Source organism: Nerophis ophidion, linkage group LG08, assembly GCF_033978795.1.
Source record: "Nerophis ophidion isolate RoL-2023_Sa linkage group LG08, RoL_Noph_v1.0, whole genome shotgun sequence".
Classification (NCBI taxonomy): domain Eukaryota; kingdom Metazoa; phylum Chordata; class Actinopteri; order Syngnathiformes; family Syngnathidae; genus Nerophis; species Nerophis ophidion.
In genome coordinates, this window is record NC_084618.1 from 26,980,311 (window position 1) to 27,105,823 (window position 125,513).

The 125,513-nt window shown below is 38.9% G+C and overlaps 7 protein-coding genes across 13 annotated transcripts in view; 1 reads left to right on the forward strand and 6 right to left on the reverse strand.

Annotated features, from left to right (window-relative positions):
* hoxb1b (homeobox B1b) overlaps positions 1-649 on the reverse strand; it is a 3,389-nt gene extending 2,740 nt beyond the window's left edge. Inside the window, exon 1 of one of the 2 annotated variants that reach the window (XM_061908123.1) lies at positions 1-649. This exon is cut by the window's left edge and continues 2,095 nt beyond it. The gene's annotated coding sequence lies outside the window, so the exon portion shown is untranslated. The other variant, XM_061908122.1, reaches the window with a different exon arrangement.
* Positions 650-7,867: 7,218 nt separating this feature from the next.
* LOC133557577 (homeobox protein Hox-D3-like) lies at positions 7,868-14,893 on the reverse strand. Its single transcript, XM_061908135.1, has 2 exons — positions 14,666-14,893; positions 7,868-9,407 (listed from the first exon to the last, which is right to left on the reverse strand). The coding sequence occupies exons 1-2, from the start codon at positions 14,871-14,873 to the stop codon at positions 8,875-8,877; spliced, it is 741 nt and encodes a 246-aa protein (XP_061764119.1). The 5' UTR covers positions 14,874-14,893; the 3' UTR covers positions 7,868-8,874.
* Positions 14,894-41,394: 26,501 nt separating this feature from the next.
* LOC133557579 (homeobox protein Hox-B5b-like) lies at positions 41,395-42,786 on the reverse strand. The gene is made up of 2 exons (XM_061908140.1): positions 42,083-42,786; positions 41,395-42,013 (listed from the first exon to the last, which is right to left on the reverse strand). The coding sequence occupies exons 1-2, from the start codon at positions 42,624-42,626 to the stop codon at positions 41,766-41,768; spliced, it is 792 nt and encodes a 263-aa protein (XP_061764124.1). The 5' UTR covers positions 42,627-42,786; the 3' UTR covers positions 41,395-41,765.
* A 1,650-nt stretch (positions 42,787-44,436) lies between these two features.
* On the reverse strand, positions 44,437-45,666 carry hoxb6b (homeobox B6b). The gene is made up of 2 exons (XM_061908141.1): positions 45,164-45,666; positions 44,437-44,889 (listed from the first exon to the last, which is right to left on the reverse strand). Exons 1-2 carry the CDS (start codon positions 45,624-45,626, stop codon positions 44,633-44,635), a joined length of 720 nt encoding a protein of 239 aa, XP_061764125.1. The 5' UTR covers positions 45,627-45,666; the 3' UTR covers positions 44,437-44,632.
* Positions 45,667-48,669: 3,003 nt separating this feature from the next.
* Positions 48,670-83,966, reverse strand: ttll6 (tubulin tyrosine ligase-like family, member 6). 4 transcript variants are annotated; one of them, XM_061908142.1, is made up of 16 exons: positions 83,825-83,966; positions 78,752-78,924; positions 78,492-78,642; positions 78,360-78,397; positions 73,182-73,300; positions 69,829-69,959; positions 69,602-69,758; positions 63,932-64,075; positions 63,784-63,869; positions 63,485-63,710; positions 57,819-57,997; positions 56,514-56,708; positions 53,445-53,571; positions 53,070-53,267; positions 52,928-52,984; positions 48,670-49,197 (listed from the first exon to the last, which is right to left on the reverse strand). In XM_061908142.1, the coding sequence occupies exons 3-16, from the start codon at positions 78,626-78,628 to the stop codon at positions 48,748-48,750; spliced, it is 2,244 nt and encodes a 747-aa protein (XP_061764126.1). In that variant the 5' UTR covers positions 78,629-78,642; positions 78,752-78,924; positions 83,825-83,966; the 3' UTR covers positions 48,670-48,747. The 4 variants fall into 4 exon arrangements, with proteins under 4 accessions (XP_061764126.1, XP_061764127.1, XP_061764129.1 ...); XM_061908143.1 differs by lacking the exon at positions 83,825-83,966 and adding an exon at positions 82,636-82,773; XM_061908145.1 differs by lacking the exons at positions 78,360-78,397; positions 78,492-78,642; positions 78,752-78,924; positions 83,825-83,966 and adding exons at positions 73,781-73,847; positions 76,195-76,315.
* On the forward strand, positions 83,389-112,108 carry calcoco2 (calcium binding and coiled-coil domain 2). 3 transcript variants are annotated; one of them, XM_061908146.1, is made up of 11 exons: positions 83,389-83,548; positions 83,853-83,997; positions 88,352-88,445; positions 88,526-88,686; positions 96,042-96,167; positions 96,235-96,360; positions 96,439-96,564; positions 96,648-96,764; positions 106,873-107,038; positions 107,111-107,142; positions 111,782-112,108. In XM_061908146.1, the coding sequence occupies exons 1-11, from the start codon at positions 83,511-83,513 to the stop codon at positions 111,944-111,946; spliced, it is 1,296 nt and encodes a 431-aa protein (XP_061764130.1). In that variant the 5' UTR covers positions 83,389-83,510; the 3' UTR covers positions 111,947-112,108. The 3 variants fall into 3 exon arrangements, with proteins under 3 accessions (XP_061764130.1, XP_061764131.1, XP_061764132.1); XM_061908147.1 differs by having other exon boundaries at positions 96,442-96,564; XM_061908148.1 differs by having other exon boundaries at positions 83,853-83,982.
* On the reverse strand, positions 111,974-121,461 carry snf8 (SNF8 subunit of ESCRT-II). Its single transcript, XM_061908149.1, has 8 exons — positions 121,098-121,461; positions 120,980-121,030; positions 117,856-117,994; positions 115,443-115,547; positions 115,304-115,376; positions 115,093-115,234; positions 114,957-115,031; positions 111,974-112,284 (listed from the first exon to the last, which is right to left on the reverse strand). Exons 1-8 carry the CDS (start codon positions 121,149-121,151, stop codon positions 112,147-112,149), a joined length of 777 nt encoding a protein of 258 aa, XP_061764133.1. The 5' UTR covers positions 121,152-121,461; the 3' UTR covers positions 111,974-112,146.
* Positions 121,462-125,513: the final 4,052 nt, after the last annotated feature.

The following is a 125,513-nucleotide window of genomic DNA, read 5'->3' on the forward strand; positions in this document are numbered from 1 at the left end:
TGTGGTAAAAATAACGTTAAAAATATAAAAATGCTCGTGCATTTGAATCCGTCCATCCTTTTTTTTACCGCACTTGTTCAAGAAGTTGCCATAAGGGTAAGAAATAATTGATCTATTATTGGTTAGTGTAGGGCTAGCGCTATGGGGGTTATTCAGACCACCAAGCACCGACATGAAAGCCTGTTTCAGGGTTACAATATTGTTTTATTTTTCAATAAGTCTCTCAGTTGCTTTCCAGCAATTGTCTTTTTCTCTTTCGTTCTCGCTCGCACTCTGGCTCCAGCCCCAACCCCGTCTCTCCTCCTAGCTGCTGCTTATAAACAGAGCGACAGGTGATTAGATAACAAGGCTCAGGTGGGCCATTTATGCACCTCTTGCTGATTTCGAGGCCAGCCCTGGCAACACCCCGCTTCGCTGCAGACCCGCAGGCCACGCCCCCTCCTAAATTAGCTCCAGAATAACAACGTTATTCCAAAGAATAAGAGACCTATTATACTCTAAAAATGTTGGTCTTACGTAAAAATGCACACTTTTAGTTGTGTTCAGTGTTAAGAATATATAATATGGCTCTTACGTAAATACATTTTAAAATATTTGGCTTCTTGGCTCTCTCAGCCAAAAAGGTTCCCGACCCCTGGATTAGATAGTACTTTATTTACTTAGGGGCGGCATGGAGTAGTGGGTAGAGCGGCCGTGCCAAAAACCTGAGGGTTGCAGGTTCGCTTCCCACCTATTGACATCTAAATCGCTGCCGTTGTGTCCTTGGGTAGGACACTTCACCCTTGCCCCCGGTGCCGCTCACACTGGTGAATGAATGATAAATGAATGATAGGTGGTGGTCGGAGGGGCCGTAGGCGCAAACTGGCAGCCACAGCTTCCGTCAGTCTACCCCAGGGCAGTTGTGGCTACTGATGTAGCTTACCACCACCAAGTGTGAATGAATGATGGGTTCCCACTTCTCTGTGAGCGCTTTGAGTATCTAGTAATAGGAAAGCGCGATATAAATCTAATCCATTATTATTATTATTATTATTCCGTCAGGAGAGTTCCTTCAGGAAAATTAAATTAAATTTAATTTTAAAAATTAATTTAATTAAAAATTAAATTTTTAATTTTGTTACAGGTAGTAGCTGTAACAAAATTAAAAATGTTGTTACAGCTACTACCTGTCGTGCTACGTTTTGTCCTGGTCGTCGTAGTGGTAAGCTGTTTCTGTTAGCATTAGTTATTTCTGTTTGCTATCCACTAGCTTCCATGCTAAAGTTCCCTTTTTGTTTTCTAGCTTCCAGCGCTAGCTCCCTTAGTTGGTTTTTCCGCCCACATGCGTGCTTTTTGTTTGTTCTTGTTTAGTTTTAATTAAATCATGTTTTCATCATCTATGCCGGCCTCCGTCCCTGCATCTCGGGGTTCAACACCAAATTCATCTGACAATAGCAGGTCCATTCTATGTGTCATACTTGATCATTTCGCGATATTGCCATATTTTTGCTGAAAGGATTTAGTAGATAACATCCACGATAAAGTTTGCAACTTTCGGTGCTAAGAGAAAAGCCCTGCCTCTACCGGAAGTCGCAGACGATGGCGTCACATGTTTGATGGCTCCTCACATATTCACATTGTTTTTAATGGGAGCCTCAAACAAAAAGTGCTATTCGGGCCTAGAAAACAACAATTTCCCCATTAATTTGAGCGAGGATGAAAGAGTCATGTTTGAGGATATTGATAGCGACGCACTAGAAAAAAAAGTTTTAAAAAAGTAAAAAAAATTTTTTTAAAAACACGATTGCATTGGGACGGATCCCGATGTTTTTAGACACATTTACTAGTATAATTCTGGAAAATCCCTTATCTTTCTATTGTGTTGCTAGTGTTTTAGTAAGTTAAATAGTACCTGATAGTCGGAGGGGTGTGTTGACGCGCAGTGTCTCAGGGGAGTCGACGGCAGCTATGGACGGCACAAACTCAGCTTTTCTCCAGTAAGATCTGACTTTTTAACCACAATTCTCTCACCGAAACCTGCTGGTTGACATTCCGTCGTGTTTCATTTTCGCTCTGATAACAATAATAATAATAATGGATTAGATTTATATTGCGCTTTTCTATTGTTAGATACTCAAAGCGCTCACATTGAAGTGGGAACCCATCATTCATTCACACCTGGTGGTGGTAAGCTACATCTGTAGCCACAGCTGCCCTGGGGTAGACTGACGGAATCATTCATTCATCATTCATTCACCAGTGTGAGCGACACCGGGGGCAAAGGGTGAAGTGTCCTGCCCAAGGACACAACGGCAGCGCTTTTTTGGATGTCAATAGGTGGGAAGCCAACCTGCAACCCTCAGGTTTCTGTCACGGCCGCTCTACCCACTACGCCACGCCGCCCCGCCCATAGTGAAGTTTCACCTCCAGGAATTTTAAACAAGGAATCACCGTGTGTTTGTGTGGCTAAAGGCTAAAGCTTCCCAACTCCATCTTTCTTCTGTGACTTCTCCAATATTAATTGAACAAATTGCAAAAGATTCAGCAACACAGATCACCAAAATACTGTGTAATTATGCCGTTAAAGCAGACGACTTTTAGCTGTGTGTGTGTGCAGCGCTCATACTTCCTAAAAACCCGTTACGTCTTGCGTACACGTCATTATTACACAACGTTTCGAAGACGAAACTCCCGGGAAATTTAAAATTGTAATTTAGTAAACTAAAAAGGCCGTATTGGCATGTGTTGCAATGTTAATATTTCATCATTGATATATAAACTATCAGACTGCGTAGGTGGGTAGTAGTGGGTTTCAGTAGCCCTTTAAAGTGTGCCCAAGTCCGAAAATCGCGACGTTTTAGAGGCCATTTGTTGATTTCCACTGCCATGAAAATATGCGCGCATTGAGTAAAGAACTAATTGTTGCGGACTGTTTGGACTCGGTGATCCATCAGTGCGCGGAGAAAACAGGAAGACAACTCCTGTTCTGTGAAAAGAACAATGACTTTCTTCTCAGGGCAGACCTTTTTTTTTTTGCGTCCATTCCAACACATTTGTGTTTGGAGAACTGCACTTTTTTGGTTTTGTCCCCATGACAAGAAAATATATATTTTTCCCTTTTTTTTTTAAAGGCATTCTAAATCGTAAAATATGGCAAGTACAAGGTGGCTAACAATGCAGATAAAGGGAGTAAACTATTGTGCCCGTAAAGCCCTTTAAAAATATAAAAAAACACAGACATCACTCCATTTGCATGTCGTCACCTGAATATTAAAAGCCTACTGAAACCCACTACTACCCACCACGCAGTCTGATAGTTTATATATCAATGATGAAGTATTAACATTGCAACACATGCCAATACGGCCTTTTTAGTTTACTAAATTACAATTTTGAATTTCCCGGGAGTTTCGTCTTCGAAACGTCGTGTAATGATGACATGTACGCAAGACGTCACGGGTTTTTAGGAAGTATGAGCGCTGCACACACACACAGCTAAAAGTCATCTGCTTTAACGGCACAATTATACAGTTTTTTGGACATCTGTGTTGCTGAATCTTTCGCAATTTGTTCAATTAATATTGCAGAAGTCACAGTAGAAAGATGGAGTTGGGAAGCTTTAGCCTTTAGCCACACAAACACATGGTGATTCCTTGTTTAAAATTCCTGGAGGTGAAACTTTCCTATGTATCAAGAGAACATGGATCAGGACCACATGTCAACCAGCAGGTTTCAGTGAGAAAAGTGTGGTTAAAAAGTCAGTTCTTACCAGTGAAAAGCTGAGCTTGTGCCGTCCATAAAGCTGCCGTCGACTCCCCTGAGACACTGCGCGTCAAGACACCCATGGAGACACCCTTCCGACTATCAGGTACTATTAAACTCATTAAAACACTAGCAACACAATAGAAAGATAAGGGATTTCCCAGAATTAACCTAGTAAATGTGTCTAAAAACATCGGAATCCGTCCCAATGCAATCGCGTTTTTTTTTTTTACTTTTTTTTTTTTTAACTTTTTTTGTTTTTTTTTTCCAGTTCGTCGCTATCAATATCCTCAAACACGAATCTTTCATCCTCGCTCAAATTAATGGGGAAATTCTCGTTTTCTCGGTCCGAAAAACATGGATCCCGACCACATGTCAACCAGCGGGTTTCGGTGAGAAATTTGTGGTTAAAAATTCAGTTCTTACCGGAGAAAAGCTGAGCTTGTGCCGTCAATAGCTGCCGTCGACTCTGCGCGTCAAGACACCCGTGGAGACACCCTTCCGACTATCAGGTACTGTTAAACTCACAAAAACACTAGCAACACAATAGAAAGATAAGGGATTTCCCAGAATTATACTAGTAAATGTGTCGAAAAACATCGGAATCTGTCCCAACGCAATCGCGTTTTTTCTTTTTTTTCTTTTTTTTCCCTAGTCCGTCGCTATCAATATCCTTAAACACAAATCTTTCATCCTCGCTCAAATTAATGGGGAAATTGTCGTTTTCTTGGTACGAATAGCCCTTTTTGTTGGAGGCTCCCATTAAAAACAATGTGAATATATGAGGAGCCATCAAACATGTGACGTCATCGTCTGCGACTTCCGGTAGAGGCAGGGCTTTTCTCTTAGCACCGAAAGTTGCAAACTTTATCGTGGATGTTTTCTACTAAATCCTTTCAGCAAAAATATGGCAATATCGCGAAATGATCAAGTATGACACATAGAATGGACCTGCTATCCCCGTTTAAATTAGAACATCTCATTTCAGTAGGCCTTTAAAGTGTGCCCGAGTCCTAAAATGGCGACTTTTTAGAGGCCATTTGTTGATTTCCACTGCCATGAAAATATGCGCACATTGAGTAAAGAACAAATCGTTGCGGACTGTTTGGACTCGGTGATCCATCAGGGCGCGGAGAAAAAAGGAAGACAGCTCCTGTTCTGTGAAAAGAACAATGACTTTCTTCTCAGGGCAGACTTCTTTTTTTTTTGCGTCCATTCCAACACATTTGTGTTTGGAGAACTGCACTTTTTTGGTTTTGTCCCCATGACAAGAAAACATATGTTTTTCCCTTTTTTTAAGGCATTCTAAATCGTAAAATATGGCTAGTACGAGGTGGCTAACAATGCAGATAAAGGGAGTAGACTCTTGTGCCCGTAAAGCCCTTTAAAAATATCCAAAAACCACCAACACTCCATTTACATGTCCTGACCTGAATGTTAAAGTTAAATCACCACTGGTAGTCACACACACACACACACACTAGGTGTGATGAAATGACTCTCTGCGTTTGACTCATCCCCTTGTTCCACCCTCTGGGAGGTGAGGGGAGCAGTGAGCAGCAGCGGTGGTTACGCTCGGGATTCATTTTTGGTGATCCATCCATCCATTTCCTACCGCTTATTCCCTTTGGGGTTGCGGGGGGCCGCTGGTGCCTATCTCAGCTACAATAGGGCGGAAGGCGGGGTACACCCTGGACAAGTCGCCACCTCATCACAGACAACATTCACACTCACATTTACACACTAGGGCCAATTTAGTGTTGCCAATCAACCTATCCCCAGGTGCATGTCTTTGGAAGTGGGAGGAAGCCGGAGTACCCGGAGGGAACCCACGCATTCACGGGGAGGACATACAAACTCCACACAGGAAGATCCCGAGCCCGGAATTGAACCCTGACTACTCAGGACCTTCGTATTGTGAGGCAGACGCACTAACCCCTCTGCCACCATGAAGCCCTCATTTTTGTGATTTAACCCCCAATACCAATCCTCGATGCTAAGTGGGAGGTAATGGGTCCAATTTTTATAGTCTTTGGTATGACTCGGCCGGGGTTTGAACTCACGACCTACCGATCTCAGGGCCACTGAGCAGGGCTTAACAAGTATTAGCGATATTTTTATTATAAGCGCTAACGCAAAGGAACTACTTTTAGAGGCGCCGTGATCACAGAGAGCTAACTACGAGCTCATGTTGCTATATTGACATGTTGAACTGCTGCATTGCCTCTGAGTTGGTGAAAGTTAATTCTGAATGATAAGTCATGCCTCTCACGGGGATAGTATGTGGACATAAACCCACAAGTTGGTCAACTCTGACATCCAACTTAGACCCGGAGGTGGCGCGAAAGACATGAAAAGACGCTTGTTTGCGGCACTATTTTTTAACCTTTTGTGAGTATTATGATGAATTTTTCAAGTAAAGGGGAAGATACAAACATCCCATCAGTCTTTATCCCAGTGAGCGCAGACCTTGTACAGTAAGTGATTGTTGAATTATGTTTGCATATCTTGCTTAGCACTAAGCAACACTGCTACATGATGCTTAGTGTTTCACTGAAGCTGCATCTGTTTAGCACACAGCTTCCAAAACTTGTAGGTCATCCTCTTTATGTTCAGGCTCAAAAAATATATGTTTATGTATCATCATTTGTCCCAAACTACTCTTTATTATCTCTCATCAAGTCTGCCATTATTTTTAGGGTTGTTGTTGTTGAAGGGAAAAGTGAACGTTGTGATGTGCCGTCGTATGCTTAAAATGATCAAAATTTGTAAATATTACATGTTATTATGAATGTTATTACAGTACATGTATATGTACAGTGTGTACATAAAAGCTGGATTTGAGCGCTTTATGGGCGTAATAGAGTACTCCCATTCTCTCCATTGTTAGCTGACTTTTGCTAATGTTTATTTAGGATTTAGAATGCATTTAAAAACTGTGTTCTTGTCTCTCATTAGCATTGTGAATGATAGGATAAATTACAAAAAAGTTCACCTTTAAAGGGAACCTATTACAATCTTGCCTAATTCCTAAGTCCCCAAAATGGTCTGTTTGGAATTTGCACATCCATATCTGGTATCAATTTACCCAGTCCGAAGCTGTAAATTCATTTTTTTTAATCCTCTTGTTGTGGGGCAGACTGGCTCATACATGCACATGCATTTTGCGCAGTTGCCATTTCTAATATAAAGCAGTAGTTTGAATTCATATCTGTTAGTAGACTCGCTATGGAACCCTTCAAAATCACAACATGACTGACGGGGAGAAGACGCTGTCGAAGTGGAGGCACGTAATAAAGAGCGGCTTGAAGATGTAAAACATAATCGATGCAAGATTTTGACCAAATAACTAGCATTAAATGTTATGTAGACCAAAAGGAAGTATTTTACATGTAGACAAAACTCATATTATGACCTCTTTACTGCAGAGCATTTCTGGTGGCTAATTTGAAATATTTTACTACAATTTTAATTCTCTGCATTTACAGGTCGGATTGATTGATTTAAACTTTTACTAGTAGATTGTACAGTACAGTACATATTTTGGACAGTTGACCACTAAATGGTAACACCCAAAAAAGTTTTTCAACTTGTTTAAGTAGGGGTCCACGTAAATCAATTCACGGGGTGTCCAAATTGCAGCCTGCAGCAAGTTTTTTAATTGGCCTTGTAAGTAAATTTATCATTGATTAGAGTATATAACAGAGGTGTCCAAAAGTATGGCCCGGGGCCATCTTTTAACATTCTAAAAACTGTTGACTCTATTAACACAAAGCTGCCATGCAGGCTGTTTTGTTTTTTCTTCAAAGCTGCCATTGCTCAAAAAATAATAATGAGTCAAAATCAGTGTTATAAATAATTGACCTATTCAAAGCTCAAATTATTTCACACCAAATATTCTACTTTGAAATATTGTAGGGAAAATACTGCATGTGTTTGCCGTGTAAAATAGTTTTCTATGACAAAATTGGCACAAAAAAAACCCAACAAAAAAATAAACAAATTATAAAAACTTGTAATCGACATATAGATCTGAAGTTGATTTAAGCGTTGAAAGTTTAAAAAAAAAAAAAAAAAAGACTTTTTTTCAACACTTTTGAGTTTCCAAGAATTTCAGTGGGATTTATTTAACTGTCCTTGCTCGAAAAATAATAATGAATCAAAGTAAATGTGGTGATTATTTATCGATTCATTTAAAGCTTCAATTACGTTACACCAAATATTCAGCTTTGAAAACATTTTGGGGGGGGGGGTGAAATATTGCATATTTTGTGTTTTTGCCATTAAAAACAAGGTTTTGTAAAAAAAAATAAAAAATAAACTGCATAAAACATAAAGATAAAAAAAACTTAAATTACCTGAAAATTATCTAAAGATTTAAGCATTGATTGAAAACAAATTACTTATTTTTTACATTTAATGACTGAGACCCTTCCAGGATCACACTGGAAGGGAGCCTTAAAGGTAAAGAAAAGAAAATGGAGTTATTGTATTGGTTCTAAAAAAGAAAATTATTAAAATGGCATTCAGTGGAAATGGTTTGGACAACCCTGGTATATAAGATATAACAACTATTTGCTTTGTCGCCTATACGTTTCACAAAAGCTAAAATAATGATATTTTTATTTATGTTTGCATCTTTAATGTGCAATCATCCCTAATTTAAATCGTGTGGACACACCGGTTGTGACTTATTATCGCAAAATAAATGTTAAAAATGCAAGAAAACTACCAATTACTTTTTTAATTCGTATTCCTGGCTTTTTCCTGCTCCATCACTGAAAATAGTATAATTGCATATTTCCCCAATAGTTCGTCTGGTAAACATCCTGGCCGAAGGCGGACGAGGGAGGTTGCAAATAGTTATTTTATTTGTAGTAGAAATGTTATTTTGCGGTAAAACTTTTTTTTAGTACAAAAATGTGGCAAAGTAATTTTTTTTAAGTTTGATTTAAAAAGTATAAACATCGTTTCACATAAATGAAAAGGTGTGAAAAACTGTCGTTGTTTTTTAAAGCAGGAGGGGGGGCATTGGGTGGTCCCAAATTCAATTCTGCTTTGGGCCCTAAATTACCCTGCAAAAATGCATGCTTCTAGAATGATGGATGCGTGAAAAAAAAAATCGTTGGTGTTCTACAAATGTGTCAGTTTTGGTGCTCGCGTGATTCTGTCCTGAGGGGTTTGGGAGAAAAAAGCAAGGAAATCCTCGCCCGCGTCCTGCGCCTGCGCGGTGTGGTAGTGCGCGTCAAACCGCGGCTCGGGCACGGAGCTACCGGTGCGATACTCGGGGCATTCGGGCCGGTAGATCCGCGGGGCATGCTGGTAGTCCCGCCCGCCGACGTGCACATAACCCAGGCTGGACAGAGTGGGGCTGCCCGGGGCGGAGGGGGGCGAGGGCGGGGAGGCCTGCTGCTGCTGCTGCTGCTGCGCATGCGCCCTCTCGTCCTTCTTCTGCTTCATCCTGCGGTTCTGGAACCAGATCTTGATCTGCCGCTCGTGCAGGTGGAGCAGGCCGGCCATCTCCACCCTCCTGGGCCTGCACAGGTAGCGGCTGAAGTGGAACTCCTTCTCCAGCTCCACCAGCTGCGCGCTGGTGTACGCCGTGCGCGTGCGCTTGCAGGCCGTGGGGGTGGAGCCGAGTCCCTCGGTACCGACCGTGGGCCTGTCTGCAGGGAAACACGACCATTCCTCGTTTGCATGAGACCCTGAGCCTTTTTTTTTTTATTGTGCATTAAAGGCCTACTGAAACCCACTACTACCCACCACGCAGTCTGATAGTTTATATATCAATGATGAAATATTAACATTGCAACACATGCTAATACGGCCTTTTTAGTTTACTAAAATGCCATTTTAAATTTCACGGGAGTTTCGTCTTGGTGTAATGATGACGTGTACGCAAGGCGTCACTGGTTTTTAGGAAGTGTGAGCGCTGCTCGCACACACAGCTAAAAGTCGTCTGCTTTAACGGCATAATTACACAGTATTTTGGACATCTGTGTTGCTGAATCTTTCGCAATTTGTTCAATTAATATTGGAGAAGTCACAGTAGAAAGATGGAGTTGGGAAGCTTTAGCCTTTAGCCACACAAACACACGGTGATTCCTTGTTTAAAATTCCTGGAGGTGAAACTTTACTATGGATCAGAGCGCGATCAAGCGAGCATGAATCAAGACGGAATGTCAACCAGCAGGTTTCGGTGAGAACATTGTGGTTAAAAAGTCAGTTCTTACCGGAGAAAAGCTGAGCTTCCGTCGTCCATAGCTGCCGTCGACTCCCCTGAAACACCCGTGGACACAAACCTTCCCACTATCAGGTAATATTAAACTCACTAAAACACTAGCATCACAATAGAAAGATAAGGGATTTCCCAGAATTATACTAGTAAATGTGTCTAAAAACATCGGAATCCGTCCCAATCCCGGTTTTTTTTAAAACTTTTTTTTACTTTTTTTTTTTTCTAGTCCGTCGCTATCAATATCCTCAAACACAAATCTTTCATCCTCGCTCAAATTAATGGGGAAATTGTCGTTTTTTCGGTCCGAATAGCACTTTTTGTTGGAGGCTCCCATTAAAAACAATGTGAATATGTGAGGAGCCATCAAACGTGTGACGTCATCGTCTGCGACTTCCGGTAGAGACAGGGCTTTTCTCTTAGCACCGAAAGTTGCACCGTGGATGTTCTCTACTAAATCCTTTCAGCAAAAATATGTCAATATCGCGAAATGATCAAGTATGACACATAGAATGGACCTGCTATCCCCGTTTGAATAAGAAAATCTCATTTCAGTAGGCCTTTAAACAACAATTCTTATTCCCATGTGGAACTCAGACCGGGTGTTCAAAGTGCGGCCCCGGGGCCGTTTGCGGTCTGCAGCAAAAAAATTTAAACGCTCCGCGTCACATTTGAAAAATATATAGAAGTGGAATAAAAGAGTAAAAACGTGCGAAATATACGGGGGAAAAAGTTGCAATGTTGACTCTAGTAAAAACACCAAGCTATTCAGATTGTTTTTAGCAGTCGTTACTCAAAAATAATTATGACTCAAAATCAGTGTTGGAATTATTGACCTATTAATGGCTCCAATTATTCATATGAAGTGTTTTACTCTGCAATTTTTTTTTAAGGAAAAATAATGCATATTCTTTGTGTTTGCTTTATGACAAAAACAAAGTTTTCCATGACAAAAAGTGCATAAAACAAACAAAAACCATGAAGACTTATTGATGCATCAATCTGAAGTTGATCTATAAAAAGTTATGTTTTAAAGCAAAACAAATAAAAAATAAAAAATAAATTAATAGTAACACCTTTGTGAGTGGGGCCCTTAAAAGTATGGACACCCATGTTTTAAACTTACTTTTTTCTATAGTAGTAATTATTAAAAAATTAATAATCACTCAAAATCAATGTTATGAATTATTGACATATTCATGGCTCCAATTGTTCATATGAATTGTTTCATTTTGATACATTTTTTGAGGAAAATATTGCATATTCTTTGAGTTTGCTTTATAAAAAAATAAAAAATAAGACAAAATGTGCATAAAACAAACAAAAACATGAAAAAAAAAAAACAATAAAAACTTATTGATGCAATAATCTGAAATTGATCAAAAGAAATTTATGTTTTAAAGCAAAATAAAAAATAAAAAAAACCTAATAGTAACACTTTTATGAGTGGGACCCATAAAAGTATGAACACCCATGTTTTAAACTTATTTTTTCTGTAGTAGTCATTACTTAAAAAAATAATAATCGCTCAAAATCAATGTTATGAATTATTGACATATTCAGGGCTCCAATTGTTTATATATAGTGTTTCATTTTGATACAATTTTTGAGGAAAGTATTGCATATTCTTTGAGTTTGCTTGATAAAAAAAACAAAGTTTTCTTTGACAAAAAGTGCATAAAACAAACAAAAACATGAAAAAAACAAAACAATAACAACTTATTGATGCATGAATCTGAATTTGATCTATAGGAAGTTATGTTTTAAAGCAAAATAAAAAATAAATTAAAAACAAATTAATAACAACACTTTTATGAGTGGGGCCCTTAAAAGTATGAACACCCATGTTTTAAACATATTTTTTCTATATTAGTCATTACTTAAAACATAATAATCACTCAAAATCAATGTTATGAATTATTGACCTATTAATGGCTCCAATTAATTAATATCCAGTGTTTTACTTTGAATATTTTTTTGAGGAAAACATTGCATATTTTTTATGTTTGCTGTACAAATAAAATAAGTTGTCTTTGACAAAAAGTGGATAAAACAGTTAAAAACATGAAAAATAAAAACGTATTGATGTAAGGACCTGAAGTTGATCTATATAAACCTATGTTTGTAAAGTAAAATTTAAAAAATGTACGACTTAATAGTAACACATTTATGAGTGGGGCCCTTAGAAGTATGGACACCCATGAATTAAACTTTTTTTTTTTAATTTAGTAGTCATTACTCCAAAAAATAACAATTACTCAAAATCAATCTTATGAATTATTGACCTATTCATGGCTCCAATTAATTCATATGAAGTGTTTTACTTTGAAATGCTGTTTGAGGAAAATATTGCATATTCTTTGTGTTTGCTTTATAAAAAAAATAGTTTTTTCTTTGACAATAAGTGCATAAAACCAAAAAAAAAAAAAACATGAAAAAACAACAAAAACTTATTGATGTATGGTCTGAAGTTGATCTATAGAAACTAATGTTTTTAAAGTAAAATACTTAATAGTAACACTTTTATGAGTGGGGCCTTAAAGGTATGGACACCCATGATTTAAACTTTATTTTTTTTTCATAGTAGTCATTACTCAAAAAACAAATAATGAATCAAAATCAATGTTGTGAATTATTGACCTACTCTTGGCTCAATGCAAATAATTAATATCAAGTAATTGAAATATATTAAATATTGCAAATTTTGGGGAGGTTGCCATAAAAAATAAAAAAAACAGTTTTCTTTAAACAAAAAGTGCATAAACCAACAAAAACATGAAAAAACATAACACAAATGTATTATTGACAGATGTGGTATGAATTTAATCTCGAAACTTGTGTTTTTAAAGGAGGAAAAAAAATGTATGACTTATTTTTTAACAATGTTGGAAGTGGGGCCCTTCTGGATTTTCGGTGTGCGGCTTTTAGTAGAAGAAAGTTTGTACACTCATGATCTAAACTTTCTTCAGTAAGTTTAGAAAATGTTTACAATACAAGCAAAAGTCAGAGTTATTTTATATTCGCGATGATAATAACATCACTCAGATGTTGTGACTGTAATGTTGATATAATGTACTATAATATTGATATAATGTACTGTATTATTGATATAAAGTGATGTCATATTATTATAATATACTGTATTGTTGTTATAATGTACTGTATTATTAGAATGTATCGTAATATTAATATAATGTACTGTATTATTGATATCCATCCATCCATTTTCTGTAATGTACTGTATTAATATAATGTACTGTATTATAATGTACTGTATTATAATGTACTGTAATATTAATATAATGTACTGTATTATTAGTATAATGTACTGTATTATAATGTACTGTAATATTAATATAATGTACGGTATTGTTAATAAAATGTACTGTATTAATCATATAATGCATTGTATTATTAATATAATGTCCTGTAACAATAATATATTGTACTTTATTATTATTATTATTATTATTATTATTTATTATGTACTTAATTATTATAATATTTTACAGTAATAATAATATAATGTGCTGTATTATTGATATATTGTACTGTAATATTATTATAATTTTCTGTATTATTAATATCATGTACTCTATTACTAATTAAATGAATTGTATTATTAATATAATGTACTGTACCATTGATATTATGTACACTATACATCCATCCATTTTTCCACCGCTTGTCCCTTTCAGGGTCGTGGGGGGTGCTGGAGCCTATCTCAGCTGCATTCGGGCGGAAGGCATTGTACACCCTGGACAAGTCGATAATGTACTCTAGTATTATTATAATGTACTGTAATAATGTAATATACTGTTATATTAGTATAATGTACTCTATTATTAGAATAACGTACCGTAATATTAAGATAATGTGCCGTAATTACAATATAATGTACTGTATTATTGATATAATGTATTGTATTATTATAATGTACTATAATAATAAAATATACTGTAATATCTATGTAATGTACTGTATTATTATTATTCTAATGTATTGTATCATTCATATAATGTACTGTTATATTGATATATTGTACTGTATTATCAATGTAACATACTGTATTATCAACATAATGTATTGTAATATTTATTCAAAATATTGTAAAATTAGTATAATTTACTTTATTATTAATATAATGTATTGCATTATAAATATAATGTCTTGGGGTTTTGATTTTTAGTTCCATAAGGTCTTAAAATGTAAAAAGAAACTAAAAAGTGCTTTTTTTGTGTGAATTGTTGCAATATCTCGTGTGAAACATGTGGATGATTGTGAATAAATGTTTTGTCTTGCGAAAGTGAAAGTAAAACGTTATTTGTGAATTTTTTGCAATCATTTGTTTGAAACATGTGGATGATTACGAATAATTGTTTTGTCCTCTGAAAGTGCAAGTCAAAAGTTTTTATTTGTGAATTGTTGCAATATCTCGTATGAAACAAGTGGATGGTTGTGAGTAAATGTTTTGTCTTGTGAAAGTGAAAGTAAAAAGTGTTTAATTTGTGAATTTTTTGCAATAATTTGTTTGAAACATGTGGATGATTATGAATAAATGTTTTGTCCTGTGAAAGTGCAAGTAAAAAGTTTTTATTTGTGAGTTGTTGCAATATCTCGTGTGAAACATGTGGATGGTTGTGAATAAATGTTTTGTCTTGTAAAAGTGAAAGTAAAAAGTTTGCCAACCTGCGAGCGTGCTGTGGACTTTCTGCTCCTCACGTCTGCACTCTTGCATCCACGGGAAAATGCGTCTGCGCTTCTGCTCCTGCTTGGCGTCCGACAAGAAGCCCCTCCCGTTCCCCGCCGTCGCCATCGCCAACACAGCGGTGCCCTTTGGCCCCCGTGACGCGGCCCCGGTGTCACATGACCACTCTGCGGAGAAGACAGCCTGCATGGGAGGAAGCAGGAGGACAATCATGGAGGAAAGAGAGACCGCCATCCATCTTGTGTGCTCAATAGTCAGCTGACACCTTCAGACAGCAGCCAGCCAACACACACCTCTCTGTCGCACAACACTGCACAACCACAGCAAAAAGGGTTTTAAGTCAAGACTTAAAAAAAGGTTTTAGTCAACACTTAAAGAAGTCATAATTTCAAAGAGAACTTTAAAGTCACAACTTAGATAAGTCATAACTTCAATGAAGACTTTAAGTCACTACTTAAATAAGGACTTTAAGTCATAACTTAAATAAGGACTTTAAGTCAACACTTAAAGAAGTCATAACTTCAATCAGGACTTTAAATCATTACTTAGCTAAGGGGTTTAAGTCACAACTTAAATAAGGACTTTAAGTCATAACTTAAACAAGTCATAACTTCAATCAGGACTTTAAGTCACTACTTAGCTAAGGGGTTTAAGTCACGACTTAAATAAGGACTTTAAGTCATAACTTAAATAAGGCCTTTAAGTCATAACTTAAATAGGGACTCTAAGTCATAACTGCAATGAGGATTTTAGGTCACAACTTAAAATGGACTTCAAGTCAACACTAAAAGCCATAACTTTAATGAGGTCTTTAAGTCACTACTTAACTAAGGGGTTTAAGTCACAACTTAAAATGGACTTCAAGTCAACACTAAAACCCATAGCTTTAATGAGGTCTTTAAGTCACTACTTAACTAAGGGGTTTAAGTCACGACTTAAATAAGGACTTTAAGTCATAACTTCAATCAGGACTTTAAATCATAACTTAAATAGGGACTCTAAGTCATAACTTCAATGAGGATTTTAAGTCACAACTTAAAATGGACTTCAAGTCAACACTAAACGCCATAACTTTAATGAAGTCTTTAAGTCACAACTTAACTAAGGGGTTTAGGTCACGACTTAAATGAGGACTTTAAGTCATACCTTAAATAAGGCCTTTAAGTCATAACTCAAATAGGGACTCTAAGTCATAACTTCAATGAGGATTTTAGGTCACAACTTAAAATAGACTTCAAGTCAACACTAAAAGCCATAACTTTAATGAGGTCTTTAAGTCCTTACTTAACTAAGGGGTTTAAGTCATAACTTAAATGAGGCCTTTAAATCATAACTTAAATAAGGCCTTTAAGTCATAACTTAAATAAGGCCTTTAAGTCATAACTTAAATAGGGACTCTAAGTCATAACTTCAATGAGGATTTTAAGTCACAACTTAAAATGGACTTAAAGTCAACACTAAAAGCCATAACTTTAATGAGGTCTTTAAGTCATTACTTAACTAAGGGGTTTAAGTCACGACTTAAATTAGGACTCTAAGTCAAGAGTTCAATCAGGACTTTAAGTCCCTACTTAGCTAAGGGGTTTAAGTTAAAATTTACATAAGGACTTTAAGTCATAACTTAATTAAAGATGTTAAGTCAACCTAAATAAAGACTTTAAGTCATATTTCAAATAAGGTCTTTAATTCGACTTGTCCAGGGTGTAAAAGCCTTCCGCCCGATTGTAGCTGAGATAGGCACCGCGACCACAAAGGGAATAAAGGGTAAAAAAAATGGATGGATGGATGGTCTTTAAGTCATAACTTAAATAGGGACACTAAGTCAACACTTAAAGAAGTCATAACTTCAAACAGGACTTTAAGTCACTACTTAGCTAAGGGGTTTAAGCCACAAATTAAATAATGACTTGAAGTCATAACTTAAAGAAGTCATAACTTCAATCAGGACTTTAAGTCACTACTTAGCTAAGGGGTTTAAGTCACGACTCAAATAAGGACTTTAAGTCATAACTTAAAGAGGTCATAACTTCAATCAGGACTTTAAGTCACTACTTAGCTAAGGGGTTTAAGTCACGACTTAAATAAGGACTTTAAGTCATAACTTAAATAAGGCCTTTAAGTCATAACGTAAATAAGGCCTTTAAGTCATAACTTAAATAGGGACTCTAAGTCATAACTTCAATGAGGATTTTAAGTCACAACTTAAAATGGACTTTAAGTCAACAATAAAAGCTATAACTTTAATGAGGTCTTTAAGTCACTACTTAACTAAGGGGTTTAAGTCACGACCGACTTAAATTAGGACTTTGTGTCATAACTTCAATCAGGACTTTAAGTCCCTACTTAACTAAGGGGTTTAAATCACAATTTAAATAAGGACTTTAAGTCATAACTTAATTACGGATGTTAAGTCAACCTAAATAAAGACTTTAAGTCATATTTCAAATAAGGTCTTTAAGTCGACTTGTCCAGAGTGTACGCACCTTCCGCCCGATTGTAGCTGTGATAGGCACCGCAACCCCAAAGGGAATAAAGGGTAAAAAAATGGATGGAGGGATGGTCTTTAAGTCATAACTTAAATAGGGACTCTAAGTCATAACTTCAATGAAGATTTTAAGTTACGACTTTAAATAGGGACTTTTAGTCAACACTTACATTCATAACTTTAATGAGGCATTTAAGTCACTATTTAACTAAGGGGTTTGAGTCATAACTTATATAAGGACTTTAAGTCATAACTTAAATAAGGACTTTAAGTCAACACTTACAGGAGTCATAACTTCAATCAGGACTTTAAGTCACTACTTAGCTAAGGGGTTTAAGTGACAACTTAAATTAGGACTTGAAGTCACAACTTCGATAAAGACTTTAAGTCATAACTTAATTAAGGATGTTAAGTCAACTTAAATAAAGACTTTAAGTTATAACTTAAATAAGGCCTTCAAGTCATAACTTAAATAAGGACTCTAAGTCATAACTTGAATAAGGACTCTAAGTCATAACTTAAATATGGACTCTAAGTCATAACTTTAATAAGGATTTTAAGTCACAACTTAAATAAGGACTTTTAGTCAACACCTAAAGTTATAACTTTAATGAGGCCATTGAGCCACAACTAAACTAAGGGGTTTAAGTCATAACTTAAATAAGAACTTTAAGTAAACACTTAAAGAAGTCATAACTTCAATCAGGACTTTAAGTCACTATTTAGCTAAGAGGTTTAAGTCACAACTGAGTCACAAGATTTTAAGTCATAACTTAATTAAATATGTTAAGTCAACTTAAATAAGGACTTTAAGTCATAATTTAATTAAGGCATTTAAGTCAACTTAAATAGGGACTCTAAGTCATAACTTCAATGACGATTTTAAGTCAAAATTTAAATAAAGACTTTTAGTCAGCACTTAAAGTCATAATTTTAATGAGGCCTTTAAGTCACTACTTAACTAAGGGGTTTAAGTCACAACTTAAATTAGGATTTTAAGTCATAACTTAAATATGGACTTTAAGTCAACACTTAAAGAAGTCATAACTTCAATCAGGACTTTAAGTCCCTACTTTAAGTTCACTTGTGCAAAGTTAACATCTAAAAGTCCTCCAATAACTGCGCAATTTCTTCTGTTTTATTAAAGTCATTTACAAAAGGTAAACATGCTAGGCTAGCAGCTAGAGCAAGCAGTTACTCAACAGCTAAGCCAACAATAGCACACAAGCTAGACATAGGTAATAACCATTGAACAATAACAACGTCACAATTGTTTAGTTGCATATTAATCACACATATACAAAGTCGCCAAGTGTATTACAAAGTATCCAGTAACAAACGTGTCCGCGTCATTCAACTTACCGCACTCATGAATTGTTGTGGCCATGAGGTGGCAGCTAAAAAACAAGACAATTACCACGCCACTTGGGTTTAAAGACAGCATTGGTCCATTCAGACGGTTACTAATTAATAGGTTAATGCTTTATGATTGTTTTCTGATTTATTTCATTCGATCAAACCCTTTTCTAACATTCCACGTAATAAAATGATTGGTGTTGATATCGTATCAGTATTGGCCACTGTATTCAAGGTTCCAATACCTGTATCGTATTGAAATTGAAAAGTTGCATTGGGAATCCCGCAGCTATACTGTCAAAGAAAAAACACATTTGTGCTAATAAAGTTGTATTATTATTATGTGCGGATTGTACTGAAATAGTAATACCACTAGAGGTGCTCAAAAAATCCATTCACATCCAAATTGCGATTTTTATTTATTAACAAAATTGCTTTATAATTTATGAAAATCCGTTTTATTTTATTTGCATTTTATTTTCAAGAATCAATTAAGTAAACAATTACAATATATACGGTTGCTTTTAAACCTTCTTGGCCTACTTGTTTTAAGTATACATTTAAAATATTGCAACTAGGTTCTATCAATAGTTTTTGTACATATATAGCTTAAATATTATGAAAGTGGGAGTTGTCTTTTCTTTTATTGGATCAACAATCTGTGACTTTTTTTTTTATATATATATACGTATATATATACCTTTTTTAACATTAAAAATTAATGTTTTTAGGCCAATATTAGGCGTTTAAAAAGGAAGTCCGCAGCCTGTTTTCAAAAGTGTTTTTATAATTAGTATATATATAGGGACAAACCGCTTGTCCCTTTTTAAACGCTTAACATTGGCCCAAAAAACATTTTTAAATGTGTATATCTATCTATATATATATATATATATAGATAGATATATATATATATAAAACTTTTAAAAAGGATTAGGGTTGGGGTTTCAACCTCTGACTCCACGTTTATTGAAATGAGCTCTATCACATTTTTATTTTATTTTTAAAAAGGCTTTTGACCTCTGACCCCACGTTTATTGAAATGAGAGCTCTATAACATTTTTTTTTTTTTTTTTTTAAAGGCGGAGAAATAACAAAAATATTTAATTGGCACAAATCATGGAGCTGAAAAGTCCAATGATGCCATGTTGGTATTATTTTTATATGTATACATATACATATTCATATACATACACACATACATAGATACATATATATATATATATATACATATATATATATATATATATATATATATATATATATATATATATATATATATATATATATATCTATATGAACATTTAAAAATATTTTTTAGGCCAATATTAGGCGTTTAAAAAGGGACAAGCGGTAGTAAATGGATGGATGGAAGTCCGCAGCCTGTTTTTAAAAGTGTTTTTATAATTAGTACATATATCCATCCATCCATTTCTACCGTTTGTCCCTATATATAGATATAGATATATACATCTATATCTATATCTATATCTATATATATATATATATATATATATATATATATATATATATATATAATGAGAATCGTGTTGAATCAAGAATCGATTCTGAATCAAATCGTGAGGTGCCTAAACGTTCCCACCTCTAAACATCTCAGGTTTTGTTTTTTGACAGTACTGCAGTTTTTAGTACAAGTCGCAAATACAAAATGTAAAAAAATATATTTCATAAGGACTTAAAACCGTTAACAGCACAAATAATGTGTTGCATTTTAATACATCAATAACAAAGGAAGGCGTCTGTTGTTGGTTTTTTTTACATTAAAAAAAAAAAGTAAATTGTTTTTGTTTGCCGAACTCATTCAAAACAGAGTCATTCCGTTTTGGTCCTTTAATCGTGCGTCGTGTTGACCAAAAGGTCGGCGGCCGCGCTAAAACAATCGCTCCTTATTAAAAAAAAAAAAAAAAAACTCTTTTTGGCCGCCATCTTGGCGAGATAGCGGCTGAGACGCGCGGAGGCGTGCGGCTTTCTGAACTCTGCGTGAACCCAGCGGGCCGAAGTCGGCCTCGTAAATCATAAAGACGCATCACCGGTCTGCGGGGCTGCCTTCCCTCCCCAGCCTCCATTCATCCCGCGCACGAGCGCGCGCACACAAAGAAAGGCGCCTCTCACCTTTTTTTTTTTTTTTTTTTCCTTTCTTCGCCTTCTTCAAACCCGGCAGGAAAAAATACCAACAACAACAACAACAAAAAAGGGAGAATATTTCCTTTCCGTGCAGGCAGCTTTGGATGTGTTTGCAGGACGCAGGGCAGGCAGGACAATGTTTGTGCGCGGCGCCCGCCCTGCCTGTGCGCGTGCGCGTGAAGGGGGGGGGGGGGGGGGGGGGGGGGGTTGCTCACGCATGCAAACATTTCTGACTTTTACCGCAAGGATCCTCTTTGATCGCTGAGGTGATTCTTGACGAATTGACCTGTGACCCCACGTTTATTGAAATGAGCTCTATTAAAGGCCTACTGAAATGAGATTTTCTTATTTAAACGGGGATAGCAGGTCCATTCTATGTGTCATACTTGATCATTTCGCGATATTGCCATATTTTTGCTGAAAGGATTTAGTAGAGAACATCCACGATAAAGTTGGCAACTTTTGGTGCTGATAAAAAAGCCTTGCCTTTACCGGAAGTCGCAGACGATGACGTCATATGTTTGACGGCTCCTCACATATTCACATTGTTTTTAATGGGAGCCTCCAACAAAAAGTGCTATTAGGGCAGAGAAAACGACAATTTCCCCATTAATTTGAGCGAGGATGAAAGATTCGTGTTTGAGGATATTGATAGCGACGGACTAGAAAAAAAAAAAAAAGTTTAAAAAAAAACTGCGATTGCATTGGGACGGATTCCGATGTTTTTAGACACATTTAGTAGGATAATTCTGGGAAATATCTGCTCTTTCTATTGTGTTGCTAGTGTTTTAGTGAGTTTAACAGTACCTGATAGTCGGAGGTGTACGTCCACGGCCGGGTGTCGTCATTTTTCTACCAGTAGACAACATTTAAAATCTGAGTGTTTCACTGCTAAATAAATACATTTATATTGGATATGTATTTTAAATATGTATATAAAATAAGTGGTTAATTGGTATTGTATGTATTTGCATACTGGGTTTTCTGCTGCATTTATTTATTGTGTTTTTGGGGTTAAATGTATTTTATATGTATCTTGGTGCATTTATGTTGAGGCAATTTATTTAAAATCTGTTTTAACTTAAAGGGAAAATATTACTAAATTTTCTTGCACGTGAATAATGGTTAAGAGTTTGATAGCCTAATTCTAATTGTAAATAATGGGATTAGAATTGATTAATTTTGTACAGCATGTTAGTCTTGTGGTGTTTTGTCCTTTATAGGTTTTTCACCTAAAAGCTGAAAGCTGAAAGCTAAAAGCTAAAAGCTAAAAGCTAGAAGCTAGAAGCTAAAAGCTAAAAGCTAAAAGCTAAAAGCTAGAAGCTAGAAGGTAGAAGCTAGAAGCTGAAAGCTGAAAGCTGAAAGCTAAAAGCTAAAAGCTAAAAGCTAGAAGCTAGAAGCTAGAAGCTAGAAGCTAAAAGCTAAAAGCTAAAAACTAAGACTGCCCAAAGCTCCTAAAAACTGCAAAGACTCCAATTTCATTGGTTGAAGAAATTGTTGGAAACTAAATGAAAATAAAAGGAAAAAAAACAATGACGGTGTGGTCTTTTGAGTGAAATCCAGAATCTATATTCAGCATTGGTACATCCTTTCAAGTGTGGGATAAGCACAGCTAAAAAACCAAAACACTTGACATTACCTGATAGTCGGAGGGGTGTCTCCACGGGTGTGTTGACGCTCAGTGTCTCAGGGGAGTCGACGGCAGCTTTATGGACGGAACAAGCTCAGCTTTTCTCCGGTAAGAACTGACTTTTTAACCACAATTTTCTCACCGAAACCTGCTGGTTGACATGTGGTCGGGATCCATGTTCTCTTGACCGCGCTCAGATCCATAGGAAAGATTCAGCTCCAGGAATTTTAAACAAGGAATCACCGTGTGTTTGTGTGGCTAAAGGCTAAAGCTTCCCAACTCCATCTTCCTACTGTGAATTCTCCAATATTAATTGAACAAATTGCAAAAGATTCAGCAACACAGATGTCCAAAATACTGTGTGTAGCTGTGTGTGTGCGTGCAGCGCTCATACTTCCTAAAAACCCGTGACGTCTTGTGTACATGTCATCATTACACGATGTTTCAAAGACCAAACGCCCGGGAAATTTAAAATTGTAATTTAGTAAACTAAAAAGGCCGTATTGGCATGTGTTGCAATGTTAATATTTCATCATTGATATATAAACTATCAGACTGCGTGGTCAGTAGTAGTGGGTTTCAGTAGGCCTTTAAAATGTTTTTTTTTAAAAAAGGCTGTTCTCCTTGGCGGAGAAATAACAAAAAAAAATTAAAGGCCTACTGAAATGAGATTTTCTTATTCAAACGGGGATAGCAGGTCCATTCTATGTGTCATACTTCATCATTTCGCGATATTGCCATATTTTTGCTGAAAGGATTTAGTAGAGAACATCCACGATAAAGTACGCAAATTCTGGTCGCTAATAAAAAAGCCTTGCCTGTACCAGAAGTAGCAGACGATGTGCGCGTGACGTCACGGGTTGTGGAGCTCCTCACATCCTCACATCCTCACATTGTTTACAATCATGGCCACCAGCAGCGAGAGCGATTCGGACCGAGAAAGCAACGATTTCCCCATTTATTTTAGCGAGGATGAAAGGTTTGTGGATGAGGAAAGTGAGAGTGAAGGACAAGCCATCCATCCATTTCCTACCGCTTATTCCCTTTGGGGCTCGCGGGGGGCGTTGGCGCCTATCTCAGCTACAATCGGGCGGAAGGCGGTGTACACCCTGGACAAGTCGCCACCTCATCACAGGGCCAACACAGATAGACAGACGACATTCACACTCACATTCACATACTAGGGCCAATTTAGTGTTGCCAATCAACCTATCCCCAGGTGCATGTCTGTGGAAGTGGGAAGAAGCCGGAGTACCCGGAGGGAACCCACGCATTCACGGGGAGAACATGCAAACTCCACACAGAAAGATCCCGAGCCTGGGATTGAACCCAGGACTGCAGGGCCTTTGTATTGTGAGGCAGACGCATTAACCCCTCTTCTACCGTGAAGCCCGAGTGAAGGACTAGAAAAAAAAAAAAAGTTAGACAAATTATTAGACAAATTTACTCGGAAAATTCTGGAAAATCCCTTATCTGCTTATTGTGTTACTAGTGTTTTAGTGAGATCATAGTCGTACCTGTACAACCTGAAGGTCGGAGGGGTGTGGCCACGGGTGTGGTGACCGCCAGTGTCTCCGAGGGAAGCCACGTTTCTCGACGAGGCGAAGGCAGCCGATGCTTCCTCCACATTGGAAGCATCCGATGGTCGGGGGCGGCCGGTAGGAGGAGGCAAGAGAGTGCGTAGCTGCCTCTTTGACAGGTGCAGGTGGAAACTCTCCCCTCAGGTCTACGGTAAGAGCTGACTTATTACCACCATTTTCTCACCGAAAATTGCCGGTTGACATGTGGTAGGGAACCATGTTCGCTTGACCGCTCTGTTCCATAGTAAAGCTTCACCATCATCTTTCGGGAATGTAAACAAGGAATCAAGGAAACACCGGCTGTTTTTGTGTTGCTAAAGGTGGCCGCAATACACCGCTTCCCACCTACATCTTTCTTCTTTGACGTCTCCATTATTAATTGAACAAATTGCAAAAGATTCAGCAACACAGATGTCCTGAATACTGTGGAATTATGGAATGAAAAGAGACAACTTATAGCTGTGAACGGTACTGGACCAAAATGTCCTCTACAATGCGTGACGTCACGCGCACGCGTCATCATACTGCGACGTTTTAGCATGGTACTTCCGCGCAAAATTTTAAATTGCAATTTAGTTAACTAAATCGGCCGTATTAGCATGTGTTGCAATGTTAATATTTCATCATTGATATATAAACTATCAGACTGTGTGGTGGGTAGTAGTGGGTTTCAGTAGGTCTTTAACTGTCACAAATCATTGAGCTGAAAAGTCCAATCATGCCATATTGGTATTTTATTTTGTAAAAAGGACATTTACTATTAGAGTCATTTGTGTGGTAGGTGACGACGCCTACTCTTACTGCCACTTTGTCACATCTTCTCATTAAATTATGTCTTTTTTTTCCCTTTCTGTGCAGTTTTAAGGTTAATTTGATGCTGCGGGCCACAAATGGGGACCCAAGCCACACTTTGGCTACCCTGCTCTCAACAAACGGAAATATGATAGACTAGATTAGTTTTTTTATCATGATTCTACATGCCTAATATTGAGTATTTTATTATTAATATTATTAATGTCCCATTGTTTTGTTTCAGAGCTTTTTGAATATAAATTTCAGTTCAGAGTGCAACAATAACAACTGCTGTTTTCAATTCAAATGATCAAAAAAACGTGATTATTAGCCGCACCAACGCTAGCTCTATATAGCAAGCTTAAATGCCAACTTGAAAACAAGAGACATTACCATACTTCCACATGAAAAAACGGCAATCTAAATGTGTACACACATGTGCAACTAAGATATTTACCTGTGTACCTTATATTACTCACACACACACACATACATATATACAAACCCTGTTTCCATATGAGTTGGGAAATTGTGTTCGATGTAAATATAAACGGAATACAATGATTTACAATCCTTTTTAACCCATATTCAATTGAACGCACTACAAAGACAAGATATTTGATGTTCAAACAAATAAACTTTTTTTTTTTTTTTTGCAAATAATAATTAGTTTAGAAGTAATGGCTGCAACACGTGCCAAAGTAGTTGGGAAAGGGCATGTTCACCATTGTGTTACATCACCTTTTCTTTTAACAACACTCAATAAACGTTTGGGAACTGAGGAAACTAATTGTTGAAGCTTTGAAAGTGGAATTCTTTCCAAAAACTACTTGAAATGCGGACTCGTCAGACCACAGAACACTTATCCACTTTGCATCAGTCCATCTTAGATGATTTCGGGCCCAGAGAAGCCGGCGACGTTTCTGGATGTTGTTGATAAATGGCTTTCGCTTTGCATAGTAGAGCTTTAACTTGCACTTACAGATGTAGCGACAAACTGTATTTAGTGACTGTGGTTTTTTGAAGTGTTTTTGAGGCCATGTGGTGATATCCTTTAGAGATTAATGTCAGTTTTTGATACAGTGCCGTCTAAGGGATCGAAGGTCACGGTCATTCAATGTTGGTTTCCTGCCATGCCGCTTACGTGGAGTGATTTCTCCAGATTCTCTATACCTTTTGATAATATTATGTTGAAATCCCTAAATTTTTTGCAATTGCACTTTGACAAACGTTGTTCTTAAACTGTTTGACTATTTGTTCACGCAGTTGTGGACAAAGGGGTGTACCTCGCCCCATCCTTCCCTGTGAAAGACTGAGCATTTTTTGGGAAGCTGTTTTTATCATGGCACCCACCTGTTCTCAATTAGCCTGCACACCTGTGGGATGTTCCAAATAAGTGTTTGAAAAGCATTCCTCAACTTTATCAGTATTTATTGCCACCTTTCCCAATTTCTTTGTCACGTGTTGCTGGCATCAAATTCTAAAGTTAATGATTATTTGCAACAACAACAAAATGTTTATCAGTTTGAACATCAAATATGTTGTCTTTGTAGCATATTCAACAGAGCATGGGTTGAAAATGATTTGCAAATCATTGTATTCCGTTTATATTTACATCGAATCCAATTTCCCAACTCATATGGAAACGGGGTTTGTGTGTGTGTGTGTGTGTGTATATATATATATATATATATATATATATATATATATATATATATATATATATATATATATATATATATATATAAATGGGTTGTACTTGTATAGCGCTTTTCTACCTTCAAGGTACTCAAAGCGCTTTGACACTACTTCCACATTCACACACTGATGGAGGGAGCTGCCATGCAAGGCGCCAACCAGCACCCATCAGGAACAAGGGTGAAGTGTCTTGCTCAGGACACAACGGACGTGACGAGGTTGGTACCAGGTGGGATTTGAACCAGGGACCCTCGGGTTGCGCACGGCCACTCTCCCACTGCGCCACGCCGTCCCTATATGTATATATATATATATATATATATATATATATATATATATATATATATATATATATATATATATATATATATATATATATATATATATATATATATATATATATATATATATTAGGGCTGGGCAACGATTAAAAATTTTAATCAAAGTTAATCGCACTTTTTCTCTGATTAATCACGATTAACTCCATTGTATACGCAAAGCCCAATAATGAATTCAAAAGTAGTGTGTAGTGCACCTTTATTGGAATATTCTCCCACATGAACAAAAGCGCCAAAACATTTGTTGTGCAAACACAATTCAAATCAGTACTTGTTAAACAGTAGCAGTTAAAAAGCATATTTTATGAAAATCAACTCAAAAAATGTAAATACAAACATTTAAGCTTATTTCCACTGCCAGGGTATTAAAGTTATCCTGTTTGTTATGGAAAATAAATATAATCTACATACAAATCTCTGAGCCACAATCATAACATCTGAACAGGCAATTTCTGAGGTAACAGCAGGAACATTTTTTTTATCAGGGATCTTATGTTTAAAAAACCTGTATTATAGGTAGTGGGCTGTTTTAGGGAATTTTTGATCAAATTATCCGTAGTAGCAATATTAATAATGTTGTGTTTATTATGCGTAGTGCACTTAAAATAATTATGACCATATTTAGGAATTGATATGATGGGAATTTTCCGATTGTTTGCTTGGTGCTTTGATAAACTGAACGCATCATATACATGGTACTATATTGTGATGTTATGAGCCAGGGAAAAAAAGAACTACCCTACCCAGCATGCAACAGGAGTGACGAGCATGCGGTTGTGTCGCCATGACGGCATCTTGTATTTTGTGATATGCACGCTCTGAAAGCAAACGTTAAGAACTCAGCCAACACTCCTCGTCTGCATTATTGATAAATAGACAGACAACACATATACTCCGCTGCTTCACAGGCCGCTGGATGTAGCCGGCAAAGTATTCCCATGCTAGCTAGCAGGTCTAGCAAGCACGCGTCATTCAGTCCATAACGGCCCGATCTATCCACAACCAGAATTGTCTGGCGGTCGTAAGTGATCCCGGAGTGACCACGCTGTAAGCCAGCCATGAAATTTGCAGAATTGTCCGGTATTTTTGCCAAATGTTCCATCTTTACCAAGAGCCCCTCGACGCCGAAGTACATCCGGGAGATGCCATCTTGTTAAGAAAAGGTGTTAACAAAATTAAAGCATGTAAACAACATACGCAAATGTGCGATAAAATAATTGTCGGCGTTAATAGATTGATGAGTTAACTCGTAATTAACGCATTAATTTGCCCACCCCTAATGTATATATATATATATATATATATATATATATATATATATATATATATATATATATATATATATATATATATATATATATATATATATATATATATATATAAATACATACATGTATATATACTGTATATTAATGTCCTTTTGTTTTGTTTTACGAATTTAAAATGCCAATTTGAAGACAAGTGACATTAACATACGTCCACATTAAGAAACGTCATACACATCTGCAACTAAGACATTTAACTGTGTACCTTATATTAAACGTATACATATATACATATTTATATTGTTGGCCTATTGTTTTGTTTTAGAGCTTGTCGTATATGAGTTTCCGTTCAGAATGTAACAATAATAACTGCCGTTTTCAATTCAAATGATCGAAAAACTATGATTATTAGCCGCACTAACGGTAGTTCGCTATAGCAATTTTAAATCCCAACTTTAAAACAAGAGACAATAACCTACTTCCACATTAAGAAACGTCATACACATGTGCAACAAAGGTATTAAATTGTGTACCTTATAATACTATAAAAAGTGTAAACAAAAGGCGCGCACAAGGCGGAGACACAAACTTAGCGTATGGAAACAAAAACTAATTGTTAGACAGACTATGGACATGAAACCAAAAAAAACACGTACTGTGACGTGAAACGAGCAGCATGAACTATGAGGTGACTGGCAAAGACAATCTTAAATACTGCCTCTGATTAGTGCTCAGGAAGCAGGTGAGCGGCGAGCACTAATCAGAGACAGGTGAAGACAATAAGTAGCCATGGCGACAAAACAAGAGAGGGAAAAAACAGGAAGCAATGGAGTCTTAAACAAAACAGAACATAGCTAAACAAAACAAGACCACAAGACATGACACATATATTTATACATATATACATAACAATATTATTAATGTCCTATTTTTTTGTTTTAGAGCTTGTCCATTACAAATTTCGGTTCAAAATGTAACAATAATAACAGCCGTTTTCAATTCAAATGATCGAAAAAACGTGATTTCTAGCTGCACTAACGCTAGCTCGCCATAGCAATTTTAAATGCCCACTTGAAAACAAGAGACATTAACATACTTCCACAATAAGAAACGTCAAACAAATGTGCAACTAAGATATTTAATTGTGTGCATTATATTACTCGTATACATATATACATACATATTAATATTATTAATGTCCTATTTGTTGGTTTCAGAGCTTTTCCATTACGAATTTCACTTCAGAAAGTAACAATAATAGCTGCCATTTTCAATTCAAATGATCGAAAAACCGCGATTATTAGGCGCACTAAACGTAGCTTGCTATAGCAAGCTTAAATGGCAATTTGAAAACAAGAGACATTAACATACTTCCACATTAGGAAATGTCATACACATGTGCAACTAAGATATTTAATTGTGTACCTTAAATTACACATATACATGTATACATACTGTACATACATACATACATTACAATAATATTAATGTCCTATTGTTTTGTTTTAGAACTTGTCGAATATGAATTTCCGTTCAGAATGTAACAATAATAACTGCCATTTTCAATTCAAATGATTGAAAAAACGTTATTATTAGCCCCACTAACGCTAGTTCACTATAGCAAGCTTAAATACCAACTTGAAAACAAGAATCATTAACATACTTCCACATTAAAAAAACACATACACCAATCTAAATGTATATAAACACATCTGCAACTAAGATATTTACCTGTGTACCTTGTATTACATGTATACATATATACATACATATTAATATTATTGATGTCCGATTGTTTTGTTTTAGCAATTTTAAATGCCAACTTGAAAACAGGAGACATTAACATACTTCCACATTAAGAAATGTCATACACATGTGCAACTAAGATATTTAACTGTGTACCATATATTACACGTATACATATATACATATTAATATTATTAATGTCCTATTGTTTTGTTTTAGAGTTTGTCCAATATGAGTTTCAGTTAAGAATGTAACTGCCGCTTTCAATTCAAATTATCGAAAAAACGTTATTATTAGCCGCACTAACGCTATAGCAAGCTTAAATGCCAACTTGAAAACAAGAGACATTAACATACTTCCACATGAAGAAACGTCATACCGCAGTCTGAACGTAAATAAACACATGTGCAACTAGGATATTTAATTGTACACATTATATCACATTCATACACATATGCGTATTAATATTATTAATGTACTATTGTTATAGCAAGCTTAAACGCCAACTTGAAAGCACGAGACATTAACATACTTCCACATTAAGACACGTCATACACCAATCTAAACATATATAAACACATGTGCAACTAAGATATTTAATTGTGTACGTTATATTAGATGTTTACATATATACATATAAATATTATTAATGTCCTATTGTTTTGTTTTAGTAATTTTAAATGCCAACTTGAAAACAGGAGACATTAACATACGTCCACATTAAGAAAGGTCATACACATGCGCAACTAAGATATTTAACTGTGTACCATATATTACACGTATACATATATACATATTAATAATATTAATGTCCTATTGTTTTGTTTTAGAGTTTGTCCAATATGAGTTTCAGTTCAGAAAGTAACTGCCGTTTTCAATTAAAATTATTGAAAAAACGTTATTATTAGCCGCACTAACGCTATAGCAAGCTTAAATGCCAACTTGAAAACAAAAGACATTAACATACTTCCACATGAAGAAACGTCATACCGCAGTCTGAACGTAAATAAACAAATGTGCAACTAGGATATTTAATTGTACACATTATATTACACGTATACACATATGCATATTAATATTATTAATGTACTATTGTTATAGCAAGCTTAAACGCCAACTTGAAAGCAAGAGACATTAACATACTTCCACATTAAGACACGTCATACACCAATCTAAACATATGTAAACACATGTGCAACTAAGATATTTAATTGTGTACGTTATATTACACGTATACATATATACATATATATATTATTAATGTCCTATTGTTTTGTTTTAGTAATTTTAAATGCCAACTTGAAAACAGGAGACATTAACACACGTCCACATTAAGAAAGGTCATACACATGTGCAACTAAGATATTTAACCGTGTACCATATATTACACGTATACATATATACATACATACATACATATATACATATTAATAATATTAATGTCCTATTGTTTTGTTTTAGAGTTTGTCCAATATGAGTTTCAGTTCAGAAAGTAACTGCCGTTTTCAATTAAAATTATTGAAAAAACGTTATTATTAGCCGCACTAACGCTAGTTCACTATAGCAAGCTTAAATGCCAACTTGAAAACAAAAGACATTAACATACTTCCACATGAAGAAACGTCATACCCCAGTCTGAACGTAAATAAACACATGTGTAACTAGGGATTTTTAATTGTACACATTATATTACACGTATACATATATGCATATTAATATTATTAATGTACTATTGTTATAGCAAGCTTAAGCGCCACTTTGAAAGCAAGAGACATTAACATACTTCCACATTAAGACACGTCATACACCAATCTAAACATATATAAACACATGTGCAACTAAGATATTTAATTGTGTATGTTATATTACATGTATACATATATACATACATATATATACATATATATGACACAGAGGCGTTTGTTTACCACTTCAGCACATTATAAAACTATTACAAATAAAAACGGAAAAATATACACATTTTAAACACAAACGTGTATATTGTGTGTTCATATGTTATATTTATTATTTTCGAACTAGAACTTGGTTTAAAAGATTTAACTTTATGAGAATATTCAACAATAACCGTGATAGGGAATCGTCATATATGAAACAGATCAATCAACTCACAAGATTGTGACATGACGTCACTGAATGAGCGCGCACACACACACTTCTCCACCCCGCCCCCCGGGAGTCACGTGATCAGACGTATTGCTCCTTTCGAGGCCACTACACACACACACGCACGCACACGCGCGCACACACACACGCACGCACGCACGCACACGCACAAAGTAAAAATATCAAAGATGTGACGTGCGAAAATAAAACAACAACTATAAATACTCCTCTTTCCCGCCCAAACAGTCACGATGACGTGTGTGAAGAAGGACGACATGTAATAATAATAATAATAATGACTCCTGCCGGACACCTGCGATGAAGTATAAGGGGAACAAAGATGGCAGATGATGTGTTTGACCGTCATGCCGTCAGTGCCTGGCAGCCATCATCTCTCGCTGTCAATCAACACGCAAGTGGGTCAGCGTGGACACTTTTTGCACGTGCTTGTCCTTCCACGCACGCGCGTCTGCGCACAGTGCAAGCGGTGCGTGCGGCGTGCACGTGAATGCAGGAAGTGACAAACGAGGTGGAGAACAATGACGCCATTCATGGCCCTCCTTGCTGCCACTTTCACACTCTTCTTCTTCTTCTCATCCTCTTCCTTCTCCTCCTCCTCCTCCTCCTCCTCCTCATTCTTCTTCTCCTCCTCCTCCTCCTTCTTCATCTTCTTCTTCTTCTTCTTCTCCTCCTCCTCCTCCTACTTCTTCTTCTTCTTCTTCTCCTCCTCCTCCTCCCCCTCCTTCTTCCCATTCTTCTTCTTCTTGATCTTCTTCTTAATTTTATCCTCATTATTATTATTCTCCTTCTCCTTATTCTTCTCCTTCTTCTTCATCTTTTTCTTCCTCAGCACTGTTCTTCTCCTCCTTCTCCTTTTCCTCCTTCTCCTTCTTCTTTTTATTCTTCTACTTCTCCTCTTCCTCCTCCTTCTTTTTCTTCTTCATCATCTTCTTCTTTATCATCTACTTATTGTACTTCTTATTCTCCTCCTTCTCCTTTTTGTTCTACTTCTTTATCTTCTTCTTCTTCTTCTCATCTTCCTCCTCCTCCTCCTTCTTCTTATTGTTCTTCTTCTCCTTCTTCTTCCTCTTTTTCTTCCTCAGCACCATTCGACTCCTCCTCCTCTTCCTCCTCCTCCTCCTTATTTTTCTTCTTCCACATCTCCTCTTCCTCCTCCTTCTTTTTCTTCTTCATCATCTACTTATTCTACTTCTTATTCTCCTCCTCCTCCTTTTCCTTCTACTTCTTTATCTTTATCTTCTTTTTCTTCTTTTTCTTCTTTTTCTTCTTTTTATTCTTCTTCTTCTTCTGCTCCTCTCCCTCCTTCTTCTTCTTCTTCTTCTTCTTTTCTTTCTTATTCTTTTTGTTCTTCATCTTTTTCTTCTTAATTTTTTTCTTCTTACTATTATTTTTGTACTTCTCCTTCTTGTTTCCTTCTTCTTCTTCTTCTTCTTCTTTTTCTTCTTCTTTTTCTTCTTCTACTTCTTCTTCTTCCTCTTCTTTTTCTTCTTCTTCATCTATTCCTTCTTCTTATTTTTTATTCTTCTCAATATTATTATTCTACTTCTCCTTCTTCTTCTCCTTCTTTCTCAGCACCTTTTTCCTTCTTCTTCTGCTGCGCCTTCTTCTTCTTCTTCTTCTTCCTCTTCTACTTCTTCTTCTTCCTCTTCTTCTTCTTCTTTTTCTTCTTCTTCTTCTTCTTCTTCTCCTCCTCCTTCTCTTTTTTCCTTCTTTTTCTTCTCCTACTCCTCCTTCTTCATCTCCTCCCTCTTCTTCTTTGTCTTCTTCTTCATCTTCTTCTTCTTCTTCTCCTTCTCCTTCTTCTTCTTCTTCTTCTCCTCCTTTTCTTTTTTCCTTCTTTTTCTTCTTCTACTCCTTCTTCTTTTTGTCCTCCCTCTTTTTCTTCATCTTCTTCTTCTTCATCTTCTTTTTCTCCTTATCCTTCTGCTTCTTGTTTTTATTTATTGAGAATTTAGAACATTCCAAACAAATTATGAATGTATTTTCCGTCACGGCGCCCCGAGGAAGAAGAAAACATTTTGTCCCCCCACTCTCTGCCACTACTATAACACTTCAACACTTAAGGAATACTTGAGAGAAATACTTCAATACTTGAGTGTACTTCAACACTTAAGGAATACTTGAGAAGACTAATTCAATTCTTGAGAGGAAAACTTCAATACTTGACTGTACTTCAACACTTAAGTAATACTTGAGATGAATACTTCAATACTTGAGAGGAATACTTCACTACTTGAGTGTACTTCAACCCTTAAGGAATACTTGAGAGGAATACTTCAATACATGAGAGGAGTTTTTCATCCCTTAAGGAATACTTGAGAGGAATACTTCAATACTTGAGAGGAATACTTAAATATTTGAGTGTACTTTAACACTTAAAGAATATTTGAGAGGAATACGTCAATACTTGAGAGAAGTACTTCAACACTTAAGGAATACTTGAGATGAATACTTCAATACTTGAGAGGAATACTTCACTACTTGAGTGTACTTCAACACTTAAGGAATACTTGAGAGAAATACTCCAATACTTGAGAGGAATACTTCACTACTTGAGTGTACTTCAACACTTAAGGAATACTTGAGAGAAATACTCCAATACTTGAGAGGAGTTTTTCAACACTTAAGGAATACTTAAGAAGAGTACTTGAATACTTGAGAGGAGTTTTTCAACACTTGAGTGTACTTCAACACTTAAGGAATACTTGAGATGAATACTTCAATACTTTAGACGGATACTTAAATACTTGAGTGTGCTTTAACACTTAAAGAATACTAGAGAGGAATACTTCAATACTTGAGAGAAGTACTTCAACACTTAAAGAATACTTGCAAGGAGTACTTGAATACTAGAGAGGAATACTTCAATAATTGAGTGTACTTCAACACTTAAGGAATACTTGAGATGAATAATTAAATACTTAAGAAAAGCACTTGAATACTTGAGAGGAATATTTCAATACCTGAGTGTACTTCAACACTTAAGGAATACTTGAGATGAATACTTCAATACTTGAGAGGAATACTTAAATACTTCAGTGTACTCTAACACTTAAAGAATACTTGAGAGGAAAACTTCAATTCTTGAGAGAAGTACTTCAACACGTAAGGAATACTTGCAAGGAGTACTTGAATACTTGAGAGGAATACATCAATACTTGAGTGTACTTCAACACTTAAGGAATACTTAAGATGAATAATTCAATACTTAAGAAGAGTACTTGAATACTTGTGAGGAATATTTCAATACCTGAGTGTACTTCAACACTTAAGGAATACTTGAGATGAATACTTCAATACTTGAGAGGAATACTTCACTACTTGAGTGTACTTCAACACTTAAGGAATACTTAAGAGGAGTTCTTGAATACTTGAGAGGAATACTTGAAGTGATCATTAAGTCTTTCACCTCCAAACAATTAAGTGTTTGGGATTAAAGTCTTTCTCCTTCTTTTTCTTTTTTTTTTTTTTTCGCAACCAACCAATAAAAAGGATGAGCTTCCCTAAATACTTCTCCTTCCTCCTCCCAAGTGTGTGTGTGTGTGTGTGCGTGTGTGTGTGTGTGCGTGTGTGTGTGCGTGTGTGTGCGTGTGTGTGTGTGTGTGTGTGTGTGTGTGTGCGTGTGCGTACGTGCGTTAAAGAACATCCATCATCCTCCAGGCAGGTCTGAGGCGCCCTCTGCTGGCAACCAGATGTCATTACAGCCCTCAGCCTCTCTCATGAGAACCTTTTTATTATCTTTTTTACTTTACACTTTTGTCCTTTTTTCATTCATTCTAAAATATAAACCAAAATAACTATTATCTCTTGAGCTTCACGATCAATTGTATTAATCAAGTTATTCTTTCATTTAAGTCAGTGGAATTTGATATTGTTGCTCGGTAAGTGAAATGTGGTGGACATCAGGTTTTTTATTGTTGTTATTTTTTTTTAGACTTTTATGCTTTGGATACTTTTTAGGAATCATATATTTATTAAACTTTTTAATGAAAAAAAACAACAACACAATTCTAGATGTTTAATTTGTCCTATAAACGAATTACACGCCTGTGTTACTGTGTGAGTGTGTATGCAGTGATCAAATGTAACCTGCCATGCATTAAGTTTTAAACCATGACATGATTATGTGTACAATTAAACAATATTTGTACAATTAAACAATATGTGTACAATTAAACATGCAGCCTACACACTGTGTGTGCAATTTTACCTTTAGGTGAATTATGTGGTCATTTAAACACGGGTGAATGCATTATTTTTACCTAGACGTACATTATGTGCACAATTAAACTTATACATGATCATGTGTACCACTAAACATGTGTACGCATTATTTCTACATTTAAACATGTACTAATGCATTATTTCTTCATTCAAATAAGTAGCCTATACACACACACAATCAGTACATTCTTACCTATACATGAATTATAGGTACATTCAAACGTATATTTAAGCATTATTTCTACATTTAACATGTGTTAATGCATTAGTTCAACATTTAAACATGTATTAATGCATTATTTCTACATTTAAGCATGTATTAATGCATTATTTGTACATTTAAACATGTATTAATGCATTATGTTTACATTTAAGCATGTATTAATGCATTATTTGTACATTTAAACATGTATTAATGCATTATTTGTACATTTAACCATTTATTAATGCATTATTTCTACATTTAAGCATGTATTAATGCATTATTTGTACATTTAAACATGTATTAATTAATTATTTCTACATTTAACCATGTAGTAATGCATTATTTCTACATTTAAACATGTATTAATGCATTATTTCCACATTTAAATAGGTAGCCTATACACAATGTGTACAATTTTACCTGCATGAATTATTTCCACATTTAAACATGTATTAATGCATTATTTTTACATTTAAACATGTATTAATGCATTATTTCTACATTTAAACATGTATTAAAGCATTGTTTGTACATTTAAACATGTATTAATGCATTTTTTCCACATTTAACCATGTATTAATGCATTATTTCTACATTTAAACATGTATTAATGCATTATTTCCACATTTAAATAAGTAGCCTATACACACACAATGTGTACAATTTCACTTGCATGAATTATTTCCACATTTAAATATGTATTAATGCATTATTTCTACATTTTGAACATGTATTAATGCATTATTTCCACATTTAAACATGTATTAATGCATTATTTCTACATTTAAACATGTATTAAAGCATCGTTTCTACATTTAAACATGTATTAATGCATTATTTCTACATTTAAACATGTATTAAAGCATCGTTTCTACATTTAAACATGTATTAATGCATTATTTCTACATTTAAATAAGTAGTCTATACACACACAATGTGTACAATTTTACCTACATGAATTATAGGTACATTTAAACATATATTAAAGCATTATTTCCACATTTAAACATGTATTAATGCAATTTTTCAACATTTAAATAAGTAGCCTATACACACAATGTGTACGATATGAATTACGGGTACATTTAAAAATGTTAATTCGACATGTATATATGTGTTCATACATTATTTCTACATTTAAACAAGTATTAATGCATTATTTGTACATATAAATAAGTAGCCTATACACACAATGTGTACAATTTCACCTATACATGAATTATGGGTACATTTAAACATGTGTTAATGCAATATTTCTACATTTAAACACATATTAATGGATTATTTATATGTTTAAACATATGTTAATGCAATATTTCTACATTTAAACATGTATTAATGCATTATTTCTACATTTAAATAAGTAGCCTATACACACACAATGTGTACAATTTGACCTACATGAATTACGGGTACATTTAAACATATATTAATGCGTTATTTCTACATGTATATATGTGTTCATACATTATTTCTACATTTAAACAAGTATTAATGCATTATTTGTACATATAAATAAGTAGCCTATACACACAATGTGTACAATTTCACCTGTACATGAATTATGGGTACATTTAAACATGTGTTAATGGAATATTTCTACATTTAAACATATTAATGCATTTTTTTATACGTTTAAACATGTGATAATGCATTATTTCTACATTTAAACATGTATTAATGCATCATTTCTACATATAAATATGTAGCCTATACACACAATGTGTACAATTTCACCTATACATGAATTATGGGTACATTTAAACATGTGTTAAAGCAATATTTCTATATTTAAACACATATTGATACATTATTTATACGTTTAAACATGTGTTAATGCATTATTTCTACATTTAAACATATAGCCTATCACATTGTATACATTTGAACCCATATTATATATATATGTATATATATATATATATATATATATATATATATATATATATATATATATATATATGTATATATATATATATATATATATATATATATATGTATATATATATATGCATGTGTAATAGTAATGTAATAATATAATATATCACATTGTGTGTACAACTAAACATGTGTATTTTTTTTCTTTTTAAAACATGCCAGAGTGAACAATTTCACTGCCCATGAAAATTGACAAAAAAAAGTCCAAAACTAATAAAGACACAAGGACACCGTAGAAGAACCCACATGACCCAATCAATGGTTCACGGCACAGACACACACACACACACACATATGCATGCATCATGTGCGCGCAAATGTGCATTATGTACAAATACAATTGTACGTGCATTATGTGGTCACATACGCACTACGTGTACAAATATGCATTAAGTGTACAAATACATGCATTATGTGTACAAATATGCATTATGTGTACACATACAGGCATTACGTGTACAAATATGCGTGACGTGTACAAATATTATGTGCACAAATATGCATTATGTGTACAAATAAACTTGTACATAAATGATCTGTACAAATGCATGCATTAGGTGTACAAATATGCATTATGTACAAATAAACGTGCATGCGTTATGTGTACAAATATGCAATATGTGTACACATACATGCATTAGGTGTACAAATATGCATTATGTGTACAAATATTATGTGAACAAATACACGTTGTGTACAAATAAACTTGTACATAAGTGATGTGTACAAACGCATGCATTAGATGTACACATATGCATTATGTACACACATAAATTATGTGTACACATTCATGCATTGTGTGTACACATGCATTATGTGTACAACTATGCATTATGTTTACACATATCCATTATGTGTACAAATATGGACTATGCAGTATGTCGATCACCGCACAACTCCCCACATTATGTGTACAAATATGTATTATGGATTGTGTGTACAAATATGAATTATGTGTACAAATACATGCATTATGTGTACAACATACATGCATTATATGTATAAATACATGCATTATGTGTACAAGTACATGCATTATATGTACAAATATTCTTTATGTGTACAAATACACGCATTACGTGTACGAATTTCCATTATGTGTACAAATGTACATAATGCAGTATGTGTGCAAATATGCATTATATGTACAAATACATGCGTTATGTGTACAAAATACATGCATTATGTGTACAAATATTCATTAAGTGTACAACATACATGGATTGTGTGTACAAATGCATGCATTAATGTGTACAAATATTCTTTATGTGTACAAATACACGCATTACGTGTACGAATTTCCATTATGTGTACAAATGTACATCATGCAATATGTGTACAAATATGCATTATATGTACAAATACATGCATTATGTGTACAAATACATGCATTATGCGTACAATAAACATGCTTTACGTGTACAAATACATGCATTGCGTGTACAAATTTCCATTATGTGTACAAATGTACATCATGCAATATGTGTACAAATATGCATTATATGTACAAATACATGCATTATGTGTACAAATACATGCAGTATGCGTACAACATACATGCTTTATGTGTACAAATACATGCAGTATGCGTACAACATTCATGCTTTATGTGTACAAATACATGCATTGCGTGTACAAATTTCCATTGTGTACAAATACATGCATTATGTGTACAAAATAAATGCATTATGTGTACAAATATGCATTATATGGACAACATACATGCATTATATGTACAAATACATGCATTACGTGTACAAATTTCCATTGTGTACTAATACATGCATTATGTGTACAAAATAAATGCATTATGTGTACAAATATGCATTATGTGGACAACATACATGCATTATATGTACAAATACATGCATTACGTGTACGTGTATGATTATGTGTACAAATATGCATTATATGTACAAATATATGCATTATGTGCACAAACAAATGCATTATGTATACAACATACATGCATTACATGTACAAATACATGTAAGTGTACAAATACATGCATTACATGTACACATAATCATACACGTGTACGTGTATGATTATGTGTACAAATATGCATTATATGTACAAATATATGCATTATGTGCACAAATAAATGCATCATATGTACAACATACATGCATTATATGTACAAATACATGCATTGCGTGTACAAATAGCAAATATATGCTTTATATGTACAAGAAAATGCATTATGTGTACAAATAAATGCATAATGTGTACAAAATACATGCATTATGTGTACAATTATAAAAAATTATGTGTACAAATCACCCTGCGCGTGCAGGAGAGGGTGCAAAGTGCAAAGTGCAAAGCGTGACCGAGTCGGAGTGACGGCTCCTCGCCCCGTGACCCGCCGGTGATCCCCGCATGCGTCACGCGTGAGACCCTGCTCCACATTATATATAATTATGCAGTAATCATTACGGCCAAATATTTAACAAACGCTATGTGAAACATCTCGACTCTTTGCACGTTTGCACCTGAAATCGAAGCCGCTGCATGGGGGTGGATGCGCGTGGGTCTACGAGGACCCTCCGGCCGCCCCCCATGCAGCGACTCCCCAAAACGGGCATCGATCACCGCACAACTCCCCACATGCAAAAACATTTTTTTTTTAAATTCCTCTAAATTAGAACAATTGAGATTATGAAATTCCAAAAGAATCGCAGGTTGCCAGACGCCATGAATTGGACTGAGAAGCGGCGTTCTTGTGATCTTTTTGACGCGCCGCCGCCGTTAAAGCGTCAGCCGCCTTCACGCCGGTGAATGATCTCGAACATTGTCTACTCCCCAAAACCATAAAAGCAACTTTATGGACGTCACGTGACTTTTGTCTAAGTCATATAGAGCTTTACAATCTTTGCTACTTGTAACTTGGGCTTAAAACACCTCTCTCTCTCCCCCTCTCTCTCTCTCCCACTCAGTGTCTCTGGTTCTCTATTTCCACGCTTTTTTTGGACTTTATACACCCTGACGTCATTTCGCATCTCAGGTAAGTTGCCTTTTTTGGTGTTACGTTTTTGTTTTTTGTTTTTTTTAAATTCGGGTTTAAAAAAAAGGCGGGCGCAGGGATAAAGTAGAGACACTTTTTTTATTTTTTTTATTTCCACGAAGCGCTAAGAGTTGGACGACACGTCTACAAAAAGCCCATCCAAAGTTGACATCACCGCCTAAAAACATCCACACGCCCCGGGGGGGTCGTCCTCGAATCACGTGACAGCATGAAAACAACCGGAACAGACGCACTCCAAAAAAAAAAAAAAAAAAAAAAAAAAAAAAAAAGTCCTTATGAGCTGACGCACGCATCTCACTTTTATATTCCATTTTTTCCTTTTTTTTTTTTTTTTTCACCTCCACGAGAAAAAAGAGCTGAAGTTGCCAGGGAAGAATATTTACACGACACTTAAAAGAGCACAGAGACACAAGAACATGCTGCAAAGGTGCTAGAGCCATTATTATTATTATTATAATTATTATCATTATCATTATTATTATTATTATCCATACTGTAATTACCGGGGCTCAGTTGTGGAAGGCGCTGGCCCCGCTCACCAGGCTCATGCTCTTCAGCTTATTGTCCTTCTTCCACTTCATCCGACGGTTCTGGAACCAGATCTTGATCTGTCTCTCGGAAAGACACAGGGCGTGCGCGATCTCTATCCGCCGCCGGCGCGTCAGGTAGCGGTTGAAGTGGAACTCCTTCTCCAGCTCCAGGGTCTGGTAGCGGGTGTAGGCGGTCCGGGCGCGCTTGCCGTCCGGGCCGGTCATGTCTGGAGGAGGATGGGGAGGATGATGAGGGTTAGTGGAAGTGGTTGGAGGTGGGGTGAGAGTGTGCGTACCGTGGCTGATGTGCAGCTTCCTCATCCAGGGGAAGATCTGCGGCGTGTGGCAGTCCGTGGCCGCGGAGGAAGTGGCGAGGCCGGGTTCCTGGCGCGCCGCGTCCGCCGCGTCCGGAGCGACGGACGCGGCTGCGGCGGCGGCGGCGGCGACGGCGTCGTCGATCTCCGTGAATCCGCCGCTTTTGTCGGAGGTGGCGCTCCGCTCGCATGGCGGCGACGCGCTCTTCACGTCCAGCGGCTCGTCCGTGCACCCGGGCGTCTGGCGGTAGCGCGCCGGGTCCTGGCCGAACCCGCGCGCGTCCTCCCGGACTGCCGCGAAATGTCCGTTTCCTCCGCCACCGCCTCCTCCGCCTCCCGCGCTTCCGCCGCCGCGGTTGACGGTCAGGTCCATGCCATTGTAGTTGTAGCCGAACGCCCCGGAGTGCATGGTGCCAGGGTCTCTGAAGGAGCCGCTCACCGCGCCGTTAGTCCCATAATTCAGCAGCTGATAGTCGGAGCCATTCGGGTAGCGCCCCGAGAAGGAGTTTACAAAGTAAGAGCTCATTTGCGCAGGATTTTTAAAGCCTCGATTTGTAGATCTTTGTCGCTATAATCCTGCGTGCGCGATTTATGGACGCAATCATGAATTATACGCAATGAAGCCGCCCTTACTGTACTTCGCCAGGTGTGCCGCCAAATATGGGCGCGCGCCGGAGGATCACGTGCCTTTGTTGACCAGTCGTAAATCCTCTCTGATGACTCGGAGAGGTAATTCATGCTCGGCGCGTACAAATGATGACGAAATAATGGCCGTTAGGCTGCGCTCGGCGGCGCCTCCCCCTCTCGGCGCGCGGGCGGACGGCGCCATCGTGCGGCCGCAGGTGGGAAGTGCCGCCGGCTTGGGCGGCGCGCCTGTCAGACCTCCTTTACGCCGCCATTTGTCATATACGGGGGATTCTAGGGCCCCATGATGGAGGGGGGGGGGGGGGGGGGGAACCAGAGAGGCCCCTAATGATGATGAAATTATAATACAGAAAAAAATAATGACACTAAGTTATTAACTAACGTTTTCCATCCATCCATTTCCTACCGCTTATTCCCTTTTGGGGTCGCGGGGGGCGCTGGCGCCTATCTCAGCTACAATCGGGCGGAAGGCGGTGTACACCCTGGACAAGTCGCCACCTCATCGCAGGGCCAACACAGACAGACAGACAACATTCACACTCACATTCACACACCAGGGCCAATTTAGTGTTGCCAATCAACCTATCCCCAGGTGCATGTTTTTGGAAGTGGGAGGAAGCCGGAGGGAACCCACGCAGTCACGGGGAGAACATGCAAACTCCACATAGAAAGATCCCGAGCCCGGGATTGAACCCAAGACTGCAGGACCTTCGTATTGTGAGGCAAACGCACTAACCCCTCTGCCACCGTGAAGCCCACACATGTTTTATTTTCCAAAATAAAACATGTGTGATTAGTCAAAAATACCATTGAAATGCATAATTGTATGTAAAATAGCATCAAAAAATGTTGCCTTGTGTTGGGGCCCTGTAAGATTCTTTTCATGGGGCCCAAAATCCCTAGCGGCGCCCCTGCAGTGGTCCCCAACCTTTTTGTAACTGCGGACCGGTCAACGCTTAATAATTTGGGGGGGATTTTTTATTTTTTATTTTTTTACTTTTTTTTTTTTTTTTTTATGAAAAAGGGAGTTTTTTTGGGGGGTTGGTGCACTAATTTTAATTGTATTTTGTGTTTTTATGTTGATTTAATATTAAAAAAATATATATTATTTTTTCATTTTATTTTATTTTTTTAAATTTTGTTAAGAAAAAGGGAGTTTTTTTGGGTTGGTGCACTAATTGTAATTGTATTTTGTGTTTTTATGTTGATTTAATATAAAAAAATGTTTAATTTTTTTACATTTATTTTTTTATTTTTTATTTTGCCATGTAATAGGGAGTTTTTTTGGGGTTGGTGCACTAATTGTAATTGTATTTTGTGTTTTTATGTTGATGTAAAATCTAAAAAAAAAATTTTTAATTTTTTTTAATTTTGGTATGAAAAAGGGAGGTTTTTTTTGGGTTGGTGCACTAATTATAATTGTATTTTGTGTTTTTATGTTGATTTAATATAAAAAATATATTTTTTTTAAATGAATAAAAAAAAATTCTGCGGCCCGGTACCAATGGTTGGGGACCATTGATTTACGTGACGCACAGCTTTATTTTAACCCCCTTGCGTGGGGTTCCCATTGAATATATTATAAATAATAATAATAATAATAATAATAATAAAAGGTCAGTCAGAGTGTGTACATCCAAAAAAAAGCCTTTATTTTTATGTACAATTGCGTCCAACACGTTACAGCAATAAATAATAATTATGTACAGTTACACAGGGGATACAGGACGTGCACGTAGAGACGGAACACCGGACGAGACAAGGAACAAGTTCTGTACATGTTTGCATAGTCCCTAAAAACCCAACATAAAAGGCTCTAAAGCGCGCACCGGAAGCAGCTCTAACCACATTTTTTTTTTTTTTTTTTTTTTTTTGGAGCGCCCAATTTTAACTCTTCTTCTCCGCCTCCTCCTCTTCCTCGGGCGTCTTGGGCGGATTGAGCAGCTTGTTCTCCTTCTTCCACTTCATCCGGCGGTTCTGGAACCAGATCTTGATCTGTCTCTCCGTCAGGCACAGGGCGTGCGAGATCTCTATCCGGCGCCGGCGGGTCAGGTAGCGGTTGAAGTGGAACTCCTTCTCCAGCTCCAGGGTCTGGTAGCGGGTGTAGGTCTGGCGGCCCCGGCGGCCGCCGCTGCCGAACGGGCCTGCGCGGAACACAACAACAACATCGCAGGGATGCGCACAGTGAAAATCACATCCGTCTCAAAATAGGACTTTGTTCTATTTTCATAAACTTTTGCATGCATTTAAAAAAACATTTTTACAACTCTTTTTTTTTTTTTTTTTAAATTTTGAAACCTGAGGTCGGCTCATGCGGGCCGGGTGTGCGTGCGCGCGTTCGGGTGTCATGATGCTGAGGCGCGCGTCGATGCGTGCAGGAGTGTGTGCGTGCGTGCGTGCGTGTGTGCGCGCTCTCACCGGCCGAGCAGGCGTTCATCCTCTGCATCCAAGGGTAGATGAGCGCCGACTTGTCCTCCAGGCTCATGTCCGCGCTTGGGTCCGCGCACTCTGCTTTGCGCTGCAGCGCGTGATCCTGCGCGCCAAAGAGAGGCGGCGGCGGCGGCGGCGGCGGCGGATCGTCGCGTCCGGAGAAGGCGCACGATCCCTCCGCGTCTTTGTAGAAGCTCCCGGCTGCGGCGGCGTAGTCTCCGCACGGCGCCGCTCCTCCGCCCGCCCGGCCGTAGATGGCCGTCTGCTGGTAGTAGGAGGCCGGGTAGACCTTGTCCTGCACGGCGGCGGCGCCTCCATAGGCGGCGGCGCCGGAGTAGTGCCTCAACGGGTCGCTGTACCCGGACGCGTACAGGGGGATCTGGCCCAGGAGAGAGTCCTGTCCTCCCGGTAGCGACACGGGGAAAGTTGAGTTGACAAAATAGGAACTCATCGGGTGGACAACGGGGCGCACTCCGGAGGAAAATGATTTGTTGTCTTTTATAGTCCAAGTGCTTTTGCCATTACTTTATCGGAGATTTGGTTTTAGCTGAGAGGGGGGGCTGCGAGGTGCCACTGACTTGACGGGGGGAAGTGTACCACCTGATCACCTCTGGCCAATCGCCGCGGCGCCCGTGGGGGGGTCTCTCGTGGCGCACACAAGCGGGTTCCCGGGTGTCTCCGGATGGAGGCTGTCTTTACGCGCGCACGCCGCGACGAGCGCACACGCGCCCTCATTCAAACCATTTAACCTCCCCCGACAACCAAACACTCGTGGCAATCCTCCCGTGATCATTTTTTTTAAGAACGCGCGTCCATCGTCTCGTTTTGATCAGTGACGCCATTAATGACATAATTGTTCTTTTTAATTGCCTTTTTTTTTGGCGTCTCCCACACTTTAATCTTTTAAACATCAATAATAAATAAAAACGTGACCAACAACAACATCCATCCATTTTCCTACCGCTTGTCATGAAAATAGCTGTGTAAAATATTTCCTATTCATTTGGTTTAATGTCGCATTGTATTTATTCAACACTATTAATAAATAGTTTCTGCACATAAAAAAAACTATTAAATTAAAAAGCATTAATCATAACAATATATTACTTGTTTTTATTGATCAATTGCATAACTTATTAATGTATTCATTACAAAACGAGTACTAACACGCGTTAGATCTGCTTCTTCCTACTCCTGTAATCGGGCGCAGAAAAAAATAATACAATAAATAAATGCAAAATAAAAAACATTTTTTTTTAAATCCATTCAATTACACATCCATCCATCCATCCATCCATTTTCTTCCCTTTGGGGTCGCGGGGGACGCTAGCGCCTATCCAGGCTACAATAGGGCAGAAGGCGGGGTACACCCTGGACAAGTCGCCACCTCATCGCATCACATAGTAATTGATTAACAATAATAATGATTATGATGATAATGAAATAAAAAAGAATAATAATACAAAAATTAAATGAATTTTAAAAGATCCATTAAATTACATAATAATTTATTAATAATGATGATGGTGATGATGATAATAATAATAAAATAAAAAATTATCATAATAAAAAAAAAAATAAAGCCATTAAACAGACACCAAATATATTTGACAAACCAATTCCACTTTTTTAAAATCCAAATTCCACTCAACAAAACAATGTTATGTGCAGGCCGCGCGCGGCCAAGATGGCGACCGTGGCTGCAAAAAAAAAAAAAAACACAATCGTTTCAATGTCACGCCACTTTTTCTTGCTGCGTGGATTACACGCATTTCCCATACAAGTGATTGCATTATATAAACCTTTGAAAAAATGATCACGCAGAAGAATGTCCCCACGCATATCTCACCTGCAGGCCTCTCGTGCAGCCAACCCACGCAAAACAATTTGACATGCACGTGCACGGCCTTACCTGCGTGGATCGTCACGTGTGGCATCTCCTGCGTGTCCCCCTCGGAGGAAAAAGGATCCAGTGGAGGTAAATATCCCATCTCGCCATTAGAGCTCCGTCTTTGCGCGCGCAAAAGGCCCTCCATCTTTCCCGTGGGTGCGAAATGTGCGCGTTTTTTCCCCCTCCCCTTCGCACGTTATTTTTGTTGGGGGGTCACGATGGTGCCGAGAAAAGGCTGGCCCCGGCGTGCATGTCCACGGCCACGCAGCAGCTGCGGTGCGAGCTGCTGGGGGACAAGAAGTTGTTGCGCGGCCACATGATCCCGGCGACCAATCCCCGCGCCGCCTGAGTCGTAAAGTTGCACAGCAAAGTTGTAAATTTTCATAAAGTGCACCTTTCGCCTTTTTTCTGCGGCTCAGACGCTGCTGCTCGACGCCATTCTTTTCCCTCCCTGGTCGAGCTTCTGAAATGTGGATTTGGACGCATAAAGCCGCAGAAATCTGGCATTTCTTCCAGAAGATCTGCAGCGAAACGTAAGGCCAAGAATCTTGCATTTCTTGTTTCTATTTACTTCGTCAACGTTGCCGTCTTTAAAATATAATAAAATGTGAAAATATATTGCATTGCTTCTTAATAATAATGTCTTAATTGCTGCTTATAAATATAATTTTCTCATCCGCTGCTGTGCATAAAAAAAATCACATCAAATCGACTCAATAATTCCTCGTAATTTATTTCGTTATTTTTTTTTTTGTTTACTTTGGTTTGGAAGCAAATGTGTTTGGCAGTCGTGTCCTTGCTTGAAAGAGGATTTCCGGAATTTACAGACGCAATAAAACCATAAATAAAAGGAGACAGGCAACACATTCCAATTTGTGGGCCTTTTATTTTGCTCCTGACGAAAAAACAAAAAAAAAAAACACTCAGAAAATGCCTGAAAAAATAATAATGGAACATGTCTATTGGATAAAATCCATAATAATAGTTTTCATGCTATTTTGATGTAATTTAGTAAAATAATATTTTCAGTTTTTCTAGAAAATCTATTTTCCTGTTGTTTTTTTAAATTGCTTTGTTCGTTAAAGTTGAATCAAAACACAAAAGCGCAGGGAAAATGCTTTGTTGAAACATATTTCGTTTCAAAGTAATTAATATTTTAATTAGCGGTGATTTCGTTTCATCATCCAATTCAACTCTTCTTTATTTTACAGTACAGCCAATTTGTTAGCCCCTAAAATGCAACCTGTAATGGTGTTTTTTTTCTTGTTTTTTTTTTTTAGGACAATTTGGCTTCTTTTGGTGTTGAGAGGCAAAGCAGCTGACAAACGTTGTAAAGTTTTATGGCGTCTGCGGCACAAAGAGAAAATGCTTCCAACATTTTCGTTTTGTTAAAAAAACAAAAACAAAAAAAAAGTAATTGTTTCCAATATAAAGTCATGTTTTTGAACGAAAAAACAAATCTAATGAATCTGTAACATTTCTTAGATGGAAAATGTTTTCATCATTTTGTGGGATTCCATCAAGAACTTAATTTTGTTAAATGGACATGCGGTGGGAAATGGATGGATGCATAAATAACAGTTGTAAAAAAACAAACAAAAGATATGCAATTGGAATTTATTTTATAGGCCTGTTTGTGTTCATGTTGGCACATTTGAGAGCAAAACAAAGCAGGAGGTGACTAAAGCGAAGTTAAATCTTTGACTGTTTCATGCCGGACATCCTGCAGTGTTGCAGGATCTGCTTTGTGGTCCCGGCGTCTTTCGCCGTGCGGGACAGGCCCGGGCCTTCTGAGCACAGGGAGGGGGCGAGTGGCGGTGACCGAGAGGCCGTACAGGTCTGAGGGGCAGTGATGGGTGTCTCGCCGTCCTCTGGGGACCACATCGCGGGGGCGTCTGTAGGAGCCCCAAGCGGCCTCGCGGCGAGGCGCCGAGGGGACGCCTCGGACCAAAACAAGATCAGACTCTGCTTCGACGTGACCCGGGTCACAAACGGCGACGTCCTTCAAGTGCGCTGAAAGGCGGGACTTCTCACCTCGTCTGAGGACCTTCCGAACACTGAAGCGCCGCCTTTTGTCTCTTGGCCTGTGGCGGCTTTCTGCCTCGAGCGTGTTTACGTTCTTGAGCGAGCTCTGCAGAGAAAGAAACCTTTGTCAGTCCCTCCAGGATGTCGCTCGGGCCTTTTGGGCCATCTTTGGCCTAAAACGGCCGACTTGGCGGCAGCTTTTTTGGAAAACTGTGGAAAAAGTTGCAATGTTGTGAGGTGTTTTTGTTTAATTTTTTTTAACATTGAGTCAATTAGTGATTTCATGAGTTTGTTATCAATGATTTAAGTGGAAACTTCACCTCAAAAACAAATACTGTATTGATGTTTTTACTCCTTTTCTAGCACACAGACTTCATGCATTCATTATCACTAATAACTATAATTACTTTTAATTATTAAAAAAAACAAAACACAGCAGAGTTGCCAACATTCTCCGTGTATTTTTTACTCTTGAAAAGTCTTAAAATCTCATTTAAGTTCCCTCGCCTGAAGAACATGTGTGAACTGTTGAGAGTGATCAATGGCGCTCGTTTTTTGTTTGATAAAGGAGAGATTATCATGTTGTTACATGTTGTTGATAAATGATTACATGTTGATATATTGTTGCATGTTGATATATTGTTACATGTTGTTGATAAATGGTTACATGTTGATATATTGTTACATGTTGATATATTCTAACATGTTGATATATTCTAACATGCTGATATATTGTTACATGTTATTCATATATCATTACATGTTGATTTATTGTTACATTTTGATTTTGTTTCATTTGATTTATTGTTACATGTTGTTGATAAATTGTTACATGATATATTGTTACATGTTGTTGATATATTGTTACATGTTGATATATTGTTACATGTTGATAAATTGTTACATGTTGATATATTGTTACATGTCGTTGATAAATGGTTACATGTTGATATATTGTTACATGTTGATATATTCTAACATGTTGATATATTGTTACATGTTATTGATATATCATTACATGTTGATTTATTGTTACATTTTGATTTTGTTTCATTTGATTTATTGTTACATGTTGTTGATAAATTGTTACATGATATATTGTTACATGTTGATATATTGTTACATGTTGATAAATTGTTACATGTTGATATATTGTTACATGTTGTTGATATATCATTACATGTTGATTTATTGTTACATTTTGATTTATTGTTACATTTTGATTTATTGTAACATGTCGTTGATAAATTGTTACATGATATATTGTTACATGTTGATATATTGTTACATGTTGTTGATAAATTGTTACATGATATATTGTTACATGTCATTGATAAATTGTTATATGTTGTTGATAAATTGTTACATGTTGATATATTGTTACATGTTGATATAGTTACATGTTATTGATAAATTGTTACATTGTTACATGTTGATATATTGTTACATGTTGTTGACAAATTGTTACATGCTGTTGATCAATTGTTAAATGTTGATATATTGAGACATGTTGATAAATTGTTACATGTTGCTATATTGTGACATGTTGTTGATAAATTGTTACATGTTGATATATTGTTACATGTTATATTTTTACATGTTGATAAATTCTGACATGTTGATTTATTGTTACACGTTGATTTATTGTTACACGTTGATATAGTGTTACATGTTGATAAATTGTTACATGTTGTTGATAAATTGTTACATGTTGTTGATAAATTGTTACATACTGTTGATATATTGTTACCTGTTGATATATTGTTACATGTTGATATATTGTCTAATGTTATTGATACATTGTTACATGTAGATATGTTACATGTTGTTGAGAAATTGTTACATGCTGTTGATCAATTGTTAAATGTTGATATATTGTGACGTGTTGACAAATTGCTACATGTTGATATATTGTTACATGTTGTCGATAAATTGATACATGATGATATATTGTTACATGTTGTTGATATATTGTTACATGTTGATATATTGTTGCATGTAGTTGATATATTGTTGCATGTAGTTGATATATTGTTACATGCTAATATATAGTAAAATGTAGTTGATATATTGTATGTAGTTGATATATAAGTAGTTGATATTGTTCGTGTTTTTTAGGTCATGTAGTTGATATATTTTTACATGATATATTGTTACCTGTTGTTAATATATTGCTACATGTTGACATATTGTTACATGTAGTTGATATATTGTATGTAGTTGAAATGTACGTAGTTGATATTGTTCGTGTTTTTTAGGTCATGTAGTTGGTATATTTTTACATGTTGATATATTGTTACATGTTGTTAATATATTGCTACATGTTGATATATTGTTACATGTAGTTGATATATTGTATGCAGTTGAAATGTACGTAGTTGATATTGTTCGTGTTTTTTAGGTCATGTAGTTGATATATTGTTACATGATGATATGTTGTTACATGTTAGTATCTTTACATGTAGTTGATATATTGTTACATTTAATTGATTTATTGTTACATGTTGCTGACATTTTGTTATGTGTAGTTGATATATTGTTACATGTTAATATATTTTTTACATGTAGTTGATATATTACATTTAATTGATATATCGTTACATGTTGAAGAAATTTTGTTATGTGTAGTTGATATAGTTACATGTTAATATATTGTTACACGTAGTTGATATATTTTAACATTTAATTGATATATAATTACATGTTGATACATTGTTACATTTAATTGATATATTGTTACATGTAGTTGATATATTGTTACATTTAATTGATTTATTGTTACATGATATATTGTTGCGTGTGGTTGATATATTGTTACATGTTGATAATTGTTGCGTGTGGTTGATATATTGTTGCAGTTAATTGATATGGTACATGTTGATGATATATTGTTGCATGTGGATGATATATTGTTGCATGTAGTTGATATAATGTTACATGTTGATATATTGTTACATGTTGATGATATATTGTTGCATGTGGTTGATACATCATGTACATATTGTTGATACATTGTTACATGTTGTTGACACAAATCCATCTAACCAAAACAAGTTTTTTTTAACCTTTACTCTGTTTTGAAAACGTTTTTTTGTAATTATTAGGAGTGTCAAAAAACAGGTTTTCAGATTAATCGCAATTCTTTTTTGTAACAATTATTATTGATTAAAAAAATTAATCAAATCGATTTTTCACTTTAATTTAATTTTTTTCCAATCTGTCCTGTACAGCCATTTAGGAAAATCCTATTGTTGATCACAAAATCATAGTATTGATGATCATATCTGCTGTATTGATTGACTTTAAAAAAGAGAAGTGTTGGATACTTCTCTTGTTGGCTTATTTGTATTTGACTTTATTAAATATTTGGCTAGAATTTCATTCAACAAAACCAGTTTTCATTCTTTATTAAATATTTGGCTAGAATTTCATTCTACAAAACCAGTTTTCATTTAAGTAATATATAAATGAATCAGAGCTGTTTATGTATTTTATGGAACTGGCAGCCAATGTTATTAAAAAAGTATTGACCCCGAAAGGGAATAAGCGGTAGAAAATGGATGGATGGATGGATGATTTTGAATCGAGAATTGTTTTGAATCAAATCGTTTCGAATCAAATAATTTCAAATCAAATCGAATTGAATCGAATCGAATCATGTGGCGCCAAAAGATTCTCAGCCCTAGTAATTATTAAACCAATTAACACATTGTGAGAATCGGTTTAAATGGACGGTCGATTCTGAATCAAATATTCACCCTGTAATCGGAAGGGGATGGAAATTCTTGGTGCCCTATAGTACGAGGATGAAAGTGAAGTTTATGGTGGTCACGTACCTTCTTTGAGGTGAAAGTGCAGGACGTGTTTTGAGCATAGGGCGTCAAAAAGTCCAACTGCAAGGAGTACAAAGTTCCTGTTTGTCTTTTGTCCAAAAGAACACGTGCCCGCCACGGTGTGTGAGTTGACGGGCAGGCTCACCTTCAAAAGTTGCCTCGGCCGCTGCTTGTGAGGGACGGCTTCCTGCAAGACCCCCCCGGCCTGGTTACGGCCCTGCAACAGCTGGCGGATCTGCCGGACCACCCCCAAGCCCAGCATCAGCTTCTTCCTCTGGAGCAGCACCTCCACCCGCTCTACCTCCTCCTCGTCCTCCTTCTTCAGCGGGACCGGAGCAGCAGGCTGAGGAGCAGCGGCGAGGAAACGTGATTAGTTTTCGTTGCATGCTTAAGTAGCGGGCCTCATCTGGCTCGTTTGAATACCGCCAGTGGGTCAAAGGGGAGGAGGACAATTCATCCTGGCACAAAGGGCTCCAGGGCGCCCTCTTGTGGCGGGCCCAGCTGCAGCCTGAGGCCTCACCGGCTGCGGGTCCGCCTCCGGGCGGCCTGTGCGCGGTCTGCGTCGTGTGGGCCCTGGTCTGGGCCGCTCCCCCGCCGTCTCCCCCAGACAGTCCCGCTCCTTGTCCCGCTGCTGCTGCACTTGCTGCCTGCAAAGTCAGAGGGCTGATTGTCACGCTCGTCGCACTTCTCGCCACCAGAGGGCACTGGTGGCGAGAAAATCCAACAAAATAAGAGAATTGTTCTTGTCTTTTAGGTCACATTGCGTCCCCTGAAAAGGGGCAAGCGGTAGGAAAATGGATGGATGGAAATATTGATCTCTTAAGGAATTATCGCTCACGCAATAAAATTATTAAAAGTGCAAAGGGAAAGCTTTGTTTTCCGAGCTAGTCGCTAATGACCTCTGACCTTCTTTTTAATGCCCGAGCCCAGGAGTACACACACAAGTACAGTAAATACAGTAATTCAATACTTATTGGCGTGCAGAACATGGGAAAATGGACATGTTAAGAATTATGATAAGAATTAGGTTTAGGGAGTGTAAAATACTATATTTATATCATTTACATTATTATTGTTATTAAAATGGAAAGTGAAACAGCAGGGCCGATCAGAAGGCTTCAGTGTATGTGTGTGTGTGTGTAAACTCCATCCATCCATCCATTTGCTTTAACCTGTTCGGGGTCGCGGGGGGTGCTGGAGCCTCTCTCAGCTGCACTCGGGCAGTAGGCGGCGTACACCCTAAACAAGTCGCCACCTCATCACAGGCCCTATTATTATTATTTTTATTATTACACATGCACGCACAGACACACACATACATATATATATGTATGTATATATACATATATATACACATATATATATATATATATACATATATATATACACACATATATATATATATATGTATATATATTATATATATACATATATTATATATATACACACACATATATATGTACATACATACATATATACGTTATATACACACACACACATTATATATATATACATATATACACATACATACCCATGTATATATTTCCATATATTTATATACATAAATACATACATATATATGTATATACACGTGAGTGTTGGGTATACATGGTTTTACAAACGAATGAAAAGGGGGGCAAATAATACATTTATGTGTGTACATTCATATACATGATAAATGTAAAATACTTTAATTTATTTTATATTATTTACATTATTAATATCAGAAATGGAATGTAACACTCAGTGTGTGTGGGTGTGTGTGTGAGCTCCTTTTCATTAATATTATTTTAATTGTATTTTTTTCTTGATTTAATCAGTTTTATTTTTATTTTTCATGTATTGTTTTAGTTGCCCTCTATATATATATATATATATATATATATATTTATATATATATATATATATATACATACACACATATACATAGGTACGGCGTGGCGCAGTGGGAGAGTGGCCGTGCGCAGCCCGAGGGTCACTGGTTCAAATCCCACCTAGAACCAACCTCGTCACGTCCGTTGTGTCCTGAGCAAGACACTTCACCCTTGCTCCTGATGGGTGCTGGTTGGCGCCTTGCATGGCAGCTCCCTCCATCAGTGTGTGAATGTGTGTGTGAATGGGTAAATGTGGAAGTAGTATCAAAGCGCTTTGAGTACCTTGAAGGTAGAAAAGCGCTATACAAGTACAACCCATTTATCATTTATTTATATATATATATATATATATATATATATATATATATATATATATATAATGAAATAAGGTATATTGATATATATATATATATTAATGTGTGTGTGTATATTTATATATATATATATATATATATATATATATATATATATATATATATATATATATAATGAAATAAGGTATATTGATATATATATATATATTAATGTGTGTGTGTGTGTGTGTGCATATATATATATATATATATATATATATATATAAATATATATATATATATATATAAATATATATATATATAAATATATATATATATATATATATATATATATATATATATATATTTATATATATATATATATATGGCTTCACGGTGGAAGAGGGGTTAGTGCGTCTGCCTCACAATACGAAGTTCCTGCAGTCCTGGGTTCAAATCCAGGCTCGGGATCTTTCTGTGTGGAGTTTGCATGTTCTCCCCGTGAATGCGTGGGTTCCCTCCGGGTACTCCGGCTTCCTCCCACTTCCAAAGACATGCACCTGGGGATAGGTTGATTGGCAACACTAAATTGGCCCTGGTGTGTGAATGTTGTCTGTCTATCTGTGTTGGCCCTGCGATGAGGTGGCGACTTGTCCAGGGTGTACCCTGCCTTCCGCCCGATTGTAGCTGAGATAGGCGCCAGCGCCCCCCGCGACCCCGAAAGGGAATAAGCGGTAGAAAATGGATGGATGGATGGATATATATATATAATGTAATTTCCTTGTGTGCTTAGTTTTACAGGACCTTCATTATGGAGACTATCATTAAACAACTTCAAGTTGGAGTCGTTCCAGTTTTTCTTTTTTTAAGGATTGTTTACTGATCTGCCAAACTAACGGAAACAACAGAAGAATATAACAAACAATATAATGTAAATAGAAAAAGATATGTCGATACTAATAACGAATAACACATAGGGGTGTGAATCTTTGGAAGCTTAACAATTCGATCCGATTACGATTCCTGGGGTGACGATTCAATTTACAGTTCAAAACCGATTCTTGCAATGTGATATTTGGTATAATAATTATCATGAAACTTTTTCAAAAGACAGGTTACAGGTTAAAAAAGCTCCTTCTGGTTGCACTAAGTCGCCCTAAAAGACCTTTTTAAAAATGTTTTACTACAAAAATGTATAAAATAATTTTTATTGTTTTTTCCAAACAATTTAGAAAATTATGAATCAATTTAGGGTTAGGATGTACCTATACTTATAACATGAGTATAATTCATAGGGGATGAACTTGTTTTTACTTCCTTTGGCTTTGCAGCATTTGAATGAGACGCCAACCTCTACCTGGAAGTAGTTCTGCCTAGCAACAGCCCAGCATGGTTACCGTATGGCTACATCTCCAAACGCACCTGGCACGCTCCTGACGGGCTCTGGAAACTTCCGTGGTCTGGACCAGCGCGTTGCTTTGGTCGAAGAATTTGTTGTACTTGTCTCCCCCGCCCGCCTCCCGGGGAAAGATCCTCCTGAAGCCGCCTAGGTGCTTGCTCTCGTACGTTGCTGTCTGCCGGGCGCAGGCCGCCTGGCACCGCCGCAGATCCTCGGACCTCAAAAGGTCAAAGACAAGGAAGTTGAGATCGACTGATATGTTGTTTTTTTTCAGGGCCAATACCGATTGTTAGTAGTCGAAGATGCCGATAAGTGATATTTGGAGTTATATAAGTTATTTAAACATTAATATTATATGTAAGTAAACATCTGGACAAGGCTTTAAGTTGTTTTTTTGAACATAATTTTTTAGAAGAGATTGACATGTTTGATGTTGTGTATAATTTAGCAGCAAAAAACATCAAACACCTTTAGTATGTGTTTCTAAGAGGAGCATCAACATTTTATTTCAAAATAATTAAAATCCCCTGGAAAAATTGGTCACTATATGACATTTCTCTAAATCACAATAACTTAACTACTCCATTTTATAACATTTTATGACACTTTATGGATTTAATACATTGTAAGGTTTCTGAAATATTAAATACTTATATAATCATCTCATATTTGTCAAAATATTTACACAAAGTTTGCATTTTTGTCATAAATATATTTTCTGTCGTCTTCATGTCCGTCCATCTCAGTGACGTTATTTGATTGATCATGAAACTCGTGGCGCTCAGAGTGTTGCAAACGGCGGCTTGTCGTGCCACTCCATCGCGGCAGTCGCCAAAACAAACAAAACGGGACCGGGTATATGCCAGAAAAGAAGGACAAAAGCTGGATTTCCTGGCAAAATTAAACGTTTTGACAGGTAAGCAGAGTACTGTGGGCGAGCAGCACTGCAGAAGGGAGAGAAAGGGGGCGTGGCCTGGAGAATAATTCAAATAAATGCCCTGTTAGATATCGAAACATATTTGGGGAGAATTTTTGACAATGAAAGTAATATTTGTTCTTACATTAATTTAAAAAAAAAAAAAGGTTCCAGCAAAAAAGGAACTTTTCTCATGCAATATAAAAGGCTGGTAATTGAGCAGTACTTTTTATTTATCTACTTGACTAATAATCATTGTTTAAACACTAGATAACGGTATCATAAGTGTAGTTCATTTGTAAAAAAACAAAACAAAAAGAAGTCTGATAACGAAATATGTCATATAATATGGGTGTGTTTTTAGAAGGAAGGACACCTGTTGTGGGTGGGGAGAACACCTGAGAGTTCCTACCTGGCACGTCTGGATGGGTTATCCTGCAAACGCTCTTTGGCCCGCCTGCGCTCCTCCTTGGAGATTCTGCTTCTGTTGCAGGCGTCCAAGTTGATGATGAGAAGCGTGTCGTAAAGCAGCGCGTCTTTCACCTCGCAGTCCAGCGGCGAGTCGGTGGTGAAACTCGGGGAGTGGTTGACCTGCGGGCACAAATTAGCTGACTGTTGAAAAGTCACCTTGGTATTTCTCATTTTGTATTAAAAAAACTCAGATATGCTAAGAAGTTATAAACAAAAAAACATCCAGAGAGTAAAGCGCCCAAGACCAAAAACATTTGATATACAAAGTATGAATCTTTGTGTTATTAGCATGAACATTCCAACTTTTGCTACGCCGTAAAAAAATTTAGATTTTACAGGAGACAACACAGTCATCAACACTCTACTGTAAAAATACAAACCCCGTTTCCATATGAGTTGGGAAATTGTGTTAGATGTAAATATAAACGGAATACAATGATTTGCAAATCCTTTCCAACCCATATTCAATTGAATGCACTACAAAAGACAAGATATTTGATGTTCAAACTCATGAACGTTATATTTTTTTGCAAATAATAATTAACTTAGAATTTCATGGCTACCAACACGTGCCAAAGTAGTTGGGAAAGGGCATGTTCACCACTGTGTTACATCACCTTTACTTTTAACAACATTCAATAAACGTTTGGGAACTGAGGAAACTAATTGTTGAAGCTTTGAAAGTGGAATACTTTACAAATCTTGTTTTATGTAGCGCTTCAGTCGTTCAACAGTCCGGGGTCTGCGCTGTCGTATTTTACGCTTCATCATGCGCCACACATTTTCGATGGGAGACAGGTCTGGACTGCAGGCGGTCCTGGAAAGTACCTGCACTCATTTTTTACGAAGCCACGCTGTTGTAACACGTGGTGAATGTGGCTTGGCATTGTCTTGCTGAAATAAGCAGGGGCGTCCATGAAAAAGATGGCGCTAAGATGGCAGCATACTTTATGTTGTTCCAAAACCTGTATGTACCTTTCAGCATTAATGGTGCCTTCACAGATGTGTAAGTTACCCATGCCTTGGGCACTAATGCAGTGGTTCTCAAATGGGGGTACACGTACCCCTGGGGGTACTTGAAGGTATGCCAAGGGGTACGTGAGATTTTTTTTAAATATTATAAAAATAGCAACAATTTAAAAATCCTTTATAAATAAATATATTGAATAATACTTCAACAAAATATGAATGTAAGTTCATAAACTGTGAAAAGAAATGCAACAACGGCGTGGCGCGGTGGGAGAGTGGCCGTGCGCAACCCGAGGGTCACTGGTTCAAATCCCACCTAGAACCAACCTCGTCACGTCCGTTGTGTCCTGAGCAAGACACTTCACCCTTGCTCCTGATGGGTGCTGGTTGGCGCCTTGCATGGCAGCTCCCTCCATCAGTGTATGAATGTGTGTGTGAATGGGTAAATGTGGAAGTAGTGTCAAAGCGCTTTGAGTACCTTGAAGGTAGAAAAGCGCTATACAAGTACAACCCATTTATCATTTATTTATTTAACAATGCAAAATTCATTTTTGTGGACATGTTCCATAAATATTGATGTTAAAGATTTCTTTTTTTGTGAAGAAATGTTTAGAATGAAGTTCATGAATCCTAATGGATCTCTATTACAATCCCCAAAGAGGGCACTTTAAGTTGATGATTACTTCTGTGTAAAAATCTTTATAGTTGAATCACTTGTTTATTTTTCAACAACTTTTTAGTTATTTTTATATATTTTTTTCCCAAATAGTTCAAGAAAGACCACTACAAATGAGCAATATTTTTGCACTGTTATACAATTTAATAAATCAGAAACTGATGACATAGTGCTGTATTTTACTTCTTTATATCTTTTTTTCAACCAAAAATGCTTTGCTCTGATTAGGGGGTACTTGAATCAAAAAACTGTTCACAGGGGGTACATAACTGAAAAAAGGTTGAGAACCACTGCACTAATGCACCCCCATACCATCACAGATGCTGGCTTTTGAACTTTGCGTCGATAACAGTCTGGATGGTTCGCTTCCCCTTTGGTCCGGATGACACAATGTCGAATATTTCCAAAAACAATTAGAAATGTGGACTCAGCAGACCACAGAACACTTTTCCACACTTTTCCACTTTGCATCAGTCCATCTTAGATGATCTCGGGCCCAGAGAAGCCGGCGGCGTAGAGCTTTAACTTGCACTTACAGATTTAGCGACGAACTGCATTTAGTGACAGTGGTTTTCTGAGGTGTTCCTGAGCCCATGTGGCGATATCCTTTAGAGATTGATGTCGGTTTTTGATACAGTGCCGTCTGAGGGATCGAAGGTCCCGGTCATTCAATGTTGGTTTCCGGCCATGCCGCTTACGTGGAGTGATTTCTCCAGATTCTCTGAACCTTTTGATGATATTATGGACCGTAGATGTTGAAATCCCTAAATTTCTTGCAATTGCACTTTGAGAAACATTGTTCTTAAACTGTTTGACTATTTGCTCACGCAGTTGTGGACAAAGGGGTGTACCTCGCCCCATCCTTTCTTGTGAAGGACTGAGCATTTTTTGGGAAGCTGTTTTAATACCCAATCATGGCACCCACCTGTTCCCAATTAGCCTGCACACCTGTGGAATGTTCCAAATAAGTGTTTGATGAGAATTCCTCAACTTTATTCGTATTTATTGCCACCTTTCCCAACTTCTTTGTCACGTGTTGCTTGGCATCAAATTCTAAAGTTTGATTATTTGTAAAAAAAAAAAAAAAAAAAAAAAAGTTTTATCAGTTTGAACATCAAATATGTTGTTTTTGTAGCATATTCAAGTGAATATGGGTTGAAAATGATTTGCAAATCATTGTATTCGGTTTATATTTACATTTAACACGATTTCCCAACTCATTTTGGAAACTGGGTTTGTGAGAGTGGTACCATTTTTTTTTACATTTACAGTAATGCACTGTAAAAAACTGACTGTAGATTTTACAGTACAAAACTGGCAGCTCAGTCATCAATATTTTACTGTAAAATTTACAGTAGTTTCTGCACTGAATAATTGTAACTAGAAAAACAATAACACTGCTATTTTTGCAATAAAATTCCAGTGACTGAGCTGCCAGTTTTTTTTTATGGTAAAATCTAATAATTTTTTTATAGTGTAGACATTTTTTTTTTTATGTTGAAGCTAACAACACAAAGATTCATACTTTAAATATGACATGTTTAAGGTCTTGGAAGTGTCAAAGTTAGTTGTTAACGAACCCCAAGATGCAGAGAAGGAGGCAGGCATGGAGTGAGAAAACATGATTTAATCAAAATAATAGAACAAGAAAAAACAAAAGGGTACTAACACAAAGCGCGCACGAGGCGGATAAACTTAAGAGAGCTAGCTTGGGAACTAGAAAACAAAAAGGAACTTAGCATGGAAGCTAGCAAAAAAACAAAAGGGACCTAGCGTGGAAGCTGGTGGGTAGCGAACAGGAAAACAGAAGTTGTTACTTGTAGAATGAAAACAAAACAGAAGCAGGGAACAAAAGACAGTAACCTATAAACAAATATAGCTTACCGCTACGCTGCAATGAAACAACACGACAGGTAGGAACAACAAGAGCGACAAGAAGTGACATCGACAATAATCTAGCAACTGAGTAGAGGACAAAAACAGACCCAAATAGAAGTGGGCTGATTGACACCAGGTGTGGCCAGGTGCCAATCAGCCGCAGCTGAGGGGAAAACAGCACACAGGGGAAAAAAACAGGAAACAGACAAATTAAGAGCGCTGACAGGAACTAAAAACAGGAAATACTAAACACACACACAGAGGAAATCTAAAACACAAACAAACTGTCAGTGGCAAGCCTGACCGGAAGCAGAGGTTTTTTATATACTGTAACTTCTCAACATAGAGTTTGTTTAAATCCCCCCAAAATGTTTTCAATACTATTGTTTCCAATAAAATTCTACTAACTGAGCTGCCATGTTTTTGTGACTGTAAAATCAAATTATTTGTATGTGCATTTTTAATTTACAGTTCATTATTGTAAATTGAAAAATGATATCACTTTTACTTTTCCCCAAAAATTGTACTGACTGAACTGTCAATTTTTTATACTGTGAAATCCCAATTTTTTTTAAAGTGTAGAAAAAAAATATGAATGTTGATGCTATTAACACAAATATTCATACTTTGAATATCAGATGCTTAAGTTTTTGGACGCCAATTCTTTAGATGATTTTTTATAACTTTTTAGCATATTAGAGTTTTTAAAAATCAAAATAAAGAAATTACAGGGCAATGTCACTGTTTTTTCCAATAAAATTCTAGTGACTGAGCTGCCAGTTTTTTTCTTACAAAAAAACCCCAAACTGTAGTTTTTTTCAATTTACACTGCATTACTGTAAATTGAAAAACAATACCACTGTTATTTTTGCAGTAAAATTCTAGTGACTGAGCTGCCTGTTTTTTTTACTGTAAAAATGACCAATTTTTTAGATGTATTTTTTTACACCTATGTAGCATATTAGAGTTTTTTCAAATACATCATTATATATATTTTTTTAATTTAAGGAGCAATACCACTGTTATTTTTTACCAATAAAATTCTAGTGACTGAATTGCCATTTTTCAATTTGTAAATATCTAAAGACTGTGATGAGCTGGCGACTTGTCCAGGGTGTACTCCGCCTTCCGCCCGATTGTAGCTGAGATAGGCACCAGCGCCCCCCGCCACCCCAAAGGGGAATAAGCGGTAGAAAATGGATGGATGGAATATCTAAAGATTTTTTTTTTGACAATGCATTACTGTAAATTGAAAAACAGTACTACTGCTATCTTTATGGTAAAATTTTGGCAACTGAGCTGCCAGTTTTTTACCATCAAATCTACTGACTTTTTCTACAGTGTGCTTTTATGACCTCTCATTACTTATTATTGTTGTGCTTTTATCATTTTTAGAATGTGGGGCCCACTGGCCGCCCCTGGCTTAGCAGAAAGTGCATTACATAGTAAAACATTTTTTTATTTTTATGGTAAAAACTGGCAGCTCTGTCATCACAAGTTTAGTGTAAAAATAAAAGAGCTACAGACTTTTTGGAAAGTGTACTTACATGACACTTCTTTGCTCTTTGTTTTTATGTTTTTATCACTTTTAAAATTTGGTTCTACATTGGCTGAGCAGGAAGTGCATCACACTGAAAAAAACAAAACAGTAGATTTTACAGTAAAAATGGTAGCTCATTTGCCAGAGATGTAGCTGTCTTTTCATTTACAGTAATGCACTGTAAAAACAATTATAGACTTTACGGGGGAAAAAATTGGCATCTTAAGTGCCAGAATTTTACCATAAAAAAAAAGATAGGTCACTCGGGATGGGTACCGTTCACATTTGAACCCATACGGTACCAACTCAGGGTACCTGGGAATCAATACCAGAACTCAGCGGTACTAATTTTCGCTAACTTTGTGTGTGTTAATAAATATTGTTTTTTAAAATAAAATCTGATTTGTTATTGCGAACATTTAAAAATGATCTGATTATGATAACTGCTGTCCAGTTGTTATATCCTATTTTATTGTCATCATATTATTATTAGCAGGTATGACATTAAGTTGCAGCTGCAAGTCCAAGACAGGGGCGGCGTTACCTCCAGCAGCCAGGGCCTCAGGCGGTGGTCCAGCAGGATGTCGAAGCCGAGGATCTCGAAGCAGGCACTGGCGGCGGCGTGGTCGGGGAAGCAGGTGTGGTAGTTGTGCTGCAAGACGGGATGGACCGAGATCAGCGTCTTGACGATCACGTCCTCCATGTCGCTCCACAGCTTGGCCGTGTCGCCGCACGCCGCCTCCAGCCGCTCCATAAGCGCCGAGAGCTTCCTGCAACCAAGGAGATTACAAGCGGGCGCGGGCGCGATCGCGCGTGTCAGGCACTGTTGCCGCGGCAACATACCGCTTGCTGCCGGTTTGGTCGTCGCGGACGAAGTTGTGGCTGTGCTTGTTGATGGAGTAGTTGGTCAGGTGCATGCACACCTGGTCCTGGGGATGTCACATGGTCTTATTCCACATATCAAGATGGCGGGCACGCTTGGTCTACTCACCACGTTGCCGTGCGTCGGGAAAGTGTACTTGGTGGTGCAGAAGCGGGCCAGACCCTCCTTGAATAGGAATATCCTCAACGGGTCACATGACGTCACCAACACGTACAGACGCAGGTCGAACTTGTAGCCGTCCACCACCAAAGGCTGGGAGCCCACCATTACACACAGTCAAGCAGGTGTGTGTGTATATATATATATATATATATATATATATATATATATATATATATATATATATATATATATATATATATATATATATATATATATATATATACACACACACACATATGTATGTATACATATATATACATGTTTATATATATATATAATATATATATATATATATGTATATACACACACATTATACACATGCATACATACATATGTATACATACATACATACATACATATATATATATATATATATATATATATATATATATATATATATATATCTCAATCGTCCTGTAACCTTAGCAGAAAAACAGCTCCAAAGCATGATGTTTCCACCCACATGCTTCACAGTAGTTATGGTGTTCTTGGGATGGAACTCAGTATTCTTCCTCCAAACACGACGAGTTGAGTTTATACCAAAATGGATACATGGATGATACAGCAGAGGATTGGGAGAATATCATGTGGTCAGATGAAACCAAAATAGAACATTTTGGTATAAACTCAACTCGTCGTGTTTGGAGGAGGAAGAATACTGAGTTGCATCCCAAGAACACCACACCTACTGTGAAGCATGGGGGTGGAAACATCATGATTTGGGGCTGTTTTTCTGCTAAGGGGACAGGACGGTTGATCAGTGTTAAGGAAAGAATGAATGGGGCCATGTATCGTGAGATTTTGAGCCAAAACCTCCTTCCATCAGTGAGAGCTTTGAATGGTTGACCAAATACTTATTTTCCACCATAATTTCAAAATAAATGATTTAAAATTCCTACAATGTGAATTCCTGGATTTTTTTTTTCACATTCTGTCTCTCACAGTTGAAGTGTATCTATGATGAAAATTAGAGACCTCTGTCATCATTTTAAGTGGGAGAACTTGCACAATCGGTGGCTGACTAAATACTTTTTTGCCCCATTGTATATATATATATATATATATATATTTATATATATATATATATATATATATATACACACACACACACATACACACACAGGTGTATGTATGTATACAGTATATACATATAGGTATGTATATATATATATATATATATATATATATATATATATATATATATATATATATATATAAAGATTTGGCCTGTTAAATTACACAATTGACATCACATTTGATTATTCCTTATTTTTTACGTCGTAAAAAGAAAATCTGTGGATTTTACTGTAAAAATCTTTAGTTTTTTTTACAGTAAAATTCTGGCAGCTGAGCGGCCAGTTTTTGACCGTAAAATCTACAAATATTGTTTTTACTGTGTAATATTGTGAAAAAAAAGTAAAAATTTTTTAAGGTAAAATTCTGACGACTGAGTCAGCTTAATACCGTAAAATCTAGAGTTGTTGTTGTTTTATGGTGTATTACTGTGATTGGGGAAAAAAAGTAAACATTTTTACAGTTAAATTCTGGCGACTCCGCTGCCAGTTTTTCTACGATTGTGGTTTTTACGGTGTATCATTGTAAATGGGAAAAAAAGGTACCAGTTTTTACAGTAGATTATGAATATTTTCTTTTTCTATGGTGTATTACAGTAACACATTTTAAATATGACCGTTTCTTACAGTAAAATTCTGCCGACTGAGCTGCACGCTTTTGACAATCAAATTGACGGGTGTTTTCTTAATGATGTATTAATGTGTACCAGTTCTTTTACGGTGAAACTCTGGCAACTAAGCTGCCATTTTGTACTTCAAAATCGCCGGTTGTTGGTTTTGCTATGTATTACTGTGAATGGATATAAAGTTTGAAAAAAAATTACTGTAAAATTCTGGCAACTAAGCTGACAGTTTTTGGCTGTAAAATCTACGGTTGTTGTTTTATGATGTGTTGCTGTACATGGAAAAGAAGTAACATTTTTTAACGGTGAAATTCAGGAAACTAAGTTGCCAGTTTTTTACTGTCAATCTTAGCTTGTTTTTTTATGGTGTATCAATGTGCATGGAAAAAAGGTACCAGTTTTTTTTCGTAAAATTCTGGCACCTGAGTTGCCAAATTGTTAACTGTAAAATATATGGTTGTTGTTTGTATGGAGTTTTACTGTATTATTTAGTATTGCAAACGGATTTTGACTGAAAAAATTGTTGCAACTGAGCTGTCAGCTTTTTAACATAAAATCCACAGTTGTTGTTTTTACGGTGCATTACTGTAAATGTAAAAAACTTACCAGTTTTTCTAAATATGAAATTCTGGCGACTAAGCTTACAGTTTTTGGCTGTAAAATCTACGGTTGGTTTTACAATGTATTGCTGTAAATGGGAAAAAAGTAACCATTTTTAAACGGTGAAATTTTGGAGAACGAGTTGCCAGTTTTTTTTACCGTCAAATCTATGGTTGTTGTTTTTATGGTGTATTAATGTGCATGGAAAAAAAGGGTACCAGTTTTTTTTACTGTAAAATTCTTGCGCCTGAATTTTAACTGTAAAATCTATGGTTTTTGTTTTGACGATGCATTACTGTAAAGTAAAAAAAAAAGGTGCAAGTTTTTGTTTTTTTTACTGTAAAGTTTTGACCACTAAGCTGACATTTTTTGACTGTAACATCTACAGTTCTTGTTTTTACGGTTTATTACTGCAAATGGAAAAAAGTAAAACCCTTTTTTATGGTGAAATCTGGAGACTGAGGTGCCGGTTTTTACTGTAAAATGTATTGTTGTTTTTATGGTGTATTACTGTTACAGAACAAAAAAGGTACACTGTAAGAAATAACTGTGAAATTTACATAAAAACTATGTAAAATTACTACAGAAAAGTATTGTTAACGCAAAAATATATATTTTTTGTTTAAATTACAGTGAACTTTTATAAACTATTAAACAGAATGTTTTTGTTATATTTGCAACTACATGTGATAAGAATCAAATTTAGTTGTGAAAACTACAAATATTGGTAACAAAAACTGAGAAATATTGTAATACTCATAACAAAACAATTTTGTTAATTTGACATGAAAATATTGTAAAAACTATAGTTTTAGTCAGTTTGTTTTGAAAAATACAAAAACAAAATGTGTAAGTCACTTTACAAGTGTATGCTGTACTTTTAACATGATTGATGAAACAATGCAAATTGAGGTAACAAAAATGTTTTCACACCCAAAAAAAAAATCATTGTGAACGTGAGAGGCTCCCTATAGGCCTATTCATAAACAAAAATATAGGCTAAAATTATAATAATTTGTTTGGAAGATTTTTTGTTTCCGTCCTCACCTTAAAACTATTGATAAATATGATCGATAAAATAATAATAATTTAAGCATTGTGTCATTACCACAGGCTAAACAACCTCCTCTAACCGCAGACTTGTAGTTGTAGGCTACTTCTTTCTCATTGTACAGTCCGCCTAATTTTTAATTTCAAAAAGTGCTCTCGAAAAGTGCGCAGCTGAAGCTCGTCTCTGATTGGATAGTGACGTGAGGGCGGAAGGAGCCGGGAGAAGCTCTTCGTTAACGGCTGCAGCTGACGTCACTAACGAGCGAGCCAGAGCTGTAATTTGGCCTGTTTGAGACAAAAATGTCCAGATTTTAAGAGCCTAATCTTCTGGAGATAAAAATGCTCCCAATTGTTTTATGCCATATACTGTTGAACATTCCAGACAGGGAGTGTCGGTTGTTGTTGGGCACCTGGCACTTAAACAAATGTCCAGATTTAAGGAGGCTAAGCTTCTGGAGTATTTGAACCAGTATTCAGTCAAAATATCCATTACATGTTCCTTCTTTGCATGTTGTATTAAAAAAAGAAGAGGGGAAAAAAATCCAATTGTTTTGAACTATTAATGATGGCTGTTAAATAAATGTTCCAAGAGTGATATTTTCCTCTCGTCTTCTCTCAATATGTATTTTTGTTTCGGTGTACAGGTAGTAGAAATAATTTTGCAGGTTTATATGTGAAATTTTACATAATAACTTGATTATTAAAACATAAAAATACAGCATATTATGAATAGATTTTATGTATACTATACAGAGCAGCTCAATTTAAAATGCAAAGTTTTACTGTGGTTCTACCAGTTTAAATTAGTTTTTCGTTTGATATTTCCCTGTTAATTTTATCGTTTATTGATGCACAATAAGCAACTATTACATGTAAAAAATACAGGAATTGGTCTGTTTGTATACAACACCGTTATGCAAAATTAACACTTCTTTTTGTATATTTAACAGTTTTTTTTACGTGATTCAGACGTAATTTAATTCACTGTAAATCAATTTACATATTTTGACCGTAAAGTTATCTACTGTGCTGCTGTAATTTTTACAGGAATTCTCTGGTAACCCCAGCTGCCAGCGTTTTCCTGTAAAAACATTTTTTTTTTTTACAGTGTACCAGTTTTTTTATGTACAATTCTGGCGACTGAGCTGCACGCTTTTTACTGTCAAATTTACAGTTGTTGTTTTTATAGTATATTAATGGGCATTGAAAGAAAGGTACCAGTTTTTTTACGATAACATTCTGCAGCGGAGCTGCCAATATTTGCTGTAGATTCAACAGTTATTCTTTTTAGGGTGTATTAATGTGAATCAGAAAAAAGTAGCATTTTTTACGGTGCAAATTCTGGTGACTGAGCTGCCAGTTTTTACCGTAAAATCTACAGTTGTTTTTACAGTTTATTATTGCAAATGGAAAAAAAGTAACATTTTTTATGGTGAAATCCTGGAGACTGAGCTGGCAGTTTTTTTTATTGTAAAATCTTTGGTTGTTGTTTTTACAGTGTATCACTGTTAATAGAAAAACGCTCTTTTTTTCACTGTAAATTCTTGCGACTGAACTGCAGGATTTTTACTTTAAAATCTGCTGTTATTTTTACAGTTTATTATTACAAATGGAAAAAAGTAAACATTTTTACAGTGAAATTCTCGAGACTGAGCTAGCAATTTTTTTCGTAAGATCTACAGTTGTTTGACGGTTTATTATTGCAAATGGAAAAAAGTAAACATTTTTACGGTGAAATTCTCGAGACTGAGCTGGCAATTTTTTTCGTAAGATCTACAGCTGTCTTTACAGTTTATTATTGCAAATGGAAAAAAGTAAACATTTTTACGTTGAAATTCTGGAGACTGGGCTGGCAATTTTTTTTACTGTAAAATCTATGGTTGTTTTTACAGTGTATTTTTTCACTGTAAATTCTTGCGACTGAGCTGCCAGATTTTTACTGTAAAATCCGCAGTTGTTTTTACGGTACATTACTGTAAATTAAAAAAAGGTACCCGTTTTTTACTGTAAAGTTCTGGTGGCTAACCTACCAATTCTTGACTTGTAAAATCGACGGTTGTTTTTTCTTTACAGTTAATGTAAATGAAAAAAGGTACAACACTTTTTTTTTTACAGTAAAACTTTGGCGACCAAGCGACCAGTTGTTGTTTTTTGCTGTAAAATCTATTGCCATATTTCAATTTGATAACTTGCTTGGAAATCATAAGTCCAACAAATATCTAACAATGTTTGATGACATCACAGTTGAGAAAATATGCGCGTGTGTGTACCCTAGAGATGTACAGTTGGCAGATCATGTGTTCCCCGGGCTGAACGTCCCTGCTGGACCTTGTGATGAAGATGCCACGGCCCTGGGAGCCGACGTCGGGCTTACAGATGAAGGAGGCGTGCTTTTTGAGGCGTGTGAATGCCAGGAAGTCGCTGTAGCTGTAAAGCACATCGGAGGCAGAGCGTCAGTCGGCGCTCATTGGCGTGCGGGCAAAGAAAACAAACGCACTCTCCGGGAAGGCACCAAGTCCTGGGAAAGATGTTGTAGTCTTTGGGAAAGAGCTTGAACATGCGGTTCAGGTTCCTGGCCAGCGTGTCCTTGCGGCAGATCTCGATCATGCCGGGAAAGTGATTGATCTTCTGTGGAGTCAGGAAACACAACAATGTTGACCCGGCAGACGGCACATAAACACTACAAAGATGGAGGAACACTACACTAAATCCTAAACCAGGGCTATCCAAAGTGGGGCCCACGGGTCAAATTTGGACCGTGTCTCATTTTGTTTGGCTGGCTACCAAATAAAAAAAAACCTTGGAGCTTAGTCCCCAGAAATGTACCGTCAAATCTTTATTGGTACGGGGAACACAGATTTTACAGTAAAAAATTACAGCTCAGTTGCTAGAATTTTGCGGTAAAAATAATTTTCAATTCACAGTAATGCACTGGGGAAAAAAAGACCATAGATTTTTATGTAGAAAATTTGCAGCTCAGTAGCATACATTTTACTGTAAATAAACAGTGGTACCATTTTTCAATTCATAGTAATGCACTGTAAAAAATGGCAGCTCAGTCAAGACAATTTTTATGTAAAAACAACAGTGGTACAGTTTCTCCACTTACAGTAATTTGGTGTGAAAAAAACACTTAAAAATTCTGGTGACTGAGCTAAGAGGTTTTTTATACATTTTTAAATACATTTATTACAGGCTAACTTGTTGCATTTAAATTTGAAAGCCCCGCTTTAAGGTGAAGTTGTGATTTTTTCACGCTTTTTGAAAAAGGCTAATCTTGGTCGACATGTTTTGTCCATGTCCTTTAATGAAAAAAAACGCTTCGAAATTTAGCATCCGCCATACGTCTCACCGGGTAAATTTTGTAAGCGATCGGATGACATATCTAGCAGGAGCTCGATTCAGAACACCTGGAAATTGTAAAAATCTGCGGAAAATGACCTTTTTTTAAACATTTGGAGGTTAAAAATGTACATAAAAGATGTCGCACGCCAACTGAATTAGATCTCTACTAGCTTATATTGGTATACGACAGAGTGAGGCTACATTCTTCACTTGTGGTGCTGGTGTATGTTAAAAATTGTCCGCGGACCACTTGGAGGCAAAAAGGTTTGGCCCCTCTGTACTTAACAAAACAGAAGAGTTCCAACCGTCTGTGAGGCCGTGAACGTAACTGGCTGAGCCCTGAGGGATGTAGTCAGGAAGTAGTCTTTGCCATTAAAGGGGAACATTATCACCAGACATATGTAAGCGTCAATATATACCTTGATGTTGCAGAAAAAAAGACCATATATTTTTTTACCGAATTCCGAACTCTAAAAGGAGGAATTTGGCTATTTAAACGCCTTTCAATTGTTCGCTGTCGGAGCGATGACCTTTCACCCGTGACTTCACAATGGGAAGCAATTCACCATTTTCTCAAACATAATACACACACAAGTCAAATCAGCTCAGATAGTTTCCGTTTTTTCGACTGGAGACATCATGCCTCGTCGGTGTGTTGTCGGAGGGTGTAACAACACGATCAGGGACGGATTCAAGTTGACTTACATGGAGTGTGCATCGATGCTAACATGCTATTTAGGCTAGCTTTATGTACATAGTGCGTCATTATGCCTCATTTGTAGCTATATTTGCATCCAGCCTTTCCCTCCACTCAAATGTAATGCCAAACAAACACATACCAATCGACGGATTCAAGTTGCACCAGTGTCAAAAGATGAGAAAGTCCCTCGTTTGTTCTGCACGTTTTACCGGCAGATATCCTGCGACACTCTAAGCAGATGCATTTCCAACGATAAAGTCGACGAAATCACAAAGGTGAGTTTTGTTAATGTTATTGACTTATGTGCTAATCAGACATATTTGGTCACGGCATGACTGCCAGCTAATCGATGCTAACATGCTATTTAGGCAAGCTGTATGTACATTTGTAGCTATATTTGTATCTAGCCTTTCCCTCCACCCACATTTAATGCCAAACAAACACTTACCAATCGACGGATTTAAGTTGCTCTATTGGTCAAAAGATGCAATCGTTGGTTAGAAGGCGATCGCCGAATAGCTTCAGTTTCTTCTTCAATTTCGTTTTCGCTATCTGCCTCCACACTCCAACCATCCGTTTCAATACATGCGTAATTTGTTGAATCGCTTAAGCCGCTGAAATCCGAGTCTGAATCCGAGCTAATGTCGCAATATCTTGCTGTGCTATCCGCCATGTTTGTTTGTATTGGCATCACTATGTGACGTCACAGGAAAAAGGACGGTGGATTTACAGATAGCGAAAATCAGGCACTTTAAAGACTTTTTTTTGGGGATATTCCATGATGGGTAAAATTTTGAAAAACAGATTTTTATTGTTTTTAACCCTTCTGAAATTGTGATAATGTTCCCCTTTAAGTTACATGTCTTTTGTTGCGCCCTGCAAAGTGTTAATACTGTAAGTATCGTTCTTACCACACACCAGTTGTTTGATTGTAACGTTTTAATGAGCAAATAAATTTTAAAGGTGTTGGACTCACCATGTAAAATCTAATCGGTAGCATGTCTATGGCAAATCCAATGTAAATTGAAATCGAGCTAGCACATTTTGAAAAGTGGAGCCTTACTTTTGAGTGCTTTTTATCAGGAATGCTTGCTTCGTTGGCATGGAAAATTAAAGCATTACTTGGAGGCAGTCCGTTACAGATATACCTTTTTGCCCGGGCATGATGTCACGTGCAACCGAAATTTGGTAGTAATATATCGTAATTATATATAGTATATTGTCGCTTCAAAAGGGCTCTGATAACTCGTAAAATATAGTGACAAGGTTAGCACACCCTTATGACGCTTCATGCTTGGTCTTCTTATTCTCTGGCAGACCAGGTGGGTTTTAGTGTGTTCTTGAGCACACATAGATCTATTTGTGGCACTCAAAAGAAATGGTGACCCTCCAGAAATAAATGAATGTTTTTGCAAGTTAGGCACACAAGTGGACTGCTAGCCAAGCGCAGACCACGCGCCCCCCCGATCCATGGGAGGCCACGTTTTGAATGAAGGAAGTGCATGTAAAATATCAATTAATGAGTTGCACGGCAATTCAAATTTAATATATGTGCGTAGACCCTTCCTGTTTAGTCACTGATAAAAAATACAATGGTAAATCCCTCTAAATATTCAAACAGCCACCATGTGCTATAAGTCTTAGAAGTGGTCATAGCAGGTTCGAATCCCAGTCGGAAATGTGTCGGGAAGATTACATTTTTTAAAAAATTATTTTTAAATGTGCTATTTTGCACACACAAAAAAAAATAAAATAAAAAAGAAATTCTGCTCTGGGCCCCAATTTAGTCTCCTCAGTGACACTACCTGGTACGGTTTCATGGCCTTCACTCTCTCCAGAGACACGGAGCAGTCAGACCACATCAGTGTCCAGTCGTCGCCTTCCATCGCTTCTCTGAGGCCGAAACGTCGAGCAGCACGCCGCACTGACAACACACACACGCTAAAGATGAGTGTATTATTATAGCGTTGTAACGCATACAGTCTCCACATGGTACAACACACGCACTAAAGATAAGTGTATTATTATAGCGTTGTAACGCATACAGAGTCCCCACATGGTACAACACACACTAAAGATTAGTGTACTAGTATAGCGGTGTAACGAATACAGAGTTCCCACATGGTACAACACACACTCTGAAAATGAGTGTATTATAGCGGTGAAACGCATACAGAGTCCCCTTAAGTGAGGGACAGTAAGTGTTCACAAGTGTGTAACTGGGTGGGTAGCGATAGTTCTGTTTGAAAGGATATTTTCCCACATTTGAGCAAAATGAAACACCTTACAAATGACTAATTTTGGCCTTGGTTGTGCTAGAAGACGATAAAGATGAATGCACCATGTTTTATATCTTTGCAAACACACACACAGTTTCTTATTTAGGTTCCAGAGGAAGAAGTACCAGCTGCAGGGAGTGAGAGTGGAGGATGTCAAGTTAACTTCCAGTTTTGATCTCCGCCAAGTCAGTGCTGCAACATGGACAAAAACATGTAAGGCGCGTATATTTCCAGAGGCTGCTCAGACCTCAAGATAGCTCAGTTCACTCCCCCAGATCTGGTGTTAGTATTGCTTGTGCTTACTCTTTTTTGTAGAATACATTGTTAAAGTTTAATTCTAGGCACCTCTCATCATTTTAGACAGCCTTCGAATAAAATAATCTGGGTGGACTCTTCCTTAATAAAAGGTAAGGTCCTAATAGTGCCAAGGGGAAAGCGGAGCTTGAAACTCTATTTTGTTGTTAAAGTCTCCTGTTTGGAAAACCTTAACTTCAAATACGTCAACAAAAACAAGTGGATAACAAAAAGGAAGTGTTCACGTCAAATAAAATAATCATTCACACCCTTTAAATTGTATGTATTATTACATTTCTCAGTAAGAAACTGGTATTTATTCGGATCTTTTCATGTTTTACATTTTGTTACTTACCGTACCCAAAGTAAACTAAGCTGCCCAATTTAAACTGAAGTAAATACCACGCCATGACGATGGCGTACGTTACACAAGGGCTGTCCAAACTTTTTCTGATGAGGGGCACCAACTGAAAAATCTACTGTAAGGGGGGCCCAATGCTTATAGTTGTCATTTTCAAAACCTATAAAACATATCTTGTCACATTGAGTTGGTGGTGACAAACCCCAAGATGCAGAAATGGTGGCAGGCATTGAATAAGAAAACATGATTTAATGTCCAAAAATGTGAAAATAAAAAACACAAACCAGGAACAAACTGGAAGCAGGGAACAGGAACCAGCAAACAGAAACATACTGACAACGACCAGTAGGAGCAACAATAATCCAGCCCCGAATGGAGAGCAAAGCAGGTCTAAATAGCAGCCGGCTGTGACACCAGGCACTAAATAGCAGCCACAGCTGAGGGGAAAAAGCACTCAGGGAGACAAGCAGGAAACAAAGACAAACGCAGAGGAAAAACTAAAACATAGTCAAACTGTCAGGGACAAGCCTGTAGCCCCCCTTCCCATAACGGATACGAGACGTTCTAGACACCCCCGTCCCGAAAAAAAGGAACAGTCCAAAGTCAAGGGAGGGTGGAGGGAGGAGAAGGTGGTAGGCCGTCAGGCCAAGTGTTCCCGCAACCAGCAGGGAAGAGTCAGGTGACGACGGCGAGTTGAACGCCGCCGCAATTGGCGAGGCGGTCGCCCATGCCACGACCACATCTGTGGCTGACAAGAGGATTGTGGCGCCCTCTGCTGGCTGACTGGACAGGATGGTGGCGTCCCCTGCTGGTCCACTGGAGAGGATGGTGGTGGGGCCCCCTGCTGCTGGCCCACCGGAGAGGGTGGTGGCGCCCCCTGATGCTGGCCCACCGGAGAGGGTGGTGGCGCCCCCTGATGCTGGCCCACCGGAGTGCGTTTTTGATTGATTGATTGAACCTTTTATTAGTAGATTGCACAGCTCTGTACATATTCCGTACAATTGACCACTAAATGGTAACACCCAAATACGTTTTTCAACTTGTTTAAGTCGGGGTCCACATTAATCAATTCATGGTGGTGGCGCACCCTGCTGCTGGCCAACCGGAGTGCGTGGTGGCACCCCTGCTGCTGGCCCACCGGAGCGCGTGGTGGCACCCCATGCTGCTGGCCCACCGGAGCGCGTGGTGGCGCACCCTGTTTGCCCACCGGAGCGCGTGGTGGCGCTTCCTTGCCCACCGGAGCGCGTGGTGGCGTCTGCTAGCCCACCGGAGCGAGTGGTGGCGTTTGCTAGCCCACCGGAGCGAGTGGTGGCGTCTGCTGGCCCACCGGAGCGCGTGGTGGCGTCTGCTGACCCATGGGAGCGCATGGTGGTGTCTGCTGGCCCACCGGAGATGATGGCGTCGTAGGTTGCAGACCCACCGATGATGATGGCGCCGTAGGTTGCAGACCCAACGATGATGGCGGCAACTGCCGGCCCACCGGAGATGATGGTGGCGTCTGTTGCAGACCCACTTGAGATCGTGGCGCCGTCTGTGCAGACCCACTTGGGTGAAAAGGAGCTGTGCCTCCCCAGCTGTACAGCTACTCCTAGCCCCCCCCCCAAGGGACGGATCCCAGACGTCTCCTGAGAAGCCAAAATAGGACAGGGATGGGTGGGAGGGATTACAAAATGAGGCAGAGTCCTTCCTCGATTTGGCCATTAATTCTAAAGCTTTGTTAAGCCTCTCTACCATAGAAATTTCCACGGGGTTCGTACGAGGCTGGATTATTCTGTCACATTGAGTTGGTGGTGACGAACCCCAAAATGCAGAGATGTTGGCAGGCATTGAATAGGAAAACATAATTTAATGTCAAAAATGTAAAAATAAAGAAGAAACACAAACCAGGAACCGGGAACAAACAAACTGGAAGCAGGAACCAGCAAACAGGAACGCACTGACAACTCCACGACACGACAAGAGGTAACGACAATCAACCGGTAGGAGCGACAATAATCCAGCCTCGAGTGGAGAGCAAAGCAGGTCTAAATAGCAACTGACTGATTGACACCAGGTGTGGCCCGGTGCCAATCAGCCACAGCTGAGGGGAAAAAGCACTCAGGGAGACAAGCAGGAAATAAAGACAAAATAAAAGCGCTGACAGGAAACAAAGTCAAACGCAGAGGAAAAACTAAAACATAGTCAAACTGTCAGGGACAAGCCTGACATATCTATTTCATTAACATTTGGGCCTTCCCTCAATTTTGGTCCCGGGTACCCGGAAGTCTGAGTCATAAAAATGTTCTAATTATGTGATATATAAAAAAAAAATTTGAGGTTGAATCTGGAGATCAACTTCAAATAGATTTGTCGTATGAATGAAAAAAATAATTTTCTGTAAGTTTTATGCCATTTTTGTTAAAGAAAACCCTGTTTTTCATGGCAAAAATACAAAATATGATAGTCTACAAGTGGAATATTTGATGTGAAGTAATTAGAACCTTAAATAGGTCAATAATCTATAACAATGTTGATTTTTATTCATTATTATTTATGAACAATGACAGTTTTTTTTTTAAATCCCACTTAAATTCTCAGTAATCCAAAAGGGCCCCTTTCATAATTTTTTTTTTTACTTTCAGAGCTTAAATATCTAGGCCTGGGGTATACAAATTACAACACGCGGGCCAAGCATGGCCGGTAGCTTGCATTCATTTTAATGGTGTGAAAGCTTAGATGCTGATGTTATGTCACCATCTAGTAGACAACGAGAGTTTTTCAATTATATCTTGATTAGAAGAATGCACAGCATGTTATATGACCCAATGCGAATAACCTTCCCTAGTCGTGGTGAAAAAAAGAACAACCAACACAAAATGTCAAACAGACATGGTCTCTGAACTTTGTGGATATTAAAACAAAAAATGCCCATTCACCATACATTTTTCAAATGACACCCATTTAAATCCATTACAAAGCAAATATGGTAAAAATGCAAAACACTCTCCACACGCATTTTAGCTGCTTGATATTTACGATTAATTACAAAACTTTAAGGAAAGGTCGGAGGTGAACTTTCACATACTCTTAATATCCAAATATATTATTTATATTGTACCCATTATATTAATACAACATGTATAGTCTATATCTATCTATCTATCTATCTATCTATCTATCTATCTATCTATCTATCAATCAATCTAGATATGCGGCAATTGTACGTTTTCATAATTTTTTTGGTTTATTTTCTGACGTTTTTGTCATTACAAACATTGTTTTTTATACAGTAAAAAGAGGATTCGTTTGGCCCCATTCGTCGTAATCTACCTAAAACATGAAACTAAACTAATTGTGGATTTGCACTGTCCACTTAAGCCGCGAGTCGGCAGTGGAGTGTTGAATATCTTACAATGTGTTTTGGGGCAACTCCTAATTTGACCGCAGGGTCAGTTGCTGTGTAGAGCGGCAAATTCCATAATTTTCAGCAAAATGCATTGCTAAATGACTTCCCCCCCACCTCCCCTAATGTGTAGCAAACACACAAAATCTGCAATATTTTCTCCCCAAAAATATTTCAAAGTGAAATATTTAATGTGAAATAATTGGAACCTGGAATTGGTGAATAATTTATAACAACATGGACTTTATTCATTATTATTTAGGAGCAATGACAGATTTAAAGAAACAAACAGCCTGCATGGCAGCTTTGAGTTATTAGTCAACGTTGCAATTTTTTTTCAGAATCTTAAATAACGGGACTTTTGCCTTCACATAATCCAACGAGCTTGGTGATTGTGTTGTCAACAGTGCAGAGTGTCTCTGTAAGTATATTTCTATTGTTGATGCAAATAAACGTAACTGATTGATCATTAAAATACGTGTTGGATAACCTTCAATTCCCTCTGATTAAACAACTAACATGCGGCGAGGTGGGAGAGAGCCGAGGTCTTTGGGAGTCCCCCGCCAACAGTTGCACCAGTATTTTATTGTGTGTGTGTGTGTGTGTTTGTGTGTGTGTGTGTGTGTGTGTGTGTGTGTGTGTGTGTGTGAGAGAGACCAAAACGTACCACTTTCATACTTGCAGGTGGTCAAGTTGATCCACAGTCAACTGAAAGACAAGAAAGGACACACGGGGGACAGAACAGGCCTCCTCGTTGCCAAGACAACAAGAGGCGTACAAAATCAGCATGTAAAGGTACCTCCTCTTAATCTTTCTCTTCTTCAGGGCGTTCTCCAGCGTGCCGCTTGCTGTGCTCGCCGTCTGCGTGTTGTCGGGATCGCTGTAGTCATGCCGATTGTCTCCAGCGTGAACACCAGTCGTCTTTGGCAGGGCCATCCTCAGCGCACGGACTGGACAAGACCGTAAACACCCTCGTTCATTTTACGTGGTCAATTGGGTTCATGTCTAAGAACTTTGCTTGAAGTCACTTTCCGTGAGTCCGAAACGTTAGTGACTCACGTTTGTGGCCTACATGAGACGGGGCACAGGAGGACTTTTCTGCGGTCCCGGCACCCCGCGTTGATGCCAAAATCCGTCTGTCAAGACCCTGTGGCACGTCAAACTGGATGAAGCCCCCAGCTTCAGGGCCTCCATGTCAGTTTGCAGATGTCATGACGAAGGGGTGCTGGCATCTAGTGGGCCATCAAAAAAGTGTTAGAAAACATTTCATCCTTGTCCTTCAATAAGTTTGACATTTTGTGCGCTGAAGCAGAAGTAGGCCTTCTCATGTTGCTCACTAACAAGCATGGAACCTTCAACTCAGCATAACATATCAAATTAGGAAAATCAACTGCAGCTTTTTTGCGGCAATTCACACTTGTGATGTGACGTTCGCAAACAAATCGAGTCTTTTGAACAGATCTTTTAAGTAGAACCGAGTCCCACTTGTGAGCCGTTCGTTTGAGACGTTTTTTTTATTCACATGCAAATTAGGCGGCGACAATTGCCCACTCTGCACTTGTGTGCCACCCGACTCGCAGCTGGACTAGAAAATGAGTCCGAGTTAAAGGAAATATAGCAGCATTTAGTAAACTTTTTTTTTTTAAACTAAAAACAAATATTGTTACATGTAAAAATATCAAAATGCATGTATATATTATTTAATGAATATTATTTTTAAATTTTATTTTTTCTATTTATTTAGGCACGAAACGCAAAAGCTGTAAAAGCCCTATTACAGTGGTTCTCAAACTATCTCCAAGTACCACCATAATGACCATCATTAAAATACAGTAGGATAGTAGGCCCAAGTATTCATTAAAAACAACACAGAAGTTTTATTTAACAAGTATATTGGATATTTTTTACCATAATAACATTAAACACAGTTTGAACAGTAACACTGTTTTAAATTCAGGAAAATACAAGACTGTACTTTAATCAAGTGATTATTTGGCTTCCCACTAATGGAACCCGCGAGTTGTGCACTACCACAGTTTGAGAATCACTAGGTTAAAGACTGTGGTCGTACTCTAACGAACCTCTCCTAGGTACTTGGAACAAATGAGCCACGGTTAAAATGACATACACTAGTCCAGGGGTCGGGAACATTTTTGACAGAGAGAGCCATGAAAGCCAAATATTTCAAAATGTATTTCCATGAGAGCCACATAATATTTTTTAACAGTGAATACAAGTAAATGCATTTTTAAGGAAGGCCAACATTTTTGGAGTATAATAAGTCTCTAATTATTTTTAATAACTTTATTTTAAAAGTTAATACTTCTTACCATTAATGCGACATAAGGAAAAAGGGGCGATAGAAAACGGATGGTTAGATTAAAATGCATGAGAATGTTTTATAATTTGAACGTTATTTTTAACACTGTGATTACCAGCGGAATTATTAATTACTTATTGTGTTAAGCAATGTCAGCTAAGATTTATCTGAGAGCCAGATGCAGTCATCAAAAGAGCCACATCTGGCTCTAGAGCCATAGGTTCCCTACCCCTGCACTAGACGGATGGGGGATATTAAATTGTGAAGGAAATTTGCCTACGCCACAGGATGTGGGCGTGGCACGCCACTAAACTGTGATCTGATGGTTTGTGGCAAAACTTTCAACATGAATAACTTGGCTACACAAATTCAGATATTGATTATAATTGGTGCAAATTATGACGATGACATTAGATGGGTCAGTACATTTGGGTACCTAATCTTGGTGGGCGTAGGATGGTGGCAAAAACTGCTCCTCACCATTATTAATTAAACTCTCATTACTTCACTTAAGATCAGGAGTGTCAAACCTTTTGACTTGGCCGCATTGAGCTAAATTAGTTTTAGGGTCGAAAGCCAACTGCATGTAAAGTAACTAATAAATAAGTATATATATGCATATACAGTATATTTATACATTCGTGGTCAAAAGTTTACATGCACTTGTAAAGAACATAATGTCATAGCTGTCTTGAGTTTCCAATAATTTCTACAACTCTTATTTTCTTGTGATAGAGTGATTGGAGCACATACTTGATTGTCACAAAAAACATTGATAAAGTTTGGTTCTTTAATGAATCTATTATGAGTCTACTGAAAATGTGACCAAATCTGATCAAAGAACTTTCCTCCAGGTCTTATCTTTGTCCATGTGGTGTCAGATTAAACAAAAATTAAGCTGTTTGGCCACAATACCCAGCAATATGTTTGGAGGAGAAAAGGTGAGGCCTTTAATCCCAGGAGCACCACACCTACAGTCAAGTATGGTGGTGGTAGAATTATGCTCTGGGCCTGTTTTGCTGCCAATGGAACTGGTGCTTTACATTGGACAATGAAAAACAGGATTACCTCCAAATTCTTCAGCACTACCTAAAATCATCAGCCCTGAGGTTGGGTCTTGAGCGCAGTTGGGTGTTCCAACAGGACAATGGCCCCAAACACATGTCAAAAGTGGTACAGGAAGGGCTAAATCAGTCTAGAATTAAGGTTTTGTAATGGCCTTCCCAAAGTCCTGACATAAACGTGTGGACAATACTGAAGAAACAAGTCCATGTCAGAAAACCAACAAATTTAGCTGAACTGCACCAATTTTGTCAAGAGTGGTCAAAAATTCACCCAGAAGCTTGCCAGAAGCTTGTGAATGGCTACCAAAAGCGCTTTATTGCAGTGAAACTTGCCAAGGGACATGTAACCAAATATTAACGTTGCTGTATGTATACTTTTGACCCAGCAGATTTGGTGACATTTTCAGTAGACCCATAATAAATTCATAAAAGAACCAAACTCCATGAATGTTTTTTGTGACAAACAAGTCACCCTCATTGGTTATACGGTGAATTCCTGGCAACCTCCGCTGCCAGTATTTTACTGTAAATTCTACATTTTTTGTATAGAGGTAAACAATATATCAGGTTTTTTTTCATATAAATTTACTCTAAGCAAAAACAGTTAACAACCATAAAATTAACGGATTCAACATCAACATACATACATACGTACATCGTGACGGTATTTTTTTACGGTGAAATTTTACCTAAATTTGACGGATTTTTTTCACAGTGTAATTTTGTACTCACATTTTTACTATGTCCTATTTTTTATTGTAGTTGTATTTATACTTTCTATGTCCATTATTGCATTTTATTTGTACCTATTTGTGTATTTTTCCATATTGTTAAAATAAGTTTTTTGGTAAAAAAAATAAAAAAATAAAATAAAGTAAATATATATATATATATATATATATATGTATATCATTTTCTACCGCTATATATATATATATATATATTTATCTGTGACAAACAAGTATGTGCGCCAATCACTCTATCACAATATAATTATATATATATATATATATATATATATATATATATATATATATATATATATATATATATATATAAAATAGGAAATTCTAATTAGTGATGTCACTGCCAAAGTATGGAAGTATGGGACTGCCGTATGATATGTTTACAATGAAAACAAAACAAGAATCTAATTACAGCCAATAATTCAGAAAAAATCCCAACCGTAGAGTAATATTTGTGTAAATTATTCTGATCTTGATAGATGGATAGTACTTTATTGATTCCTTCAGGAGATTTCCCTCAGGAAAATTAAAAATCTACATCTTATACTAGTGATTGTTTCATTGATTACAAATTATAGCTCTAATCCAAACCCCAAAAATCAACCTTTGACATATATATCCTCACTTTATTTGGGTCTCCATTTGTTGGCTCAGAATCATCTTTTTGTTTCAATGCAAACAAGGCAAAGTTAAATACCAGCATGACTTGTGTGCTGTCGTGTTTCCATGGAAACCGAAAGCTGTCGCTAGCCAGTTAGCCTACAAGCTTACATTTCGACGTAAATGTACACAAATGTCACACACGTCTCCAACCTGCTCGGACAAAATATTCCCTCGCTGTTCCTCTCCTTTGTTGAGATGTTTTGTCCCCAATGGCGAAGTTTGGGTGCTCTTTAGACCCAAAACACGGATAAGTAAAACAAGTAAACGCTCGTGTTTCACGCTCGCATGCTTTCTGCTGCTGTTAGCCAATCACGAACCTTGAATATCTGATTGGCTTTTTTTGCTACCTGATCGCTGATTGGCTGTTGTGCTAAAACTTTCTATTGGCCGGATTCTATCTTCATTCAAATTGTATAATTTGATCAGATGTAATGCATTTCAATTCCTATAACAAAAATTAAATACTATGTTATTTAATATTATTTGTTATAGTTTTAACTGCAACGTTTTTAAACATGTTTATTGTCTGAGTGACAGTTGTTGTCATTGTGTTCATGATACTAATAAATGTACTGATTGGTTAGTATAACTATGTTGAGTGGGGGTTAAATCACCAAAAAGGATTCCCGGGCACGGCCACCGCTGCTGCTCACTGCTCCCCTCACATCCCAGAGTGTGTGACAATCATTGGTACTTTAACTTTAACTTAAATGTCTTGCACGTCAATGAGGGAGTTTGCCTCTCTCTTGTGTTGTAATGGTGACGCAGGCAGTAATGACGTCATAGACTGATGAGGTCGTGAGCGGCACAGTTGTGACAACTTGTCGTTTTTGTATGTTCTGTTGTATTATGTATGTTCAAAAATCGTACATCCTGTTTGATATTAAATTAAATATCATGGGTTTTTTTTAATCTGTGATTTGTTCCGGGGCGTGTCAAATGTCGTTTTACGGCGTTTCTCGACTAGTTTAGAAATCTCCGAGTGTCCGTGAAGGCAGCGGAGCGGCTGACACACAGCGGGAGTGATGGCGGACAGTAGTCCACAACAAGTGACAACAAACATGTAAGTTTGATTCTCTCCTCGTTTTTGTGCGTCGTCATTATCGCCTCTGCTAGTGAACTTGTTGCTGTGCGCTTTATGACAAACAATTTGTTTACTTTCGTTTGTCGTCATGACGCGTCCTGTCAATTTAATCGTGCTTTTTTTTTTTTTTTTTGCCGCCATGACTTGGCACCTGAAGTTGTTGCGCAAGAGTGGCGTTTGGCGGCTAGTGCGCAGGAAGAAAAGTGGCGTTGTCGGTGTCATGTCGCCCGTGGGGCACCTGTTGTCTTCACTCACTGCTGACGTCAGCGCTTTTTCTTTGCAGCATGCACAAGTCCACTCCTGCCTTGACGCAGGTGGCGTTTAAGGACATCCCGCACTCGTACTCGCCGTGCAGCCCCGTCACCTGCAGCTACACCCTCACTGCGCCCTTCCAGGCCAGCAGCCGCGACTGGGTGGGCATTTTTAAGGTGGATGACGTCACTTTTTGCACCTTTTCTCCCGCTGTGTGTGTGAGGTTGCCCCGCCCTAATCATTGCAATTATGTCAAATAACACTGACATCCGTTTGTGCTGTAAAAATGATCCCCATAACATGATTGTTAATGTTTCATGTTATGGGGACGGTTATGAATAATACAATGTTAATAACATTAAAACTACAATGGTTAGACAAAAAAAAACAAAAAAACTGTAGCACAAACGAATAAGATGAGTTTGTGGGGACCGGGGGGTGGGTATGAATAATAACAACAAAAACTATAACATAAAAACTATAATAGTTTAAAGAAACAATTTAGCAACACAAACCTATTATCAGGCTTCACGGGGGAAGAGGGGTTAGTGCGTCTGCCTCACAATACGAAGGTCCTGTAGTCCTGGGTTCAATCCCTGGCTCGGGATCTTTCTGTGTGGAGTTTGCATGTTCTCCCCATGAATGCGTGGGTTTCCTCCGGGTACTCCGGCTTCCTCCCACCTCCAAAGACATGCACCTGGGGATAGGTTGATTGGCAACACTAAATTGGCCCTAGTGTGTGAATGTGAGTGTGAATGTTGTCTGTCTATCTGTGTTGGCCCTGCGATGATGTGACGACTTGTCCAGGGTGTACCCCGCCTTCCGCCCGATTGTAGCTGAGATCGGCGCCAGCGCCCCCCGCGACCCCAAAAGGGAATAAGCGGTAGAAAATGGATGGATGAAAACTTATTTTCTAGGTTTGTGTTAATAGCCTAAAAATAAAAAAAATAAAAACAAATTCAAACTATACACGGCAACACAAACCTGCACAAATGTAGCACAAACATTCAAAATAAGTCTGAGGAGATTTTGTCAAGGTGGGGGGGAGGGGGAGGGGCGATGGTTATGAATAATAACACGCTAACATAAAAACTATGTCATATAACATAACTGTAACAGTTAGACAAAAACATTGCAGCACAAACGATTGAGGCATGTTTGGGGAGATTTTGACACGGTGGATATGACGTTATTGACATAAAAAACTATAAAAGGTTAACATAAAAACTACAATAGACAAACAAAATGTTGGAGCACAACTATAATGTTTAGACAAAAAATTGCAGCACAACTTTAGCACAAATATTTGAGACAAGTTTGGGGATATTTTGACAGGGTGGTTATGAATAATACAACGATAACAATATAAAAATAGAATAGTTAAAACAAAAGACATTTCTAACACATGATTGGGACAAGTTTGGGGTGGGGGGGATAGTTATGGATAATAACACCATAACATTAAAACTATAAAACGTTAATACCATAAAAACTATGATAGACAAAAAATGTTGCAGCATGAAGATAACAAACATTTGAGAGAAGTTTGGAGCAATTTTGACATCGATGGGGGTGGGGGGCGGTTTATAAACAATAACACATGTATAACATAAAAACTATAATATTTAGACAAAAATATTTTGTAGCACAAATGTTTAAAACAAGTTTCAGGGGGGCTGGTTTATGAATAATAACACATGAATAACATGAGGTGGCGACTTGTCCAGGGTGTACGCCGCCTTCCGCCCGACTGTAGCTGAGATAGGCGTCCCCCGAGACCCCAAAAGGGAATAAGCGGTAGCAAATGGATGGATGGATAAAACGTTAATAAAATAAAAACTATAAAACGGTAAGGTAAAAATTACAATAGTTGGACAAAAACAGTTTGCAGCACAAATGTAGCACAAACCTTTGAGACAAGACTGGGGAGATATTGACAAGGCGGGGGTGAAGGGGGGGGCTGGTTATGAATAATAACACTCTGACAACATCCATCCATCCATCCATCTTCTTCCGCTTATCCGAGGTCGGGTCGCAGAGGCAACAGCCTAAGCAGGGAAACCCAGACTTCCCTCTCCCCAGCCACTTCGTCTAGCTTTTCCCGGAGGATCCCGAGGCGTTCCCAGGCCAGCCGGGAGACATAGTCTTCCCAACGTGTCCTGGGTCTTCCCCGTGGCCTCCTACCAGTTGGACGTGCCCTAAACACCTCCCTAGGGAGGCGTTCGGGTGGCATCCTGACCAGATGCCCGAGCCACCTCATCTGGCTCCTCTCGATGTGGAGGAGCAGCGGCTTTACTTTGAGTTCCTCCCGGATGGCAGAGCTTCTCACCCTATCTCTAAGGGAGAGCCCCGCCACCCGGCGGAGGAAACTAATTTCGGCCGCTTGTACCCGTGATCTTATCCTTTCGGTCATGACCCAAAGCTCATGGCCATAGGTGAGGATGGGAACGTAGATCGACCGGTAAATTGAGAGCTTTGCCTTCCGGCTCAGCTCCTTTTTCACCACAACGGATCGATACAACGTCCGCAAAAATTAGAATAGTTAAAACAAAATACATTTCTAACACATGATTGGGACAAGTTTGGGGTGGGAGGGATAGTTATGGATAATAACACCATAACATTAAAACTATAAAACGTTAATACCATAAAAACTATGATAGACAAAAAATGTTGCAGCATGAAGATAACAAACATTTGAGAGAAGTTTGGAGCAATTTTGACATCGATGGGGGCGGGGGGGACAAAAATATTTTGTAGCACAAATGTTTAAAACAAGTTTCAGGGGGGCGGGTTTATGAATAATAACACATGAATAACATAAGGTGGCGACTTGTCCAGGGTGTACCCCGCCTTCCGCCCGACTGTAGCTGAGATAGGCGCCAGCGCCCCCCGCGACCCCAAAAGGGAATAAGCGGTAGAAAATGGATGGATGTAAACTTATTATCTAGGTTTGTGTTAATAGCCTAAAAATTTAAAAAATTCAGACAAATTCAAACTATAAACGGCAACACAAACCTGCACAAATGTAGCACAAACATTCAAAATAAGTCTGAGGAGATTTTGACAAGGTGGGGGGGAGGGGAGGTTCGATGGTTATGAATAATAACACGCTAACATAAAAACTATGTCATATAACATAACTGTAACAGTTAGACAAAAACATTGCAGCACAAACGATTGAGGCATGTTTGGGGAGATTTTGACACGGTGGATATGACGTTATTGACATAAAAAACTATAAAAGGTTAACATAAAAACTACAATAGACAAACAAAATGTTGGAGCACAACTATAATGTTTAGACAAAAAATTGCTGCACAACTTTAGCACAAATATTTGAGACAAGTTTGGGGATATTTTGACAGGGTGGTTATGAATAATACAACGATAACAACATAAAAATCCATCCATTAATCCATCCATCCATCCATCATCTTCCGCTTATCCGAGGTCGGGTCGCGGGGGCAGCAGCCTAAGCAGGGAAGCCCAGACTTCCCTCTCCCCAGCCACTTCGTCTAGCTCTTCCCGGAGGATCCCGAGGCGTTCCCAGGCCAGCCGGGAGACATAGTCTTCCCAACGTGTCCTGGGTCTTCCCCGTGGCCTCCTACCATTTGGACGTGCCCTAAACACCTCTCTAGGGAGGCGTTCGGGTGGCATCCTGACCAGATGCCCGAGCCACCTCATCTGGCTGCTCTCGATGTGGAGGAGCAGCGGCTTTACTTTGAGTTCCTCCCGGATGGCAGAGCTTCTCACCCTATCTCTAAGGGAGAGCCCCGCCACCCGGCGGAGGAAACTCATTTCGGCCGCTTGTACCCGTGATCTTATCCTTTCGGTCATGACCCAAAGCTCATGGCCATAGGTGAGGATGGGAACGTAGATCGACCGGTAAATTGAGAGCTTTGCCTTCCGGCTCAGCTCCTTCTTCACCACAACGGATCGATACAACGTCCGCAAAAATTAGAATAGTTAAAACAAAAGACATTTCTAACACATGATTGGGAAAAGTTTGGGGTGGGAGGGATAGTTATGGATAATAACACCATAACATTAAAACTTTAAAATGTTAATACCATAAAAACTATGATAGACAAAAAATGTTGCAGCATGAAGATAACAAACATTTGAGAGAAGTTTGGAGCAATTTTGACATCGATGGGAGTGGGGGGGACAAAAATATTTTGTAGCACAAATGTTTAAAACAAGTTTCAGGGGGGCTGGTTTATGAATAATAACACATGAATAACAAGGTGGCGACTTGTCCAGGGTGTACCCCGCCTCCCGCCCGACTATAGCTGAGATAGGCGCCAGCGCCCCCCGCGACCCCACTTATAATAGTTGGACAAAAACAGTTTGCAGCACAAATGCAGCGCAAACCTTTGAGACAATACTGGGGAGATATTGACAAGGTGGGGGTGACAACATTAAAACTAATTGTTAAATGTTTGCAGCACAAAGAACGTTGTTATTTTCCTTGACTTGACTCGGGCTGTGTGGACGTGTGCTGACCTGTGCACTTTGACCCCACAGGTGGGCTGGAGCACCACCAAGGACTACCACACCTTTGTGTGGGTGGAGCCATGTGGGGACCAGCAGCCAGTGAGCAGGAAGGCGTGTTTCAAAGGTGCAACGCGAACAACGTCAAGAGGCGAACGACCAAGCTACATGTCGTTTCGTTCCTCACTTGTGCTCCCCGTTTCCCAGATTACTACCTGCCCAAAGATGACGTGGACTTCTACCAGTTCTGCTACGTGGACAGCACGGGCCACGTGTGCGGCGCCAGCACGCCGTTCTGCTTCAAAACTCAGACGGAGCCAAGTGCAGAGTCCACGTTAGACAATGACCTCTGGGTTATCACCACACAGGTATCACAAATCTTGCATTAGAATTTACGCCAGGTGTGTTCAAAGGTCCCCAGACCGGGTTTTATTGGCCCGTCTACAACGAAAACTACAAAATACAGCAGAGAGAAGAAAATGCTGAAATGTTTAAACTCCTAAAGTGTTCCGATACAGCTTCTCATCCGATACCGATGTTGATCTGATACAATATCGGCACAAATCACACCTAAAAAATGTGTCTTTCATCATTGGATGGTGTAAAAAACACTAACCTATTCATTATTAACAGTTTGGAATGGACATATGCTGTCTTTAAGTTAAACTGGAGTGGTTCTTTTGTTTAGGGACATCCAGTGGTCACAATAATTCATGAAGTTAAGGTTCATGAGTTGCAGTAAATTGAGTGATGCGGACACGCTTGTTACTGGATACTTTCTAATACACTTCTGCCTTGGAGACTTTGTATGTGTTCGTAACACGCAACAAAAAATATTTAATACTTGTTTTTATTCACAAATGTGCTGTTTTACACTGCACTTTTCTTCAAGTATTAAAGGTGCACAAACTTCGATTGTTATTTCGATTTCTAAATAGATTTATAATTTTTGAAAATCTATTTTAAGAAAAAACTTTTTTTGGGGGGAATAAAAAAATGTTTTAAGATCATCAGAAAGGGCAACCATAAAGAGATTTTTCTAAACGGCAACCTGTCTTGAAAACGTTCAATTACTAGAATTATTACACCAAATAATACATAGCGAGAATCGGTTTGAATAGAGAATCAATTCTGAAATCGAATCGCCACCCCAGGAATCAGAATCATATCGAATTGTCTGGTGCCCAAAGATTCCAACCCCTGTCAATGATTATTATGTATGTCTAGCATGTGTGCTATTGTTTGCTTAGCTGTTGTGTAGCTGTCAGCTACACACACATGTAAAATGTCAATGAATGAAGGAGCGGGCGCTTCACATTAAATTTGACCAGAAATGTGTTCCTAGCCTCTTCTTGCTCCGTCACTGATGAGCATATGATAGCAAGTTTGCGCAGATATTCGCATTTTCCACCATGAAGCCCCAGTTTTAGTGCTGGCCTTGCAAACAGTCGTACCGGGATTACATATGCTAGGATTATATTTATCTTTTGAATTTGTTACATTTATTTTGCACTAAAATATTTGTTTTTGGAATTTTAAAATTACATTTGTTTTCAGTTTTTTATTTTTCTACTGCAAAATTAAAAAAAATTCTCCCATAAATTAGTTTTGGAACAAAAAATGCATTTTTTTTAGCCTTTTTACTGATCATATTAACTCTTCTTAGGTTCTTATTTTTTATTGTTATTATCATTATTATTCTCTCAATGTTATATTTTTATTCATTCATTCATTTATTTTTACTTGTGTTTTAAAATATGTATTATACTATTTTTTAGATGGTGTTAATTTTAGTTATTATGCAGTGGGGCCACCTCAAATGTTGTTTTTATTAATTCATTATATAAATATATTATATGGTCTATTATTTATATAAAAATGGGACTCATTGGCTCCCTGCATGGCACTCAGCATCAGGGGTTGGAATTAGAGGTTAAATCACCAAAAATGATTACCAGCCGCGCCCACCGCTGCTGCCCACTGCTCCTCACCTTCCAGGGGCTGAAAAAGGGGATGGGTCAAATGCAGAGGACAAAATTCACCACACCTAGTGTGTGTGTGACAATCATCGGTACTTTAACATTAATATTTAATTTTTCACTTATATTTTAAAATGTGTTAGACTATTTATTTTAGATGGTGTTAATTTTAGTTATTGTCCAGTGAGGCACCTCAAATGTTATGTTTTTATTAATTTATTTTTGCTTATATTTTAAAATATCTGTTTTACAATTTTTAGATGGTGTTCATTTTAGTTATCCAGTGGGGATGCCTTAAATGTTATGTTTTTATTAATTTATTAATTTGTTTTTACTCATATTTCAAAATGTGTTATACTATTTTTTAGATGGTGTTAAATGTAGTTATTATCCAGTGTGGGCGCCTCAAATGTTGTGTTTTCACTTACTATATTATTTACATTTTATTTTTTTACTTTAAAATATGTGTCATATAACTTTCAGATTGTGTTAATTTTAGTTATTATCCAGTGAGGGTGCCTCAAATGTTGTGATTTCACTTATTATTTATATTTAATTTTTACTTATATCCATCCATCCATCCATCATCTTCCGCTTATCCGAGGTCGGGTCGCGGGGGCAGCAGCCTAAGCAGGGAAGCCCAGACTTCCCTATCTCCAGCCACTTCGTCTAGATCTTCCCGGGGGATCCCGAGGCGTTCCCAGGCCAGCCGGGAGACATAGTCTTCCCAACGTGTCCTGGGTCTTCCCCGTGGCCTCCTACCAGCTGGACGTGCCCTAAACACATCCCTAGGGAGGCGTTCGGGTGGCATCCTGACCAGATGCCCGAACCACTTCATCTGGCTCCTCTCGATGTGGAGGAGCAGCGGCTTTACGTTGAGCTCCTCCCGGATGGCAGAGCTTCTCACCCTATCTCTAAGGGAGAGCCCCGCCACCCGGCGGAGGAAACTCATTTCAGCCGCTTGTACCCGTGATCTTATCCTTTCGGCCATGACCCAAAGCTCATGACCATAGGTGAGGATGGGAACGTAGATCGACCGGTAAATTGAGAGCTTTGCCTTCCGGCTCAGCTCCTTCTTCACCACAACGGATCGATACAACGTCCGCATTACTGAAGACGCCGCACCGATCCGCCTGTCGATCTCACGATCCACTCTTCCCCCACTCGTGAACAAGACTCCTAGGTATTGGAACTCCTCCACTTGGGGCAGGGTCTCCTCCCCAACCCGGAGATGGCACTCCACCCTTTTCCGGGCGAGAACCATGGACTCGGACTTGGAGGTGCTGATTCTCATTCCGGTCGCTTCACACTCGGCTGCGAACCGATCCAGTGAGAGCTGAAGATCCCGGCCAGATGAAGCCATCAGGACTACATCATACAGCCCTTTGAGACACTAGTGATTTAGGGCTATATAAGTAAACATTGATTGATTGATTGATTGATCTGCAAAAAGCAGAGACCTAATCCCGTGGCCACCAAACCGGAACCCCTCAACGCCTTGGCTGCGCCTAGAAATTCTGTCCATAAAAGTTATGAACAGAATCGGTGACAAAGGACAGCCTTGGCGGAGTCCAACCCTCACTGGAAACGTGTCCGACTTACTGCCAGCAATGCGGACCAAGCTCTGACACTGATCATACAGGGAGCGGACTGCCACAATAAGACAGTCCGATACCCCATACTCTCTGAGCACTCCCCACAGGACTTCCCGAGGGACACGGTCGAATGCCTTCTCCAAGTCCACAAAGCACATGTAGACTGGTTGGGCAAACTCCCATGCACCCTCAAGAACCCTGCCGAGAGTATAGAGCTGGTCCACAGTTCCACGACCAGGACGAAAACCACACTGTTCCTCCTGAATCCGAGGTTCGACTATCCGGCGAAGCCTCCTCTCCAGTACACCTGAATAAACCTTACCGGGAAGGCTGAGGAGTGTGATCCCACGATAGTTGGAACACACCCTCCGGTCCCCCTTCTTAAAGAGAGGGACCACCACCCCGGTCTGCCAATCCAGAGGTACCGCCCCCGATGTCCACGCGATGCTGCAGAGTCTTGTCAACCAAGACAGCCCCACAGCATCCAGAGCCTTAAGGAACTCCGGGCGGATCTCATCCACCCCCGGGGCCTTGCCGCCGAGGAGCTTTTTAACTACCTCAGCGACCTCAGCCCCAGAAATAGGAGAGTCCACTACAGATTCCCCAGGCACCGCTTCCTCAAAGATTGGGATTGAGGAGGTCTTGAGGTATTCTACTACAGATTCCCCAGGCACCGCTTCCTCAAAGATTGGGATTGAGGAGGTCTTGAGGTATTCCCTCCACCGATCCACAACATCCGCAGTCGAAGTCAGCAGAACACCATCCGCACCATACACGGTGTTGATAGTGCACTGCTTCCCCTTCCTGAGGCGCCGTATGGTGGTCCAGAATCGCTTCGAAGCCGTCCGGAAGTCGTTTTCCATGGCTTCCCCGAACTCTTCCCATGTCCGAGTTTTTGCCTCCGCGACCGCTAAAGCTGCACACCGCTTGGCCCGTCGGTACCCGTCCACTGCCTCCGGAGTCCTATGAGCCAAAAGAACCCGATAGGACTCCTTCTTCAGCTTGACGGCATCCCTCACTGCTGGTGTCCACCAACGGGTTCTGGGATTACCGCCACGACAGGCACCAACAACCTTGCGGCCACAGCTCCAATTAGCCGCCTCGACAATAGAGGTTCGGAACATGGTCCACTTGGACTCAATGTCCCGCACCTCCCTCGTGACATGTTCAAAGTTCTCCCGGAGGTGTGAATTGAAACTCTCTCTGACAGGAGACTCTGCCAGACGTTCCCAGCAGACCCTCACAATGCGCTTGGGCCTGCCAGGTCTGTCCGGCATCCTCTCCCACCATCGCAGCCAACTCACCACCAGGTGGTGATCGGTAGAAAGCTCCGCCCCTCTCTTCACCCGAGTGTCCAAAACATAAGGCCGCAAATCCGATGACACAACTACAAAGTCGATCATGGAACTGCGGCCTACGGTGTCCTGGTGCCAAGTGCACATATGGACACCCTTATGTTTGAACATGGTGTTTGTTATGGACAATCTGTGACGAGCACAAAAGTCCAATAACAAAACACCACTCGGGTTTAGATCCGGGCGACCATTCTTCCCAATCACGCCTCTCCAGGTTTCACTGTCGTTGCCAACATGAGCGTTGAAGTCTCCCTGTAGGACAAGGGAATCACCCGGAGGAGCACTTTCCAGTACTCCCTCGAGTGTACCCAAAAAGGGTGGGTATTCTGAACTGCTGTTTGGTGCGTAAGCACAAACAACAGTCAGGACCCGTCCCCCCACCCGAAGGCGAAGGGAAGCTACCCTCTCGTCCACTGGGTTGAACTCAAACGTGCAGGCTTTGAGCCGGGGGGCAACGAGAATTGCCACCCCAGCCCGTCGCCTCTCACTGCCGGCAACGCCAGAGTGGAAGAGGGTCCAGTCCCTCTCGAGAGAACTGGTTCCGGAGCCCTTGCTGTGCGTCGAGGTGAGTCCGACTATATCCAGCCGGAACTTCTCTACCTCGCGCACTAGCTCAGGCTCCTTCCCCCCCAGTGAGGTGACGTTCCACGTCCCAAGAGCTAGCTTCTGTAGCCGAGGGTCGGACCGCCAAGTGCCCTGCCTTCGGCTTCCGCCCAGCTCACAATGCACCCGACCTCTATGGCCCCTGCTATGAGTGGTGAGCCCATTGGAGGGATGACCCACGTTGCCTCTTCGGGCTGTGCCCTGCCGGGCCCCATGGGGACAGGCCCGACCACCAGGCGCTCGCCATCGTGCCCCAACTCCGGGCCTGGCTCCAGAGCGGGGCCCCGGTGACCCACGTCCGGGCGAGGGAAATCTGGGTTCATTTTGTTGTAATTCCATAGAAGTCTTTGGCTGGTCCGATGGCAGTGAAGTCTCATTGAATTGCTACAGTGAATTTTACTTATATTTTAAAATATATATTATACTATTTTTAGATGGTGTTAACTTTAGTTATTACCCAGAGATGTCTCAAATGTTTTTATAAAAATTATTTTAACTTATATTTTAAAATGTTTTACTATTTTTTAGATGGCGTTAATTTTAGTTTACATCCAGTGGGGACGTCTCAAATGTTGTTGTTTTTCTTTAATTACTTTATTTTAACTTTTATTTTGAAATTTAATATACTATTTTTAGATGTTGTAAAATGTAGATATTACCCAGTTGAGATGGGGTTTTTTTGGTGTAAGACACTTTATTGCCACTTGGCTCTGCATGAAAAGTGCCATATGAATTAAGTCTGATTTATCAAATTGATTAAAATATTGAAAACATTTCACAAAAATTAAAAAAAGGATGCCCCAATTGAGCGATGACTCCTGGTGCAAACAATAGGAGTGCACAAAAAAGTCGATTCACACCTGAATCAATTCATAAATTTGAAAATAAATTTAAAAAAAAAAAGAACATTTGTATTTTTTATAGGAATCAGTTTTAAAATGTTGGCCGATCTCCAAGAAACCAGAAGGAACTCTTTCTAACCTGTTTTGAAAAAGTTTCATTAGAATTATTTCACCAACTAATACAATGCGAGAATCTGTTTGAGTCGAGAATCGGTTTGAGTCGAGAATCGGTTTGAGTCGAGGATCGCGTTGAGTCGGGGATCGCGTTGAGTCGGGGATCGCGTTGAGTCGGGGATCGCGTTGAGTCGGGGATCGCGTTGATTCGGGGATCGCGTTGATTCGGGGATCGCGTTGAGTCGGGGATCGCGTTGAGTCGGGGATCGCGTTGAGTCGGGGATCGCGTTGAGTCGGGGATCGCGTTGAGTCGGGGATCGCGTTGAGTCGGGGATCGCGTTGAGTCGGGGATCGCGTTGAGTCGGGGATCGCGTTGAGTCGGGGATCGCGTTGAGTCGGGGATCGCGTTGAGTCGAGGATCGCGTTGAGTCGAGGATCGCGTTGAGTCGAGGATCGCGTTGAGTCGAGGATCGCGTTGAGTCGAGGATCGCGTTGAGTGGAGATTAGCGTTGAGTGGAGATTAGCGTTGAGTGGAGATTAGCGTTGAGTGGAGATTAGCGTTGAGTGGAGATTAGCGTTGAGTGGAGATTAGCGTTGAGTGGAGAAGAGCGTTGAGTGGAGAAGAGCGTTGAGTGGAGAAGAGCGTTGAGTGGAGAAGAGCGTTGAGTGGAGAAGAGCGTTGAGTGGAGAAGAGCGTTGAGTGGAGAAGAGCGTTGAGTGGAGAAGAGCGTTGAGTGGAGAATCGCGTTGAGTGGAGAATCGCGTTGAGTGGAGAATCGCGTTGAGTGGAGAATCGCGTTGAGTGGAGAATCGCTTCGAGTCGATAGTCGCTTCGAGTCGATAGTCGCTTCGAGTCGATAGTCGCTTCGAGTCGATAGTCGCTTCGAGTCGATAGTCGCTTCGAGTCGATAGTCGCTTCGAGTCGATAGTCGCTTCGAGTCGATAGTCGCTCCGAGTCGAGAGTCGTTTCGAGTTGAGGATCGCGTGGAATCGAGGATCGCTTCGAGTCGAGGATCGCTTCGAGTCGAGGATCGCTTTGAGTCGAGAATCGCGTTGACTCAAGAATCGTCACCCCAGGAACGGGAATCAAATGTAATCGTTAGGTGCCCAAGGGTTCACACCCCGAGTAAACAATACTTAAAAAAGCGATTAAGATCCAAGAGGTTCTGAGTGTGGCTTTGGATCAGAAGGTTCCGTATTGAAAGTCTGGAGGGCTTATGCTTGATGTTGCGCAGCACCAAGTGGACGAGAGCGTTCGAGAGAAGGCGGCTCTGAAGGAGGCGGCAGATCGCATCAGAGAGAAAAACGAAGAGATGCAGAAAGATCTGCAGGACGAAAGGCGGCAAGTCGGCGTCTTGGAGGTCTGTCGTAGTTTTCCTTTGCACGCTGGCAACAGTTGTGTGACGCTTGACTCTGTGGGCTCCACAGGAGCAGAAGAAACAGCACAGCCAGGAGAAGTCTGAGCTGGAGAGAGAACTTTCAGAGATGAAGGCTCAGAATCAACGATTAGAAAACACGGTGCAGCAGCAAAAGCAAGAAATGGACAGCTTGAAGGTATGGATATTTAGTTGTTGTTCCTTCTCACGTGGGGCTCGGGTAGCGAACGCTCAGTCTTCTTCTCCTGTCCAACAGCAGGAGATGCTGGCCCAGATGACAAGTCAAATGCAGATCCAGGAGAAGCATGCTGGGAGCACACCGGGCTGCGATGATGAAGGCGGCGGCGGCGAGGGTGATGACGGTCGTTTAGGACAAACCGAGGTAGCGTGTCCAAGGAAAGCCCCTGTTTTTGTAAACATAGCCTGCATCAGAAATTTCAGCAGAACCTCCTTTGTGGTTTCCAGCTGGAGCTGAGAGAAGCTCAGGCTGCCATCGCAGAGAAGGAAGTCTTGATGGAGGAGAAGGAGCATCTGATGTTGACTATCAGACATCAAAACGACATGCTGACTCAAGAGAACCAAGTACGTCAAGATAAGCTCCTCACCCTTATGTCACAGAGAGGACAAATCAATTTTCCATAAACTCCATGTTTTTGTTGCAGACATTTCAAACATTTAAAATCAATCTGTTTTTATCCTCTTGCTCTGGCACAGTGTTTGCCCCTAGAAACTTCCGCAGCTTCCGCCCTCTCCCTTATTTCCTTAGCACATGAGACAAACTCCAGGCCTGGGGGAAAGATCTGGCCTGCCATATCATTTCATGTGTCCCGACACTTTATATGACGAGTTCTGTCATGTCATATAATGTGGTGTTCTACATAGGGGTGTAACGGTACATGTATTTTTATTGAACCGTTTCCGTAAGGGGGTTTCAGTTCGGTGCGGAGGTGTACTGAATGAGTTTCCAGACGGACATATTAAGTAGCGTAAACAATACTCAAAATGCCAGACAATTGAGGCATTAAAGAAACTGCCCTGACAGCCCCGCAAAAGACGACATGTCCGGTGAAAAGAGGACGTAAGGTCAGTCTATCCTAGCTCAGTAGCTGTTAGCACCGGACATGTCCTCTTTTGCTAGCATGCTAGCAGCGACCGGGCTAGGATAGACTGACCTTACGTCCTCTTTTCACCCGACATGTCCTCTTTTGCGGGGCTGTCCGGGCAGAGTTTCTTAAATGCCTCAAATGTTCGGCATTTTGAGTTATGGTTGCGTGTATTAACAATGTACGTTCAGGGTTAAAGGGGAACATTATCACCAGACCTATGTAAGCGTCAATATATACCTTGATGGTGCAGAAAAAAGACCATATATTTTTTTTAACCGATTTCCGAATTCTAAATGGGTGAATTTTGGCGAATTAAATGCCTTTCTGTTAATCGCTCTGTGGCGATGACGTCAGAATGTGACGTCACCGAGGTAATAAAGCTGCCATTTACATTTTCAACACATTGCAAACACCGGGTCTCAGCTCTGTTATTTTCCGTTTTTTCGACTATTTTTTGGAGACATCATGCCTCGTCGGTGTGTTGTCGGAGGGTGTAACAACACTAACAGGGAGGGATTCAAGTTGCACCACTGGCCCGAGGATGCGAAAGTGTCCGCCGCCAGACCCCCCCTGAATGTGCTGGAGTGTCTCCACATTTTACCGGCGATGACAGACATGGCACAGAGATGTATGGATAACCTGCAGATGCATTTGCAACGATAAAGTCAACAAAATCACAAAGGTGAGTTTTGTTGATGTTGACTTATGTGCTAATCAGACATATTTGGTTGCGGCGTGACTGCCAGCTAATCAATGCTAACATGCTATGCTAATCAATGCTAACATGCTATTTACCGGCGGTGCTAATGCATACATGGTACAGAGATGTATGGATAATCTGCAGATGCATCTGCAACGATAAAGTCAACGAAATCACAAAGGTGAGTTTTGTTGATGCTGACTGCCAGCTAATCGATGCTAACATGCTATTTACCGGCGGTGCTAAAGCAGACATGGCACAGAGATGTATGGATAACCTGCAGATGCATTTGCAACTATATTACGTTTCCTTCCACCCACATTTAATGCGAAAAAAACACTTTCCAATCGTAGGATTTAAGTTGCTCCAGTGTCACAAGATGCGAAAGTCCTGATCGTTTGGTCCGCACATATTACCGGCGATGCTAACGCAGCTATTCGGCCATGCTATGGCTATGAATAGCGTCAATAGCTATTCGCTCAATAACTTCGGTTTCTTCTTCAATACTTTCATACTCCAACCATTCGTTTCAATACATGCGTAACCTGTTGAAACACTTAAGCCGCTGAAATCCGAGTCTGAATCCGAGCTAATGTCGCTATATCTTGCTGTGCTATTCGCCATTGTTTGTTTGTATTGGCAGCACTGTATGACGTCACAGGAAAATGAACAGTGTCTTCGCAGAGAGCGAAAAAAAGGCACTTTAAAGCTTTTTTTAGGGATATTCCGGGACCGGTAAAATTTTGAAAAAAACTTCAAAAAATACAACAAGCCACTGGGAACTGATTTTTATTGTTTTTAACCCTTTTGAAATTGTGATAATGTTCCCCTTTAAGAAGGGGTTCAAAACAAAACACATTGTTCGCGCAACAGCAGCATTCGTGAGGGAGGGGCAGAGAGCGAGAGAGTTATGATAAACGCGCATGCGTCTCTAGGCTTTGCTTTTTATCCATTTGATTTATCAGATTACATTTTTATTATGTATCGCAGGGGTGTCAAAAGTGTGCCCCGGAGGCCATTTGCGGCCCACAGCTAATGTTTTAAAGGCCCACGGAACATTCTAAAAATACTATTAAAATAAACAAAAACATAACAAAAGTGAAATAAAAAATCTTGAAGGTTAAATGTAATTTAGAAAAAGTTGCAATATTGACTAATAAAACAAAGCTGTTTTTTTTTTCTTTCAAACTGTCATTGCTCAAAACATAATATTGAATAAAAATCAATGTTGTTATGAATTATTAACTTATCCAAGGTTCTCAATACTTCACATCAAATATTCCACTAAGAAAAATATTTGTGGTGGAAGATTTTGCAAATTTGGTAAATAAATAACCCAAAAAATTATATTTTGTTGTTTCCTTACTGTACCGAAAATGAACCAAAACGTGACCTATAAACCGAGGTACATACCGAACCGAAATTTTTGTGTACCGTTACACCCCTAGTTCTACATCATTTAATGTAGTCCGTCACGGTATTGTTTTAAGTTTCCTTTCCATGTTGTATATTGTGGTTCCGCACGTCATTTAAGGTGGGCAGTCAAATCATTGATGTGGTCTGTCAACTCATTATTGTGGTCTGGCATATCATTTCATGGGGCCCGCCATGTTATATGACTTGGTCCGTCCCGATATTCAAAGTGGTCCTTGACACCATTTAATCTGACCCGCCACGTCATATAATGTGAACCGTCATTACATTAAAGTGGCCCGCCACATTATACATTGCGGTCTGTCCCAATATTTAAAGTGGTCCGTTACGTCCTTTAATGTAATTTGCCACATCATTTGTGATCTGCCATGTTATTCAAAGTGGTGGGCCACATCCTTTAATGTAGTCCGTCATGTCATATAATGTGGCACCTCACGTCATTTATTGTAGGCAGTCACCTCATAAATGTGGCCTGCCACGTAATTTTAAGTGGCCCACTACATAATTTAAATTGTCCAGCCACATTATTTACGGTGGTCCATCAACTCGTTGTGGTCTGCCACCTTATTTAACGTAGTCCATCATGTAATTTATTGTGGCCTACCATGTCACTCGATATGGTCTGCCATTATATTTAATGTATTCGCCCAGGTCATTTAAGGTGGTTGGCTACAGAATTCAAAGTAGCCCGCCATATCATTTAATGTTATTTGCCACATCGTTTAAGTGGCCCGCCCTGTCATATGTGGTCATTAATCGTAGTTTGTTGCGTCATTTATTTTGGCCTGCCATGTCGTATAATATGGTCCGTCACGTCATTTAAATGGTCTATAACGTCATCTAATCTGGCCCGCCACGTCATTTAATGTGGCCCACCATGTCATTCAATGTGATCTGCCACATCACTTAATGTAATCAGTCACGTCATTCAAAGTGGCCCAGCATGTCATTCAATGTAATCTGCCACATCATTTAATGTAGTCATTCAATATGGCCCAGCATGTCCTTCAATGGGTCCGTCACATCATACAATGCGGTTTGCCCCGTTATTCAAAGTGGTTCGTCATGTCATATAATTTGGCCCGTCGCACTGTTTAATGTGATCTGCCACGTAATTTCATGTAGTCAGTCACATCATGTCATTTAATGTGGCCCACCATGTCATAATGTGGTCTGTCACGTCATTCAATGTGGCCCACCATGTCATTCAATGTGGTCTGCCACGTCATTAATCGTAGTTTGTCGCGTCATTTATTTTGGCCTGCCATGTCGTATAATATGGTCCGTCGCGTCATTTAAATGGTCTATAACGTCATCTAATCTGGCTCGCCACGTCATTTAATGTGGTCTGTCATATCATTAAAAGGGCCCGCCACTTCATACAATGTGGTCCGTCCCGTCATTCAAAGTGGTCTATAACATCATTTAACCTGTCCCGCTACGTCGTATAATGTGGTCCGTCATTACATTAAATCGGCCCGCCACGTTATACAATGCAGTCTGTCCCGATATTCAAAGTGGTCCGTCACATCCTTTAATGTGATTTGCCATATCATTTGTGATCTGCCTCATCATTTAATATAGTCAGTCACAGTACGTCATTAATGTAGCCCACCATGTCATAATGTGGTATGTCAAGTCATTCAATGTGGCCCACCATGTCATTCAATGTGATCTGCCACGGCATTTAATGTCGTCAATCACGTCATTCACGGTGGCCCAGCATGTCATTCAATGTGGTCCGTCACATCATACAATGAGGTTCGTCCCGTTATTCAAAGTGGTCCGTCACGTCCTTTAAAGTGATCTGCCACATCATTTAACGAAGTCAGTCATGTTACGTCATTTAATGTGGCCCACCATATCATTCAATGTGATCTGCCACATCACTTAATGTAATCAGTCACGTCATTCAAAGTGGCCCAGCATGTCATTCAATGTGATCTGCCACATCATTTAATGTAGTCATTCAATATGGCCCAGCATGTCCTTCAATGTGGTCCGTCACATCATACAATGCGGTCTGTCCCGTTATTCAAAGTGGTTCGTCATGTCATATAATTTGGCCCGTCGCACTGTTTAATGTGATCTGCCACGTAATTTCATGTAGTCAGTCACATCATGTCATTTAATGTGGCCCACCATGTCATAATGTGGTCTGTCACGTCATTCAATGTGGCCCACCATGTCATTCAATGTGATTTACCACATCACTTCATGTAGTCAGTCACCTCATTCAACGTGGCCCAGCATGTCATTCACTGTGGTCCGTCACATCATACAATGCGGTCTGTCGCATTATTCAATGTGGCCCGTCACGTCATTTAATGTGATCTGCCTCATCATTTCACGTAGTCAGTCACATCATGTCATTTAACGTGGCCCACCATGTCATTCAATGCGATCTGCCACATCACTTAATGTAGCCAGACACGTCATTCAATGTGGCCCAACATGTCATTCAATGTGGTCCGTCACATCAGACAATGCGACTGTACCATTATACAAAGTGGTCCGTCACGTCATTTAATGTGATCTGCCACGTCATTTAACGTAGTCAGTCACATCATGTCATTTAATGTGGCCCACCATGTCATAAAGTGGTCTGTCACGTCATTCACCGTGGCCCACCATGTCATTCAATGTGATCTGCCACATCATTTAATGTAGTCATTCCTTGTGGCCCAGCATGTCCTTCAATCCGTCACATCATACAATGCGGTCTGTCCCGTTATTCAAAGTGGTCCGTCATGTCATATAATTTGGCCCGTCGCGTCGTTTAATGTGATCTGCCACATCATTTCACATAGTCAGTCACATCATGTCATTTAACGTGGCCCACCATGTCATTCAATGTGATCTGTCACATCACTTAATGTAGCCAGACACGCATTCAACGTGGACCGTCACATCATACAATCCGGTCTGTCCCGTTATTCAAAGTGGTCCATCATGTCATAATGTGGCCCGTTACGTCATTTAATGTGATTTGCCACATCACTTCATGTAGTCAGTCACATCATGTCATTAATTTGGCCCACCATGTCATAAAGAGGTCCGTCACATCATACAATGCGACTGTCCCGTTATTCAAAGTGGTCCGTGATGTCATATAATGTGGCCCGTCACGTCGTTTAATGTGATCTGTCACATCATTTCATGTAGTCAGTCACATCATGTCATTTAATGTGGCCCACCATGTCATAAAGAGGTCCGTCACATCATACAATGCGACTGTCCCATTATTCAAAGTGGTCCGTCATGTCATATAATGTGGCCCGTCATGTCATTTAATGTGATCTGCCACATCATTTAAGGTAGTCAGTCACATCATGTCATTTATTGTGGCCCACCATGTCATAAAGTGGTCTGTCACAAGCAAAAACATTTTTACCACTTATTTATCATAAAAAATACATAAATAGTGCTTTAAACTATGAAATCATATCAGATTATGTTGTATGGATCTTTGATTAACAACCTGAAATTAACTAATGCATTTCACCTACTTGTGCACTTTTTTACTCCAGACTTCCAAACTACTACTGGTAAAAGCAAAAAGGAAGAGCAATTAATCTTTTTGAAATATTTATTGCAGTAATCATCTGCAAATTTAACATCGACAAAAGTAAAACCAAAAATAAAGCACCCCTACATCTCTGGGTTCTTCTATATTATTTAATTTCCATTTATGGCAATGTGGCTAATCCTATTTCAGATACACAAAACTATAAAATATACACAAAACAATAAAGCCACAGTAGTAGAATAAATGAACAGCTGTTGTGTGTCTGTTCAGGGAATAATTTACTGAGAAGTAAACTGTAACGTCTCGTTTTCATTTTTGCAAAGTGGTCAATCACTCTGGACAGACATGGAAATATTACAGTAACTGTTATACAGTTGACCGGTGGTTCCCAACTGCTGGCTCCTGACATAAAAGTGTATTGTGTGTCATTTTCAGTGAGTCGCAGTCAGATGTGTGCATGAAAAAAAAAAGTTTAGGGAGAAAAAAATGAAATTGTGGCAACAAAACCTGATTATTTTAGCCTTTTTTCTAGTGACTATTAGTGAGTATTTTAGCAAAAGGCAAACCGACTAACAAGTTGGAGGAGGACTCAGGACAGACATGGAAATATATTTTTTAAAAATCTAAATGGGGCAACAAAACCCAATATTTTTAGCCATCTTTCTGAAAACAAATACAGAAATATTACTATTTTTTCTGGAAACAAAACCAGATGCTTTAGCTGTAGCTATTTTTCTGGTGACAAAACAAGATTATTTTAGTCAAAGTCGCAACGATTAACAAGACAAGTCTACTGTGCTATTTTTCTGTGAAATAAACTTGAATGATTTAAAAATGTGGCTCACGACTTGATATGGAAAAATGTTTTTCTTCCTGAAGATAAACCATTTGAGAAGCACTCAACTCACACATGCTTACTCCAAATCATCATTGATGCAGAGGTCCTGAGCAGAACCAGCAGACAATAACCAACATTATGTTTCATCTTCATTGGAAATTCCCCCGACAGCTCGTACAGCAAATGAATATGTTTGTCTTGATACAAGGAATAACGTTAGCAAACTTAGCATCAATTTAAGAATATTATGTTGCCTAGCTAGCTAGGACTTCACTTACATCTCTCATTCCTGCTGCTTCCTCTCTGCTGCGGGCGAATAACTTTCTGATATCCATCTAGGAGTTACAGTTTGAGTCAAATCAAAATCAAAATAATGTAATTAACAAATTGTTGTTGGCTAACGTTACCTACCTCAGCAGTGATTCGCATCGCCTCTCTCTCTCTCTTTCTCTCTCTCTCTCTCTCTTTCTCTACCGAAGTCTTGATCCACACGTGAATAAATTACCATATTAATTAGCCATGTGCTCACTGTTTCGTGGAGTGAATACAGTATCAAACAATTACCATACTAAATAGTATGTGCGCTGTTGTCTATGTTATGTAGACTTAAAACTCTGAAGCGTTTTCTTTTTTATTGGTGAAATTTTTACTGGGGCACTGCAGATCGACTGTGGGGCACAGGCCCCACTGAAATATGTCTGGCGACGCCCCTGGTGTACACCGCCTTCTGCCCGAATGCACCTGAGTGCCCCGTGACACTGTGAACGCCCCGTGAACCCGAACGGGACATGCAGTAGAAAATGAATGAATGGATGGATGGGCCTCAATATTGACACCCCTTCTTCTCAAATATTTCCTGTTACGCATTCCCCCACCCCTGTAGGAAGAACATATTTTGCACCCCCCCCCATTCTACACCGTGACTATAAATAGTAGGGGTGTGGGAAAAAATAGATCCGAATACGAATCGAATCGAATACGTTGTGCGATTCAGAATCGATTCTCATTTTTTTAAAATACCATAACAATTCAATCCAAAACCAAACCTGACCCAGCAACACTCAGAACTGCAATAAACAGAACAATTGAGAAGACACAAACACGACACAGAACAAACCAAAAGTAGTGAAACAAAAATTAATGTAATCAACAACAGTATCAATATTAGTTATAATTTCAGCATAGCAGTGATTAAAAATCCCTCATTGACATTATCATTAGACATTTAAAAAAAAAAGAACAATAGTGTCACAGTGGCTTACTCTTGCATCACATCTCATAAGCTTGACAACACACTGTGTCCAATGTTTTCACAAAGATAAAATAACTCATATTTTTGTTTTGTTTAATAGTTAAAACACATTTACATTATTGCAATCAGTTGATAAAACATTGTCCTTTACAATTATAAAAGCTTTTTTTTTTTTGAAAATCTACTACTCTGCTAGCATGTCAGCAGACTGGGGTAGATCCTGCTGAAATCCTATGTATTGAATGAATACAGAAACGTTTTGAATCGAAAAAATATTGTTTTTGAATCGAGAATCGAATCGAATCGAAAAAAATTGATATATCATCGAATCGTGACACCAAGAATCGACGTTGAATCGAATCGTGGGACACCCAAAGATTCACAGCCCTAATAAATAGTATAACTTGTCTATAAAATTGTTATAACTATACTTCTGCATAACATTGTAAGCTTATTAACAATAAAGGAAGCCTTTCCTCGTCTCCCACCGTGGTTACATACTCTTAATCTTATTCTGGTACGGCCCCGAGATCACACGCGCCTCACTACTGTTTGAGAAGGACTGCCTTAGGGGGATGCATACACATTATAGCACAACATGGCTAAATCTAACCCAAAAAAGAGCAAGACGTTTGTTCCAAAGAGAAGAAAATATTTGTCCGTGGTTTGGTTTTGCGGCAACCGGCGTGAAACAAACGACGGCACGCTGCAAAGTTTGTTTAAAAAAGGCAGCAGCCCAACAAACTTATTCCAGCATCTTAAATGGAAACATCCAGCTACTCTTTTACAAACAAAGTCTACTAAAAACTACACAAACTACCATATTGGGGGGGAAAAAAACGCAAAAGAGGTTGATTTGCACGTCGTTGAAGATGAAGCGCCCAAACAGTGGACGAGCCTGCGTTTACAGAGCATTTACAATTTGTTATGTTACAGCGTTATTCCAAAATGAAGGACATTTTTGTCCTCAAAATTCTTCACACAATACCTATAGGGAACCTATGGCTCTCGAGCCAGATGTGGCTATTTTGATGACTGCATCTGGCTCCCAGATAAATAATAGCTGACATTGCTTAACACGATAAGTAATGAATAAAAAGCGAATCATATTTTCATAGCGCTTTTCTCTAGTGACTCAAAGCGCTTTTACATAGTGAAACCCAATATCTAAGTTACATTCAAACCAGTGTAGGTGGCACTGGGAGCAGGTGGGTAAAGTGTCTTGCCCAAGGACACAACGGCAGTGACGAGGAAGGCGGAAGCGGGGATCGAACATGGAACCCTCAAGTTGCTGGCACGGCCACTCTACCAACCAAGCTATACCGCCCCAAAAAGAATAAGAGACATATTATACTTTAAAAATGTTGGTCTTACTTAAAAATGCACACATTTAGTTGTATTCAGTGTGATGTCATTGCGGCTTGTGCAGCCCTTTGAGACACTTGTGATTTAGGGCTGTATAAATAATCCTTGAATGATTGATTGACAGTGTTAAAAAAGATTATATGGCTCTCACGGAAATACTTTTTAAAATATTTGGCGTTCATGGCTCTGTCAGCTAAAAGGTTCCCGACTAAAGCAATACCCCATAGTGACATTGTGAAAAAAAGGTTTTAGATTTTTTTGCAAATTTATTACAAATAAAACGAAAAAATCACATGTGTGTATGTAAGTATCTCATTGTTATTTAATCGGTTTCTTTAAAAAGTGGGAAGGGAAAAAAAAACGTCAATTGAATTATTGGGAAAAAATGTAACATTTAATTTTTGGACCATATCGCCCAGGCCTAACTTAGTTTAGTCGCTGGTTATTTTGTTGCTCACTTTTCCAGAACCTGAGAAGAGACGTTGAGGAGCTGCGCAGGATGTTAAAGGAACTTCCAGCGGCCGCACCCACCCACACGCCGCAGCATGAGGTCACAGCGCCCCCTGGGGGTGAACTCACACAGTCCGACGCAGGCCAGACGCGCGACCCCTCGTATGACGACCTGCCAGTTGGTGAGTGGCGAGGGCGGAGATCAATCGCGTCCAATTATTTGTCGTCTTCATGCGTGACTCTGCTCTTTCCAGTGAGCATCACCGAGGACGAGGACGAAGACCAGGTACAGAAACCACTCACGCAATAAAATGACGAGTCAGCAAGCTAAATATCTACATCAGGGGTGTCAAACTCAAATACAAAGTGGGCCAAAATTCTAAACTGAACAAAGCCGCAGGCCAAAGTTGAACAACTTAACATTTTAATAGGGACCCAAACAAGTTTTGCATTGAATATTGAACAAGCAAGGCTTATATAACTTTATAGTGACATGCAAAATCGAGTTTTGTTGGTAGCGGGGGTGTATATTGTAGCGTCCCGGTAGAGTTAGTGCTGCAAAGGGTTCTGGGTATTTGTTCTTTTGTGTTTATGTTGTGTTACGGTGCGAATGTTCTCCCGAAATGTGTTTGTCATTCTTGTTTAGTGTGGGTTAACAGTGTGGTGTAACAGTGTTAAAGTTGTTTATACGGCCACCCTCAGTGTGACCTGTATGGCTGTTGACCAAGTATGCATTGACTTGTGTGTGTGTGTGTAGAAGCCGCATATATAATGTGACTGGGCCGACACGCTGTTTGTATGGAGGAAAAGCGGACGTGACGACATGTTGTAGAAGTGGATGTCAAAAGCAGTACCTTTGAGGCACGCCCCCAATATTGTTGTCCGGGTGGAAATTCGGGAGAATGGTTGCCCCGGGAGATTTTCGGGGGCGTGGGGGCACTGAAATTCGGGATTCTCCTGGTAAAATCGGGAGGGTTGGCAAGTATGAAAATTAGTGTTGAATACGGTGTATAATACCAGCGGGCCAGCTCTAATGTTAATTTATTATTGCCTCAAGGGCCAAATGAAATTAAACGGTGGGCCAGATTTGGCCCGCGGGCCAGAGTTTGACACCCATGATCTACATCATTGATTGATTGATTGAAACTTTTATCAGTAGATTGCAAAATACAGTACATATTCCATACAATTGACCACTAAATGGTAACACCCGAATAATTTTTTCCACCTGTTTTAGTCGGGGTCAAAACAAGTGTTTTGTAGTACAACTGAATTTTAGCACACTTCTGTACCTAATGTAGTGCCAGCATTTCCCAAACATTTGTTTAATCGTAGCAGTTTGCCAGAGAATAAGAAGACGTAGCAGCAGGGTTCCATGTTGCCAGCTCAGCAACTTTGGTGCCATATTTAGAGAGTATGTAGAGCAGGGGTGGGAAATTAATTTTTACCGGGGTCCGCATGAGCAACCCGAGCACTGCTGGAGGGCCACATGGACAATATTTCAATTTAATTTTGCTCAATGTTATTTTTGATATACCGTAAGATAAATAATAATAATAATTTAATTTAACTTTATACAAAAGCAGATTGCTTTTGATGGTTTTATTTTTAACAGTCTTACACAACACTTCCTGATGTATAATACAATGCAAAAATGTCAATTTCTGCACATGGTCTCTTTATCCTGCATCCTCTTTAAAAGGCCAACATTTTTCCCCGTCAGATTGTTGTCACACCTGCCAGCTTTTCCCATTTCAGTCCTAACATGTCCAAACACGCATTTACCTCTGTGAACAAGTCATTCCCTGTGGTTGTCCCTTTAATTGACTGCATGGCTGCCAGCTCCTCCGTGATTTGAAAGTCTGCAGTTATCCAGCGTGAGAAGATAAGCAGCTGGGCGGTGTCACGTAAATGCAAAGCCAGCGAAAAACAGTCAAAGTCGGCCGTTATGTTCTTCAGCTAAAGCTCCCAGTTTCCAGCGATGGCGTCAACCTGCCTCGTTACAGTGCGTCGGGAGAGTGACACGTTGTAAAATGCGCCCCTCTTCTCTGGGCATATCAGTGCAACAGAGTCCAATAAGCAGTCCTTAATAAAGTCTCCGTCGAAAATCGCTTTACTTTTTCTGGCGATTTTGTGAGAAATGACGAAACTTGTCCTGACGGCTGCCTCTCTGGGGGGTGTGAAGTTTGGCAAAAAGTCCTTGTTGGGTTTGCAGTTCTAACATCAACGCATCAACCTCCCTTGCGCGCTCTTCATCAGACAGATTCCGCTATTTTTCCTCGTGCTTTGTCGTGTAGTGGCGATTCAAATTATATTTTTTAAACATAGCAACCTGTGTACCACAAACTAAGCATACGGCTTTACCTTTAATTCTGTAAAGAAATACTTGGTAGTCCATATCTTGTGGAAAACACGGCATTCGTCATCAACTTTTTTTTAGGGTGAGCTGACATCTCGGGGTTTACCGGGCATCACTTGTTGCAAGTTGTCACTGTGCACCTTCACTCAGAGGTAACACACGGACATACGTCAATAAATAACACTTTTCAAAATAAAAGCAGCACAGTTGTATTGCCCACACGACATAGATGTTTTTTAAAATGTATTTTGTAATTTGTGATTGCCGCTTTTCACATTCACTCACAATCACGCACGCACATAAGTCCACATAGAAGTAAGACAAATAACAATTTTCAAAACAAAAGCTGCACCGTTGTATTGCACAATCGACAAAGATACTTTTTAAAATGTATTTTGGGATTTATGTTTGGCCTCACGCGGTTCGGATAGGGACTGCCCAGGTCTGATTTAGAGTCTACAGATACTTTGGGTGCAACAGTGAATTCATTTTGCTTTTTCACTAGAGAGCCTTCAGTCCAGTAAAGAAGGGTACCAAATTTTCATGTGGTATCCATGAAATATCAAATACAGGAAGTGTTTCTTGCCTGATGCATTCACAAGAAAGGGGAAGTATTTGCTGCAGGAACGTAGACCCAGACATGCAGGGCATCTTGAAAGGCGAGGTGTGGAAGTGTGCAAGACATGTCCTCGAGCGTGCGGCACAAGTCCACGGGCGTACGGAACACCTCCATGAAAGGTGTGGCACACGTTTACAAACAAGTGCCTCATGTCCGCAAAAGGTGAGTTGTGGATGTGTGCGGCACACGTCCTCAAACTTGTGGCACATGTTTACGGCCGTGTAGCTCAGCTGTTGGCTAGGAGTCATGACCAGCGACACTGCTAGAAAGACAAGAGTTTGGAGACACTCTTTACCTTCTCACTGAAATGCGTGCCGCACAAGTCCAGGCGTGTGGAACCCAGCCTTTGGCTAGGCGGAATCATGAGTAACAACAGTGCAAAAACACACAGACACACTTCGACAAGAGTACCGCACACCTCCAAGAGCGTGCTGGACATGTCCACCAGCGAGTGGCACACGTCCACGGGTGTGCAGCCCAACCTTTGGCTAGTAGTAGCAGTGTTTCCCCCAGAAAATGTGTTGGTTAGGGTGGTGTCTCTCTCCATGCGCTCTGAATACGCACTGCTGATTGGCTGTTACCGTTCTGCGTGTAACCAGTCAGATGGTTGTGTGGGTGGGATAATGCTGGGAGCTTCAAAGATTACTGACAGAGACAGAACAAAGCGGAGCAGCTTGTTAAGACTTTAGCTTAGGCGGCGGCTCTTTAGTGGTAAGGCGGCCACCATAGCAACAAAGCGCTGCGGGAAACCCTGAGTAGTCATGATTAGCAACAGTGCAAAAACACGTCCGATAGAGTGCAACACACCTCCACAAGTGTGCTGCTCCCCTCTATGAGTGTGCGGCACTTAGCCACGAGTGCAGCCCTGCATTTTACTAGCAGGAGTTTTGACTAGAGACATCTCTTCGGTTGTTTGTTTTACCTTCCCCCACATCTACCAGCGTCCGATACACGTCCATGGCCATGCCGCGAACATCCTTAAAACCTCTAAAGGCTTAGTGGCCACATGCGTGGACAGCACCTTTTAATTCTTATTTCCACAATTGTGTATACACTACTAAATTGGGGTCTTCTGGCTGCTTGTGTGGACACTAATACTGCCATCTGGTGGAGTCAGAAGAGTATAACATACAATGGAATTTAGGGGGAAAAAAGTGAAAAATAAAAATTAGCATGTCACTAAACATGAAGTACTCATTTGTTACTCAAGTACATCATATCAAAAGATGATTCTTAGTTTTTTTAGTCAAATAGCACAGAGAAATAAAAAAAAAGCATGTAAACAAACAGCTTGGGCCATCCATTTTTCCAACCATTTTCTACCGCTTATTCCCTTCGGAGTCGCTGTAGCCTATCCCAGCTACAATCGGGCGGAAGGAGGCGTACACCTTGGACTAGTTGCCACCTCATCGCAGGGCCAGCTTGGGCCTTAAGAGGTTAATAAGCATGTGGGTCAGGTTCACGGGAGTGCGGCACAAATCTACAAGTGTGCAGCCCAGCCTTCGGCTCGTAGGTGTCTTGAGTAACGACAGTGCAAAGACACACGTCCACAAGTGTCGCACACCTCCACGAGCTGTCCACCAGCGTGCGGCACATGTCCACACAACAACTGTCTTTGGCAAGTAGAGGTTATGACTTGCAACCGTGCAAAGACATGTTGGCACTTGTCCACTAGAGTGCAACACGCCTCTACGAGGATGCGACACATGTCCACAGACCAGCCTTTAACTAGCAGGAGTCATGTCTAGCGACAGTGCTAAGAAAACAGAGCTTCACTTTTCCGCCGAGTCTACACGGGTCTACAAAGTCCATCTCTTAGATAAAGGACTTGGTCAATTATGCAGATTAGCTCTAGACACAGCCATAACTAGATTGCAGTTCCATGGGAAAGGTATGAGCGCCAAATTGAAGGTAAATCCCTTGACATGTTGTCTGCTTGCTCCGCAGCCGGTGCTGTCATGCCGTCACTGCCTGGAAAGTTTCCCGGGGATGTCTCGGGCGGAGGTGGAGGAACACGAGCGCAACCACCAGGTGTGTCCTTTCTGTACGCTCATCTGCGACAACATGGAGCAGTCGGTGTTTGAAGACCACGTCTACAGCCACGAAATGTGACGTCAGAACAAAAGGGCTTGACAAACGTTTGCAGTGGAACGGGAATCTCCAGAACACCAGGGATTGTTTATTCAAAGGGTCTTAATGAAATCACGACATATTTCTATTTTGGATAATTTATCTATTGACATAAAAATAAAAATAAACCTTCTTCTTTCAAAAGTTGTCGCTCATTTACATGTTCTGTACAGCGAGCGTGATCACGGGCTCATCTGATTGGCCTCATCGGGTGTGACATCACGGGAGGTGAGCTCGGTGAAGAGAGCAGGCAACCAGTACTGAGGCTCGCCCGACGCCTGAGAGTCCAACCAGGCCAGGCCCTCCTTCAGCAGGTGGTCCTGTGGGGGAGGGTAATTAGGGGGCTGCTACAATAAGACTTTGATGTGTTCATTGCTACATTGCACTTTTTTAGGAGTTTTGTCGATCATTCACAATCCTTTTCTAAAACAGGTTTTTATTTTACATTACTACATTCTATGTCGTAAATAAACACTAGCAAAAGTCAGCTAACAATGGATTGCTCTATTCCGCCTACAAATCGCTCTAAGAAAGATGAAAAAAACCTCAATCATGGTTTTATATACACACTTTAGGTATATATGTTATGCAGTAACATTCATAATAGCATATCATATTTTCATATTTAGCTCCTTTTAAGCATACGGCGGCGTATTAATTTCACAGACCCATCACAATGTCCACTTTTCCCTTTAACAATATCAACACCACTAATCATGGCAGACTTGATGAGACAACAAAGACTACTTTGGGACAGATGATACAGAAAAATGAGGATGATCTATATGTTTTCCAAGCTGTGTGCTAAACAGATGCAGCTTTAGTGAAACACTAAGCATCATGTAGCAGTATTGCCAAGTGCTGAACAAGATATACAAACTATCAACATAATAAAACAATCACTTACTGTACGATGTCCGCTCTCACTGGGGTAAAGACTGATGGGATGTTTATGTCGTACCCTTTATATGACCAATTACTGTATTTTCCAGAGTTTATAGCGCACCCGTATACAAGCTACACCCACTAAATAATACATTTTAAAAATTCCATATATAAGCCGCACTGTACTATAAGTCGCAGATATATATAGTATGTTGTGAAATTAACTATTTACAGATGCATTTTGTAAATATTTATTTACATACCTTGATTGTTTCCATTGTAAATATTTATTTACATACCTTGATTGTTTCCAAACGGTGTTTTTAACACAGCAGTAAAACGGCTGATCCAACAAAACTGAAGTCATCGTCATGGACCCGTTAGCTGCAAAAGCTAGCTCTCCAAGCAGTTAAACAGATTCAATAATTCTGCGGTGACGTTTTGGTAAATTTACTGAAGAATTTGTGAAACTGAAACAATGCCATTGTAAGGTAATAATACTAACACAGACACTTGTAAACGTGTTAGCATATTAGCCGATGCCACGACGCTACCTTCGTTACATTACGATAGCCCGTACAAATATGCATGAAAACACTCCTACAGACATCACTCGTGAGATGCTTTAGTAAGTATGAATTATTTTAGTTCTAATTATAAAACTTAGAAAACGTTGCTTTTAGTGATGAATGACGAATCCATACAAGTAGAAACTCTATGGAAGGTTAAAAGACAGAACGGCACTTCTACTTCCGGTTGAAAGCTCTAAAAAGAGCAGTGCAGCAATGAGCCAACTTGTGAAGTGAAGTGAATTATATTTATATAGCGCTTTTTCTCTAGTGACTCAAAGCGCTTTACATAGTGAAACCCAATATCTAATTTTTACATTTAAACTAGTGTGGGTGGCACTGGGAGCAGGTGGGTAAAGTGTCTTACCCAAGGACACAACAGCAGTGATTAGGATGGCTGAAGCGCGGGTCGAACCTGCAACCCTCATGTTGCTGGCACAGCCGCTCTACCAACCGAGCTATACCAAGCTATAACTTGTCCAAAAGATGGCGCCATAGCACAAACGATAACACACTTATTCAGTATCTTTGCTTCTTTTTATTTTTTTACTATTTGCATTATGGCTGTCAGCGAAAAAAAAATCCACGAATTAGCCGCACCGTTTTATAAGCCGCAGAGAGTGTAGTAAAAATGTAGCAGTTTACAATATGGAATATGCGGTAATCCTAATTCTCAAACAGAAAAAAAAAAATGGTGACAGAACGGCACTTCTACTTCCGGTTTAAAGCTCTAAAAAGAAGAGCAGTGCAGCAATGAGCCATCTTGTCCAAAAGATGGCTCCATAGCACAAATGATTACACACTTATTCAGTTTCTTTGCTTCTTCTTTTTTTTTTTTTTTACTATTTGCATTACGGCCGTCAGCGGGAAAAAAAATCCATGAATTAGCCGCACCGTTTTATAAGCCGCAGAGAGTGTAGTAAAAATGTAGCAGTGTACACTATGAAATTTGCGGTAATCCTAATTCTCAAACAGGTAAAAAAAAAATATTGGTGAGGCAAACAAGCGTCTTTTCTCATCATCTGCGGGTCTGAGTTGGATGTCAAAGTTAACCAACTTGTGGGTTTATTTCCACAACCTTCTACTATCCAGGTGAGAGACATGATTTATTATCTAGAATCAACACTTATTAACGCAGAGGCGATGCATCATAAACTAGTTAGCGCTCTTAGAGCACGGCGCCGCTAAAAGTAGTTCCTCTGTGTTAGCGCTTACAATAATATCAATAATATTTGGTAAATATTCAGGTCAAGAGATCTAAATGGAATATTGTTGCCACTTTTTGGAGGTTTTTTTAGAGGGCTTTATGGACGGAATACTGTACTCCTTTTAGCTGCATTGTTAGCCACCTGGTATTTGCCATATTTTAAGACTTAGAATGCATTAAAAAATAGGCAAAATGATAGGTAAAATTCCCAAAAAAATGCAAATCCCCTTTAAGAGCATGCACTGGCTTTTAGCTGGAGGTCTGGACCAGGAGGGTGAGGACCAGCGGTGCCTATATTATTAGCGTTTTACCATTGACAGTGTGCACTCACCAGGACGTGACACGCTCGCTCCTTCTCCCACTTGAGGTTGCTCTTGATCTCGCCGACGGTCACGTAGCCTTTTTTCTGCACGGCCAAGACCACAGCGTCAGGTTTGTCCCGCAACAAAGAAGAAATCCACAGTTACCTCGGCCAGTTGCAGAACCACCGTGTGGTCCATGTTGAGTTCCGCCGGCACCGACTGCACCAGGTAGGAGCCGCCGACCGGAATCATCCCGAAGCCGCTGCCCATGACCTTGAGTTTCTTGATGGCCCTCACCAGGTCGTCCCTGGCAGACAACACGCCGTCAACGCTTCTGTTCCTCCAGCTGAGGCCAGGACCTTCTAGTCTTACTCACTGGCTCACGTCCTGTGCGTATTTGCCGCGTCCTTTCAGCACCCTGAGGTGGAGTTCGTCCAGCGTGATGAGCCCTGGCGGAAGACGCCACATTCCGACCGTCGGTCACGTGTAAGAGGCCGAGTGGTCGCATGACTCACCTCCGTTGCGGTGTTTGAGTGCCAAGCAGACCTCGATGATCTGGACGCCGAGCTCGTAGTAGAAGTCGCCCACTCCCAGCATCTCTGACCAGAACCCTTTGCCAGCTGAGAGTCAAGAGTCACAAAGTCAGATTAAAAACGTGACAAAACTTAAAGGCCTACTGAAATAAGATTTTCTTATTCAAACGGGGATGGCAGGTCCATTCTATGTGTCATACTTGATCATTTCGCGATATTGCCATATTTTTGCTTAAAGGATTTAGTAGAGAACATCAACGATAAAGTTCGCAACTTTTGGTCGCTAATAAAAAAGCCTTGCCTGTACCGGAAGGAGCAGACAATGACGTAACCCGTGTGAGGGCTCCTCACATTGTTTATAATGGGAGCCTCCAACAAAAAGAGCTATTCGGACCGAGAAAACAACAATTTCCCCATTAATTTGAGCGAGAATGAAAGATTTGTTGCTGAGGATATTGATAGCAAAGGACTAGAAAAAAATTAAAAATAAAAATAAAGTTAAAAAAAAAAAGGCGATTGCATTGTGAGCGATTCAGATGTTTTTAGACACATTTACTAGGATAATTCTGGGAAATCCCTTATCTTTCTATTGTGTTGCTAGTGTTTTAGTGCGTTAAATAGTACTTTATAGTCGGAGAGGTGTGTCCACGGGTGTGTTGACGCCAGTGTCTGAGGGAAGTCACGGCAGCTGCATGGACGGCGCAAGCTCCGCAGATCTCCGGTATGAGGCGACTTTTTACCACAATTTTCTCACCGAAACCTGCCGGTTGACAATTGGTCGGGATCCTTGTTCGCTTGACCGCTCTGATCCATAGTAAAGCTTCACCTCCGGGGAATTTTAAACGAAGAAACACTGTGTGTTTGTGTGGCTAAAGGCTAAACCTTCCCACCTCCATCTTTCTACTTTGACTTATCCATTATTAATTGAACAAATTGCAAAAGAATCAGCAACACAGATGTACAAAATACTGTACATCTGTGACGCGTCATCATACGTGTCATCATTCCGCGACGTTTTAAACAGGAAACTCCGCGGGAAAATTAAAATTGTAATTTAGTAAACTAAACCGGCCGTATTGGCATGTGTTGCAATGTTAGTATTTCATCATTGATATATAATCTATCAGACTGCGTGGTCGGTAGTAGTGGGTTTCAGTAGGCCTTTAATGTGTGGTAATTAGAGATGGGCCGATTATAAACACCTATATTTGGCATTTTAACATTTATCAATTTTTTTTAATCAGTATTTGCCTTTTTTTTTTTTACAACTAAAATAGAACTACATCAGCGCATACAATATACATACATATGATACCAGTATTTAGTATTTTTAAAAATCAATCATTGGTGAAATAGATAAATAATAAGCTTGCTCTGCATTAGAAAAGTTCCCTTTTTGCTGGAGCCCAAATTTCTATTTCTTTAATTAATTTAAGAATAAATAGCACTCTCATTGTCAATAATTCACCCCAAACAGGGCATTTATTTGAGTTCTTGCGACCGCGACCGCCCCCTTTCTCTCCTTCTTGCAGTGCTGGTCGCCTCTGGTTACAATTCAAAACCTCCCATTTTTGCCAGGAAGTCCAGTTTTTGTCCTTCTTTCCTGGTGTATTACCGGTCCTGTTTTGGCTACTGCCGCGATAGAGTTGCTCGACAAGCGTCTGTCCATAACACTCAGAGCGTGGCCTCACTAAAGAAGCGCCACAAGTTTCATGATCAATCAAATAAAAACGTGACAGAAATGGACGGACATGAAGACAGCAGAAAGGATATCTCTGCCAAAAATGCAAATTTTGTGGAAATATCTTGAAAAATATGAGATGATTATATAAGTAAAAAGAGCAGGCATCAGCTCACACATTCTCATGCTTTCTGTAACATCCAGGAAGAAATTATGTCAGTCATTCTGAAAAATGTCTCAACTTTAATCTATGTGAAGGAGCCCAGAATTGTTTTTATTTAAATGTTGACAATATTTGAAAACCTTACAATGTATTAAATCCATAAAGTGTTATAAAATGCTATAACATGGAGTAAATGAGTTATTGTGATGTTAAGAAATGTCATATTTCGACCAATTTTCCGGGATGTTCCATATTTTGAAATAAAACGGTGCACCTCTTAGACACACATAATAAAGATGTTTGATGTGTTTTGCTGCTAAATTAAACACAACATCAAACATTATGTCACGACTGGTCCCACCTTTCCTAAAAAATAATAAAAAAGAACTTAAAGCCTTGTCCAGATGCTTACTGACATATATAATATTTATGTTTAAATAACTTAAATAACTCTAAATATCACTTGTCGGCCTCCACAACTGCTAATAATTGGTATGGACCCTGAAAAAAACATAATTTGTTGAAATATTATTTTTCACGGCGGCTCTCACAGGCAAGCGGGTCGACTCCGATGGTGGCGCACATCTCCTGAAACTGGACCCTAAACTGAGAATTCTTGCGGATTTCCTGTTTGTGTTTGCTGGCAAACTCCTCCAGGTTGGACTTGAAGGTGTCCAGCTGCTTGGACATCTGCAGGAGAAAGACAACATTTGTTTTGAAGGCTTCAGAGAGGAACCGGAAGCATCACACAAGCCAACAAAGCTGGCCACCCTCCTTTGTCCTTTCACATCCTGTTTTTATCTCGCGCAAAAAAAACTGCTTGGCCGCTCGGCAACATTCAGCTAAAACATCCCCATAACACGCGTCCTGTGGTCTGTAAAAAGTCGGCCTTTCAAAATAAAAGCATCACTGCACAGGTAGAAATGGTGACAAAGGGTCATGTGATTTAATCAAAAATACGGCACAGAGGTGATGGACATGAAGACAACCGCTTGTTTCTTGTTGACGTCGCAAATGGCGATCTTTGCTGTGTGCTCCGTGAAATCATTGCGCTCAGAAAATAACTTTGGACGTGCTTAAAATGAGCAAACAGTGTGAGTATTACATGTTTTTATGACTGTGCCTATTACTACAATACATACACACTTACAGCATGTAAATAAAACCTTGTTGGAAGTTTTTCTTTTATTACCTGCATTGTATGTCGCCTCTTGCTAGCAATTTTTTACAATTTAGAATCTACAAGATGTGAGTGTTTGTCTCATATAAGGATTGTGGATGATGGGCAAAGTTACAAATAAAGTATAGTTGCTCTTTAAAATTAGGTGTATAGTAATGTGCTACATTTACTACTTAGTTACTGAACTAACTTTTTGGATTAATTGTACTCGTTACGGTAGTTTTTATGCAACAAACTTTTTACTTTTCCTTGAGTATTTTTCTGACGATGAAACTACTTTTATTTTGTTACATTATGTTTCACTCTGATCGCGCTAATTAATTGTATAGTCATGATATTTATTTATAATCTATTGATTGAGGTAGGGCAAGGCGATATGGCTGAAAACTGTATCACAATATAAGTGTTTTACATTGACCGGTATCCATAATTGATATTTTTTATGACCTATGGAGAGTAAGGAGCAGAAAATAAAGATATGAAATGTAAATATTGTTATTTTAATGTAACAGTCCTCTGATTATAATCCATTAGCTATCAAGGCAGAAAGGAAATGTCAACAGACCCAACACAACCATGGAAAACACTCAAACAAACAAAATAGTAAAATCACATTGAACCCTTAATAAGCTCTTAATATAAAGGTGCAAAAATAAGGAATATGTAAAAAATGCTTAATTAAGTGAAAAAAAAAATAGTGCAAAGTGTGAAAATGTAAACCTAAGAACTATTTTCTGTATAAGTTGTAAGTTGGTCTGTTATTCTCATTTAAATATGGAAAGGAACGTATGTTATACAGTAATCATTATTCAAATAGTATTGGACTAATTTAGTAATATTTTAAAGTAGCACACTTGTTATACTTTTTAATGTATTTATTTATACAGTCCGCCACCATATACCCAAATAGGCAACGGACGAGGGTTGAAAAGAAAGGAAGTGGGCGTGGCTAAGGACTACGGCCCCTTTGAAAAAATCTGAAAAAAGTGCCATACTGTCCAGGTGACTTTTCCTCTTTTATCCACAATTTCTTCATTTTGACTTACTCTTCTCAATCGATGCACAAAATCAACCGTGAGACAACAAGATGGCGAAACCGAAATTAATAGTATATACGGTAACCAGATTGTCACCTGAGTGTCACTCCCACTGATTAGTGATCACCTGCTCAGTTACCAGAGTGCTCGTGACTCCCCTCACCCCCAAAATTATGTATATCAAACCATCCATCCATCCATTTTCTACCGCTTGTTCCGTTCGGGGTCGCGGGGGGTTCGCTGGGGCCTATCTCAGCTGCATTCGGGCGGAAGGTGCGGTACACCCTGGACAAGTCACCATTTCATCGCAGGGCCAACACAGATAGACAAACAACATTCACAATCACATTCACACACTAGGGCCAATTTAGTGTTGCCAACCAACCTATCCCCAGGTGCATGTCTTCGGAAGTGGGAGGAAGTCGGAGTACCCGGAGGAAACCCACGCAGTCACGGGGAGAACATGCAAACTCCACACAGAAAGCCTCGAGCCAGGGATTGAACCCAGGACAACTCAGGACCTTCGTATTGTGAGGCAGATGCACTAACCCCTGCTTCACCGTGCTGCCCCCTATATTTATATATATTTATATATATGTATCGAAACAATTTTTTTTAAATATCACTTGTGTTTATGGCGATGTATAACAATATTGTTTTATCGGCCTAGCCTTTTTTACCAGAATTGTTAGTCGCCTCGTGCTAGCAATTTTTTAATATTTAGATTTAGAATATATAAATAAAAAAGACGTGTGTTGTTGTCTCACATGAGGATTGTGAATGACAGAAAAAATTGGGGAGAAATAAAGTGCAGTTTTCCTTTAAGCAGAGGTTTTCTCGTTAAATTTACAAATATGTAACTTCTTGGATATGCTATGTAGTGTCTGTCTCTGGCACACACACCAACTAGGATTCTAGTGCAAGTACCAATACAAATAGCTCCTGAATGAATCAAAACTTTCTCACCATTTCTCAGTACTTTTAGTTATAAATGATAAATGGGTTGTACTTGTATAGCACTTTTCTACCTTCAAGGTACTCAAAGCGCTTTGACACTACTTCCACATTTACCCATTCACACACACATTCAGACACTTGATGGAGGGAGCTGCCATGCAAGGCGCTAACCCGCACCCATCAGGAGCAAGGGTGAAGTGTCTTGCTCAGGACACAACGGACGTGACGAGGTTGGTATTAGGTGGGGATTGAACCAGGGACACTCGGGTTGCGCACGGCCAGTCTTCCACTGCACCACGCCGTACCTCGTTGTTTCACTATATGTGGTATCTGAGCCGAGGATGTCGCTGTGGCTTGTACAGCCCTTTGAGACATTTGTGATTAAGTGCTATATAAATACACATCGATTGATTGATAAATAATTTAGTACTTTTTGCTTTTACTTGAGTATCATTTTTGACTACTGGTTAAAAAAAAAAGCACAAATAAAAGTGAACTTGCCTGAATTAGTTGATCCTCTGCCAGGACATTTCCTCTTTCTTTATATTTTGCCTGAAAAGAAAAACAGAAATGTGAACTGTCAACAATGGAGACGTTTTCATTATTTATTTTTATTTACCTCTGCTAACTTCTTTTTGGCAATAGCGCCCGCACCGACGCCCCTCCGATGCATTCTGCTGCTGCTTGTTTGACGTAAATTCAAATAAAAAGAATAATGTACAAAAAGTTGACAGGTTTTAACGCTGCTAACGAAGCTAAGCTAATGCTATGTTTATATCCGCATATGTAAGCAATTCTTTTTTGACCACCACGTATTCCACTTTTAGCATGTAAATTATCCTAGATTCTGCATACCAGAGTAACGATATAAAGTATCATTAAAATCCGTCATTTTATTTGAGAAAAGATCAGTTCTAAATGGAGAGGTTTTGGCTACTTCCGTGCTGCTGCTCCATTCTGGTTGTTTGCTTGCAACACTGCCCTCTAGAGGATTGGAGAGTATAGCAGCCCTGTTTGTGTGAGTTATTGCATAATTTTATCGTGGGAACTGCAATATATATATTATTATTACCGCACCGATTATTAGGGATACAACAATTCAGATTATAGCTGTTTGAAATGCATATACGTATGTCTAATTGAAATGTGAATGAATTTCACGTACTGATAATTGAATATATATAAAAAAAATGTTATTGTATGGCAGAATTATTCCCCATCATTATAGTGGATTTATTTATCAAAATCTATTTTGGGTTGTTTCTAAGGAAGCCTTTTCCCGCCACAAAAAAATACTCCAATGAAAAATCAAAATGATCCATCCATCCATTTTCTTGATTGATTGGTTGATTGATTGATTGATTGATTGATTGGGCCTTTTATTAGTAGATTGCACAGTAGAGTACATATGCCGTACAATTGACCACTAAATGGTAACACCCGAATAAGTTTTTCAACTTCTTTAAGTCGGGGTCCATGTAATCAATTCATGGTAAATTCTTGAGTTTTACAATCCTAATTACGGGACAAAAATCGAAATTATGACTCAAAAATTTTAATATTTAGACAGACTGACAGAATTATGAGATACAAACTGTCAAAATTATGAGATAAAGCCCAAATTACGAGATCAGAAGTCATAATTATGAGATACAAAATCATAATTATGAGATAAACGGTCGTAATATGAGATGAGTCATGATTATGAGATTAAAAGTCGAATCTTAAAATAAGAAAGTGGAAATTACGAGATAAAATCTCACAAATATGAGATTAAAAAAATCTAATTCATGAGTTTTTGATTGATTGATTGAGACTTTTATTAGTAGATTGCACAGTACAGTACATATTCCGTACAATTGACCACTAAACGGTAACACCCGAATAAGTTTTTCAACTTGTTTAAGTCGGGGCCCACGTTAATCAATTCATGAGATAAATCATACTTATGGAATAGAATAGAATAGAATAGAATAGAATAGAATAGAATAGAATAGAATAGAATAGAAAGTACTTTATTGATCCCTGGGGAATATTCAGCACCACAGTTCACTCACAATAGACAATAATAATAATAAATAATGTATAATATATATCATATATATAATATATGAATAGTATGAATGTATTCTACATATATTATACATTTCAGTGCAGTCAAGAAGGAACATATGCATTATACAGTCTGATGGCTGTCGGTATGAAGGACCTCCTGTGTCGTTCCGTGTTGCTTTTTGGGAGTCTGAGCCTTCCACTGAACGTGCTCATTCTCTCCACAAGGTCCGAGTGTAGTGGGTGGGAGGTGTTGTCCATAATGGCTAGGAGTTTTGCTAGACTTCTCCTCTCTGACACCACCGCCAGAGAGTCCAGCTCCACTCCCACCACGTTACTGGCCTTACCAGCTTGTCCAGTCTGTTTGTGTCCCTCACTCTCAGGCCGCTGTCCCAGCAGGGCACGGCGTACAAGAAGGCGTCCGCCACCACCGACTCGTAGAACATCTTCAACATCTTTGTTCAGACGTTGAAAGAACCTAGCCTCCTGAGGAAGTAGAGGCGGCTCTGTCCCTTCTTGTAGTGCAGGGGTCACCGACGCGGTGCTCGCGGGCACTAGGTCGCCCGTAAGGACCAGATGAGTCGCCCGCTGGCCTGTTCTAAAAATAGCTCAAATAGCAGCACTAACCAGTGAGCTGCCTCTATTTTTTTAAATTGTATTTATTTACTAGCAAGCTGGTCTCGCTTTGCTCGACATTTTTCATTCTAAGAGAGACAAAACTCAAATAGAATTTGAAAATCTAAGAAAATATTTTGAAGACTTGGTCTTCAATTGTTTATATAAATTAATTAATTTTTTTACTTTGCTTCTTATAACTTTCAGAAAGACAATTTTTGAGAAAAAAATCCAACCTTAAAAATGATTGTAGGATTTTTAAACACATATACCTTTTTACCTTTTAGATTCCTTCCTCTTCTTTCCTGACAATTTAAATCAATGTTCAAGTAATTTTTTTGTTTTTTATTGTAAAGAATAATAAATACATTTTAATTTAATTCTTCATTTTAGCTTCTGTTTTTTCGACGAAGAATATTTGTGAAATATTTCTTCAAACTTATGATAAAAATTCCCCAAAAATATTCTGGCAAATCTAGAAAATCGATAGAATCAATGTTTATTTATATAGCCCTAAATCACAAATGTCTCAAAGGGCTGTAAAAACCATTACGACTATGACATCCTCGGAAGAACCCACAAAAGGGCAAGGAAAACTCACACCCAGTGGGCAGGGAGAATTCACATCCAGTGAGACGCCAGTGACAATGCTGACTATGAGAAACCTTGGAGAGGACCTCAGAAGTGGGCAACCACCCTTCCCTCTAGGGGACCGAAAGCAATGGATGTCGAGCGGGTCTAACATGATACTGTGAAAGTTCAATCCATAGTGGCTCCAACACAGCCGCAAGAGTTCAGTTCAAAGCGGATCCAAGACAGCAGCGAGAGTCCTGTCCACAGGAAACCATCCCAAGCGGAGGCGGAGCAGCAGCGTCCCCAACCGATACAGAGGCGAGCGGTCCATCCTGGGTCCCGACGAGTGGTCCATCCTGGGTCTCGACTCTGGACAGCCAGTACTTCATCCATGGTCATCGGACCGGACCACCTCCACAAGGGAGGGGGGGACATAGGAGAAAAAGAAAAGAAGCGGCAGATCAACTGGTCTAAAAAGGAGGTCTATTTAAAGGCTAGAGTATACAGATGAGTTTTAAGGGGAGACTTAAATGCTTCTACTGAGGTAGCATCTCGAACTGTTACCAGGAGGGCATTCCAGAGTACTGGAGCCCGAACGGAAAACGCTCTGTAGCCCGTAGACTTTTTTTGGGCTTTAGGAATCACTAATAAGCCGGAGTCTTTTGAACGCAGATTTAAATCAAATTTAAATCCTATTTTAAAGTCTTCTGAATTTCTTTTAAAATTTTTGTTCTGGAAAATCTAGAAGAAATAATGTCTTTGTTAGAAATATAGCTCGGTCTAGATTGTTATATATTCTAACAAAGTGCAGATTGGATTTTAACCTATTTAAAACATGTCATCAAAATTTTAAAATTAATCTTAATCAGGAAAAGTTACTAATGATGTTCCGTAAAGTATTATTTTTAATTTTTTCAAAAAGATTCAAATTATCTAGTTTTTCTCTTCTTTTTTTCGGTTGAATTTTTAATTTTAAAGAGTCGAAATTGAAGATAAACTATGTTTCAAAATTTAATTTTAATTTTTTTCCCTGTTTTCTCCTTATTTCAAACCGTTCAATTAAGTGGTTTTTTCATCATTTATTCTCTACAAAAAAACGTCCGTAAAAGGAAAAAAAATGTACAACGGAATGACAGACAGAAATACAAATTTTTTATATATATATCATTTATTTATTAAAGGTAAATTGAGCAAATTGGCTATTTCTGGCCATTTATTTAAGTGTGTATCAAACTAGTAGCCCTTCGCATTAATCAGTACCCAAGAAGTAGCTCTTTGTTTCAAAAAGGTTGGTGACCCCTGTTGTAGAGATAGATAGATGATATAGAAAGTATCATAATTATCATTCTTTTCTCAGATAATTTACTTATTATCTCGTTATTTCGATTTGTATCTCGTGATTTCGATCGTTACAAAATGGATGGATGGGTGGAGCTCGTGATTTCGACTTTATAATCTCATAATTATGAGTTTAAAACTCATCATTTATTTTTTTCTCTCGTACTTTTAGGACTTTTTAATCTCGTGATTTCGAGTTTTCATCTCATAATTATGGCGTACAATTGGGGTATTTTTGTTTTAGTGGCGGAAACGGGCTTCCATAATATTTGTGTTCATTTCTGTAAGAGTGATCACATTAGCCACAAACCACGTTAAACCCAGATTCCGATCCAACAAAGGTCTTAACTCATTACCTTTCTATGCCACATCAATGTGGAATGCACTCCCAACAGGTATAAAAGTAAGTGCATCTCTATATTCCTTCAAAACCGCTCTAAAACAACACCTCCAGGCA

Coding starts and splice junctions, on each gene's coding strand:
- LOC133557577 (XM_061908135.1), bottom strand. CDS start 14,873: ATGCAGGCTGTCTTCTCCGCAGAGTGGTCATGTGACACCGGGGCCGCG. Junction 9,408..14,665: donor AGTCCACAGCACGCTCGCAG/GTTGGCAAACTT, acceptor GTTTCCCTGCAG/ACAGGCCCACGGTCGGTACC.
- LOC133557579 (XM_061908140.1), bottom strand. CDS start 42,626: ATGAGCTCTTACTTTGTAAACTCCTTCTCGGGGCGCTACCCGAATGGC. Junction 42,014..42,082: donor GAAGCTGCACATCAGCCACG/GTACGCACACTC, acceptor ATCCTCCTCCAG/ACATGACCGGCCCGGACGGC.
- hoxb6b (XM_061908141.1), bottom strand. CDS start 45,626: ATGAGTTCCTATTTTGTCAACTCAACTTTCCCCGTGTCGCTACCGGGA. Junction 44,890..45,163: donor GATGAACGCCTGCTCGGCCG/GTGAGAGCGCGC, acceptor TGTTCCGCGCAG/GCCCGTTCGGCAGCGGCGGC.
- ttll6 (XM_061908142.1), bottom strand. CDS start 78,628: ATGGCCCTGCCAAAGACGACTGGTGTTCACGCTGGAGACAATCGGCAT. Junction 73,301..78,359: donor CACCTGCAAGTATGAAAGTG/GTACGTTTTGGT, acceptor GTGTGTTGTCAG/TGCGGCGTGCTGCTCGACGT. Junction 69,960..73,181: donor AGGCCATGAAACCGTACCAG/GTAGTGTCACTG, acceptor CTGACTCCACAG/AAGATCAATCACTTTCCCGG.
- calcoco2 (XM_061908146.1), top strand. CDS start 83,511: ATGGCGGACAGTAGTCCACAACAAGTGACAACAAACAT. Junction 83,549..83,852: donor CAACAAGTGACAACAAACAT/GTAAGTTTGATT, acceptor TTTTCTTTGCAG/CATGCACAAGTCCACTCCTG. Junction 107,143..111,781: donor AGGACGAGGACGAAGACCAG/GTACAGAAACCA, acceptor CTTGCTCCGCAG/CCGGTGCTGTCATGCCGTCA.
- snf8 (XM_061908149.1), bottom strand. CDS start 121,151: ATGCATCGGAGGGGCGTCGGTGCGGGCGCTATTGCCAAAAAGAAGTTA. Junction 115,377..115,442: donor ACTCAAACACCGCAACGGAG/GTGAGTCATGCG, acceptor GTCTTCCGCCAG/GGCTCATCACGCTGGACGAA. Junction 115,235..115,303: donor TACGCACAGGACGTGAGCCA/GTGAGTAAGACT, acceptor GTTGTCTGCCAG/GGACGACCTGGTGAGGGCCA.